This window comes from Medicago sativa, chromosome 5 (genome assembly GCF_051527215.1).
Source record: "Medicago sativa cultivar Bolivia chromosome 5, Bolivia_mono, whole genome shotgun sequence".
In the NCBI taxonomy this organism is placed as follows: Eukaryota; Viridiplantae; Streptophyta; class Magnoliopsida; order Fabales; family Fabaceae; genus Medicago; species Medicago sativa.
The window spans coordinates 52,515,206-52,659,384 of record NC_140753.1 but is presented as its reverse complement, the minus strand read 5'-3'; the positions used below and the strand labels follow the sequence as shown (position 1 = coordinate 52,659,384).

General features: G+C 32.7%; 7 protein-coding genes, 6 long non-coding RNA genes and 3 pseudogenes across 19 annotated transcripts in view; 8 read left to right on the top strand and 8 right to left on the bottom strand.

Annotated features, from left to right (window-relative positions):
* LOC146922931 (G-type lectin S-receptor-like serine/threonine-protein kinase At4g27290) overlaps window positions 1-5,455 on the bottom strand; it is a 5,688-nt pseudogene extending 233 nt beyond the window's left edge. Inside the window, exons 1-7 of the transcript XR_015012647.1 lie at window positions 4,171-5,455; window positions 3,792-3,972; window positions 1,109-1,245; window positions 812-1,022; window positions 467-704; window positions 240-390; window positions 1-168 (exon numbers count right to left, since the gene is read on the bottom strand). The exon at window positions 1-168 is cut by the window's left edge and continues 233 nt beyond it. The product of XR_015012647.1 is annotated as a G-type lectin S-receptor-like serine/threonine-protein kinase At4g27290 (transcript). The remainder of the gene's footprint in view (window positions 169-239; window positions 391-466; window positions 705-811; window positions 1,023-1,108; window positions 1,246-3,791; window positions 3,973-4,170) is intronic.
* A 28,701-nt stretch (window positions 5,456-34,156) lies between these two features.
* Window positions 34,157-46,824, top strand: LOC146922930 (phosphoglycerate mutase-like protein 1). Of its 4 annotated transcripts, none has more exons than XM_085715708.1 (10): window positions 34,157-34,346; window positions 41,601-41,662; window positions 42,341-42,448; window positions 42,857-42,936; window positions 44,907-45,069; window positions 45,365-45,439; window positions 45,579-45,664; window positions 45,849-45,968; window positions 46,436-46,480; window positions 46,568-46,824. In XM_085715708.1, the coding sequence occupies exons 2-10, from the start codon at window positions 41,603-41,605 to the stop codon at window positions 46,650-46,652; spliced, it is 822 nt and encodes a 273-aa protein (XP_085571834.1). In that variant the 5' UTR covers window positions 34,157-34,346; window positions 41,601-41,602; the 3' UTR covers window positions 46,653-46,824. The 4 variants fall into 4 exon arrangements, with proteins under 4 accessions (XP_085571834.1, XP_085571832.1, XP_085571833.1 ...); XM_085715706.1 differs by lacking the exon at window positions 34,157-34,346 and adding an exon at window positions 38,360-38,430; XM_085715707.1 differs by lacking the exon at window positions 34,157-34,346 and adding an exon at window positions 38,482-40,976.
* Window positions 46,825-50,941: 4,117 nt separating this feature from the next.
* Window positions 50,942-51,601, bottom strand: LOC146922929 (uncharacterized). The gene is made up of 2 exons (XR_015010880.1): window positions 51,548-51,601; window positions 50,942-51,235 (listed from the first exon to the last, which is right to left on the bottom strand). It is a non-coding gene; the product is annotated as an uncharacterized LOC146922929 (long non-coding RNA).
* Window positions 51,602-56,102: 4,501 nt separating this feature from the next.
* Window positions 56,103-56,585, top strand: LOC146922928 (RAF-like serine/threonine-protein kinase PRAF). Its single transcript, XM_085711634.1, has one exon. The coding sequence runs from the start codon at window positions 56,103-56,105 to the stop codon at window positions 56,583-56,585; it is 483 nt and encodes a 160-aa protein (XP_085567760.1).
* Window positions 56,586-67,830: 11,245 nt separating this feature from the next.
* Window positions 67,831-68,331, top strand: LOC146922927 (RAF-like serine/threonine-protein kinase PRAF). The gene has a single exon (XM_085711633.1). The coding sequence runs from the start codon at window positions 67,831-67,833 to the stop codon at window positions 68,329-68,331; it is 501 nt and encodes a 166-aa protein (XP_085567759.1).
* Window positions 68,332-74,373: 6,042 nt separating this feature from the next.
* LOC146922926 (uncharacterized) lies at window positions 74,374-76,590 on the bottom strand. The gene is made up of 2 exons (XR_015012645.1): window positions 76,476-76,590; window positions 74,374-74,622 (listed from the first exon to the last, which is right to left on the bottom strand). It is a non-coding gene; the product is annotated as an uncharacterized LOC146922926 (long non-coding RNA).
* Window positions 76,591-84,137: 7,547 nt separating this feature from the next.
* On the top strand, window positions 84,138-86,625 carry LOC146922925 (UDP-glucosyl transferase 73CC6 pseudogene; annotated as a pseudogene). Its single transcript, XR_015012644.1, has one exon. The product of XR_015012644.1 is annotated as a UDP-glucosyl transferase 73CC6 pseudogene (transcript).
* Window positions 86,626-90,917: 4,292 nt separating this feature from the next.
* LOC146922924 (uncharacterized) lies at window positions 90,918-92,638 on the top strand. The gene has a single exon (XM_085715704.1). It carries the CDS (start codon window positions 91,058-91,060, stop codon window positions 92,303-92,305), a length of 1,248 nt encoding a protein of 415 aa, XP_085571830.1. The 5' UTR covers window positions 90,918-91,057; the 3' UTR covers window positions 92,306-92,638.
* Window positions 92,639-96,292: 3,654 nt separating this feature from the next.
* LOC146922923 (uncharacterized) lies at window positions 96,293-96,800 on the top strand. The gene is made up of 2 exons (XR_015012643.1): window positions 96,293-96,375; window positions 96,602-96,800. It is a non-coding gene; the product is annotated as an uncharacterized LOC146922923 (long non-coding RNA).
* LOC146922922 (protein WVD2-like 3) lies at window positions 96,749-103,849 on the bottom strand (annotated as a pseudogene). Its single transcript, XR_015012640.1, has 10 exons — window positions 103,709-103,849; window positions 103,418-103,487; window positions 100,105-100,314; window positions 98,948-99,435; window positions 98,717-98,805; window positions 98,505-98,598; window positions 98,348-98,419; window positions 98,116-98,223; window positions 97,678-97,793; window positions 96,749-97,146 (listed from the first exon to the last, which is right to left on the bottom strand). The product of XR_015012640.1 is annotated as a protein WVD2-like 3 (transcript).
* Window positions 103,850-104,157: 308 nt separating this feature from the next.
* On the bottom strand, window positions 104,158-105,092 carry LOC146922921 (uncharacterized). Its single transcript, XR_015012642.1, has 3 exons — window positions 104,665-105,092; window positions 104,456-104,500; window positions 104,158-104,294 (listed from the first exon to the last, which is right to left on the bottom strand). It is a non-coding gene; the product is annotated as an uncharacterized LOC146922921 (long non-coding RNA).
* A 163-nt stretch (window positions 105,093-105,255) lies between these two features.
* Window positions 105,256-107,417, top strand: LOC146922920 (uncharacterized). Its single transcript, XR_015012639.1, has 2 exons — window positions 105,256-105,842; window positions 106,499-107,417. It is a non-coding gene; the product is annotated as an uncharacterized LOC146922920 (long non-coding RNA).
* LOC146922919 (uncharacterized) lies at window positions 106,225-109,337 on the bottom strand. Its single transcript, XR_015012638.1, has 2 exons — window positions 108,984-109,337; window positions 106,225-107,681 (listed from the first exon to the last, which is right to left on the bottom strand). It is a non-coding gene; the product is annotated as an uncharacterized LOC146922919 (long non-coding RNA).
* Window positions 109,338-120,358: 11,021 nt separating this feature from the next.
* On the top strand, window positions 120,359-128,794 carry LOC146922918 (CBL-interacting serine/threonine-protein kinase 8-like). Its single transcript, XM_085715700.1, has 14 exons — window positions 120,359-120,628; window positions 122,811-122,873; window positions 123,301-123,372; window positions 123,486-123,593; window positions 123,676-123,750; window positions 123,861-123,914; window positions 124,026-124,151; window positions 124,391-124,480; window positions 126,567-126,689; window positions 127,175-127,294; window positions 127,442-127,558; window positions 127,914-127,970; window positions 128,067-128,141; window positions 128,240-128,794. Exons 1-14 carry the CDS (start codon window positions 120,470-120,472, stop codon window positions 128,339-128,341), a joined length of 1,341 nt encoding a protein of 446 aa, XP_085571826.1. The 5' UTR covers window positions 120,359-120,469; the 3' UTR covers window positions 128,342-128,794.
* Window positions 128,795-129,948: 1,154 nt separating this feature from the next.
* Window positions 129,949-133,462, bottom strand: LOC146922917 (putative pentatricopeptide repeat-containing protein At5g52630). The gene is made up of 2 exons (XM_085715699.1): window positions 133,138-133,462; window positions 129,949-132,504 (listed from the first exon to the last, which is right to left on the bottom strand). The coding sequence occupies exons 1-2, from the start codon at window positions 133,249-133,251 to the stop codon at window positions 130,306-130,308; spliced, it is 2,313 nt and encodes a 770-aa protein (XP_085571825.1). The 5' UTR covers window positions 133,252-133,462; the 3' UTR covers window positions 129,949-130,305.
* An 8,774-nt stretch (window positions 133,463-142,236) lies between these two features.
* On the bottom strand, window positions 142,237-143,762 carry LOC146922916 (uncharacterized). The gene has a single exon (XM_085710865.1). The coding sequence runs from the start codon at window positions 143,422-143,424 to the stop codon at window positions 142,237-142,239; it is 1,188 nt and encodes a 395-aa protein (XP_085566991.1). The 5' UTR covers window positions 143,425-143,762.
* Between the last annotated feature and the right edge of the window lie 417 nt (window positions 143,763-144,179).

Below are 144,179 nucleotides of genomic sequence, written 5' to 3'. Positions count from 1 at the left end.
ATCCAACATCGTAATCACATATTTCATGTTTGGCCTATCATTGGCATCATGTTGCACACATAATAGATCAATTTGGATACATCGTAAAGCTTCGTGCAGAAGACATGTTTCTCTTAAGCATTCATCAATCAAATTATGTGGAGTTCCTTCATTCCACAATCTCCAGGCCTAACAAGAATCAATAAATTGTTATTTATTGCTTTAGCAAAGAAAAATCATTGATTAATATTTGTACTCACATGCCAAATAAGATTGTGATCACGTTCATGATAGGTAAGTGCTCTATTTTTCTTTCCGCTTATTATTTCAAGTAGTAATACACCAAAGCTAAATACATCTGATTTTATAGAGAATAATCCATGAATCACATATTCCGGTGCCATATAGCCACTGAAAAGGAAACACATAAGAATCAATATAGTGATATATTTATGACTGTAAAATTTATGTTGTATAAGATACTTACTATGTACCAACTATTCTGCTTGTCTTCCCTTCAATTTGATCACCTCCACACATTCTAGCCATGCCAAAATCTGAAATTTTCGGGTCCATTTCATTGTCTAGTAAAATATTACTTGCCTTTAGATCTCTATGTATGATCCTTAATCTAGAATCTTGATGAAGGTAATGAATTCCTCGAGCAATTGCATTCAAGATGTTAAATCGCAATGACCAACTTAACAATATACTTTGAGTTGGATCTGTCAATATAGTCCCAATGAATTGGTTAGGTTTTTTTTTTTTCAATCCTATAAAATAAGTCATTTTATTATAATAAATATCAAACATTTTAAAAAAAAATACAAACCAAAAAGAAATGAATCAAGGCTTTTGTTTGGCATATATTCATAGAGTAAGAGTCTCTCCTTTCATTCAATGCAACAACCAATAACCTTAACCAGATTTCGATGTTGCAATTTAGCACACAATATGACTTCATTTTTAAATTCTTTCAATCCTTGACAAGAATTTCCTGAAAGTCTTTTGACTGCAATTTCTTGTCCATCTAATAATGTACCCTGAGTTTCACAGTTAAGAAAAAGTGAATTATAATAAAAATTCATTAGTTCTCTTTTTATCTTTACTAGACATGTTAGAAATGTACCTTATATACCGGTCCAAAACCACCTTCACCGAGTTTATTGTTGATTGAGAAGTTATCGGTGGCATTGATCATTGTAGCTAGATCAAAGAAAGGAAGCTCAAAATCTTCATGCCCCGCTCCATTTTTTTCTTTTTTCCCTTTGAATTATTAAATGGGATCAATGACATTTGAAATTAGAAACTTAAATTTAGAAACAATCATAATATTTGCATGAACTCATTTGAGTGTATTCATAAAAGTATATAAATTCCTAATTTGTAAGGTGAAAAATTATTATCCAATTCACTATGGATTAATATTTAAACAGAAATACATCACATTGATTTATTTCATAATGTAATTTTTTTTATTATATATCAAGAGGAAAGTTTTTTTTTTCTTAATTTTGATTTGAAATTTTTAATCAATATAATAAATTCCAATAATTAGTGTAATTGTATGTTGTTAGTGTTTAAGTTGGTTTTAGTTTTATTGTTGTTTGTAGTTTGTTATTTGTCTCACATTGCTCAAGTTCTGAGGTTGTTTAGTGTATAAATATGCTCGAGTATCCTCATTATTTGAGCTACCTTTTGAGATGAGATCCAAACCTATTTAACATGGTATCAAAGCCTTATTAAATAATATGCTATTGATAATGTTCTATGAAACCCTAGCTAGCTTTGTTAACCACCGTAATTCTCTCTCTCTCTCTCTCTCTCTCTCTTTATATATATATATATATATATATATATATATATATATATATATATATATATCATTTTGTAAAATGGAAGAAATCAGGTAGTTTCATAACTTCAAATTTAGCAAAAAAGGAAAACAAATTTTTATTTGGTTTTTATTTTTGTTCAACATTTTAGAACCAATCAACTGTTTTATAGTAATGATATGAAGATTATCTTCATTTTTTTATGGATTATTATTGCAATTCTCTTTTCTAATGCCATTTAACTTATCCAAATCCAAATTTTATGTGAAACATATTTAGATTTATATGATTTTTTTGACCATGTTATATATATATATATATATATATATATATATATATATATATATATATATATATATATATATATATATCCAGATTTTTTGACCATGTATCCTTTCTTAAGTAAGGTGTGATATAGTGTGTTTAGGTGACTTGGTTGGGAGCTTGTGTTACTAGGGGAGTTGAGCTTGTGTATCCTTTCTTAAGTAAAGGCTAACCTCTGTTGTTTGTTGGTCTCGCAAGCTATTGTGTGAATTTGATTAAATTCATCTTTTCGAAGTGGTTTTTTTTTTTTTTTTTGGCTAGTCTCGCTCCTTTACAAGTGGGATAATGGCCTCTCTTCTTTGTTGACACCTATAAAGACTCGTGGGTTAGATAACACATGATATATGGGGCAATGTGGAACCGTTGAGCCAGCTTCGCTCTCTCCTCTCTCTAATCGGGGGATCGAATTGATTATAAAAACATGAGTTTACTTTATCGACTTATTAGTCAACAAGGAAAAATATTATCTAGACGCGTGAATAGATCAACCTTAAAACAACAACGATTAATTACGATTGCTATAAAACAAGCTCGTATTTTATCTTTGTTACCTTTTGTTAATTCGTCACCTTTTGTTAATAATGAAAAAAATAATATGAAAAAAGCGAGCCCTCTACTAGTTTGGTTCTTTATGATCAGAGATCCTTTGGGAGGAAGTTGTTGGAGATTTTGGTGTTCAGTGGGTTTTGGATGTATTTTCTTTGTGCCTTTTGTTGTTTTATTTGTCTTGGATTTGAGTACTCCTTGCATTACTATCTTGAGACTATTGATATACTCCCTCTGTTTTTTTCGTGTCGTTTAAGTGTAGATTTAGAGTTCCTATTTAACTGCCGTTATAGTATTTTAAAGGTACGATTGTCAATTATACCATTTGTTAATTACTCTTATCTTTTTCAATAAAACTAATTAATGTTACGTATTTGGAAAACTAAAGTTTGTTTGTTTTTAAACAAAATTTGTTTGTATTTTTCTAAAACAAAGTTTGTTTGTTTTTTTTAAAACATAGTTTGTTTCTTGTTATCTTCAAATTTAAACAAAATTTTGTTATCTGTAATAATGGTTCCATAAAGAGTTAAAATTCTATAAACAAAATAAGTAGTAGTTGTTAAAAATTTCAAGTGCAAAGTAAAAGAACAGATTTGAGAGAAGAAAAAATAAAATACTCCACGAATATTCAAAAGGAAGAAAGAGTGAAAAACTCATTGAAAATCGACTTAAAATAATTAAAGAGGTGTGGACAATATTTAGAAAATTGACAATTATTTGTTATGAGAGAAAGATAACATGTTAAATTTATTGGAAAGAGAAAGTGTGTGAAAAAAATAAGAATTTATTGGTCGATTAAAATGAGAGTATAATAAAAAGAAAATGTGTAAAATTAAACTTCACTAAAAATGAGAGTATAATAAAAAGAAAATGTGTAAAATTAAACTTCACTAAATTAGTGCTAATATTCTAAAACACACTTAAAAATGAACGGAGGGAGTAGGTTGTAATTACCCTTTTGACTAAAAATTCAATCAATTCATTTTTGGTTGATTTATATTTTTTTTTATTATTAAATGTTTATCTTTTATCTTTAACTTACCTAAGACGTACACAAGTTTACAACCTAAATTCATAAAAAAATAAATGTAGCCATACAATCAATACATATTAAACTAATTTTTTGAATCTTGATTCTAAGAATCTTACCTTTAAGCTTTGATTTGAATATATAAACGTAGGAGAATACCAATAGCATCACAAGCAACATTGAAACTGTGATCGAAACCGTCATGACAACTTTCTTCCCACGCCCATGTGCAAGACCTCCTGTATTTACAAGAAATGAGTCACTACACTGGTAATTTAATTCTTAAACAAAAACTAAAAACAATTGAAAAATGCTAATGAGTGCCCTAAAATAGTAAGTTTTTATAGAAACTTGTTAATTCCATCAAAAATAGAAATATTAGACATTTTCAATGAATAATAGGACACTCGTTAGTGGGACAATTCGAAATTATTTTCCGAAAATTGAAGAATCAATGTTCATTCGAACATAGAGATCTTGACCACTACTTTCTGAAATTCTTAAATCAATAAGATCACCAAACCAGATGGAACAACCACTAACTGCTCCATTTGCATCCAAGTATGTATAAGCTGTGCAAGAACAATTTTGTAAGCATTTGATCTTGCAATCGTTAAGTGTCATGGGTCGATTAATCCAAGAATTTGTAGTATTTGGAAATTTCATCCCAACATATTTTTGAAAGCCATCTTGGTTTTTGATCCCACAACTCCAATTTCCACTACGCACACATCCTTGTGTCCAGTCCATTGAATTTCATTGTTGCAGTGATTTTGGCATAAATCCAAGTAGACATTGACACATTGGCGATCAATCAATGATGCATTGTGCATTTGCCCCACAAATGTTGTAATAATCACAAGCATCCAATGGCGTGGTTTGGTAAACACTCCATGTTTTTGATTCAGGAATTTAAAGGAGACGTTGTCGAACTGCTAGGGTTTGGTTGACAATCACTATAGAGATCACAGAACTATTCTTCAGCGTGTATCTATAATACACTTCATCTTCATTGTTGACAAATACAAAATCGTAAAGTGGATTAGGTTTCAATCCGACTACTCCACTTGACGGAGCATTCCATGGTCCAGTCCTATGGATTTTAGTCGTGCCCTTCAATATTACGCTTTCTGGATTACTTGTAAGCACCATAACTTGAATTACATCTCCTGAAATGGATCCTCTTCATTTTTCCAAGAAGTCATATTCCATACTAAACCCAATTTTCTATTCCATCCACACTTCATTCCAGCTAATAGTGTATCACAAGGATGGTCAAAGCCTTGCCACAAAAAACTTTCTTCATTGTTATCCTTCTCATCTCTAAGTACTAAATTTCCATTGTTCAAGAGCTGCACAACAGGACTTGAAGCTTTTCTTGATGCATTTGTTGACCAGACAATAGAGTCATTGTGGTTGACAAGCACAAGGTTTCCATCTTGATTTATGATCAACTTGCTCGAATCGTCTTTTGTTGGATTGTTTCGATTTGCAACCCAAACCACTCTTCGAACGAGGATATTTTTGTACCATATTCCTACATAGCGGTTTGAGGACTTACCAGGTCTGAAGAAACCCATCTCATATTAAAGGTTCCATCCTTAGAGACCAAAGTGCTGCCATCATGAAATGAAGCAGACTTGGTAATGGCATCGGTTGCATAGGAAATATGAGACAATACAACAAGAACATTAATAGTTATAATAATAAAAACATCAAGCATAGTTGGAAGATGGGACATTTTATGGTGATTGGATACTAATGTGGGAATTTCATGCGTTATCAAAAAGAAATGAAGTGTTGGAGTTTCATGAATAAAGAGAAAGGGTTGACATGAAATTTCACATAGGCTGCTCTTATTTAAAGCCAATTGAAGTCTCACATGGATCTCACAGCTATGTGGGAGACGCTACCCTTAGTTCATATGACCATTTACAACTCACTAAGTTGGTTTAATGGAGTCAAGATCCTTTACATTTTTTACCTTCTTTTTTTCGATTACCGAAGTTTTTAAGGTATAAATACAATAATATAGTAATTGGTGGGCGTCTAGGTATTTAATATATACATGAAAATTTCTTGTAAAAAAAAAATATACATGAAAATTTAAATTCATTTGATGATAGTCGTAAAATTGTTTGATTGTCACGGAAAAACTTAAATCACGCATTGATTGCAGGGTTTAATTACTATATGTCGACTATTTAAAGTTATTTTGCATATGTATTCAATGTTGTGTTGTCACATAAGTTCATGAATATGATAACTTATGTGTTTTCATATTCATTAATTGACGTGTCAACATATCATGGATGTGTAAAATAATTATACATTGACAATCGACAATGCATATTCATTCAATTTTTGATTGAAAGAAGGTAATGGGTGATAATAGTTTATAAAAAGTGATCCATTTATCTTCCAAACCAATTTTGTAAATACTAGTTACACTCAATTTAACAATTTGATTTTGTAAACATGGATTAGATTCAATAAAATTATCACATGTATAGAATCAAAGTTTAATTTTTAGTTTTTCGGATATTCTTTCTCTAAATGTAATCATATTTGTGGTTTGTCGAGCACTAAATACTAGTTTCTCTTTCAATCGCGATTATGTTTATTAAAAAAAACATAGTAAAAGCCATAATTGAAATCTCACAGCGTGTATATAATGGAGGGTCTGCTATTGACTTAACATTAAAGTGTACTTCAAGATATTCTAACACTATAATGGAGGGTTCTATTATTTTTAAGGCCGTTGACATCTCAAAAAGTAATTGGTTCTAATTAAGTAGTTTAGATAACAAATTAAGGTTCCTTAAAAGAAAAAAAGATAACAAATTAAACTAAACTTAGTTGGCAAATATTTCTTTATAGTTTCTTGGATTTTTTTTTTTTTTTTTACGGTCTTCTGTTGAAGTCTCTATACAATATAAATTTGTCTTAGAGCGTTAATGCTGTTGGAACAAAATGTGTTTAACAATAAACCTTAAAGAGTTTTGATGATAACAAGGTATTAAAAATTGTAAATTGGACTAGCTAATATTTGTTCAAGTGTACAGGACCATAATTATAAAGTTACATCATCATTGGTTCTGAATGAGCAAATAAAGAGCTATGGAAACAACAAAAATTTGAAGCTTGGACGCTCCTGAAGGCAACTTGCTCCTGAAGAAAAAGCGCTCCTGAAGTCAAGCTGCTCCTGAAGAAATAGCGCTCCTGAAGTAAGCTGCTCCTGAAGAATAGTGCTCCTGAAGACAAGAGGTCCAGAAGTCACATCATCAGAAGCTGCATCATCAGAAGCTGCAGAAGTCATCCCATCAGAAGCTGCATCATCAGAAGCTGCCTCATCAGAAGCCATTTCACCAGAAGCTGAATATCAACTGGATTTGCAAAGAATCAAGAATTGAAGAATCATCAATGCAAAAGCTGTCTATTGGATTCGAAAACACAAACAAAGAATTAGTGGAGTTTGCAACGGTCATTTCAAAGGTGTTTGAAGGCGTGTGTTTGCAATTTGGACGAAAGCGTTGACATTGTACTTTGTACGAATTGTACAACCACGTTCTCCACTACTCTGTTTTGTGTCTGCGCTTCAAGACAAGAAAACAGCTCCAGAATACGGTCTCGCCTGCATAGATGTTCCTTTGGATAAGGAATGGATTTCAAATTTGTTCTTCATAGGACAACAACCAAATCAGGCAAAAGATCATTGGTGAAAGATCAAGCTTCAACAACGACTCTTTGGTGTGCTGGCAATTTCACAACGTCTCTTTCACACCTATATATAAAGGAGTGAAGACCTAGAGAATTGGTAATGCAAGAACGCTGAACGAAAGACTCACAAAGATTTTCACAAGTACCAAACCTCTGCTGAAATTGTTCTGCATTCACTTAGAATTTCTGTGTCTCAAAGTCATATCTTAGAAATTCTTAAGTCCATTGAGTCTGTATCTGATTTGTATTGTGAGCACCTCTGATTGTATATCAAGTGTTCAACCTTAAACAATTTTCTGTGTAATTTTGTTTAGTTAGGAAGTCTCTTGCAGTTGTGCTTGAGCAGGAAGTCTCTTGATTGTGTTCTTGAGCAAAGGAAGTCTCTTGCTTGTGTGCTTGAGCATTGGAAGTCTCTTGCTTGTGTGCTTGAGCATTTGTAATCAGATATTACTCATAGTGAAATCTCCTTGGAAGTGCAAGGGGGACTGGACTACTTCCGGATTGTGGAAGGAACCAGTATAATTGCTTTGTGTCGTTCTTCTTCTCTCTCTCTGTTTTATTCCGCTGCATTTAGATTCTGATCATCACTTCAGAAGCTGTCTCACTTAGCTTCTGATCAGTGTATTCAGTTGTTTAGAGAAACGAAGAATTTTTCAAAACACAATTCAACCCCCCCTTCTTGTGTTTTTCTCACCTTCAATTGGTATCTAGAGCCTTGGTCTGTTGTGTAACACTTAACCGTGCAACAGTCAAAGATCTGAGAAAAACATGACTACTCCTCCTCCTAATGGTTCTGGTTCTAGTGATACTAGCTATAAACATGTCTCACATGATTATAGTGATAGTAAGAAAACCAGTGTTGGAAAAGTTCCAAAGTTCAATGGAGATGCTGAAGAGTTCTCTTGGTGGAAGACCAACTTTTACAGTTACATCATGAGCCTGGATGAAGAATTATGGGATATTCTGGAAGATGGTGTTGGTGATTTAGTCCTTGATGAAGAAGGAGCTGCTGTGGATAGAAAGAAACATACTCCAGAACTGAGGAAACTTTACAAGAAGCATCATATTATCAGAGGAGCTCTTGTCACTGCCATACCCAAAGCAGAATACATGAAGATGAGTGACAAATCCACTGCTAAAGCTATGTTTGCTTCTCTCTGTTCAAATTATGAAGGGAGCAAGAAGGTCAAAGAAGCAAAGGCTCTCCTGCTTGTACATCAGTATGAGTTATTCAAGATGAAGGATGATGAAACTATTGAGGAGATGTACTCAAGGTTTCAAACCTTAGTTTCTGGTCTACAGATTCTAAAGAAGAGCTATGTTGCTTCTGATCATGTAAGCAAGATTCTCAGAAGCTTACCTGCCAGATGGAGACCAAAAGTGACTGCCATTGAGGAAGCTAAAGATTTAAACACTTTAAGTGTCGAAGATCTTGTTAGTTCTCTCAAAGTTCATGAGTTAAGTCTTAATGAACATGAGTCTACTAAGAAGAGTAAATCAATAGCTCTTCCATCCAAAGGCAAGTCATCAAAAGCTCTCAAAGTGGTTGAATCTGAAGAGGAAGAACAGTCAAGTTCAGACTCTGAACCAGATGCTGCTGAAATGGCCATGCTCTCAAACAGACTTCAATATCTGGCCAAGAAGAACAGAAAGTTTCTCTCCAGAAGGGGTAACTCCAGAAGCTCAAAGAAAGAAGATCAGAAGGGATGCTTCAACTGTAAGAAGCCTGGACACTTCATTGCTGAATGCCCTGATCTTCAAAGAGAAAAGTCAAAGGACAAGTCAAAGAGGTCTACATTCAAACCAAGCAAATTCAAGAAGCAGATTAAGCAGAGTTTAATGGCAACCTGGGATGATTTGGGTAGTGAATCTGGATCTGATAAAGAGGAAGCTGATGAAGATGCAAAGGTAGCTGTTGGGTTGGTAGCAACAGCAACTTCAGAAGCTGGATCAGATTCAGACTCAGAAGATGAAAATGAGGTATATTCCAAAATTCCCAGAGATGAACTTGTTGAGTCACTTAAAGAACTTCTTACACATTTTGAAGTAAGAACCAATGAGTTGAAGGATTTAAAAGAAAAATATGCTGATTTGGTACAACAGCAAAAATCAACTCTATTGGATCTGAAAGCTTCTGAACAAGGACTTAGGGGCTTTGACTTCATGTGTAAAACATATGAAGACCAGCTCAGGTTCTTATGTCAGAAGCTACAAGAAAAGTGTAATGAAAAACCTTTAAGTAATCATGAAATTGCTCTTGAAGATTTCATTATATCTGGCATTGACAGAAGCAGAGTGGCTTCTATGATTTATAGCATTTACAAGAACAATGGCAGAGGAATTGGTTACCCAGAAGTGAAACTGGAGAAAACCAATCTAAAGTCTTGTTGTGAATGCATCAAGGAGGGTCTGAAAACATTCTTTGTACCAGAAGGGGCTGAGTTGGAAACTGTTGTTCAATCAGAACCTGAAGCTTCTAGTTCTAAAGCTAAGATTACTTCAAAGCCAAAGAACTCTAAGTCAAAGGCTATGATCAAATCTGATTCCAAAACTTCAAAGATTAGGATCCTGAAAAGATCAGAACCTATTCCTCAGAGTCTGGTGAAACCAAAATCTGGGGTTCTGAAGTCTAAGTTTCAGAAGAAGACAGTTACTGCTTCTGAAGTACCAAAACCTAAGGTGATGGTTAATCAGAAGCAACCCAACTCACAGCACAAGGTACAAGAAGTGAAGAGTAAAGCCTTAAGTACTAACCTTCCAGGACCCATAGAACAATGGGTACCTAAATCTAAAAATGTCAATGATGCAGGTATGTCTAAGAGCAGTACCAAAGCAAAGATCATGGTACCTAGACAGTGGTTGCTCAAGACACATGACAGGAGACAAGTCCATGTTCCTCAGCCTAACAATGAAAGAGGGAGGAAATGTGAAATTTGGAGGCAACCAGTCAGGCAAGATCATAGGTACAGGAACTATTGGTAATTCCTCTACCTCAATTAATAATGTATGGTTGGTAGATGGTCTTGAACATAACCTTTTGAGCATTAGTCAATTTTGTGATAATGGTTATGATGTGCTTTTTGAAAAACCCAACTGTACAGTAATCAACAAGGAAGACAAATCCATTGTGTTCAAGGGAAAGAGAGTTGACAATGTCTATAAAATCAATTTTTCTGAACTGGCTGATCAGAAGGTGATTTGCCTACTATCAGTGAATGATAAGAAATGGATGTGGCACAGAAGGTTGGGACATGCTAACTGGAGGTTAATCTCTAAGCTTAGTAAGTTACAACTTGTGAAAGGGCTACCAGACATTGACTATCATTCAGATGCACTCTGTGGTGCATGTCAGAGAGGGAAAATTGTGAAATCATCTTTTAAAACCAAAGACATTGTTTCAACCTCAAGACCTTTAGAATTACTCCATATTGATTTATTTGGACCAGTAAGTACTGCATCCTTATATGGAAGTAGATATGGATTAGTCATTGTTGATGATTACAGCAGATGGACTTGGGTGAAATTCATTAAGAGTAAAGATGTTGCGTGTGATGTATTCAGTAGCTTCTGCACTCAAATTCAATCTGAAAAAGAATCAAAAATTTTGAAAGTCAGAAGTGATCATGGTGGAGAATTTGAAAATGAGCCATTTGAAGCTTTTTGTGAAAAACATGGAATTTTCCATGAATTCTCTTCTCCTAGAACACCACAACAAAATGGAGTTGTAGAGAGAAAGAATAGAACTTTACAAGAAATGGCCAGAACCATGATTCATGAAAACAATTTACCAAAACATTTTTGGGCAGAAGCAGTGAATACAGCATGCTATGTTCAAAACAGGATCTATATTAGACCTATTTTGGAGAAAACAGCATATGAACTCTTTAAAGGAAGAAAACCCAATATCTCTTACTTTCATCAATTTGGATGTACATGTTACATTCTGAACAACAAGCTCTACCTAAAGAAATTTGATGCCAAGGCCCAAAGAGGAATCTTTTTAGGTTACTCTGAAAGGTCAAAGGCATACAGAGTGTATAATTCAGAGACACTCTGTGTTGAAGAATCTATGCACGTTAAATTTGATGACAAGGAGCTTGAAGATAAAACTTCAAAGCAAGGTGAAAGTCTTGCAGAGATACAGGTTCCTGAAGCTACTCCAGAACCTGATCAGATAGCTGAATCTGAAGATAGTCCAGAAGCTGAACCCACATCAGAAGCGCAAGATGAAACTGCTTCTGATGAAGCACAAGATGGCTCACATCAAGAAGATCCTCCCAGAAACACATTCAAACACAAGTCTTCACATCCTGAGGAGCTAATCATTGGAAACAAAGATAGTCCAAGAAGAACAAGATCACATTTCAGACAAGAAGAGTCAATGATTGGACTAATCTCAATGATTGAACCTACAACAGTTGATGAAGCACTTTCAGATGATGGATGGATCCTAGCTATGCAAGAAGAGTTGAATCAATTTCAAAGAAATGATGTGTGGGATCTGGTACCCAAACCTCAGCACAAGAACATTATTGGAACAAAATGGGTATTCAGAAACAAGCTGAATGAGCAAGGTGAAGTAACTAGAAACAAAGCCAGACTTGTCGCACAAGGGTATAGTCAACAAGAAGGCATTGATTACACTGAAACGTTTGCTCCAGTTGCAAGATTGGAAGCAATCAGGTTACTTCTTTCCTATGCAGTTAATCATGGCATAATATTATATCAGATGGATGTCAAGAGTGCATTTCTCAATGGTGTCATAGAAGAAGAAGTGTATGTTAAGCAACCTCCTGGATTTGAGGATATTAAATATCCTGACCATGTTTTTAAACTGAAGAAATCACTATATGGCTTGAAACAAGCTCCCAGAGCTTGGTATGATAGACTAAGTAATTTCTTAATCAAAAATGATTTTAAGAGAGGACAGGTTGACACTACACTCTTCAGAAGGACCCTTGGGAAAGATATTCTTGTTGTGCAAATATATGTTGATGATATAATATTTGGTTCTACTAATGCATCTCTTTGCAAGGAATTTTCTAAGTTAATGCAGGATGAATTTGAAATGAGCATGATGGGAGAGCTGAAGTTCTTCCTGGGCATTCAAATCAATCAATGCAAAGATGGAGTCTATGTTCATCAATCAAAGTACACAAAGGAGCTTCTGAAGAAGTTCAAACTTGAAGATTGTAAAGTGATGAACACTCCAATGCACCCTACGTGCACCTTAAGCAAAGAAGATGAAGGAGCTAAAGTAGATCAGAAGCTGTATAGAGGTATGATTGGTTCTTTGTTATACCTCACTGCATCTAGGCCAGATATTTTATTCAGTGTATGCTTGTGTGCAAGATTCCAATCAGATCCTAGAGAATCTCATATGACAGCTGTCAAGAGAATCTTCAGGTATTTGAAGGGAACAACTAATCTTGGACTCCTTTATAGGAAATCCTTAGATTATAAGCTGATTGGATTCTGTGATGCTGATTATGCTGGTGATAGGATTGAAAGAAAATCAACCAGTGGCAATTGTCAATTTCTGGGTGATAATCTTATATCCTGGGCTAGCAAAAGACAAACAACTATTGCTATGTCTACAGCAGAAGCAGAATACATTTCAGCTGCAAGTTGTTGTACACAACTACTTTGGATGAAACATCAGTTGGAAGATTATCAGATAGCTGCTAACAGTATTCCCATTTATTGTGATAATACTGCTGCTATTTGTTTGTCTAAAAATCCAATTTTGCATTCAAGAGCTAAGCACATTGAAATCAAACACCATTTTATCAGAGATTATGTTCAAAAAGGAATTTTAGATATACAATTCATTGATACTGAAAATCAATGGGCTGATATATTTACTAAGCCTTTAACTGTTGAAAGATTTGATTTTATAAAGAAAAATTTGAACATGCACTTCGTGTCTGATTAAATGTTTGCTTGCTCCTGAATAGGATTTTAGGTTCTGAAGTTAGTTCAGAAGCGGTAGTCCATCAGAAGCTCTTTATTGAGGTTCTGAGGAAAACTCGCTTCTGATGATGACATCAGCATCTGAAGTCCAGAAGCTGGATTTGTTGCTTCTGAATAGTTGAATTAGTGGAAACGTTGGGAGTTACTTTTTAAAGTAACTTCTGGCCCACTAACTTGGTAGTTACTCTGTGAACTTCTTACGTGGCCTGTATGTGTTGGTGTATAACTAAAAAGGGCAATGATGATTTAATAGCTTTGAAAGTACTTTTCACGCGCCCCCAATTTTGTCATTAATGTTGTGTTTGTTTGTCTCTTTTGAATTGCAATCGTTTTACTTTTAACACTTTGTCAATTCACACACTACTCACTCACAACAAACACATTTGCTCTCAAACCTCTTGCGAAGTAAGCGCATTCTCTCAACCTTAAAACCCTAAAATCTTCATCTTCTTCAAATCTTCGTCAATCATCAAATGGCATCATCAAGCTCGCAACGAGAAGATTCAGTATCTACTTCACGAATGGTACCTGAATATGACTACAGAGGAAGAAGCATGAAATTGGAAGAATGGGATTTGCAGGTTCAGATAGAGAACCCAGTGGACTTTGATTCTCTGAATTTTCATAGGTGTTCAATCAGAAGCTACTATGAAGAGCAAGGACTCATGGATTATTTTAAAATGTTGAATGGACCAACATATGAAGCTCTGGTTAGACACTTCTGGGTAAGAGCAAAATTCTACAACAAAGCGGCATCCTTAGCTGAGGAAAGTCAGATGGTGCTAATGTATCCTGAATTAGAAGGGAAAACAAGAGAAGAAATGGGTCTTGCGCCATTTGTTGAAGATGAAATCAGGTCCAGCATCTGTGGTATTCCAGTAAGACTTGCACAATGGCACATAGAGTATGTTCTCAAGGCTGCAGCCTCTGGATACTACTCTGGAATTGATCTTTCAGATGCTGCTGAAAAACGCATTTGGAAGAAGCAAGCCAACTTGGTAATATACAATTCTGAGAAGGAGAAGAAATATGCTGAATTGAGCATGGAAACTAAGATGCTTCTGAAGATTCAGAATGAGAACCTGTTTCCAAGTGGTGACTGTGTGAAACCAAACCTAGCTCAGAAGGTCCTTCTCCAGCACTTCATCAAGAAGGAAAAGGTGAATGTGCCCAAATACATGTTCAAGTACTTGGTAGAGTGTTTGAAACAGAGTCAGCTACTGGATAAACCCTGGGTTCCTTATGGAAGACTACTCTCAGAGATATTCTATCAAGGAGGTATCTTGGACAGTCTCAGTCAATCACAAGGCTTCACAGATCAGCTACTTGACACAAAAGCTGGAAAATTCATTAATGCTCATACTCTTTTGAATATGAAGCTAATCAGTGAAGTCACCAAACTTCAAACTGATTTAAGTGAATCACTTGTTAAGTCTGATCTTATGAAGGACTTTCCACCCATCTGCAAGAAGGATCCCATTGAAGTGCAGATGTACTATATCAAGGAACATTTTGAGGCAACCAATGAGAGAATCAGATTAGAAGATATTCCAGAGGAAATGTATGGTGGTGCTCTGCCACGAGCCAGAGGCAGAAAGTCAAAAAGGAAGATGACTGCAGAGCAATATCTAGAGGTTGAACAACCTGCTAAAAAGGCAAAAGTTGCTGCTGACAAGCTCAAAATTGGTAGTTCATCAGTACCTTCTATTGAAGAAGCCATTGAAGACATGGACTCCAGGATGATCATGGGTGTTGACATTTCTCTTGATCAACCTGCTATACCAAAGAGGAAGAGAAAGCCAGCCTTGAGGAGAACCAAGGATTTTCCTCACATCACCTTAAGAGCTCAAGCTGCTTCTGATTTGAAGTTAAAAGAGTTACAAGAGAAGAAAGCAGCCGCTGAAAAAGTTCTGGAAATTGCTGCTGAGCTACGAGAGTCTGTAGTTTCAGAAGCCAAGCAACTGTTGCAGATGTCCAGTGAATCTGCTAAAGAGGATTCTGATCCTGAACCAGAAAAGGTAATTAATATATCATCAGATTCCGCATCCGCATCATTATCAGATTCTGATGATTCTGATGATGATGTACCCCTAGCTCAACTTTTTCAAAAACCAGTAAAAAGCCAATCAACATCAACCAAAACCAACGATAAGCCCTCTTCGTCAACTTCTTATGAACCAGTTGGCCACATAATTAATGAGAAGTTAGCTGAACTGGCTGAGCAGAGAGAAAGAGTCATTGATTCTATCTTTCGCCTTAACCCTCAACCCCTTTGCATTCAACCTCTCAACATGATTCCTCCTGAAAATGTTGAGTCCACCTCAGAAAAAGCCTCTGAAACAACTTCAGAAGCAACTGCTTCTGAAAATGTTGTTTCAGAAAACCCCCATCAACAAACACCTGAACCACATAAACCCACAACACCCCCTCAATCACCAATAGCTACCACTGACCCCCAACTCAACACTCAAACAATAACTTCACCACAACAACCACCAACTGAAACTGAACTTCAACCTTTACCTGAACACTCTCCTGAACCAACTCCCATGGATGTTGACATCTCTCTAGTCAATGTTCAAGCCTCAACCTCCACCACACACATTGTTTCTGACCAGCCCTCATCTTCTAACACACAAACACACCTTACCATTCCAGTTCCTAACCCTATTCAAGATTTAGAAATCAGTGATTCTGATCTTGAAATCCTTGAACATCCACCCACAAACATCCTGGAATCTGGATATATTAATTCTGAGCTTCTGACAATCTTGAGTCAGATGCACAATCTGGTGGATCAAAGAAGGACAGTTGATCTCACAGGTGCATATGAAGACTCCTGGGCATCTCTTCAGAACCGGGCAGCTGGGGTTATTGAAGAAATCAAGGCCAAATGCATCAGTGTCAAGCAAGCTTCAGTCAGAAGGTTAATGAAGCAAGTGAATCAGAGTCTGAGAGTAAGAAGCTCTACACTGCTCCTGGCAAACCAGCCTTTCTACTTTGAAACGGATTAATTGACCAGAGAAGCAAGGCTGTGTAAGCTTCTGAAGAAACAGATGGCACAGCAACAGCAAGAAGCTAGAGAAAGGGAACAAGCTCTTCTTCAGAGGCAACAACAACTTGAAGAATTGTTGAAGAAGAAGATTGAAGAAATGGAAGAAATGAAGAAACAACATCAAACCAACCCTTAGTTGCACACCCTTGTGTTTTACTTTTTGTTTGTTGTGTGTTTTATTTTCTTAGTTCTTGCTTCTGAAATCAACTTGTCTTATTTCTTTTGCTTCTGAATGCTTACTGATTCTGACTGTTTAGCTGCTTCTGACAATTGAATATACATGATTTTTGCTCTGATTTATTTAGTTCATTGCTTAGTATACTCTCTCCCGTTTGAGTTTTTTCTCATATCTTTTTGTCTTTTGTGCTTAGATTTATTTCAATTTTTTTTTGATAATGACAAAAGGGGGACTATATGTGACAAGTATTTAGAGGCTCTGAGCCCCATTAATGACATTTGAATTTTTGAAAAACTTCTATCATTTTTTTACCTTATTGGTATAGGCTATGAACGAAAGAAGGAGTATCAAAATTCAAGTAAAGTTAATTGAACCATTCTTCTTATCTATAAGTTAATTCTTTCAATGATTCAATTTTTGCTTTTAAGCTCTGATAATATTATTGCGCGAAAAATGAATTTAATTAACCTGGATAGAACTTAGGGGGAGCTTACAAACCTCACCTTAAAAGACTATCAGACTCAGGGGGAGTTTGAGCTTACAAACCTCAGATTCTGAGCTTACAAACCTCAGAACCCCAAAGTCAACTCGTTAATTAGATTAACAACAATTGATCAATTTTAAATACTTTTGTTTGTCATCATCAAAAAGGGGGAGATTGTTGGAACAAAATGTGTTTAACAATAAACCTTAAAGAGTTTTGATGATAACAAGGTATTAAAAATTGTAAATTGGACTAGCTAATATTTGTTCAAGTGTACAGGACCATAATTATAAAGTTACATCATCATTGGTTCTGAATGAGCAAATAAAGAGCTATGGAAACAACAAAAATTTGAAGCTTGGACGCTCCTGAAGGCAACTTGCTCCTGAAGAAAAAGCGCTCCTGAAGTCAAGCTTCTCCTGAAGAAATAGCGCTCCTGAAGTAAGCTGCTCCTGAAGAATAGTGCTCCTGAAGACAAGAGGTCCAGAAGTCACATCATCAGAAGCTGCATCATCAGAAGCTGCAGAAGTCATCCCATCAGAAGCTGCATCATCAGAAGCTGCCTCATCAGAAGCCATTTCACCAGAAGCTGAATATCAACTGGATTTGCAAAGAATCAAGAATTGAAGAATCATCAATGCAAAAGCTGTCTATTGGATTCGAAAACACAAACAAAGAATTAGTGGAGTTTGCAACGGTCATTTCAAAGGTGTTTGAAGGCGTGTGTTTGCAATTTGGACGAAAGCGTTGACATTGTACTTTGTACGAATTGTACAACCACGTTCTCCACTACTCTGTTTTGTGTCTGCGCTTCAAGACAAGAAAACAGCTCCAGAATACGGTCTCGCCTGCATAGATGTTCCTTTGGATAAGGAATGGATTTCAAATTTGTTCTTCATAGGACAACAACCAAATCAGGCAAAAGATCATTGGTGAAAGATCAAGCTTCAACAACGACTCTTTGGTGTGCTGGCAATTTCACAACGTCTCTTTCACACCTATATATAAAGGAGTGAAGACCTAGAGAATTGGTAATGCAAGAACGCTGAACGAAAGACTCACAAAGATTTTCACAAGTACCAAACCTCTGCTGAAATTGTTCTGCATTCACTTAGAATTTCTGTGTCTCAAAGTCATATCTTAGAAATTCTTAAGTCCATTGAGTCTGTATCTGATTTGTATTGTGAGCACCTCTGATTGTATATCAAGTGTTCAACCTTAAACAATTTTCTGTGTAATTTTGTTTAGTTAGGAAGTCTCTTGCAGTTGTGCTTGAGCAGGAAGTCTCTTGATTGTGTTCTTGAGCAAAGGAAGTCTCTTGCTTGTGTGCTTGAGCATTGGAAGTCTCTTGCTTGTGTGCTTGAGCATTTGTAATCAGATATTACTCATAGTGAAATCTCCTTGGAAGTGCAAGGGGGACTGGACTACTTCCGGATTGTGGAAGGAACCAGTATAATTGCTTTGTGTCGTTCTTCTTCTCTCTCTCTGTTTTATTCCGCTGCATTTAGATTCTGATCATCACTTCAGAAGCTGTCTCACTTAGCTTCTGATCAGTGTATTCAGTTGTTTAGAGAAACGAAGAATTTTTCAAAACACAATTCAACCCCCCCTTCTTGTGTTTTTCTCACCTTCAAATGCAAGTGTTCCCTATCTTCTAAAAGATTGAAAGAATTCCATGGTTTAAGGGAGGAAAGACTCCACAAATTTCTTAATATTTCATACATTCCGTACCTCTTCTTAATATTTCTTAATATTTCATACATGAGTGGGATCAGTAGCCACATGTACTAAGTTTTTTAATTTTGCAGGATTTCCAGCAGCTAATAGCTCAGTTTGATAATATTTAAACTATCGTCCCGTGAGCATAGCTCAGTTGGTAGGACAATGCATTATTATATGCAGGGGCCGGGGTTCGAACTCCGGACACTCCACTTATTCATCTTATAAGGTGAATTCTAGCCACTACGCTACCTGACAAAACAAAACAAAACTATTATTTTTCCACTAGTTTCTCGTGCATTCTATTTTTTTCTTCTTCCAAAATATCCTTTGTTCGGCAAATATAATCCGAACCCCAATTGAGAGGATTTCAGATTATACACGTCGAATCGGATGAAACCCAAGAAATGACTATTTAATTGATATCAAAGATCTTTGTTGACCATGGTACGTACAATCTCCGTATAAACTACAAAGCAATTGCATAGATTGTATGAATGGACAGCAGTGACCATGATATCATAATAAACCACTCAAAACAAAACAAAAAAAATAGAATAAATGAAAATGTTTTAGAATGGATTAGAAATGAAGAATGAATGAAAATGTTGAAGGATGCGGGTTATTTATAGCCATAAAATGTCCCAAGATTGTAAATTGTGTCAAAGGAAATGTGTTTACCGGTTTAAAACTCATTTAGCACACCACAAACCGTTCAAGCCTTTGGTGTAACACCACTATCCAGAGTCTGGGACGGTTCAGATTATATATGCCGAACGCATCTTAAAAATTTCGGTTTATATAATTTGAATTGTCCTTGACCGTGAACAACCTTGATCTTTGGAGGATTTTCATGGTGAATAACATAGGAAAAAAGTAAACGACATAATTTAATAACGTAAAAAAAAACATAATACGAGAAGTGGGGATGAAAGGGAAGGGGTTCTAAGAGGTGTTTTTGAACTTGATTGAGCTGACCTGTCAACCGACATATTTCTATCGGCAGAGCAACTGGATCAAGTTCACAACAACCTCTTCGTATTTAGACCTGCAAAATAATGGTGAAAGGCAAGATATTTCAAGAGGTTTTTTTTTTTAGTTAGATCTTGCCGCCTTGCCAGTTGACATATTTCTATTGTCAAGGCAGCAAGAACTAGCTCATAATTATCTCTTGATGTTCATATCAGCCAGATAATTTTTCATAGTTCTTTGTTGTGTTTTATAGGTGATGAACCAAACATGCACGTTTGTTTATACAAGTGTATGTGCGTCGTGGACTACAGAAGATGTCGGTGCAATGTGGACCATATCAAACAGAGTCCTGATCTCTTCGTAGTTTCTTGGCCATATCAATTTTTCTGGATTTCTTCAACAAATCTGACCAATGAACCGCCCAACTCGATCGGTCCTTTAGTACTGTACTGACTGATGACAGTCAGTCATGCACTATTTTTAGAGTTTTTTTCATGATATTTTTGAGTTCACAAGCAAGTTTAAGCAGCAAAAAGAGCAGAAAAATAGAAGATTTTGAAGAAACAGCTGTGCTGATGTTTTTATTGAGTCTGTAGCAATTTTAGACAGACTGGGGGTGTGAAAAGCAGAAAATCTGGAAGTGCTGGAAAACCAGAAATCGTAGCGCGATTTTCACAACCGTAGCGCGATTTTGGCTTAGCAGAATGCATGTTTTTGAAGCAGTGAAATCGTGGTACGATTTTCACAACCGTAGCGCGATTTTGGGCGATCCAGAAGTTGCCTATTTAAGCTCAGCTCACTCTCAAACATAAGGATTACGATTTTGGAGAGCTAAAGTGCGATTTTAACACCCAGAAGGCTGCAGCGGAGAGGATTTCATCATCTCTAACCCAGTTTATGTATATTTTAATTCTTCCATTGATTATGCTATTTGTAAACTCAATTATGAGTAGCTAAATCTCTTAGAGATTAGGTCAGAGATGAACCTGTGTAACCCTAATTGATCATATGTTGCTGTGAAACTCTATTATTTATTAATGAATTTCTAGTCTTTATTCAATTCAATTGTTCTTAATGCTTTTTATATCCTGATCAAATATAAACATGATTTTGTGAGATCGAATGACTACTGACCATAGCTTTCGACTTAGACCTAATTGAATTGTTCTGATAAACATGGTTAGTCTAGGAATAGATAATTGTTTGTTAGTGATATTAGGTTAACGTTCATAAAACCTTCAAGGATTATTAGACCACCTAAGGAATTAGGGGCTGTAGTTTAAGAAGAGGGTCCTAACTCAAGGGATTGATTAGGGCTAATTTGTTAACTATCGTGAAACTAGAAAATCATTAGTAATAATAGGTGCAGTAACCAATTAGGGGAAACATAGAGGATTCGAAGACCTGATCTCATCTCTCTCCATATTTTCTTAATCAAATCTTATTCTTTTATTTGATTTCATAAAATCAAACCAAATCTACTGCCTAGTGGCAAACAAAAATAAACTTTTATACATCCTATTTTTATAACGCGATTGAATTATTGAAGTTAAAAACAGTCCTCGTGGGATCGATATTTTTACTACTTCGATAGTATTTGGTGCACTTGCCAGAGATCTATCAAGTTTTTGGCGCCGTTGCCGGGGACTGTTGATTTATTTCAACAAGGCAATTGCGTTATAAATTTAGGGTTTTTGCAATTTAATTTCTGTCATTTATATTTATGTATATATATTTATAAAAAAAAATATTATGCTCTTTGTTTTCTTCTCATTGTACTGTGCTACTGAAAAGTTTATCCAAGTTTTGCAGCTATGATAGACAGGGTACTCCTCTATGACACAGAAGAGATTGCTAAGTTGCAGTATGAAAAATATATGCTATCTTTTAAGATCAAAATTTTGGACAACAAAATCTCGAGTTGTGGTCATTATGAGGCGAATCAACCAGATAGTGATGGTGAAGGGAAGAAAGAGGTGATCAACATCGATTACAATACTCAACTTCAGAATATTTTAGATGATTTCTTGGTGTCAAATCAAGTTTCATTTGAGAAGTTTGATGTTCAGTGTGGTGATCTTGTTGAGAAAGCACATGAGTCTCAAAGGAAGCTGGTTCAGATGGAGATTGAGTGTCACAAGGTTGTGGTGGAAGAAAATCCAAAAGTGTGGAGTGCTGACATTTTCCCGAAGTCTGAACAAACAGGGGTTAAGGAAATCACTCGTGTGCAGATGGTTGCATGTCCTTCTCTAAGGTGGGAGAGCTTAAATTCCAAAGGTATAACTGTGAGCGCATGGGAGCATCTACTTCTTTGTTACAAATTCATGGAATTCCTACCAAACAAGAGAAAGAAGAAGGATGATGTGTTCTTTCTGACATATTTGCCACCCTAACAGTGGTTGAAGCGTCAAGCTCAATGACGTAAAAGAAAGCGCTTGGTGGGAGGCAACCCATCCTTTTTATTATGTCTTTATTTTCAGCATTTTATTTCTATTGTTGAGTCAAACAATTTGTCTTTAATTTTCATTTTTGTTTAACTTGGTTATACCCCCCGTTGATGTAATTGTTCTTGCACTTGTTTATTATTGATAAATTTGCTTGTTTACTTGATTTTTTACAGTTTAGTAACAAATATTTGTTCAAGTGGTATTCCAAAAGTTCAAAAGGAGGAGTGACTTGGTATTTCAAAGGCGAAGTGTGCGGCAGTAAAGATAGGTAGTCACAACTCCCAGAAATCTCAGCCATAAGGTTCATTGCCAAATTTTGTTTTTCAATTTACATATATTAGAATATTCCATGCATCTACATTTCTAGAACTTGCGATTTTTCTCTATTGTTGATTGATCTTTGTCATTAGCACATTGAGGCAAAAGTGCTTGGTCCTGTGAGCCTTTTTGAAGCCATCCCTGATTTCAATTGTTATATATTATCCATTTCTTAGCCAATTTGAGCCGGTAGGATTAGAACTTTTTGTTCGGTGACAAACTACATTACAAGCCTAGAGACCTTTAGGACTTGTCCCTTAATGTATTTTCTGAGTTAAGGCATTGTAGGATGTTGCTAAAGATTAAGTTTGGGGTTGCTATTGGAATTTGCAACCAATTAAGTTTGGGGTGGGGGTACTAGAGAATAAGAGAACAAAAATGAAAGAAAAAGAAATTGTCATGCAAAATATACACAAAAATGGTGTATGAAAAAAAAAAATGAAAATGAATGATGAAAAGAATGGGACAAAACATTGAAAATCCGAGTAACTTCAAACTCGATTGTCCCAACTATTAAACATATTCTCTAGTACCTTTGCATTGATTGTTGTTCCATAAGGTGAATGAATGAAGGATTGAATTTTGTGCTTTAACATCCGTAGGAATGTCTAACTCAAATTTTGTGTAGCCTACTTATCCAAATATTATCCCACCTTCACCTAAGCCCCGTTATAACCCTTAAAGACCTCAAAGTGTGCATTGACATTGATTTTGATTGACGTTTAAAAACTTTTCAAGCGTATGGTAATATGTAGATTGCATGTCGACTGTGTGTGAACCCTTTTCATATTGTTGTGTGGAGTTGTGAATTGGTGGATGCGCACAAGTCAAACTAGCTCATCTTTAGCTAGTAAGGTGTTGAACTTTTGGGTACTATCGCTTGATCAGGTAATTGTTATTTTACTGTCGATTGTCAATATTGCAAGTAGATTCCTTGAGGACAAGGAATGGTTTAAGTTTGGGGTTGTGATGACAGTCAGTCATGCACTATTTTTAGAGTTTTTTTCATGATATTTTTGAGTTCACAAGCAAGTTTAAGCAGCAAAAAGAGCAGAAAAATAGAAGATTTTGAAGAAACAGCTGTGCTGATGTTTTTATTGAGTCTGTAGCAATTTTAGACAGACTGGGGGTGTGAAAAGCAGAAAATCTGGAAGTGCTGGAAAACCAGAAATCGTAGCGCGATTTTCACAACCGTAGCGCGATTTTGGCTTAGCAGAATGCATGTTTTTGAAGCAGTGAAATCGTGGTACGATTTTCACAACCGTAGCGCGATTTTGGGCAATCCAGAAGTTGCCTATTTAAGCTCAGCTCACTCTCAAACATAAGGATTACGATTTTGGAGAGCTAAAGTGCGATTTTAACACCCAGAAGGCTGCAGCGGAGAGGATTTCATCATCTCTAACCCAGTTTATGTATGTTTTAATTCTTCCATTGATTATGCTATTTGTAAACTCAATTATGAGTAGCTAAATCTCTTAGAGATTAGGTCAGAGATGAACCTGTGTAACCCTAATTGATCATATGTTGCTGTGAAACTCTATTATTTATTAATGAATTTCTAGTCTTTATTCAATTCAATTGTTCTTAATGCTTTTTATATCCTGATCAAATATAAACATGATTTTGTGAGATCGAATGACTACTGACCATAGCTTTCGACTTAGACCTAATTGAATTGTTCTGATAAACATGGTTAGTCTAGGAATAGATAATCGTTTGTTAGTGATATTAGGTTAACGTTCATAAAACCTTCAAGGATTATTAGACCACCTAAGGAATTAGGGGCTGTAGTTTAAGAAGAGGGTCCTAACTCAAGGGATTGATTAGGGCTAATTTGTTAACTATCGTGAAACTAGAAAATCATTAGTAATAATAGGTGCAGTAACCAATTAGGGGAAACATAGAGGATTCGAAGACCTGATCTCATCTCTCTCCATATTTTCTTAATCAAATCTTATTCTTTTATTTGATTTCATAAAATCAAACCAAATCTACTGCCTAGTGGCAAACAAAAATAAACTTTTATACATCCTATTTTTATAACGCGATTGAATTATTGAAGTTAAAAACAGTCCTCGTGGGATCGATATTTTTACTACTTCGATAGTATTTGGTGCACTTGCCAGAGATCTATCACTGACCAAATATCGAGAACATGGTTCTCAAGTCATCATCATTCTTGAGCTTCAGCTGATTGAACTGCACTCTTTCGACTGAGCTGATCGACGGACGTCCATACTCAACACCATTTAACCCGAAGAGCGTAACATCATCCTGAATCCTAAACAGATGGGGTGGTTTTCCCCCTTTGTATTAAATTTTGGCTAGTTCGTTGTTCAGAATAATGATAGAAGTGTCCATGATTATCTGGTTTGGTTTACAACATATGAAAATATATAAAAGTTTATGTGCGTTGTGTGAAGGTGAGAAAAACACAAGAAGGGGGTTGAATTGTGTTTTGAAAAATTCTTCGTTTCTCCTAAACTGAACACACTGGTCAGAAGCTAAGTGAGACAGCTTCTGAAGTGATAATCAGAATCTGAACGCAGCGGATAAAAACAGAGAGAGAAGAAGAAAGACACAAAGCAATTATACAGGTTCCTTCCACAAACCGGAAGTAGTCCTGTCCCCCTTACACTTCCAAGGAGAGTTCACTAAAATGTAATATCTGATTACAATTGCTCAAGCACACAGCAAGAGACTTCCTTTGCTCAAGCACACTTTGCAAGAGTCTTCCTATGCTCAAGAACACAATCAAGAGACTTCTATGCTCAAGCACAATTGCAAGAGACTTCTAAACAAACAAGATTACAGAGAAAAATGTTTGAGGTTGAACACTTGATATACAATCAGAGGTGCTCACAATACAAATCAGATAAGACTCTAAGACTTAAGAATTTCTAGGATATGACTTGAGAAACAGAAATTCTAAGTGAATGCAGAACAATTTCAGCAGAGGTTTGGCACTTGTAAAAATGTTGAGAGTCTTTCGTTCAGCATTACCAAATCTCTAAGACTTCACTCCTTTATATAGAGGTGTGAAAGAGACGTTGTGAAATTGTCAGCACATCAAAAGAGTCGTTGTTGAAGCTTGATCTTTCACCGATGATCTTTTGCCTGATTTGGTTGTTGTCCTACGAAGAACCAATTTCAAATACATTCCAGTTGAGAGGGAACAATTCTGCAGGCTTGGTTGTACATTTAGAACTGTTATTTTGTCTTGTAGCAGAGACACAAAACAGAGTAGTGGAGAAGGTGGTTGTACAGTTCGTACAAAGTACAATGTCAACGCTTTTGTTCCTTTTGCAAGCAAATGCAAACACTTTTGAAATGACCGTTGCAAAGTTCCACTAGTCTTCTGCTATCTTTAGATGAATTTCGATCTATGAAACAACTCTTGAATCCTTGAATTTTGCGAATTCAGTTGATCTTCAGCTTCTGGTGAAAACAGCTTCTGATGAGGCAGCTTCTGACGAGGCAGCTTCTGATGAGGCATCTTCTGACGAGGCAGCTTCTGATGACGTTGTACTTCAGGATCTCTAGTCTTCAGGAGCTCTCTAGTCTTCAGGAGCTTCAAGTCTTCAGGAGCTCTCTAGTCTTCAGGAGCGCTTTGCCTTCAGGAGCTTCTAAGCCTCAATTCCGTAGATTCCTTTGCTCTTTATTTGCTCATTCAGAACCTTTGTATGATATAAATTTTTGTCTATGGTCCTATACACTTGAACAAATATTAGCAATTCCAATTGTCAATTTTTAATACCTTGTTATCATCAAAACTTGTTCCAACATTGTGGACGACTTGAACTATCGGTGCAATATGGACCATAGAAAAAATCATGTACTGAACTGCTTTAGACTATATAATCCAAACTCTCCCTCACCCTATAAAGGCCCCGTTTGGATTGAGCTTATGAAAAATATCTTATGTAAATAAATAAGTTATTATTTTAATTTATAAGTTTTCACTAACGAAAAGTGTATCTTCATAAACTATTTTTTTCATAAACTACCTTAAAAACTTATAAATAATACATAAAAACATATTTATCTACATAAGCTGTTTTATATAAGCTCTAAAATAAGCTAATCCAAACAAGCCCAAAGTACCAAATTTAACACAGTCTTGAACAAGTTCGGATTATATAAAGCGAACATTTCTGGGATGAATTCGGATTATATAATCTAGAATATGACAGAGTTTGGACGATTACTTGATCAATAAGAGTTACTCATTAAACATGTATTTTCCTTTGGTATTGACTGGTCGGACCACGTTTTACCACATTTTATGACCGTAATTAATGGTCTGTTATACTCTATGCACCATCCATCATAAATTCTACCCTATAAATACTCATCAACCCTTCACAATTTCTCATTTCATCATCTCACATTCTATCATTCTCTTTTCTTCTATAATGTACTTCCAAATCTGAATCTATATCATAGTCACATTCATCATCATCGATGTCATTTGTGGAAACATGTTATAAATGTGAAGCTCTATAGTCTATAACCATAGGCTCGTGATAGCCTATTTGAAATCACAAGATCATACATATAAAGATTCATCTCATATATAAAATATACTTGATAGAGATAAAAATTCGTTAGAGCTCATAATTGTTAGGTTTAAACGCACTTTTCACCCTCTAACTTTCAAAATTTAGTTGGCCCCCTATTAAAAAAAACAGCCAAAGATGATGAATCCCTTTTGAAAAACAACAATTTTGACCTGATCAATCCTATGTGTCACACCACATAACATAAAAATTTGCCAACTGTATATTTTTTGAATTTAAAATAAATGTAAATGCTACATGTGTATTTCTAAAATAAAAAAAATAATAATAAAGCATTAAAGAGATAAGCACCTGGGTCTTCTTCCCTTGTTACTTCAAACCCAGAAAACTAAATAAATGCATTCTTAAATTCTGATTTACATCAAGCCGAAAACTTCAAAACTCTTGCATCTCTTCTTCTTCAGAACATAATGACTATTTGGTGAAGAATCTTGAACGTATTGACTTGGAAGGATGTTTGTTGATGATGATACAACCAACTTTCCTTTCATCACAACATCTTCCAAAATTGTAAAAGAAAACATTAAGAGACAAAAAAAAAATCAGACAAAGATGATGAATCAAAACGAGGTTAAACAAACAACAATTTCGGTAACCGACACTTCTCATTTGTCACCACTTGCAAAATTGTTCACTCTCAATCACCCTTCCTCACAAATACCCTCTTTTGATTCTTTCAACCATTGTGAAAATCATGGCGACCCTTTTAGTTCTTTGCTAGATTCCTTTTGAAAAAGTAGTTTCAACTCAAAGGTCCCTCTAAGTCTTCGAATGACACTATCAAAATATAAAATTTGTTAAATGAAGAAGGTGGTTCTTAGAACCATGAAAATTCACGTTTTAAAGGGTACCCTTTTATGGAATTGCTTAAAAATAGTGACTTTGATAATGGGGTTAATTGGTCATACTTAAGTTGTTGATTCATCTAGTGATGGAGGCATGTTTCAAAACAGTAGTTTTTTTCCTGCAATTTTACAAGGTTGTTGTTGTTGTTACTGAGAAAGAAGAAAAACAGTAAGGCTGAAAATGTTTCAGTAAGGGTGAAAAGTGTGTTTAAACCTAATTATGAATCGATTAAAAATAGTGAAAATGTTTCCACTATAGTCTTCATACAGAGCTTGAGAGAAGATTAACACACTACCTAAAATCTTAATAAATTATAACCAACCCTATATTTTTATAGGGTTAAATATGTTTTTAGTCCCTATAAATATGTCAACTTTTCACTTTAGTTCCTCTTTTTTCTTCAACTTTTAGTCCCTAAAAATTTTTCCATCTTCACTTTTGGTCCTTCCTTTAAAGTAAACTCATATGTAGAATTCATATTTTTGAATAAAATTTTATAGAAAAAATTCATAATATTATAAGAATCTCTCCCAAAAAAAATTAGAATATTTTAACAAAACATTAATTTAATATGAATTTTTATATTTTTTAAGGTTAACAATTCATATTTAATTTGTGTTTTGTTAAAAAGTTCTAAATTTCTTTGTGAATTTTTTTTAGAATATTTTACACATTTATGCACAATTTCATTAAAAAATACAAACACTAAATAAAAAATAGGGACCAAAATTAGTGATTGAAAATTTTACAGGGACTAAAAGTTGAAGGAAAATTTTAGAGAGACTAAAACGAAAAATTGGTATATTTATAAGGACCAAAAACATATTTAACCCTATTTTTATTAGATGGATGAAAAGAGAGATGGAGGTGACACTGTTCCAACAGGTAGGTTATTTTAAAGAAAATATTAAAATGCGACATTGTTACGAAAATCAATATTCACATGAGACTGAGAGCATGGTCGATGTCAAATAAATAAATATATGTAAAAGTTGGCTAATGAATTGAAGTGTATTTGGACCAAAATTTTGGACAACTACACAAGATTTTTTTGACAAAATTTTGCTTATATTTAAGGTCAAATAGAGATGGGCAATTGGATTCATACTCATTAGGTACCCATAACAATGAGCAGGTATGAATACGGGTAAGAGTATCTTAATTCCCACCCTCACCTGCATAACATATATCTTTTAATTATATATATATATATATATATATATATATATATATATATATATATATATATATATATATATATATAATTTAAAAAATTGATGACAAAATTTGACAAGTAAACAAAATCACACAAGTAATAAAAGTAGTATGTAGATATCATCCCGGAATGACCTAATTTTTTCTGGTGGCGTCCGTCGAGAGGAGCCTGTGGTGGACCGTGCGAAACTCTTAGCTTTAAAGTGGTTTATGACTAAGTGTCCTGCTAGTTCCTGCTCTTTCTTTGAGTGGGAGGTGCAACCCGTCCTTTGTTAGCAGCGGTAGGGCGTTGTGGTGGTTGTGCTCCTAGGGTTGTGGGGGTTTGGGTGGGGATTCGTTGCCTCTATCCTTCTGGCACGACTTCTTGGGTTTCTCCTTGTGCTCGTTTTCTTTGCAGGCTTTGGCGTGTCCTTTTGCTGGGGTGCAACTTGGGTGCCTTTTTTTTTTTTTCCCTTTTTTCGTGGTGTTTTTGTTGTTTCAGGTGGTGCCTCTGGGATGTTTCTCCTTCCTCATTTGTGGGGCTTGGAGTTTACCTTAGGGGTGTTTTTGTGAGGCGTCTTCGGACGGCCTTTTGATGTATTTGTACAGTTTCTCGTTTATATATATATATATATATATATATATATATATATATATATATATATATATATATATATATATATATATATATTTGCCATTAAAAAAAAGATATCATCCTCACAATGATTGTTATTTGACTCGATAATCAAACTAGACTTAATTGAAAATAGTATATTGAGTTTTTTTTTATTGATAAAAGTTGTTGTTTGCAAAGTAAATAAATTAAAAGTTGAAAAAGAATGCCTCTTCAAAAAAAAAAGTTGAAAAAGAATGATGAAAGCGATATGATTCCTCGAATCCTTTCTATCTCCTCATTTAGGCTTCAATAGCTTCATCGTATTTTATTTTTTTCTTCCATAACTTATATAAGATGTCTTTGTTTGGATCAATCCCATGATCTATACCAAAAAAGACTAAAAACATTTATAGAGTTGTCAGTAGGGGTGAGAATAGGCTAGGCCAGGCCAGACTTTGATAAGTCTGAGCCTGGCCTACGAAAAAAATTACAAGCCTGAGTCTGGCCTATGACCTATCATATGCCGTTTTTCTTGGCCTGACCTGACCTATATTTAAAAGTCTGGACTGGCCTGAAGGCCTACTTTCAGGCCTACTTCACATTAAGGCCATCAAATAGTTCATTTGGCCTACTAAACAGGCTAAACAGGCCTTAAAGCCTACTTAAAAGCCTATTTCACTACAAGTAAATTTTAACTAGATTAAAGCCTACTTAAAAGCCTATAACAACAAAGCCTATTAAGGGACTAATATATAGAGAAAAAGATGTTTATATTTTTAATCTATGCAATTATTTTAATATAAAAAACTTTTTTTAATAAATAAATATTAATAGGCCGGCCTATTGGCTTAATAGGCTTTTCTGGAAGCCTAAGCCTGGCCTATTTAACTAAACAGACTTTCTAAAAAGCCTAAGCCTAGGTCTATCTACTAAACAGGACAGGCCAGACCAAAACAGGCCAGGTCGTCGGCCCCTGTAGGCCGGCCTGGCCTATTCCCAAGTCAGTTTATGATAGAGAATGACATACGACTCAAAAAAATATTACTAGCATTTCCAAAACTATGAGAAACTAAGTCTTAAACCTATAGAAAGTCCTAAATTAAACCAAAAAAAGACTCGATAAAATACTTTTTTTTTTGTTAAGTTGCTTAGTAGCTAATCCCAAATTAAGTGGAATGTCTGAGTTTCGAACCTCAACTCCTACCTCTAACATAATACAACATTTGCATTTTGCTCATCCTAAAATTCATCTTCTTATCATTCTAAAATGAATTCTGCTCTTTACCCAAAAGGTTTTGCTCATTCCCAAGTGAAATGACTAAAATACCCCTACGCATGTCAACTCAAGCTAGTGTAAATTTCAACGTGAGTTAACTCAAGTTTAAACAAAGGTATAAAAACAAAGGTAAAGTTCATCGTTCTCGTTCATTCTTAGCCATACACTTGCATTTTTTGGTTGCCAACAAGTATTCCATTCAAATCGCAAGCTTCGATTACTTTTTGCTTGTAATTCATGTTTCTGTGTTATGTTACAATTCAACCCCATTCAAATCGCAAGCTTTAGTTCCAATAAACTTATGTTATTCAACCTTGGCTTCAAAATTGAATCCCTTGGAATTACAAAAATGAGACGGAATAAAAAGGAGAGAAAATGAAAAGGATAATGGAAGAAAACCTTGGCTTCATAAAGTCAAGAAGTGGGTGGTAAGCGAAGTAGGAATGAGAGATAGGGAAGAAGAGAACCAAACTCTTGTTGTTTTTCAATGTGACTTAACTCATGCTACGTGACTTAAGTCATGCAGAATTAACACTTAACTCACGCAGGGGCAATATTTACATTTACTTTGGGAATGAGCAGAAACGTTTGGGTAAAGAGCAGTTTTCTTCTAACATTTACTTATAAAATGCTATGTCCATATCAATTAAATTAATCTCACAATAATGATAAAAACATTTTTAATACAAAAATATCCCAAAACGGAAAAGACAAATACTGACCTATGGAAGTTCTCTCGTTTCACTCAATCACTAACCGCCCAACGGCAAAAGTTATGGTGCTTAAGGAAATCCTTATGCACCGTGCATAAGCACTTCACAACCAACAGATCCAGTGTACACGTGTAATAATCCTAGGCTTCTCAAACTACACCAAATCAAACTTCATTTGCTTCAAGCATTTCTCTCACTAAAACATAAAGCTCTCCCCCTCTTTCTCTATAATTCAGATGAGTCTTCATCTCTTCCGGCCACACATGATGATTCCGGCGCGGTGGTCGACGGCCATAGGCGGCAGCGGCGCCGTGTCGGAGAACAAAACTCACCCTTTTAAAAAACTAAAGCCATTTTTCAACATCCATTTTTGTTTTAAAGCCAAATCCAAACTCGGATCGCGCAAAAACACAACGAGAAGGAGTAGATCTAAAGATTAAAACCGGTTTGCTCCTCTTCTTCCCTCGCGTTTCCTTATTCTTCTTCGATCAAGTGACGCTGTGTTGATTGCTATATGTTATTGTTTCGTCATTGTTTATGTTCACGGTTTCAGATCTGAAGTTGTTACTGGATTCGAAATCTTTATGATGTTAGAGGGATTTATGGCTGGAAACTGTTAAGTACAGCTAATGGTTTTGGAGTACAACTGCTGGAAACCATTAAGTACATCTAATGGTTATCCACAACAAAATGGTTTTGGCATTCCGGTACGGTGATGATGACGGTGATGACGATGAACGACGGTGTTGATGATGAGATTGAAGATTCTGGAAACCATTTCCACAGCAAAATGGTTTTGGTATTCCGGTACGGTGATGATGATGAACGACGGTGTTGATGATGAGATTGAAGATTCTGGAAACCATTTCCACAGTAAAATGGGTTTGGAGTACAACTCATAGAAACCATTTTCACAGCAAAATGATTTTGGCATTCCGGTATGGTGATGATGACGGTGATGATGATGAAAGACAATGTTGATGATGAGATTGAAGATTCCAGTGGTGATGATGATGAACGACGGTGATGATTCAGTTTGTTTCCGCGTTTGGTTCATAAAAGTAATAAGGATTTTCTTATGATGATGGGATTTATGCACGGTGCATAAGAATTTCCTTATGCACCATAACTGCTCCCCGCCCAACAGTTATTTTAATTACATAGAGCAACTAACAATCATCTGTGACAACCAAGTGAAATTCCACTTTTATCCCTCATTCACTTCCATTTGAAACAAAAACTAGCTTCCTCCGTTCTCTACCTCTCATTCATTCTTTCGTTTTCCCCTGCAACATTGTTGGTCCCACCACGTGGGGCATGTTCCAACCAAAAGGAAAATTGCAACAAGCAATTGTCGAGTCTTCTATACAGTGCATTAAATGCATGACTTAGTTTTTTCTTTGAAATAGTTCAGCTATGTATAGGTTGTTGCAGAGAACACACATAGCTTGCGGTGGAGCAGTTTGAAAGCATTGACATAAAATATAGTTTTCACACACATTAAGGACATGACTTTGGTGTGAAAGGAGTGCATAGCATTTAACTCTTCATCAGCTGATTTCCTCTATAAATAGAGGGGTACTTGAAGGAATGAAAGCATCGAAGCAGAAGTGAAAAATACAAAGCTTCTGCTGTGTGTGTAGAAGTGTGTGAGAGGAAAAGTAGAGTGTTGAGTAAATCCAAAGAGTGGGAAAAATGCACCGGATGGGTATCATCTCTATAACTTCTAGGTGCTATAAAATAATAGCATTCGAATAGGAGTTGGTCTCAAGGGAAACACTATATTGTATCTCTTGTGTGTGTAAGAGAGTGGAGAAAATATTGTCATATTCTTTAGGGTTAAATATGTTTTTGGTCCCTATAAATATATCAACTTTTCGTTTTAGTCCCTCTAAAATTTTCCTTCAACTTTTAGTCCCTATAAAATTTTCAATCATTACTTTTGGTCCCTATTTTTAATTTAATTTTTTTTATTTTTTTAATTAAATTGTACAGAAATGTGTAAAATATTCTAAAAAAAATTCCCAAAGAAAATTAGAATTTTTTAACAAAACACAAATTAAATATGAATTTTTAACCGTAAAAAATATAAAAATTCATAGTAAATTCATGTTTTGTTAAAAAATTCTAAATTTTTTTTGGAGTGATTCTAATAATATTTTGAATTTTTTTGGAAAATTTTATTAAAAAATATGAAGTCTACATATGAGTTTACTTTAAAAGAGGGACCAAAAGTAAAGATTGAAATTTTATAGAGACTAAAAGTTGAAGGAAAATTTTAGAGGGACTAAAACAAAAAGTTGACATATTTATAGGGACTAAAAACATATTTAACCCTATTCTTTAATATAGTGGAATATTTTTCGGAGTTTGTCCCGTGGTTTTTCCCTCGGTATCAGAGGGTTTTCCACGATAAATATTGGTGTTCATTTTTATCGCTACTGCTGCGCTGCAAGATCCAATCTCTTTTGGATTTTGGAATTTTAATTTACACTTGCGTTAAGCTCGTCGAGCCCAACAAACATTTCATTTTCTCTTCTGGTACGTCAAAACTTCAACGCATTTCTTTTTCATATACGCTCCATTTTTTTATATATATATATTAATTCCCATGTTTCTCATAATCCATTTTCAATCATTTTTTTAATTAATAATCCACTCTTTTATTCTAATCAAAATTGAATATTCTACATGTTCCACTTTTCACTACTTGTATGTATTACATGTTCATTCATTGTAGAATCGTATTTTTTTTTTTTTTTGAGTATATATACGTTTATGCACTGATCATCGCTTTTTTGAATATTTTGCAATGATCGTCGCTTTTTTATTGTTACAAACGTAGTAATACCAATATTTTTAGTGTTTTTATCCAGGCTTTGTTTGGATAAACAACTTATTAAGCGCTTATGGCATAAGTGTTTATGGTAGAAGTGTTTGAATATATAAACTAGTTCATTTCTATCACCACGTTTGTGCTTATCTACTTACATAAGCAATCGTGAGAATTTTTAGGAGAGCTTGTATAAACAACTTATCTCTAGGAGTGATTATGAAAGCAAATATAAAAAATAACTTGACTTTATTTTATCGTTTGTTATGGAAACAACTTATTTGAAAGTACTTCTATGATAAGCGTTTGTTTAAGTTGTTTATCCAAGCTTAACATATTTTTATGACAAGAGATAAAATAAAGTAAAAACCGCTTTCATATAAGCCATACACTTCTCTTCACAAAAAAAAGCTATAAACTGTTTTCATAAGTTATCTTGGAGAGTTTGTGGAAATAAGCTGAAAACAGCTTATGAACATTTCATAAGTTGTTTATTAAACTCTCACAAATTAGCTTACAAGTGAGTATTCTATTAGGTAAGCTCAAATAAGTTAATCCAAGTTAAAGCTTTTGGAATAGTTATATCATGATATGATACGACAAGTTCACAACTTTATTTTCAGGTGGTATAGAGATCAATTATGTAACTGTCTAGATTCTTCTAAATAAATCAGATTAATTTTCTTAGTTCAAGGTTGATGGTGGTTTTTTAAAGTTTAAATTAAGTACTAATGAATAGCATAAGGATACTGTAGTTTAAATTTTAATATAAAACATTTATGCATATACTCCCTCCGTATCAAAATATAAGCAAAATTCACTTTTTAGGTTCATTCATTTAATGATGTATGTGGTCCACATATATCATTAAATGAATGAACCTAAAAAGTGAATTTTGCTTATATTTTGAAACGGAGGGAGTATGTCTAAAATTAAGTTTTTGCATAGTTCGTGATTGTTGATATTTATTCCATCAAGGTTTCAAATCTTATTCTCAGAATATGCTGTGTAAGATTCCTGATTCCTTTTTAATTCTCTTCTATGTGTTGCGTGACTGTTATTAACGTACGTATGTTTCAGGACAAATAGGTAACACATGTAGAGTCTTGCTTTTTGGCATCTTTTTAACGTTGTAACTTTGCTTTAGGTACCAACATTGATTGCTCAAACTTTATTTTTAACCATTAACCATATGGTTGATACGAAAAATGGATGCTAGTAATATGAAATTCAGTTGAAAGATAAATAACATTTGTGTTCTAGTCGGTGTTCGAACTCGGATAACTAATGCTCATTAACCACTTGAGTTCAACCACATTACTCATGACCTGGTCAATCCTATGTATCATGCCACATAACTTAAAAAATTGTCAATTGTATATTTTTTAAATTTAAAATAAATGTAAATGCTACACGTGTATTTCTAAAATAAAAAAAAAAAAAGCATTAAAGAGATAAGCATGTGGGTCTTATTCTCTTCTTCCCTTGTTACTTCAAACCCAAAGAACTAAATAAATGCATTCTTAAATTCCAATTTACATCAAGTCGAAAACTCTCCTACATCTCTTCTTCTTCATAATATATTGATTATTTAGTGAAGAATCTTGAACGTATTGACTTGGACGATGGTTCGTTGATGATGATACAACCAACTTTTCTTTCATCAAAACATCTTCCAAAATTGTAAAAGAAAAAAATCAAACAAAGATGATGAATCAAAACGAGGTTAAACAAACAACAACTTCATTAACCAACACTTCTCATTTGTCACCATTTGCAAAATTCTTCACTCTCAATCGCCCTACCAAATACCCTCTTCCGATTCCTTCAATCATTGTGAAAATCATGACGACCCTTTTATTTCTTTGCTAGATTCCTTTCGAAAAAGTAGTTTCAACTCAATGGTCACTCTAAGTCTTCGAATGACACTATCAAAATATAAAATTTGTCAGATAAAGAAGGTGGTTCTTATAACGATGAAAATTCATGTTTTAAAGGGTACCCTTTTATGGAATTGATAGTGACTTTGATGATGAGGTTAATTGATCATACTTTAAAGTTGTTGATTCATCTAGTGATAGAGACATGTTTCGGAACGCTAGTTTTTTTTACCTGCAATTTTACAGGGTTTTTGTTGTTGACTTGTTGTTACTAAGAAAGAAGAAAAAAGGGTTGTTGTTATTTGAGAGATAGAGTAAAGAAAAGGGGAAAATGTCGAAGATGGAGATTAGTTCTGATTTTTCACTTTCAATTTAATGAGATTATGAAGATAAGGAGGCTGAAGATGAAAATGTTTCGCTTCCTTTTGTCCCTTTTTTTTTTTTTTCCAAATTTTGGAGTCAAGAATCACGTGCCCTTCCTTCTTTCATTTCCTTTTTGATTTATTTAATTTCATTTATATACATGTGGTTTTTTATTTAAGTTTTATTCCAAAAAAAAACACATGTGCGTGACACGTAGAATTGATCGGGTCAAAATTGATGTTTTGTAAAATTGACTAAACATATAGGGGGACTTTGGCTATTTTTTTATAGGGGATCTAAATCACTATATTTTAAAAGTTAAGGCTGAAAAGTGTGTTAAAGCGTAATTATTAATCGATAAAAAAAAACAGTGAAAATGTTCACACTATTGTCTTTATACAGAGCTTGAGAGAAGATTAGCACACTATCTAAAATCTAAATAAACTATAACCAGCGCTATATCTTTATTAGATGGATGAAAAGAGAGAGATAGAGGTGACATTGTTCTAACAGGTAGGTTATTTTAAAGAAAATATTAAAATGTGACATTGTTACGAAAATCAATATTCACATGAGAGCATGGTCGATGTCAAACATACGTAAAAGTTGGCTAATGAATTGTAGTGTATTTGGACCAAAATTTTGGATTAACTACGTTAGGTTTTTCTTGACAAAATTTTGCATATATTTGAGATCGGATAGAGAAGGACAATTAGATTCATACTCAGAACAATGAGTAGGTATGGATACGGGTAAAAGTATCTTACTACCCACCGTCACCTGCATAATATATATCTTTTAATTTATATATAAAATCACAGAGTAATAAAAGTAGTATGTAGATATCATCCTCACCATGATAAAAGTTGTTTGCAAAGTAAATAAATTAAAAGTTGAAAAATAATGATGAAAGCGATAAGATTCCTCGAATCCTCTCTATCTTCTAATTTAGGCTTCAATAACTTCATTGTATTTTATCTTTTTGCTTCCATAACTTATATAAGATGTCTTTGTTTAGATCAATCCCCATGATCTATACTCAAAAAAACTAAAAACATTTATAGAGTTTTATGATAGAGAATGACATACAACAACTCAAAACAAAATATTATTAGCATTTTCAAAACCATGAGAAACTAAGTCAGAATCAAAAAAAGACTTGATAAAATACTTTTTTTCCGTTAAGTAACTTAGCAGTTAGTCCTAAATTAAGTTAGATGTTTGAGTTTCGAACTTCAACCCCTACGTCTAACATATTACGTATAAAATGCATGAGATGTCGATATCAATTAAATTAATCTCACATAATGACAAAAATATCCCAAAGCGGAAAAGACAAATACCGACCTATAAAAGTTCTCTCGTTTCACTCAATTACAAAAACAAACTAATAATCTTCCAACATGTGATAAACGTATGAAATTCCACTTTTATCCCTCACTTCCATTTGAAACAAAACTAACTTCCTCTGTTCTGTGACTCATTCTTTTCTTTCGTTTTCCCCTGCAACAATCAAACCACTTCTTTCGTTTTCTCTTCTTCTTTTCTGGTACGTCATATACAACGCATTTTTTTTTTCATCGTTTCCATTTTTTATCATAATATATATTAAATCAATAAGCATGTTTAAGATTCTATTTATCTATCTTATGATCCATTTACAATCATTTTTTTTAATTAATAATCCACTGTTTTATTCTAATCAAAATTGAATGTTCTACATGTTCCAGTTTTCGCTACTTCTATGTATTACATGTTCATTCTTTGTAGAATCGTTTTTTTGGAGTATATTTATACGTTCATGCAATGATAATCGCTTAATTTGTGTAGTATTTTGCCAAATCCATCTCTTAATGTTCTTGTAGTTTGTTTTTTATTGTTAGAAACGTAATAATACAAATTTTTTCATATAAGCTATAAGTTATTTTCATAAGTTATCCTAAAGAGCTTATGATAATAAGCTGAAACCAGCTAGTGGTCGTGTTATAACTGTTTTGGTAAACTCTCCCAAAGAGTCTCATAAGCGCTTATACTAATAGATAAGTTCAAATAAGTCAATTCAAATTCTAGCTTTTGGAATAGTTATACCATGATATGACATCACAGATTCTAGTTTCAGGTGGTATAGAGATCAATTCTATAAGGCTATGTTTGGTTTGGAGAAGAAAGTTAAAGGAAAGAAAGTGTAAGGATAGATAGTAGAAGGAAAGAAAGGTAGAAGAAAGTGAGATGATTTGTTTAGTTGTTTGGTATAAAAGACATTGAATAGATTGTGAGAGGAAAGAAAGATATGTATATTTGCAAAATTACATTTATAACCTTAAAAGGTTTTAGCTAAATGTGTTAATTTCAAATTAATTATGCTATCTATCTACACATTTAAATATATTTTATTAATAATTTTTAATTTACATAACATTTATTAAATTTTTTGTTAATGTCCTTTTTGTTCAAAACATCATGGCAAGAGAAAAAAATTTGTAGCATGATTCTAAAGCATAGCTTAGCAGACCATTGCCTTGGTTCAACATAGTAATATTAATAATACAACAAGGGTATTTTTGACATTTTTCCAAAAAGTGAATGCTTCTTCAATGTTTCCGTCCAAAACAAGGAGGAAAGATTTTGAGCGTGGGTCCCACCTCAAACTTTCTTTCCTCTACTTTTTGAAGTGCTTCCAAACTATGGAAAGTCAATCTTTCCACAAACTTTCTTTCCTTCTTTAATCTTTCCTTTATCTTTCTATGGATCCAAACGCAGCCTAACTGTCTAGATTCTTCTAAATAAATCAGATTAATTTTCATAGTTCAAGGTTGATGGTGGTTTTTTCAAGTTTAAATTAAGTACTATTGAATTGCATAAGGATAAGAAATACTAACATGTGCACGGTTAGCATTACCCTAAAAACATTTCATAATGTGAAGTCATCACTAAACTATCACACTCATTAATAAAGTACTACTTAATTAAGTAGTACCCTTAAATCAATCCGAATATTTAAGGTTCTGTTTTATTCAAATCATATATTGCAATATTGAACATTCTTTTCCGTTCTTTTTCATTTTTTACTTTTTTGCATGACATGTACGTTCATAGAATCGCTTTATTTTTTATTTTTAGTATATATGTTTTTATTTGGATATACAACGTAATTAAGTGATTTTAGCATTAACACTTATCATAAAATAAGTGCTGATATATAAACTCTGTGATTGCTTGGATGATCTTATTTGAGCTTATCTATTGACGTAAGCAATTGTGAGAGTTTTTGGGAGACTTTATGGAAATAGATGTTTATAAGCTATTTTCAGCTTATTTGCAGGATAGATTATGAAAACAGCTTTACAGTTTAAACAAACAATAATTTGACTTTGTTTAATCTTTTGTTATAGAAATAGCTTATTTATAAGTGCTTATATGATAAGTGCTAATGTTATAATCGTTCATTTAAGTTGTTTATCCAAACATACTTATTTCTATAGTAAAAGATAAAGTAAAGCCAGTCTGCTTTCATATATGCTATAGCTGTTTCCATAAGTTATTTTGAGAGCTTATGAAAATAAGCTGAAAACAGTTAATGGACATGTCATAAGCTGTTTCTCTAAACTCACTCAGATTGTCTTACAAGTGCTTATTGCAGTAGATGTCTAAGCTCAAATAAGTCAATCCAAATTAGAGCTTTTGGAATAGTTATATCATGATATGATATCAAAGCTTTATTTTCATGATGTACACAGATCAATTCTAACTTTCTCGATTCTTCTAAATAAATCAGATTAATTTTCAGTTGATGGTGGTTTTTACATATGTAAATTAAGGACTATTGCATATATAGCATAAGGATATTGTAGTTTAAATTTTAATGTTAAAAAGCATTTATTCATATATATATATATATATGTAAAATTAAGTTTTTGCTTGTAATTTTATTTTTATTTCAGTTTTTGCATAGTTGGTTATTGTTGACATTTATTTCATCAAGGTTTCAAATCTTATTCTCAGAATATGCTGTGTAATATTCCTGATTCCTTTTTTATTCTGTTCTCTGTGCTGTGTTACTTTTAGCAACGTACGTATATGCTTCAGGACAAATAGGTAGGTTTATGTTTATGAAGAAACACATGTAGACTCCTTTGTATGGTCTTGCTTTTCAGAATCTATTCTTACGGTCCTTGCAATTGATTCGGAGTTTATGCTTGTAAATTGCAATTCTTGGTTACTTTGTAACTTTGCTTTAGGTATAAAGATTGATTGATCAAACTTTTTTTTAACCATATGGTTCACAGGGAAAACGAACCCTAGTAATCTGAAATTCGGCCAAGAGATAAATAGTTTTGTCAAATATTGTTTTAGTCAATGATCAAACTCGGATCCTACCAATTAATTTGACCTTAACTGAAGTTCATTAACCACTTAAATTCAACCACTTGGCCTGTTGTTCAAACTTCTTCATGCTTGCTTTGGATTATAATTTGAGAATGTATCACTTAACACCATTTAGATTCCTTGAAATATTCTTATGTTTATGTGGTAAAAAAATTCAGATAGGATTATTCTTGAATTTAGGAATCACTACTTGATTTTTGCGATTTTTTTTGTACTTAACTCTTCTTGTGTTGCACAATGGCGTGCAGTTTTTTTCCTTTTCATTAGACTGGTTTAGTTACAACATCAATTGCGTTTATTTTATTTTATTCGTTTTTTTGTGTGTAACTGCAGTTATGGATACTGCACCTGGTCAAAGTCTCTATCCATTGCACCATAGCAAAACTATTCACCTGGTTTGTGGCAAATTTATATTTGAAGCAGATTTGTATTTTTCTTTATCATACTTTTAATGTGTGGTATGAAATCCAAAGTCTTACTCACCTCTGATTTTATATATGAACTAGAGTTAACTACTTATCTCTTTCTGAATGACATAATAAGATAAACTTCTATATGATCAAAGAAATTAGGACAGCATGAAATTCAGTTATAAGGACAAAATTTCGCGAAATAATTCCAGGGACTTAGAATTCTTTTCATTACATAAGTTAATACAACAACAACAACAACAACCAAGCCTTATCCTACTAAGTGGAGTCGGCTACATGAGTCAAACGACGCCATAATGTTCTATCAAAAACCATGTTTTTCTCCAAGTCATTTAACTCTAGATCCTTCCTATTAGAAGTGTTTTAAAAATCAAACGAGATTATTCAACCAGCTGAACCTTGAACCGGCCTTTATTACGGTTCAAATATTATTGGCCGTACAATTGCAGCTTTGTTCCGATTTAAGAGCTTTAAGGAAGTTGAACCATGACCTAGAGCTCCCGCAAGTTCAATGTCTGATTTGGTTGTTAAGAGATTGATTGATAGCTTGTGTGTTGAAGTAGTTATATTCTGGTTCTTGAGACCATTTATGATTTTCTATATTTTTTATAGCACTAATGTATTTTATGACCTTGTATACAGGTTAGGCATGCCCAAGGAGTTCATAATGTAGAAGGAGAAAAGAACCATGATGCTTACTTATCTTATGATTTTTTTGATGCAAACCTAACTCCTCTTGGCTGGCAGCAGGTAGTTGCTGTTCCAATTCTTTTGAATGTCATGTTGTCAAGTATTTCTGTATGGTTTTTGTATCGTGTGGAGTTCCTCTCTGAAATGATCACAATGATCAAGAAGATATTGTTGTAGAGATTGGTATTAGTATTCTGTCCTGGTATTCCATAATCCGGTTTCCCATGAAATAATTGTCAATAACAATCTTGTTCTGCATACATCTATCTCTTGCTAGTATTTCCTGCTCAATGTAGCACTGACATTTCATATTGGAGGTCTGTCCGGCTATATTCAAATATTTCCACTTTTTAAAATTATTATCAGCGATGACATGTCAGTCTCAAGTCTGCGTCGGTGATTCATGTGTCAATTTTATATTCTTTAGATGTCATGGTGAAACGCTTATACTTTGAGGCTCTATAACAGGTTGAAAATCTGCAAAAGCATGTGAAGGCTATCGGGCTTTCCAAAAAAATTGAACTAGTTGTGGTTTCCCCATTGTTAAGGTATTTATTGCAATTTATGTATTTTGCCAAATCATGTATATGTCTCACTTTGTTATTTTACTTGTTTTGTTTATTATTGTGATGAGATACAAGGATTGAATATAAAGGTAGAGTTGGTTAGAAAAATACTAACCAATTACTACAACTTGAAAAAAAAATAGAAAAGAGAACGATTAGAGATAAAACCAAATTTAAATCATATCAGAATTTGATAATTCAGATTTTAGTCTATCTAAACTAATACATAAGTTCAAACTATTAATCCTAAGAAACTTTCTAAACTTTCTTAGAATAAGTTCAGTTATTGTAAGTACGAACTATAATTAGTTGTAGTGAACATTTCCCTTTGAAGGGAAGATTATACTCCTGCAATTTTGACGGTTCTGAGTTATACAATATGAAAATTCTCCATGATTCCTCACACTCTATTGCCTAATATCATGTGCCACCTTCCACGTGTTGAGAGAGTTGGTAACATAACTCTTTTCGAAGAAAAGAACCTGAGTTCTATTCTTGAAGTCACCCTGTTAGGAGGCAACTTAACTGTGCCAAAAAACTTAACGTCCGGCAGCTGACTTTAGAATTAACCTCATAATAGGCCCAAAAGAGCTAAGTTGTAGTATGTAGAGATACTCTATGGAGTCTACTGAGAGTCAAAGAAGCTAATTGCAGTAGATTAGAATCAAAAAAGGTCGTGTGGCACAAGGCACATTAATCCCTGTTTGGATAAACAGCTTAGCTAAGCTCTTATAGCATAAGTGATTATGACCAAGGTTTTAAATAACGGTAACGGTTGCGGTCACAGTCGCGTTATGGTTTTCTCGGTTTCGGACTGTCACGGACGTTGCGTACATATTGCGGTCGTCGCGGTGTGAATTAATCACATTGTTGCACAAAACCACAAATCTTGTTAAAAGTCAATAAGTTATTGACATTCATTAGTTTGGGATTCCCTCACCTAACCCAACTACGCTCAATTCCTCTCACCTCACCTTCTTCTTTCTAGGTTCTTCTTCTTTCTCACTTCTTTCTCACAAAACAGAAGCAAGCAGCCACATATTGACACAAAATGAATATTTTATCTGTAAGGTCCAAACTCTCATACACAGATTCCACACAAAGACACAATCAACTCAACTTAAAGTCCCATTTTTTCCCCTCTAAAATCTCATCTCATCTCTTATACAAATTTACAGAACAACACCCAAATTAAGAGTGAGAGTGAAATTAGTTAGAGGAGGCCATGAAGATTGTAGAGGAGGCAATGAAAATTGAATAATGAAGCCAAAGAAAAGAAACAGTTGAAGTTTTTGCATCCGTAACTATGTTTCGCGGTTGCAACAGTGGGTTTCGCGGCTGTAGCGGCGAGTTTTGCGGTCGTAACGGTGTTTCGAGGCTGTAACGGCGTTAAGTAACGGCGTTTCAATGTCATTTTTCATCTCAGCGTTAAAACGGCAAATAACGGTAACAGTGATGGCCTATACCGTTTTGTAACGGCCGATATCACGGTAACGTTCCCGTATTTAAAACCTTGATTATGACTTAAGTGGTTATATATAGGCTATTTTTATAACAAAAGATGAAATATAATAAAATCATTTTCATATTAGGTATAAGCTATTTTTATAATCTATCCTAGAGAACTTGTAGAAATAAGCTGAAAATAACTTACGGACATGTCATAAACTATTTTTATAATCTCCCAAACTAGTCATACAGTTGATTCTAAAAACCAACTGGAAATAACATCGAGTAGCCTACCGTGTGTATAATACGTGGGTTATCTAGTATTAGTATGATATTGAGATGGAATTTGACCTTTTAGTGGTAAGAATCATTTGCACTCCATATTGAGGAGTATTAGTTATGACATTGATGCTATGTTTATTACTTTAACATTTGGTCAGCAAATAAAAGTGCTTCTGTATTTGGGGCTATCATAAGTTAAAATTCAAACTATTGCATTGCAGGACAATGCAAACGGCTGTTGGAGTCTTTGGTGGGGAAGCAAACACTGATGGAGTTAATGAATCTCCTCTGATGATTGAAAATGTGGGAAACAGTGATCATCCTGCAGTTTCTAGTCTTAACACCCCACCATTCGTTGCAGTAGAGCTTTGCCGAGAGCAAATGGTATCAACTAGTTTACATTTGGTTTCTTAAATTTTCCTATCTACTAGTACATCTTCAAGATAACAGAATTTTTTACTGCCCCTCCTATAACTTATAAATTTGAGAAAACAAATTGATTAAATGGAGATGTGTCGATATCAAACACTGGCATGTGTGTCAGACAACGAAAAACCTTCGATCAGAGGAGTCGGTAGTACAGAGTTTATAACAGAATCCTTTACCTCCCTATTTTACAAAATGTCATTTGCTATAGTAATCAGAATACTTATGTACAAGGCTTTCTTTTGTAATCCAGGGACTCCATCCATGTGATAAGAGAAGAACTGTCAGCGAGTACCGACACATGTTTCCTGGAATTGATTTTTCATTGGTTAGTGATATTTTGATTCTTTCATACCTCATGATATGGTCTAGCTGCAATTACTGTAATTAAGTTTGTTCTGATACACCATTGCTACAAAAATATCTAAAATTTGGTTGAATTTGACTTGTGCTAAAAATCTTTATAGATTGAAACCGACGACGACACTTGGTGGAAACCTGAAAGAGAGAAGAAAGAAGAAGTTACTGGTAGAGGACTCAAGTTTTTGGAATGGTGAGTGTGATTAAATTATTTATTAAAGCATCACTATAATTCTCTTAAGTTAGGATTTCATTTTCATATGTTTTTATTGTGATTTTGAAATGCATCTAAAGAGCTTGTTTCTTGCATTTGTGATACTTGAATAACCAAAAATCTGATATAATTTTTCTCAAATTTATTTATTGGTTTGGTTCAGGTTGTGTACACGTAAAGAGAAGGAGATAGCTGTTGTTACACACAGCAGTTTTCTGTTTAATACCCTTGGTGCTTTTGGAAATGATTGTCACCCAAATATTAAGACTGAAATGTGTGCACAGTAAGTATCTCTCCTGAAAGTTTGACAAATCTTGTTTATGAACAGCATATTCTAGCATTGATATATGTGGGAATGATAAATAACAAGGTGCTTCTCTCAAAATGTTTAATTCTATATCAACCCTTATGAAAAATATTGGAGATGTTATTATAAGAAAAAAGAAGTTCCCGTGAGCTTAGCTCAGTTGGTAAGGACAATGCATAATATATGTAAGGTCCAGGGTTCGAATCCCGTCCACCACAAGAAAAAATTAAAAGAAAAAAATAAAAATAACTTCCTTGACTTCATTGTTTTTGATCTACTTTTGAATTCTAAAAATAGGAAAATTCTTACTCAACGGATATGTACTATGTATCATAGAAGAAAAAAGATTCACTTTAGACTAAATATTTGCTTGCATGCATGCCCTACATATGTTACACTTTCATTGGACAAATTGATAAAATTTTGGTTTTCATGTTTGACAGTTTTGCTAATTGTGAACTACGTTCCATGGTTATTGTGGATAAATGGTAAGCATTTTGTTTGAATAACATATGATAAAAACTTTAATTCAAGCTTATGCAGAAAATTCATGTGATTTATGTATACATTTGCAGTATGATTGGATCGAATAATTCAACTACCAATTATCCTGGCAAAATTCCTTATGGTCCGGATCTTCCCAGTGATGCTACTGACTAGAGAAACATTAATTCAAGGAACGGGCTGACCAAATAATTGATCCTTTCATTGATAGTCGGTCGTATGAAACAGTCATGGAATTTTCTTATGTACAATACAATGATTGATTTCTTATTCACATTTCAGTCAATGATTTTTTATTTTTCAGGAAAAATTATGTCGGTAAGAACAATTTTAAAATTCCTTATACGCCCGGGGGGGGGGCAGCGACGGATCCAGAAATTTTGTATAGTGAGGGCCATGTCTATATATAATATAATAATATAATATATTATATTATATATGAAATATTTTTTTAGTTTCTTTTTTCTTCCAAAAATAACAAAAAATAAATGTTTCAAATAATATATTAACTATAACTTATATAGGTGTTAACCCAAGTTCATTTCCGATGAAGAATATTTTTGACTAGATTTTACTTAACTTTACTTTGAACTCTAGATTATCGGGGGGGCACGGAAGACAAACAATCTTATGGTATGCTTTTTTCTAAAAGTAAAATAAAACAAAAACAAAGAAATAGAGAGGAAAATTACTTTAAAATATCCGACATATATTATTATTATTATATTTTTTTTTATTGGGCATACATTATTATATATTTAGAATGTTATCAATTTTTCATGCGATCATCATATCATATACTGGCATACTAGTAGTCTAGTACTACGGCCTGTAATATTACACTACGCACATAATCTTATACTGTAAAACTGTGCTAGCTGGTGAAAAAGTTACATGTATATACATGTATATAGGGTGCCAAGAAACTGAAATATAGTGAGGGCCCAGGCCTACACTGGAGGCAACGTGGGTCCGTCCCGGGGGGGGGGGGGGGGGGGGGGGGCAACATATGTAGGTGACAAATTTTGAGATGAAAAGATGGAAGTTTTCTTACAGGTGAAAGAAAATAAATTGGCAACATATGTTGGTTGATTCCTATAATTGAATAATAATTTACATTTGATTATCCAATTCATACTCTTTTTTTTTTTTCAATCGAATCCTAATTTACATTTTAAATCAAATGTAATTCTTAAATCAACCAAAACTAAAGAAATCTAAAATGATTATATGTTTATTTTAAATTAAAAGTATAGTAATAAAAATATGAAATGATATAATTTCATCCGAAATTTCATGTTTTTGTGCACTTGTTAGGGAAGATGATTGAAGGGTGTTATTAGGCGGCTCGATTGCGATACTATTGGGCGAAGGTTAGGGATATATACACATGGTTGATCTTTTTCATAAAAAAATTGTGGTCTACTTACGGAAGATGACTATAAACATGCAAGTTACTAAAATCGGGATTTTGTTTCAAATTGGAAGGGAATGACAAAAGACAGATACAACTCAGTTACACTCCATAATGATTAATATACCCTTTAACTACATACGTAAACTGAGTTTACACCAACCTCTTATATACGTATTGAATTTACACTAACCTCTCACTATGTACCAAAACAAACAAATATAACAAAGCTCTAAAACAAAGCAGGTTTTTTCATTTCCAATTATACCCTATAACAAATTTGGTTATAAAATACTATATTTTTGGTGTCATTCAATAAAATAAGAATTTATATTATATGATATTATATTTGTTACATTCTTGGTGTCATTGAAAAAAATATATATAGTTTTTTTTAATAAGAAAAAGATATGTGTAGTTAGTCAATGTGCCTTGTCTAAAAGATATGTATAGTTTGTTACTAACAAATAGTTTTAAAGTAGCATTCAACAATTTTTGACCAAAGCTCATTCCATTTAATTTTATGCATTATAAAAAAAAGTAATTTTTTTAGTAAGTAATTAATTGAAATTGTGTTTGGTCTACCTTCTCCTTAAAAATATAGAGAAGTAGAAAAAAAGTCGGGTCAAACGGCAACTTATTTAAGTTCTTTTATTTATAATTTTCTCATTTTTTGACCTAATCAAATAATTAAATTAGATTTTGCCAAAAAAATCATTAAATTAGATAAATTAGAAGGAAAAAAAAGATGTTGTTCCTGTTTGAATGGGATTGTTGATATTTTAATGGAATTTGACTAAATTTTTCAATTAAAGACTAGCGAAAAGACAGGCACTCACATGTCCTACTTTCCGCTCTTTTTATTGAGTTAATGTTTAAAAATCATAAACAATGTTTTTTATGAAATTTTGATTTTGATTAAAAGTATAAGGTACCGTTTGGCCCGGCTTATTTTCAGCTTCTCTACATTTTTAAGGAGAAGCTAGGCCAAACACAATATCAATAAAGTACCTTCTAAAAAAAGTACTTTTTTTAGAATGCATAAAATTGAATGGAATGAGCTTTGACCAAAAGTTGTTGAATGCTACTTCAAAAAACTACTTCTCGACAATTTATTTCACAAGCACCTCTCTTCAAATCACACTGGCAACCTTTTCTTTTATTTTTTCAATATGTTTTTTTTTTCCATTTTATTTTATTTTATTTTTTTGAACCGGTCCATTTAATTTTTTTTAAGGAGGGTCCATTTAATTTTATTATCTATTTTTAAGGAATTTTATTATCTTTTTATCACTTATATATTAATTTCAATATCTTTTAATTATCACAACCTCGCAAATATTTTAATTCACGCTGTCATTGAATGACACCGAATATTTTTATTCTCTTTCTTCAACCTCGGAAATATATACACACACATTAGGGTTTAGAGTAATACTTTATGTTCGTCTGTATGTTTTTTTTGTTACACTAATGCATATAATTTTTGTGTTACGATGTAGCCTTCATCAGTGGTGGTGCGACGAGATCCATTTCTCCGCACCACCGTTTCCACCCCGCCGCATCTCTTTCTGGATCCGTCACTTTGCCGCCGTTCTTAGATGGTTTTGGATCCAGTTTGCGATGTTGTTATGTGTTTTTGGTTTCCGTAGGTGGGGTTTCTTCTATCTCGTCGTTCTCTCCTTTCTTCTCGTACAATGTTGTGCCGCCGAGACCAGTTCCTAACCCTTCTCCGACGTTCTCGTCGGCGACTTTAAATGGGACGTGGTGGGTTGTGTTTCGGTTTCTTGACGGTTTGATCTGAGTTTTTGCTTAGATCCAAAGCTGTGTTGGTTCTCTTTCGCTTCATCTCATTGAGTTTTTGGTGTTGTTAATTGTTGGGTTTTGTTGTTCTGGAGCTCCGTCAATGTTGTGATGTTGTTGCTTATGGTCGTGTGTTTTATTCTATTGTTTGTTATTTTTTTTTGTGCTTTAGATTGGGTGGCTTTAGATTGTGGTGGTTTTCTTGTCTGTTTGGTGGTCCGTTTTGCTTTGTGGGTTCCATTTTTGCCTCGCTGTTGGTTGCGCCAGTGAGTCATAGTGGTGATGTGGTGGTGGTTCTGTGGTTGCATGGTGGTGGTGGTGATTCGGTTGTGTGGGCTGTTTTTCGTTGTTGTTTTCGTGTTAAGGTGTTGATGTGGTGGTGTGTACATGAGGAGTTTTTGTTTGATTTGTATCGTCCTGCTCATCTTGAGATTACGGTGGTGCGTGTGGTGGTTGGTGTTAGCAACATAAGGTGACAGTTGTTGGTGTTATTTTGAGCTAACGGTGATGTGGGTAGTTATTGGTGTTGGTAAAATAACGTGGTTTGTTGTTGTTGGGTCGGAAGTTTGAATGTAAAGTAGTGGTTTTTGATGGTGATGCTCGTGGTGGCTGGTGTTGGTTTTTGGTGGTGATGCTCGTGGTGGTTGGTGCTGGTTTTGGTGTGGAGTAATGATGGTTTTTGTGGTGTTTAATGGTAGTTTTGGTGATGGTGATGTTGGTTTTTGTGGTTGTGCTTGCGGTGGCTGTTTTTTGTGGGTTTTCTTCTATGAGTTTGTTGTTGATGGACTTTCTCAAATACTTGGATGTTAGACAGTGTAGCTTGTTTCAAGAATTGAGCTATGTGTTTTCTAAGTGCACTACTACAAAATACCCCCTTTAATAGCATTCATTTGGGGCTTTAATAGCGCTTGTGAAGTGCTAAGAAAGCCCCCGCTATTATAGGTCAGAACCCCTATAATAGCGCTTTGAAAACGCTATTATATAGCAGCGTTTCAATAGCGCTTTCAGAAAAGCGCTAATAAAGCCTATTTTTTTTCTATTTTTAACATATGTTTCTTAGCGTTTTCCAGAAAGCGCTATCATAACTACCCTCTTTAATAGCGCTTTTCTTACCATCTTTAATAGCACTTTAAGAAAAGCGCTAATAAAAGTCCCAATTTTTTTATTTTATAAATTAAATCTACAACCAAAAGCTTCATAATAATATACTGACTTGACAACAAATATATATACAGATCAGAAACACTAGTAATCCATTAATAGAAATAAACAACAATAATGTGTTGATCAAAAACTTAATTACAAAAGACATCTAATGTACACTTGCATAAAAATGCAAAGTATATATGTGCACAGTACGAATATATGAACAATTACAAGTCTAAAGTAACTTAGAAAACCTTGGCTTTTTTCTCCAATTTTCCATACTAATTGGAACCTCGCGATGAACGATGACTCCAATGTAACTGACAAAACCTTGGCTTTCTTCCCCAACTAGTTGACCTCGAGCATTCCAACGAACCTGAAGTAAGATTGCATGGTATACAAAATGAATTCAGCAATGCATTAACAAGTCCAAAAAATCTCCATAAGGGACATGAGAAATTAAACAAATTCCGTAAAGAATACATGTTCCGAAGGACCAAACAGGACCTAATATATACCAAAGTTACTTATCCTATAGAAATAGAACCAATAAGGTAGAGTCCAGAAGACAAAAATTCAAACTTTTATTGGCCATCAATAACCTTTTAAATAGTTGCTTTATTGTTAAAAGAACAATGGCACAATCATATTATGGTACGTACAAAAAATGTTAGCAATATCATCTTACCTTAAGATATCTTGCAAGTTCATTGGCATGTAAAATGTTAGCAAGCTTAGACGGCCCATATGCCTTCCATCTGTCAATACTGTTTAAAAAAAAAGCAAAAATAAAGAATTATAAACTATATTTATGCTTAATTTCTACTTTCAACTAAGGTTTGCACAAGTTATTTCTTTAATAAATGGTAAAATAAAGTCAAACTATTTTTATATAACTATAAGATGTTCTCTTAAGCTATCATGGAGAGCTTATGGAAATAAGTTGAAAATAGCTTGTGGACATGTCATAAGCTTTTTCTATAAGTTCTCACTCTCAACATAAAGCTCTTTTCACACATAATTGAAAGATTGAATAGACAAAGAAAGATTGATCTTACAAATTGGAAGCAAACTTCACATTTGGAAGAGTTAACTCTTTAAAACAAGACTCGTGATATGGATGCTTCCCTGAAAAAGAAAACTTGGACCAACAAAGAAAATTCAGATATAGATTGAAAAAGCGTCAAAATCAATACTTTGTACACACTATACACCACAGAAACATGTATAATTTTACATGCCATCAACACTTTACAGTTTACATGACTTTAAGCAGCCACCAGAAACAACAAAAAACTATTAAGTGTGATTTTGATCATAGTAGTCAACATATATTTGAGCATTACCAATCATAACCTGAAGCTCACTCGCTCAGTACGTACCTTAGGACGCATGGCTGGAAAGAAGCTAAGGATCAAAGCTGATGCACCAAAACAGAACCCCAAAATTCTGCAGCATCTTAGCAACAACAAAAACTGATCACGCTAGGATCGATAGCGAAAAATGAATAGCAAAATTATGCCACATAACACCAACTCAGATCATTTAAAATTGGGAAATGTTAACCAGTGCCCCCAGGGCACTGGTTAAGGCAGCAAATATAGTAGTTTTTGCATCGAAAACTATGTAATCAATTACTCAAAAGTTAAAAAAGTGTCTTTTTTAATTTAATTTTTCCTTTTTTAGATGCCTTAACCAGTGCCCCGGGGGCACCGGTTAACTCAACCCTTTAAAATTTAGTAAATACAAACTAGTATGAACTTACTTTGCAGCCCACCCTGATCCTTAATTCTTCTCCAGGACTGTCATGCAAAATAAAATAGAAAAGTGTATAATGTTATGCCTAGGCAACATCTGTAGTCCACTGCATAAAACTATGATGTGAACTTAATAATGCACTTACTCTAAAATGTCAACTTGTGCAGAGAATATAATACAATGATTTGTGAATTAATGAGATTATTCAAGAATAAACTATTAAGAGGCATGTAGCATATACAATATATGAGAAATTGATAAAATAGAATAATATATCAATAGAAGCATGAATTTCATATTCTCATCACAATCTCCTAGATGACATGTCCACAGATATAGGTAGGTCCCATTATTTACTAACTTTGAAACACATAAAGGGTGACTATACCTCATCAAATCTAACAAGAGTGACAAACTATACTTCATATAATTGCGTTGCAGCCTCCATTAGCTAACAATAAACATATGTTAAGCCAAGCAAATCACATAAGTTAAGAAAGAAACCATACCATTTTATAGTAAAAACTTACTGGAACAATGAACAGTTCGTTTGCGTGTGTCTATTGTACAAATTTATGAAGCATGGACACGGACATCGGACACGACGTAGACATATTTTTTAAAATTATATAATTCAATATAAACATATGTGTCAGTGTCGTGTCGGTGTCAAACACAATACATATCCGACACTGAGATACGCCTAATCCGAGGAATATTTGTGCTTCATAGTATCTAATTAGCTATGAAATTGTAATTAATAACAAATACTTACAAAGATGTCAACGAAGGACAAAAGTACATTAACATATCAAATAATAAGTTGTATAGAGGCCAGAGAATAATATTAAATTTCAAGGCTATTATTCACATTCAAAATTTCTCAAGTAGTAGATCAATGATGACTATATATACAAAAAAAAAAAAAATATTGAAGAACCAAGACTTTTAAGAATCCTACGTTGTTCAATTACCTATACATGACCACCACATTATTTATGTATGAGTTTCAGGTTCTCAAATTAAAATTAAACACATAAAAACATAATTGTACATCAATACTTGTTTTTCTTAACTAAAAAAAAACACTACACAGCATATTCAATAACAAATTTTCAAAACATCCACACACAAAATTTCATTTCACGTGTTTTCTAATTCAACCCCAAAAAAATTGAAACAAAAAAAATGCAGAGAGACCTTCCTGTAGCATTCTAAATAGACCATAGCATGTTGGTTTTCTTAGATTTGACCTTAAGAACAGATGAGTAGTATAAACATACCTTACATGATTTACCTTTCGTTGTATGAGGCAGATCTGGGTTATGATTCGTGTATGAATCAGAATTCGGGTTTGAAATTCGATGAACTCTAAAATTGATTTGGTTTTCAACGAATCCTGGGTTCAATCCATGGAAAGCTTCTTGATTTTAGGGTTTTAATGGGTTTGTAAGTGAGGGTGAATAACAATGAAAGAAAAGAGGGATTTCAGATGGTGAGTTCTAAGTTCATGGGTGAGAGACAACAAAAGAGAAGAAGGGTTTCAGATTGAACCGGAATAGGAAGAAGAAGGGTTTCAGAGGTAGTGGGTTTTCTTTGTGGAAGATGGGTTTATGAGTTTTGAAGGCAAAATTAATAAGCTGCGTGTTTTTTATTTTATTTTGATATACAACCACTTAATAGCGCTTTTGCAAAAGCGCTAACAAACGGTACCTTTTTAATAGCGTTTATCTCAAAGCGCTATCTAACCCAGTTTTTAACATGTTTTTCTTAGCGCTTTCTGAAAAGTGCTATAACAGGTCTATGAGTTGCATTTTTAATAGCATTTATTCATAAGCGCTATTAAAATTGTGCTATTAAAAGCCAAAATTGTGGTAGTGGTGGTGATTTTACATGTGCTTAAATGCGTTGAGCTGCAGAAGAGAAGCAAGGTGCGGTTGCACAGTTTTTTGGTAGGTTTGATGGTTATTTTGGAGGGCGGTTAGACTTGTGGTTTTGGGGTTTTAGTGTTTATTGGTTTTGGGGGCCCTAAGTGGAGGTTGTTTTTGGTTTGTTTTTAGAAATTTGCATTTGATGTATGAGTGTTTGTTTGAGTGTTCCGTGTATATACCACACACTTTTTCTTTGTATGTTGCTTTTAAGTATCCTAGCCTAGCATTCCTTGTGCTAGATGAGATTCTTTACGTTTTGAATAAATTTCATTTTAGCTTCTTCAAAAAAAAAAATAATTTTAATTAAAAGTACAAGTGTATTTGCCTAAAAAAATTATACTTATATATATTTTACACATTTGTATTGTAACAAACTATGCATATCTTTTTCTTATTAAAAAAACGAAACATATCTTTTTCAATGACAACAGCAATGTAACAAATATAATATAAATTTTTATCTTTTTGACTGACACTAAAAATATGGTATTCTTATAACAAAATTTGTTATAAAGTATAATTAGAAAAGAAAAAACCAACTATTCTCATTATATATACACGCATTTATACATATTATAGATATATTTATAATAAATTCAAAGTTTTGTCCTTGTGAGCTTATCTCAGTTGATAAAGATAACGCATAAATATATGCAAGGTACGGGGTTCGAACCCCGGACACCACAAAAAAAGTAATAAATTCAAAGTTTTGTACATATAAACCAAACAACTTTAGCTTCTTCCTTAAAGAGTTTTATTTTAACTTTGTTTTAAAGTAGCTTTTAGACTTAAAAAAGCCTGGCCAAACGGTACCTAAATATAAATGTTTACTTTCAAATTATAACAAACCAAACCAATCACATTTATCTATTTTAACGACATAAACAAATAAAACAAAATATTATAAATTCTTATCTTTTAAATTACACCAACAACAATCTTTATTATAAGAAAAGTTGTTTAAGAGTATAATTGGAGCCAAAAATCCCCTATTTTCTTACTTGATCTAGTTTGTTCCTTTTTTTTTTAAGGATTAAGGAAAAAACAAATGGACGTATATTCATATCGTGTTTGTTACACGATATATTTTGTAGTAACAAAAAATCATGTTTGTTATACTTTTTTTAATAAATTATTTGAGATTATTAGCTACTGCCTATGATATTTTTGTGAACAGTTTGTTACATTTGTTATATATGTTATTTGCATTGAAAATTGAGGGTAATTTTAGAAGGAGAAAAAACCAACTCAAAAGGAAAGAAAAAAAAAAATTCTTATATAATATAGATATAGTTATACGGTAACAAACCTACCCTAAAGTTGTTTTAAGAAAATCGTAACAAACCATTTCACAAATAAACAACCATCTTATCTTTTAATCCCTAAGTCACATCTATAAATATAAGCCCTAAGTCACATCTTTCATTCACGATTCACTTCTTCACCTTATTTTCTCAAACCTTCTTTCACCACTCTCACTCTCTCAAAACGCTTTTTCTCAAACCTTCTTTCACCACTCTCACTCTCTCAAAAAACACACTTACAAGTTCTTCAATGGAGCACACCAAAATCCCTCTCATGATTAGCTATCGTGGAACAATCGTCCCTATGCCTTGTGGACACCAAAATCATCTTTATACCTATGTAGGCGGTATCAATAGAGTCATCATTGTTGATCGTGATATCAAGCTATCCGGCCTCATTGCAAAGCTTTCCACGATGGATTCTAATTTTTGCTTCAAGTATCAACTTCCTGGTCATGATCTCGATACTTTGATCCCAGTCTTAAACGAGGAAGATTTCGATGATATGATGTTCAAGTATGATCATATGTGTCGTATTTCGCCAAATCCTGCCAAGTTGAGGCTCTTCCTCTTCCCTGTTCCTACTCCACCGGCTGAAGATTTACCTCTGCCTCCAAGACGTCCGCATCGGAAGGTTAGCTTCACAAAAGATGAGATGAAGGAATTTCAAGAACTCAATATTGTGAATGATGGATTCGAAAAGATTCTAAAATATGTTATGAAGTGTTTTTGAAGTGTATTTAAATACTAATATGTATGGATTCCGATTGATTAATATATTGGTATTTTTATGATGGATTTGTCTCTGATTATTCTTGCACTTATGTATCTATGTTGCTCATTATATCTGTTTGTTTTAAAAATTATTGAGTACTTTTCTTTTTAGGGGAAAAACTGTTTAGCAAACTGTTTATTCCTTTTCCCTCTTCTTTGGTGTTCTTAATTAGGCAGTCTTTTTTGACTCACCAAAAAAAAATATCATTAATGAATATAATAGTATAACATGTTACTCATAAATATGAATACATCAAGGTTTATAAGAGTAATCTTATCCTACGATACAGACACACACACACACACACACATATATATATATATATATATATATATATATATATATATATATATAGGGGTTTGCTAGAACACACCCACTAATTTTTATGTGGGAGTGTTTTAGCAAAGCTACACCTTAGGGTGTAATTAACCACTTTTTAGTTATTTACTTGCTAAAACACTCCTACATAAAAACTAGTGGGTGTGTTCTAGCAAATGCCTATAGGATTTGCTAGAACACACCCACTTGTTTTTGTTAGAAGGTGTGTTATAGCAACATACACCTTAGGGTGTATTAAACCACTTTTTAGTTATTTACTTGCTAAAACACTCCCACATGAAAACTAGTGGGTGTGTTCTAGCAAACCCCATATATATATATATATATATATAAGTTTTAGTGGTTAGTATTGGCAACTAAAAAAAAGTCTTCTAGTGATTAATTTGGCAAAATCATACGTAGATGTTAATATATGAGTATGAGTATGAGTACATGTTATATTAACATCATAATTTGGCCAATCCACTATGGTATCAAATATTTTATTATTTATATTTAGTTTCATGTGGATTTTGTTTGTTCTAGAAATAAAATACCTCCTAAAATTCATATTTCAAAGCCATTGCTTTTCTATAAGGATATTTGTTAGGCTTGATAGCAGTTTTGGCCTCCTATGTTTCAAGAAGTTGCGATTTTGGCCCCCTATGTTTTGCCCCCTTTGCACTTTTGGCCCCCTAGGCCAATTTTGACCAAGTCAACGCTGACGTGGCGCCACATGTGTAATTTTTTTATTTTTTAATTATTAAAAAAATAAAAAAAATACTTTTTAAAATTTTTTAATTAAAAAAATAAAAAATATTTTTTTTATTTTTTAATTAAAAAAATATAAATAAAAAATAAAAAAATTACACATGTGGCGCCACATCAGCATTGACTTGGTAGGGGGCCAAAATCGAATTATTTTAGTTAGGGGGCTAAAATCACAACTTCTATAAACATAGGGGGCCAAAACTACTATTAAGCCTATTTTTTAAGAAAATATAACTGTTGTCATCAATCAATTTCTCTCTTTATCCACCATATGGTATCAAATATTCATTTATATTTGATTTGATGTGGATGTTGTTTGTTCTAGAAATAAAATACCTCCAAAATTCATATTTCAAAGTCATTGCTTTTCTATAAGGATATTTGTTAAGAGAATTTAACTGTTTGTCAGGAAGCATTTTCTCTCTTCATTCCCATGATATCTAGTTTCAAGCTCCAACTTTTTTATCTTGCCAAACTGCATAAATCACAAGTGTTAGCATGACATGTTATTTAATTTTCTTTGTTCGGATAAATCTTTTTCATTGTGTTAGAAATAATAATCAAGACAACAAGACCAGTAGAACACATGTATAATTTAACAAAATTAGGAATCCAAATATTGATATATGAGGAAAAATATAGAGATGTGTATAAATGTAAAAAAAAAAGGTACATGTATTGATATATGAGTAATAATATAGACACATGTATAAAAAAATAAAAAAGAGGTACATGTATTGATATATGAGTAAAAATATAGACACGTGTATAAATTACAGAAAAATATGTCACCGTATTGATATATACTGAAAAAATGTAAGAATATCCATCACTCACAAATATTGGTTCGTATTTTTTATTTATATTTATCACTCGCAAATATTGGTCCCATATTTTTTATTTATATTTATCACCCCAAATCTTGGTCCTATATTTATATTCATTAGATTATCATATGTTGCCATCTCTTGATGAAATTTAGAAACCAATATTTTGGGAGCATTATAAAAGAAGATGTCTTCAATGTTATTTTGGAATTCTTCTCTCAGGGTTGGCTTCTACCTAATTTTAACTCAAACATAATAGTTCTAATTCCAAAGACTGAACACGTTGATACTAATTGCATTGGATATTTTGAAGTTTAAGAAAGTTACAAAAATACTTCTTGATAGACTAATTTCATGCCAAGTATTATCTCAAATGAGCAAAGAGAATTCATACAAGGAAGAAACATCAAAGATTATATCTGCATTACATATCATATGCAATCTATTTGTTGCAAAATAGATCTTTTGGTGGTAATGTTGCATTCAGGGTTGATATATCAAAGGCATATGAATTATTTTGGATTTAATGACAAGTTTTATGGTTGGATACATGTCATTTTTGAATTAGCTAAGCTCTTAGTATCAGTAAATGGTAAACAACATGGTTTTTTCAAATACAAAAGGGTTGTAAGAAAGTGTGACCCTCTATCTCTTCTTTTCTGTATTGGAAAATATGTTTTAAGGTGAGGCATTGGAAAACTTGTGGAGCAAGGCAAGTAAGAACTTATCAGAGGATCAAGACATTACCTAGTCCTATCTCATAATGGTGTTTTGTAAAGGTAAAAATGATGCTAAATCTACCATCTTTTATGGTTCAATCTCCAACGCTAGACCAATGAATATTATTAGTTTAATTGGTTTTGGTATTGGCTCCCTACCTTTTACATATTTGGGAGTCCTTATATTCAGAGGAAAGCCAAAAGTATTTCACCTGCTTCCTATTGCAGACAAGATAAAAACCAAACTCTCAATTTGGAAAGCTTCTTCGCTTTATAATGTTGGGAGCGAGAGTCCAGTTGGTTCATAGTATATCCATTTACCCACGGCTAGTTCTGTGTTGAAAGACTTGGAAAAACAGATTAGGACTTCATCCTGAGTGGTGATACTGCAAAAGAATTTAATAACTGTCTCATGGAACAAAATCTACAAACCAATATCTAAAGGAGGATTGGGATTTAGATCCTTGATAACTTTGAATGAAGCTTCAAGCAACTAACGTCAAACTTTGTTGGGCAAAAACTAATCTGTAAATTATCTTTAAATTATCTGTAAATTAACTTTGAATTTAATAACGTCAAGTAACCCTCCAAAATGAAGTTAGAGAACAGAAACTAATCTGTAAATTATCTTTAAAAATGCTTTTCTGTTTAAATCCTCCATTGGAAAAAATATTCATTGGGCAAAAACTATATGGAGCACAGACATCCCACCCTCAAAGTGTCTCTTATGTTGGAGAGTTGCACAATATAATTCCAACATATGATAATCTCATGAATAGAGGTTGTGCAATTCCCTCAATGTTCTCTAATTTCAATAAGGATGAGGAATCTTATTTTCACCTATTTTTCCAATGTGAGTTTGCAATCAAACTTTGGTCTTGGTTTGCAACTATCCTTAATACTACTCTTTAGTTTACCTTTGTGAATGATATTTGGCACATATATGTGACCAAAACTGGTCCCCACACCACAATGCAAGGTAGTTACCAAAGCATGCATAGTTAATCTTATCAATACTATCTGGTACAAAAAAACCAAGCAACGTTCAAAGACAAATGCATTGATTGGAGCCCAAACCATTCTTTTCTAATATAAGGGAGTTCACTATTCTAAAGCAATTCAAGATTCATATCCACTCTCCAAAAGCTACAATTAGTACATCAGTCATTTGGAGCCCACTAGTCTTCAATTGGACAAAGGTAAACACTGATGGAGCTGCCACAAATAATCCAGAAAAAGCTTCTGCATGAGGTATCTTTAAGGAATGATATAAGCATTGGTTGTTTTGATCAAAATTTGGGAACAGTCAGTGCTTTTTATGCAGAGTTTGTGGCTGCAACGCTTGCTATAGAAGTTGCACAAAGAAATGGTCATCTTTATCTCTGGATGAAACATATTCCCAGCTTGTATTTTTGGATTCCTTGGAACTTAAGGAATAGATGACAAAACTATCTACTTGCTACAACTAACGTGTACTTTTATAATTCACACACACACACACACACACACACACATATATATATATATATATATATATATATATATATATATATATATATATAGGGTTTTGCTAGAATAGACCCACACATTTTTATGAAGGTCTATTTTAGCAAGATGCACCTTTTCCTTTGGACCAAAAACCCAATTTTTTGTTTTTTAGAGAAGACAAGATTAAAGGACATAATTGTAATTGATGTTTTAAATGATTATTTTTATTTTTATATTTTCTACTTTTGAGCTTCTATTTGGGTCCCACTGTCATCTCTCTCTCTCAATTCACGTTTTCTTCTTTGCTGTGTTTTTGTTCATCTTCTCAAATTTTTCAAAAGCACAAAACAAACTAATTTCATTGGAAGCAAGAAAAAGAAATCCAATCCAATCCAATAGTTACAAATCATAGTTTTTGTTCATCTTCTCAAATTTTTCAAAAGCACAAAACAAACTAATTTCATTGGAAGCAAGAAAAAGAAATCCAATCCAATCCAATAGTTACAAATCATAGATGAGAATTGAGCTTTACATTATGGGAATGCATCTTATCATCTCTTGCAACAAAATTGATTTTGCCAAAGTTGTTCATAGATATGTTTTAAACGAATACAAAGTGGGTGTATTTTTAATTGGGTGACCTTCATGTATTTTTCCTACAAACCACTACCAGTAAAAGAAGAGGAGGCACCATACAATTATATCAGTAACCCAGAAAAGGCACTCGTCTCTTAACAGTTCTAAAACACACATAAAGGAACCCAATTTATGAACTCAAACGAACACCATAGCAATACGAATTGAAATCAATAGGAACATGATCGAAGAAGGAAGAGAAGGATGGAACTATAGAAACCCAGAGAGACAATCGATAAGAGAGAGGAGAGGGAAAAAAAATATAGGAAATAAAATACATTAATGACTAAAACATTTGAATTACATGTTTACCCTTCAGATTTATATGTTTTAAAAGAACACAAAGTGGGTGTTTTTGTCCAAAATAAAAAGGTGCATCATGCTAAAATAGACCTTCATGAAAATGAGAGGGTCTATTGTAGCAAACCCCATATATATATATATATATATATGGGGCTGTTAACTTGCACCCACCTAAAAACACTAAAGTGCAAGTTAACAAGCTGCACCTACTAGTTATTTACCAAAACACCCATGTTTTTCTATTATAAACAAATATTATTTATGCTATTTACAAAAATGTCCTTTTAATTAAAATAAAGTTTAATAGAGACAAAATGGTGTTTTAGTAAAGTACAAGTAGGTGCAGCTTGTTAACGTGCACCTTAGTGTTTTTAGGTGGGTGCAAGTTAACAGCCCCACTGTTAACTTGCACCCACCTAAAAACACTAAGGTGCAGGTTAACAAGCTGCACCTACTAGTTATTTACCAAAACACCCATGTTTTTCTATTATAAACAAATATTATTTATGCTATTTACAAAAATGTCCTTTTAATTAAAATAAAGTTTAATAGAGACAAAATGGTGTTTTAGTAAAGTACAAGTAGGTGCAACTTGTTAACTTGCACCTTAGTGTTTTTAGGTGGGTGCAAGTTAACAGCCCCCATATATATATATATATATATATATATATATATATATATATATATATATATATATATATATATATATAAAGTCAGGATCCGTTGACACCAGGTGTCAACGGATTCGTTGACACCAAATCTCAACCGTCGATTGTTTTTAATCAAAGGGTGTGAATTTATTTGTTAAATTAATAGGGTGATCTTTTTCTCTCAAGACTCACAGGATTGCATACTCCTGTTTCCCATCAGCCGTAATACACAGCAGAGTTCCTTCTCGCTATCACCGATGGCACATCTCCTTATTCATATTTCATACCCAAAAGGTGTGATCTTTCTAAATTTAATTTAAAGGGATTCCGAAATGATCTAATCAAGCCATTTTCTCACAAATTCAATGCAATTGCTATGAAATCATGTTTATTCAATTAATTCAATTACAAAAACTCAATTTAGGCTTATAGTTTGCATTGGTTTCAATGCATATGTGAAATAGTGGAAGTTTTCAAGCCGGAAAGAATGAAAATCATCACGGTGGCGGCGATCATCAAATTGAGTTTTTTTTTTTTTTTTTGTTATCAAACAAATTAATTTTGTTTTAAAACTGATAACATACTAATCAAAGTAAAGATACTGTGAATCAATTTAAAAAGTTATTATTAGCCTTTGATTAAAAATAACCGACGGTTGAGATTTGGTGTCAACGAATCCGTTGACACCTGGTGTTAACGGATCCTGACTCATATATATATATATATATATATATATATATATATATATATATATATATATATATAGGGATTTGCTAGGATACACCCACTAGATTTTATTAAGGTGTGTTTTAGCAAAAATATAACTAAAAAGTTGTTAAATACACCTTAAGGTGAATGTTGCTAAAACACACCTTCTAAAAAATAAGTGGGTGTATGTTAGCAACTCCTATAGGCATTTGCTAGGATACACCCACTTATTTTTTAGAAGGTGTGTTTTAGCAAGTTATAACTAAAAAGTAGTTAAATACACCTTAAGGTGTAACTTGCTAAAACACTCCCACATAAAAACTAGTGGGTGTGTTCTAGCAAATCCCATATATATATATATATAGAGGGTGTATCAAGTGAGAGGACATCTTATTGTGAGAGATGAGAGCATCCTTTATCAACCATTAGATCAAAATCAATGGCTTAGACCAAAGCTCTTATTTTGGGGACTCACGTACTTAATTATTTTTATTTTTCATGCCTTTTCGTTTCCATTTTTCTTCATCTCCATTCTCCGCAGTCTGCAATGTTCCCTCTGCATTTAGTTCATCACCAGAATCGAATTCTTTTATTTCTAGTTTCATTTTGATGATTATTATAACCACAAATTAAAGTATTGGGCTTTAAAGGATGGTAGTGTGCATCTATGGGAATCGACAAGCGATTGTTCTTCAATTGGTTAAAGCTTTGTACAATTAATCATGAAGTTAAGGAATAAAAGTGAAAATCCATCGTTATTTCTACTTAATTAAAAAGATCATGGCTTTCTAGTTCCTAAGTTGGTTTTAGCTAGATCTGGAGTTTGAAAAATGGGTTTTTAATTGATATATACTGAGTTGAGATAACCAAAACTACCATAAGAATTTTGCGAGATATATTTGTCGGAAGATGGAGATTTTAATTGATAGAGTTTGTTAAGAGAAAGTACAGAGAATAATCATGGAGAAGGTTTTACCGGCCGCAGAGAATATGGAAGGATGGAGAAGGGGTTTACGCAGAAAGAAGGTAGAAAGAAAAATTGTGTGCTCTTTCCAAGCATGTGCACTTTCTAATCTGGACCGTACACATTAATCTAATGGTCAATTTTTATTCCTCTCATCTCTCACAATAAGATGTCCTCTCACTTGATACATCCTATATATACATATATACATATATATATATATATATATATAAGGTAATGCCTATGCAGATGGTTTGGCAAACATAGGGATCTCTTTACTTATTAATATGTTAAATAGTGGGATACCATAGTGTACTTCACACTGATACTAACTGGAGCTTCTGAAAAGTTTAGGTTTGTAAATTTCTGAAAAGTTTTTGGCCTAGTCCCTCTTTTTCCATATTGTACTTCTTTCATTTTATTTTCTATGAAGTTTGATTGATGCTCCCTGCATCGCTCTAGTTTATAAAAAAGAAATATAGAAAGAGTGAGATTCATTGATACATAATATATGTATTTATGTATTCCAAGAAAAATAATACATGTAATTCTATTAAATAGGGTACCTTTTTCTATTATTAAAAATATTGAATAGTAATATTTTTTAGTATTTGGATCACCATTCTCTATTAAATAATGTAGGAGCTATTATTTCAAATTACAATTATTTCTCTTCAATTTGATCACCATTCTATATCAATTTCATGATACACTCTAAGAGAGCCCTAATATTTGGATAACCATTATTCTCTACACATAATTATTTCTCTTTACCTAGTATTTGTAATTGTGTAGAAATATGGAGGGATTTTTCTGATGGAATAGAATGAATGAATCATTTCTTGCTTCACGATATGAGAATGAATCGTCGTGTTTAACACATCCTTCTGTTTTAATTTTCTGCATCTTGTTTCATGCTTCTCGTTTTCTTCAACACCCTTTCATTTGTTTTAATTTGTTTTTAAGAGAGAAAATAGAGGGAGGTTGAAGCAAAAGACACAAAAAATATAATTTTGATGACGTGTTAAAAAAATAAGAAAGGGTAAGATTCTATTTTTGGTAGTCATGAAGTTTAATAATTAGAGAATTTTCTGCATCTCGTTTCATGCTTCTCATTTTCTTTGACACCCTTTCATTTGTTTTAATTTATTTTTAAGAGAGAAAACAGAGGGAGGTTGAAGCAAAAGACACAAAAAGATGTAATTTTGATGACGTGTCAACAAATTAAGAAGGGATAATATTGTATTTTTGGTAGTCATATAGTTTCATAATTAGAGAAAAGATAATTTATATTTTTTTTTTTCCTCTCTAATATTTTTTGAAAGGTTGCTATAATCTCTTTTTATTTAATAACGCTTTTAGAATTTTTTTTTGTTGAACCTGATTTTTAATAAATTTATAACAAATGTTTAGATCCATCAATATTAAAGTAATTTTTTTTTACAAAATCACATCAATCTTTTGATAGTTATTTTCTCTCTCGGTTAAATAGGATCTTTTGTTACAAAAAGGTAAATACATGTTGAGGTGTCAAATATTAAGATTGAGGAAAATTGTGTTTTTACTGATCATTAATTTTCAAAAATAGAGAAAGATAATAGGTTTTAAATTGTTTTTAACTCTTTAGATATTTAGAAGTTGAATTATAGGAAAACTTGTTTTGATTGGTATTAAGATTAAGTTTGTTTCTTGTTCAACAAAAAAAAAGAATAAGTTTTTTGTTCTTTAGAAAAAGATTAAGTTAGTGTGTTTTAAGTTGAATTATAAGAATATTTGTTTTGATTGAGATTAAGATTAAGTTTGTTGGTTGTTCAAAAAAAAAAGATTAAGTTTGTTTGTTCTTTAGAAAAAGATTAAGTTAATGTGTTTTATCGAGTGAATTTATTTTTAAGAGAGAAAATATAGGAAGGTTGAAGTAAAAGATACAAAGGGATATAATTTTGATGACGTGTCAAAAAAAAATTAAAAAGGAGTAAGATTGTATTTTGGGTAGTCAATTAATTTAATAATTAGAAAAAGAAGAAGAGAAAGACTAGAGAATAGATATATATATATATATATATATATATATATATATATATATATATATATATATATATATATATATATATATATATATATATATATATGAGTTATGATAGAAGACACCTTTTGTGAAGGTGTCTTTTATCAAGTTACTCTATGAGCATTTGTTAAAAGACACCAACTACTTTTTATGAAGGTGTCTTTTATCAAAGTTATAACTAAAAAAGTGAAAATCACACCTTGAGGTGTGACTTGATAAAAGACACCACACTACTTTTTATGAAGGTGTCTTGTAACATAACCCATATATATATATATATATATATATATATATATATATATATATATATATATATATATATATATATATCAGAACTGCTATTTAGTACGGATGTTTAGGTACGAAATTTCACGGGCGCGTACGTTCATTTTCCACGCATTCTAGTTTTTGCAATTTATTTAAATAATAATATAAAATTATAGAATTGCTTAACACACACCCACCCACCGTTTCTCTTCCTTCCCAACCGTTTCGAAATGAAAAGCACACCTACTTGTCAGCACTTGTCTTTATTCTGTGTTGCTTCCTTCCACTTCTTTCCATGTTCTCTAATGGCTGTGATCACCTTCAAACGTTCAACAGAGTATGTAGTGTGCTGAACTGGTAATGCTTGCTTCGTGTTCCCTTGTAGTGCCACCTACTTGTCAGCAACCACACCATTGACGTTGAGGTGTTCTCTAATGGCCGTTCATATTGATGAATGAGTAATTTAGTGTCTCTACAAACCGAACTCATGCGACATGCCCTCTTTATTAGTTCATTGTCTTGTTTTCTTCTTTCGGTTTGCTGTTTAATTCATGTTCAGATGGATTAACATCTGGATAGTTTTATGGAGTAAGTTTTGTATTAAGAACCATTGGATGTGTCTGGGTCTCGGATAATGAAGCATAAAGAAATGATGTGCAAATGAAGGGGCTCATATCAAATTAAAATGATGCTACTGTGGAAGGCTAGCAATTACACATGAATTATGATATTTTCATTGAAGCTAGATTTTGTAAGCATTGATGGATGTGGCTGATTTTTGCAGCAGTGTTGAACACAAAGACCTTGCAATAATTTAAATCTCTTGATGCTATAAACTTTGACTTTGGGACTTTTATTTTTGGTGTTGTAGTTTGGCTTCTCTGGATCAATGGCAGTTGTGATGGTATAAGGATGGTCAACAATGCAGAAACAATGGCGTATATGGGTTGTAGTATTTCTATTAATAGTTTTATTATATATTTAATATTATTTAATTCCATAAAAACAATGCAGAAACTACTGTAGCGCGTTGAAAAGAAGCTTTCCCACGCGTCCGTGAAATTTCGCGTGCAAACGTCCGTACCAAAAAGCATTTTCCTATATATATATATATATATATATATATATATATATATAGTATAAATAAGGGTTTTGCTAAAAGATACCAACTAATTTTTATGAAGGTGTCTTTTAGCAAAGTTATAACTAAAAAGTGAAAATCACACCTTGAGGTGTGGGTTGCTAAAAGACACCTTCATGGGTGGCTTCTAGCAAAACCCTATAAATAAATGGTAACAAAACCTACCTAAATTTGTTTTAAGGAAATCGTAACAAACCATTTCATAAATAAACAACCATTTTATCTTTTCAACTACTATAAATATAAGCCCTAGGTCCCTTGTTCCCTCACAATTCACTTCTTGACACCTCTTTCTCAAACCTTCTTTCACCACTCTCACGCTCTCAAATTGCTTACAAGTTCTTCAATGGAGCATACACCTCGTAACGGTTTCAAAGTCCGTTTCATGATTAGTTATGGTGGAATAGTCGTCCCTATACCTTGTGGATACCAAAATCATCACTATATTTACATAGGTGGTGACAACCGAATCGTCGCCGTTGATCGTGATATTAAATTGTCCAACTTTTTCACAAAGCTTTCTGCCATGATGGGTTCTGATTTTTGTTTCAAGTATCAACTTCCCGGTCAAGATCTCGATACTTTGGTCCCGGTCTTAAACGAGGAAGATTTCGATGATATGATGTTCAAGTATGATCATATGTCTCGTATTTCGCCAAATCCTGCCAAGTTGAGGCTCTTCCTCTTCCCTGTTCCTACTCCACCGGCTGAAGATTTACCTCCGCCTCCACGACGTCTGCATCAGAAGGTTACCTTTACAAAAGATGAGATCAAAGAATTTCAAGAACTGAATGTTGTGAATGACGGATTCGAAAAGATTCTAAAATATGTTATGAAGTGTTTTTGAAGTGTATTTAATTACTAATATGTATGGATTCCGATTGATTAATATATTGGTTTTTTAATGATGGATTTGTCTCTGATTATTCTTGCACATATGTATCTATGTTTCTCAGTATATCTGTTTGTTTGAAAAACTGTTGAGTACTTTTCTTTTTAGGCGAAAAACTGTTTAGCAAACTGTTTGTTTCTTTTCCCTCCTCTTGTCTGGTGTTCTTAATTAGGCATCATTAATGAATATAATAGTATAACATGTTACTCATAAATATGAATACATCAAGGTTTATGAGAGTAATCTTATCCTACGATATACATATATCTAAAAGTTCTAGTGGTTAGTATTAGCAACTAAAAAAAGTCTTATAGTGATTAATTTGGCCAAATCATACGTAGATGTTAATATATGAGTACATGTTATATTAAACATCTTAATTTGGCCAATCCACCACGGTATTAAATATTCATTTATGTTTGATGTGGATGCTGTTTGTTCTAGAAATAAATCAAGACAACAAGAACAATAGAACACATGTATAACTTAACAAAATTAGGAATCTTTTTTTTAGGAATCTTTTTTTTAGGCAAAATTGAAAATATAATAAATAAAAAGAAAGAGATACAAAGACCGGGGTAATCCCACAAGCCATGCTATTCATTCTTCAACCTCCGGAATGTCTTCCATCTTCATGAAGAATTCCCTTGCTCACAACTAGAGCATAGCACCCAAGGTACTCCATAGTCGTACCATTTTCGGTGTGTTCAACTCCACCTCAAGCTGAGCGTACTCTACCTCAACTAGCAAATGCGTACATCCTACTATGTCTTCCACCTTGAAACTCCACCATCTTGAATGAGTAAAGTTGTTGCCTTACGAATTGCCGATGAGCCAAAGACTTTGTCATATACAAAGACTTCAACTTTGACCACATCGATGCCGCAGTTGGTTCTTTCGCTACATCTCTCAAAACTTTATCCCCGAGGCACAAGACAATGGTACTCCTGGCCTTGTCCACCATCTCGGTCTTCTCCGCTCGTAACATGGTGACCGGTAATGTAACACCCCGTTTTCCCAACATAAAAATTTCATTTAAAATCAGAGTATTTTGATCACAACGGAATGTCACATACTTCATTTAAATCATAAAATGGATAATAATAATTATCCTTCAAATTCAACATCATGAAAAATCTTAAACTATTGCAGCGGAAAATAGTTCAACATTTAAAAGTCTTGGCACGCAGGCCTTATTGAAAAATCTCATAAATTAGTTCATAAAAGAGACACGTAAGGAATAGAAGTAAAAGCAAGCCCCCATCCCGTTACGTATCAGAGCACCTAGACACCAAGTGAGGAGTCTACTCACGAACGGCTCTAATCTTTATTACCTGCACATTACCCACGGTCGAGGCAACATATACGCAGAATGGGTGAGATTTCATAATCAATACATTAAGCATATAATCCAATAAAATGCATTTAACAACTTAAACATTAATAACATGTCAACAATTAACAATCAGTATATTTTTCATTTCATAACAAATACAATCATCAAATATCATTACTAATTTTCATCACAAATCATAATCAACTTAACACTCAACTTGACGACACAACTCATCTTTGACCATGCAACTCTATCAACTCAACAACAACTTGACAACACAACTCATCTAGACCATGCAACTTTATCAACTTGACAACAACTTGACAACTTAAACATCATGAAACTTCTTGATATGCAAATGCATGTGGTACCAATCAACAACAAAATGAGCATAATAGGCTCTTCAACGTGTGAGCACAAAGGCTGCCGGGCCTAAAGCCCCCAACTTTAATGAGCACAAAGGCTGCCGGGCCTAAAGCCCCCAACTTTAATGAGCACAAAGGCTGCCGGGCCTAAAGCCCCCAACTTTAATGAGCATGCAATGAACTCAAACTTCCAACGACTTAGACGACGACGTGAACAACTCATACGACTCATAATCATGGACAACTTCTTAAAATTCCAACAACATAGACCGACTCATGCAACTTCAAGACACTAACAGTCAACAGCAGCAACCAGCAACATTTACATCGTAAAATAGTGTTTAAATAACATAACAACATTAAAGGGAATGAATCATAACCACTTATCATCATAAAGCATCTTAAATAATTCTTATACAACACCACTACTAATCTCAGTCACCTAAACAGACTTCTGGGACTTCTGAAAGCATCCTAAACAACCCTCTTTCTTACTTCTAAGATCAACTCATGACTACACGTGCGAAAGGATCGCATCAGAACAATTTTGGGCAACTAACGGCCTAACTCGCAGTTGCGAGTAACTGTGCTCGCAATGGCGAGCAAAGCGTGCATTCTGGGTTCCTAAGTCTTTACTCGCAGTGGCGAGTTATTCTGCTCGCAGTTGCGAGCTTTACAGGTCACTCGCAGTTGCGAGTTGCATTGCTCGCAGTTGCGAGTTCTGGTTTCTAGCTCGCAGATGCGAGTGTTCTTGCTCGCAGGTGCGAGCGATGAATGTCAGTACGGCCAGAAACCTAAAAATCACAACTTTTCACCTATATTCATGATTCCTTCATCCAAATAGCATCTAATTATCATCTTAAGTCATATCTAAGGTCTGTACACTAATTTTGCATCAATCTAACATCTGTTCTTGATTCATTCATCAAAATTGATCCTAAACCTAATTCTCAATTCTCACCAAAACTTAACCTAATCATGCTAAATTCATCCTATAGAATTATACCCTTAATAATATTGAAAATTAGTCTCACCCTTACCTGGTTATGATGAAATCGCAGCTCTCCCTCTAGTTCTCCTCTTTTCTGACTTTTCTCCCTTTTTCTCCAAAAACGTACGTATTCTGTTTTCTAACTTTTGTTGTCTATTTATCTCTCCTAATTACTTTTATCACTACTAATTGCTCATCTCACAACACAGCCCAATTTTTAATATTTTTATTTTATTTATCAAATCTTATTTTATTTAATAATAAAATAAGTCATAACAACATAACAACTTCACCACAACAAAATATCCCTCATAATTCAGTTATAAATCATATAACCCACTCCACTTCATGAATCATAAAATTCACACATATCAGTTATGAAAATCACGTAAATCATATATATAAATATATTTTTAAATAATCGAATAATTAAGACGGGCGTTACAGGTAATGCACTTTCACCCTTCAAAGCTTTCTCACACTTCTGTTGTATTAAAACCGCTTCCATTTTTACCTTCCATAACCCAAAATCGTTATCTCTGGTAAACTTCTCATTATCCCACTTCGAACCCATGGTACTTGATTATCCTTTGATACTTGCCCCACGGTGGGCGCCAATTGTTGTGAATTCGATGAAAATCACACCAATAAAATACTTGATGTGTGGAGCAAGTAATAATCAAGCAACCAAACAAAGTGTATGGAAGTTAAAAACACAAACAAAAGTAGAAAACAGCAAGAGAAAATAAAGAGAGAACACACAAAATTTGTTTACCCAGTTCAGTCCAATACTGACCTAGTCTGGGGGAGAGAGAAGCCATCTGTTCCACTATAATGATGAGTAACTTTACAAAAGAGATATCAATGGGTTACAAGAATAAGTCTCCTGCCTAATTCTTCCCAAAATCTCAATCTCTTTCTGTGACCAAGAGACTCAATCCTAATAGTGTTTCCCAAGGTGAATCAACCTCAACCCTAGTGTTTGTTGCCAAGAGCAAACTCTATACAAACTCTAGTTTTCTTGTTGACTTCTAAACCTTCTTTTCAGCCCCTTCTATCTCTCTCAAGGTTTACACTAATACAAGGTCTATATTTATAGTAAAAGTATTCTAAAAAATCTGGAATAAATCTAAGCCCAAAAATACGTTTCTGTGGCCACCGAATTTCTTCCTTTGGCCACCGAAATTTCACGTACCGAAAGGCTTAAATAGCTTGTCAAAACCGGCCACCGATTTTGCTAATTTGGCCACTGAATTGTCACCTCCAGAAACTCAATTTTGAGTCACTTTCACAACAATCTCCACCTTGACTCTAAATTAGTGATGATGTCAATTTAAAATCAACACCTTGTTGCTCTTTCCCTTGCTTCCCACTACACCATGTAGCTCCACAATTTTCCACCCATCCTCTTCAACCATCGGAATTCCTTCCGCCTTCTTGAAGATTCTTGCATCCAACTTCGCTAAGAATTTTAGGTAGTTCCACAAGTATACACCTTAACCTCTTCCGCCATCGGAATGCCTTTCGCCTTCTCAAAGATCCTTGCATCCAAACTACACTAGAAATTTTAGGTAGTTCCACAAGTATATACGCCATACCTCTTCAGCCATCGGAATGCCTTCCACCTTCTCGAAGATCCTTGCATCCAATCACCCTTGGTCTTTTAGGGTAATCCCACAAGCCATGCTATTCATTCTTCAACCTCCGGAATGCCTTCCGTCTTCAAGAAGAATTCCCTTGCTCACAACTAGAGCATAGCATCCAAGGTCCTCCATAGTAGTACCATTTTCGGTGTGTTCAACTCCACCTCAAGCTGAGAGTACTCTACCTCAACTAGCAAATGCGTACATCCTACTATGTCTTCCACCTTGAAACTCCACCATCTTGAATGAGTAAAGTTTTTGCTTTACGAATTGCCGATGAGCCAAAGACTTTGTGATATACAAAGACTCCAACTTTGACCACATTGATGCCGCAGTTGGTTCCTTCGCTACATCTCTCAAAACTTTATCCTCGAGGCACAAGACAATGGCACTCATGGCCTTGTCTACCATCTCGGTCTTCTCCACTCGTGACATGGTGACCGGTAACACACTTTCACCCTTCAAAGCTTTCTCACACTTCTGTTGTATTAAAACCGCTTCCATATTTACCTTCCATAACCCAAAATCGTTATCTCCGGTAAACTTCACATTATCCCACTTCGAACCCATGGTACTTGATTATCCTTTTATCCTTGCCCCACGGTGGGCACCAATTATTGTGACTTCGATGAAAATCACACCAATAAAATACTTGATGTGTGGAGCGAGTAATAATCAACCAACCAAACAAAGTGTATGGAAGTTATAAACACAAGTAAAAGTAGAAAACAGCGAGAGAAAAGAAAGAGAGAACACACAAAATTTGTTTACTTAGTTCGGTTCAATACTGACCTAGTCTGGGGAGAGTGAAGCCCTATGTTCCACTATAATGATGAGTAACTTTACAAAAGACTTGATGTGTGGAGCAAGTAATAATCAAGCAACCAAACAAAGTGTATGGAAGTTATAAACACAAGTAAAAGTAGAAAACAGCGAGAGAACACACAATTTTTTTTTACTCAGTTTGGTTCAATACTGACCTAGTCTGGGGGAGAGAGAAGCCCTCTGTTCCACTATAATGATGAGTAACTTTACAAAAGAGATATCAATGGGTTACAAGAATAAGTCTCCTGCCTAATTCTACCCAAAGTCTCAATCTCTTTCCGTGACCAAGAGACTCAATCCTAATAGTGTTTCCCAAGGTGAATCAACCCCAACCCTAGTGTTTGCTGCCAAGAGCAAACTCTATACAAACCCTAGTTTTCTTGTTGACTTCTAAACTCTTGTTTCAGCCCCCTCTATCTCTCTCAAGGTTTATACTGATACAAAGTCTATATTTATAGTAAAAGTATCCTCAAAAAACTGGAACAAATCTAAGCCCGAAAATACGTTTCTGTTTTATTTCCTGCTGACAAAATCGGCCACCGAATTCCCTCATTCGGCCACCGAATTTTCACGTACCAAAAGGCTTAAAAAGCCAGTCAAAATCGGCCGCCGATTTTGCTAATTTGGCCACCGAATTGTCACCTCCAAAAACTCAATTTTGAGTCACTTTCACAACGGTTAGTTATTTTTAGGATAGTATGTGTGTGTAACACCCCGTTCTCAAACAACGTAATATTAATAAATAAAATCAGAGTAATCACACAACGGAGTGTTACACTACTTTTCAAAATTTCATAAATAGAAAATATCTAATTATTTAAATACCAACATTTAGAATATCTTAATAAACTGCAGCGGAATAGTTCTTTAAAAATATAATTTCAACCAAATCCTACGTCAACGAAATTATTGGCACAAAGGCCTCAACGTAATAGACATTATCCTCAACAATAATAAATCCAACAACGAGGTCTTTTCAAAATATGATACATAAAAGAAATGAAGAAGACATTCGCGACGATCCCCATCCTAATATGTATCAGAGCCCTAGACACTTGAGCCAATCAACCTACAAATCATCATTACCTGCACATTACCCACGGTCAAGGCAACATATACACAGAAGGGGTGAGATACTTATCCAATAATAATAATATATAATTCATCAAATTAATGAAACAACGAAGCATATCACAACAGGCATCATTAATAATGTATATAAATAAATACATAAGCAACAACATAATTATTTTCAGCAACAAGATACAACAACAACAACGTTATCCACAACGACGCCGATAACTCGACTATTCGACAACGACAACAACTCGACAATGCTACAACGACAACAACAACCCAACAATGCTGCGACAACAACAACTAATGCATCATGCAGGTGGTACCAATCTACGCGCGTTGAATGTTAAGCATTCCAGGGCATAAGCCCCCAACAAATTGGATGGTTAAAGCATCCCAGGGCATAAGCCCCCAACAAATGAATGATAAACATTCCAGGGCATAAGCCCCCAACGGTTGAATGATAAACATTCCAGGGCATGAGCCCCCAACAGATGTGAGTATGCAAATGGACTCAACTTGTGTATATCAACATACAACTTCAACAACGACAACAACAACAACAACGTATGTGCCTAAAACAATTATGACACACTTCCCAACTTCGACAATGGAATGATACAACAACATCAACGACGGAAAGGAAACAAGATAGCATAATAGAATGCATTAACATCGTTTAAGGAATGAATTACATCAACATAATTGTCATAAAACATCATAATATTACTCATAATCAATTATCATCATATATTTAACCACTCCAGACATCATAAACATCAGTATTAATAATCATTTAGAATCATACTATTATCATCATCAATCATAAATAACATCATCATCAAGACATCATCATCAATAATCATTTATCATCATAACAACTACAACAACATCTACGACAACGACATCAACAACGGAAATCAACAACATAGCATATATATAAATCAATTACATTCATCTCAAAGTCTAAAACATCCCCCAAAAGCAATTAAGTTTTGATCAATAGAACATAAGTCAAATATCCATAAAACACCTCAACTAAATCCCTAACACTTAAGTTTGAAGTTGGGAAACCAACCATAAGTTTTTGGACTAACTTGGGATTAGTTATGCTAAGTTTTCTTAAGGTTTTCTGAAGACCCACCTGGACTATTTTTATCATAACTCAAAAACTATGAATCATTTTCATGTCAAACTAAAACCATTAGAAAGCTAACTCAAATATCTACAACTTTTATGTTTACACCGAAAGCTAATTCAACACGGAAAGGGGTGAAAAAGACACAAGAACGCAACAATCGAAGTTCTGACAGCACGCAACGAAAACACAACAAGCAGTCACCCATGAGGGGCTGCCTTGCTGCACCCAGGCGTGGAAAACTGCGCCCAGGCGTGGGAAGGCAGTAGCCACCTGCGCTGCAGCTCTGTGCAGTCCCATTTTTTTGGGTTTCACCGTTTCGCGCATAAAATTCAAACCGTTAAGCGGATTTCAGTGCCGTTTTCGCCTACACGCTCCTGACATTTCCCTCTATCATAATCTACAGAAACATTCAATTTTCCACCACTCAAAAAAAATCAATTTCCCAACCTCCCATAATCACTTGTCTGTAGAACATTCAGACACCGACGTTTCAATCGAAAGTCCCAATTTTCAATCCTTGATTACCCAAACTACGTTTCAACAGAAGTTTCAGGTTCAATTAGGCAATATAGCAATCAAATAACATAGAAACATGCATCAACAACACAATTCATCATATTATAGCAATTAACCTAAAACTTTCTAACCCTAATACCAAAACACCACAATCATCAAAAATCAGAATTATACATATTATTAGTGAAAGGAATACCACCCTTACCTTATCTCAGCAAATTCTACAGCAAAAATGGTTGGATTCTCTCTTCCTAGCTCTTCTCCTAGCTTCCTCTTCCTTCTCTCAAAACCAGTTTCTAAAGTTTTTACGTGAAAATGTTTCTGCCTCATTTTCTTTCTTTTTTTCTCCCAAAAACTATAACCTCCCCTCTTTTCATTTAACTCCCACTAAACTCACATAATTACTATTTAATTCCCTTTAATTAAAATAAATAATAATTCTATATTATTTCTATTTCTCATATTATTTCCTCAAATAATAAAACAATATTCATTCAAATAAAACGCAACTCCACAAATCATATAATAAAATAGAATTACACCATATATCACATAAAATCACACAAAACATATATTTCACATGAAATCACACACACACACACACACACACACACACACACACACACACACACACACACACACACACACATATATATATCAAATAAAGTCATATAAAAATATTCACACATCTACTAAAAATAATTAAATAAAAATGGGGCGTTACAGTTTGCATGGAGTGTTTTGAAGCATTGAGTCTATAAAAAAAATATAAAAAACCTTTCAATCAAATATATATTTTGATATATATTTGATTTTTTTATATTAATTTGAATGACTAATATGATAGATCATTATATAACATTTCAATCACAATGATTTCATTATTATTAACATTTTATAGTTTCTATAATTTAGAAAAGGAAAATAGGCATTTTCCTTCAAAAACCTTCATTCAAACATACCCTTACATATTTTTTGTAAGTAGCAAAATTGTCTTATACTGTGATCATTAATTTGTACGCAGATATACACAAGTTGTTACGATGGACTTATTTGATTGATGGATGCTGAGAAGGAAATATTTGATATGGTATACGATGGTGAAAACAATATATATGCCTCTCACAACCAAAGAATGAGGCAAATTGTTTATATTTTGATTTTAGATTCTGATTTTTTTTAAAAGTTGTAACAAATAGATGCAATATTCTTAAAAGTGATTTTTTTTTCAAAAAAAGTGATTTTTTTTTTTACTTAAAAAAACTATAACAAACTGGTTCTAAGTGTAGTTAACGAGGTTATGGGTTGTGTTTATTATTATTTTTTTTGTCAAGTAACTTAACTTTTAGAGAAATTCATCTAAAGATGAATAAATGTGATGTAGGGTTCGAACCTCGACTCCAACATATAAAAAAGTGAGGAGAAATTCTTACATGAACTCTTACCTAAGAGATCATTCTTACACCCAACCAATTAAAATCAAACATCTCATTAAAATAATAAAAATAATTAATATCATAATTTTTCTCATTATTTTTAATATTTCTCTCTCCTTTTTCCACATTCTTTAACCAACAAAAACCGCCCACCACCATTTATTGTTTTCATTTCCATAATTAAAATCACATTTTTTTAAAGTTAATAACATGTGTCATATTTTTATTGGTTGGGTGTAAGAATAATCTCTTAGGTAAGAGTTCATGCAAGAATATCTCAAAAGTGATTTGTCCCGTTTTTTACGTAAATCTTGTCTCATGTCTCATATCGTTACGCAATAGACATTAGACATTAGACATTAGTGATTAACAATTCGAGTTTGGTTGATAAAATAAACAAATGAAATGTGCAGTTTGTGTTATTTTAAAAGGTAGTAGTAGTAGGATCGAAATAACCGTTTTGTGTACACGTGATGAGGATGTTGGTTGTTGCAGTCAGCCGTCTTCAGCAATGAGATTATGATGTTTAGGGAAATACTTGTGTGACATTAATGTCACGGTGACATTAAATCTGGGCCACATATTGGGTGACATTAGATGTGTTGTGTGGTCCATATGCAATGACAATGACAATGTGTGGTCCAGATGCAATGGCACGGTGACATTAATGTCACCAAAGTGCCACCCTGATGTTTACGTACGAAATTAGGTACTTGTCAAAAAAAAAAGTACGTAATTAGGTAAAATATTAGTTGGATCAATTTTTTCTTAAATAAATAAGGAAAATGCTACTTCTCAAGAAAAATAGCTTCAAGAATTTTTCAAGAAATAGTTGGCAAATTTTAATTGGATGATTTATTTGTCCACTTCCTATTTTTCAGCCACACCTCCTTGAATTGTGGCAAATAGTGCATTGTGATTGGCTATTCTTTATTCTTGAAGAATTCTTGATGTTATTTTTCTAGAGATATAACATTGCTCAATAAATAATGTTATCAAAAAATTGCATGTGGATGCGGTTTGTTCAACATATAAAATACCTCTAAAAATCCCATATGTCGTTGTCAAATCCATGAAAGCCATTGTCTTTCCATAAAAGAATTTTGAGAGTTCAATTGATGCCATGAAGCAATTTCTCTAATCATTCCCATATTACTATCTAGTTTCAAACTCCAATTTTGTATCTTGCAAAAGAGTATAACAAGATATTAAAATTTGTTTGTTAGGATAAAATACCTCCAAAAATTCATATTTCAAAGCCATTGCTTTTCTATAAGGATATTTGTTAAGAGAATTTAATTGTTGTCATGAAGCAAATTTCTCTCTTCATTCCCATGATATCTAGTTTCAAGCTCCAACTTTTTTATCTTGCCAAACTGCATAAATCACAAGTGTTAGCATGAACATGATATTTAATTTTCTTGGTTCGGATAAATCTTTTTCATTGTGTTAGAAATAAATCAAGACAACAAGAACAATAAAACACGTGTATAGCTTAACAAAATTAGGAATCCATCTTCATATATGAGTAAAAATATAGACATGTGTATAAATGCAAAAAAAATAAAAAAGGTACATGTATTGATATATGAAAGAGGTACCCGTATTGATATATCAATAAAAATATAGATAAATTATAACTTAGGTACCCATATTGGCATATATGAGTAAAAATATAGACAAATGTATGAATTATAGAAAAATATGTCACCGTATTGATACATTGGTCCCGTATGCAGAAAAAAAAATGTAAGAATACCCATCACTTACAAATATCGGTCCCGTATATTTGATTTATATTTATCACCCACAAATCTTAGTCCTATATTTTTTTATCGGTCACAAATTTTTGTCTTGTGTTCTTTTTTATATTTCTCAATCGCAAATCTTGGAACCGTGATTTTTTATATATATTTATCAGTAAAAAATCTTAGTCCCAAGTTATTTTATATTTATCAGTCACAAATCTCGATATAATGTTATTTTATATCTACCAATCACAAATCTTGGTTCGGTGTTACTTTATATTTATCAGTATAACATTGTTCAGTTTTATATCTACCAATCACAAATCTTGGTTCGGTCTCATGTCATATTTTCAGTTTTTGCATGGATGAAATTAGAAATAGTGACAACCTCTTCCTATGATAGTAACAAAAGTATAGAGGCTCTTTTAACCCAGCTAGACTACATATGGATGACTTTCCCATATTACTTGATTTTCACACTCTTTCACATCCCTGCCAGAGGGGTGCAATTTACATGGAAAAATCGAAGAATAGGCTCAAAGCATACTGAGAAGAGGTTGGACATGGGAATTTGCAACTAAATGTGGCTTAACAGTTGAAACTCTTTGACAATTTTCTCCCTAATTAGACACAAATCAGATCACTTTTCCATATTACTTGATTTTCAATGCTAGACCATTTCAAATAGAAAAGATGACCGACAAAAAGATAAAAGCGTCAATTTGGTCTCTTAAAATTTAACAAACTACATTTTATATTTTTTTGTCATTAAGAAAACGAATAATAAAGATTAATGTCGTTTTTTAATTTTATGTTTACGGGGATCAAATTGTCCTAATTTTTTTTAGTAGGGACTTAAATGTCACTTATTTTTGTAAACAATGTATGTGGTAGTTAGTAAGATAACTGGACTACCACATATGTCCAATCACGAGTCAAAAGTAGGACAAAAAAATTGGTTGGAGAAAAATATCGACAGAGAGATTAAATTGTCTTGGTTTAATTTTGTAAGGAACTAAATAAAGTATTTTTATTTGTTGAGAATTGATTTGGCCGCTACATAATTCAACAAGGATCAAAATGGTTCTTCACACTTTTTGTAAAGATGGGCTTCAATATGTTGCCTTTGCTTTGTAATATATATATATATATATATATATATATATATATATATATATATATATATATATATATATATATATAGGGTTATGTTACAAGACACCTTCATAAAAAGTAGTGTGGTGTCTTTTATCAAGTCACACCTCAAGGTGTGATTTTCACTTTTTTAGTTATAACTTTGATAAAAGACACCTTCATAAAAAGTAGTTGGTGTCTTTTAACAAATGCTCATAGAGTAACTTGATAAAAGACACCTTCACAAAAGGTGTCTTCTATCATAACCCATATATATATATATATATATATATATATGGGTTTGCTAGAACACACCCACTAGTTTTTATGTGAGAGTGTTTTAGCAAGTTATAACTAAAAAGTTAATAAATACACCTTAAGGTGTATGTTGCTATAACACACCTTCTAACAAAAACAAGTGGGTGTGCTCTAACAAATCCTATAGGGGTTTGCTATGATACACCCACTTACTTTTTAGAAGGAGTATTTTAGCAAGTGAATAACTAAAAAGTGGTTAAATACACCCTAAGGTGTAGCTTTGCTAAAACACTCCCACATAAAAACTAGTGGGTGTGTTCTAGCAAATCCCATATATATATATATATATATATATCATAAAATGACTCTAAATTAAATAGATTAAAAGAGATAGTAGTTATAGACATAGTTTTAAAAAATTGTCCCGGACTGGCCGGTAAAGTCGGTGCAACCTGGAATCAATAGGTATGTTGATTCGTGCAATATATTAGATCGGTCATGTAATTAAACCGGTGCAAACCTACGAGACTCGCTAAAAACAGGTGACTCGACCGGTTTTCAAAACCAATCAGATTTAATAAATATTTTATGTTTATTGTCATAATTAGTCATTAATTAGGTTCATTATGCACGTAATGACAGACCCAAAAATTTTAAGTAGTGTAAGCAACATATATGTGTGTTTGGCCTGACTTTTTTAGGGTCTAAAAGTTACTTTAAAACTAAAGTTAAAAGGAAGAGCTTTAAAAATAAAGTAAAAGTTGTTTGGTAATAATTGTCTTGTTAGCTTACAAATTATTTTTAAAAGTTCCAAGTAGTTGTGAAATATTAAGAAAAAACATTGATCGTTGTCATACTATATTTTTTTGGTAATTTTTTTTTGGTGATATTATCAATGACTGAAAGTTTTAGAAAAGAAATATCAATTCTTGAAACATTTTTTGAAGTTAATTCTATATAAAAATGAATAATATTTATAATTCATTATATTGAAGAAGAATTGAATTTCCATGATATGAAAAAGAATTCATTTTCCATGAAAAATGAAAGATTATTTATTTATTGGATTTTTCACACCTGTCTTGATTGGTCGAACTCATCAAATAATTTACAAGAATAATTATTTAAAAATAATTTAATAATATATTATCTATACAGGTTATAACTATAATATTATATCTTCTAAAAAAAACTATAATATTATATTTTGTAAAAAATATATAACAGTGAATGGCTATTATTAAATAATTATTTTGTAACATTTAACCATTTTCTAAATATGACTATAATATTATATTCTCTTATACTATATTTCAAATTAAATATGATTGCATATTCTAAGTTATTATCATTTATAAAAAACAATCGTTGTTATAATATTAATATATATGCATAAGATGTGTATACATCGTTAGCAGAAAGTAATATCATAAAGAAAAAAGATAGTCGTTTTATTTATTGTGTATATGTTGTTAGCTATCAACGTTTCCAGTATTAAAATGAAAATATAAAAATAGTTGGAGTTGGGTATCGAAGGAGGATCAAAGAAAAAAGGAGGCGAAAGTTTTTGAAAAGTTGATATTTTTAACTTTTTTTCAGGCTCCTTCTTCATTGTTTTTGTTCACTAAAAAAAAGTTCCTTATTTTATGCGGAGCTTCTTTCAATTTGTGTTTGGCCCTCCTTTTGCTTTTAAGAAGAAGTAAAGGAGAAAAAAAGTGGGGCCAAACAGGCTCACCTAAGTTACTTCTTTTGTAAACAAAATAACTAGACAAAAATACACATATACATTACTCCCTCCGGTCTCAAATGTAAGAAATTTTTTTAATAAATGATGTATGTGGTCTTTATTATAGACCACATACATCATTTATTGAATGAACCAAAAAAGTGAAAAGTTTTTTACATTTGAGACCGGAGAGAGTATTATGGAACAAAAGATGTTGGTTTGTTTGTCGTATTTGTGCGGCGTTGTTTGTCTTTTTTGTTTTGTTCAGGTATTTGTTCAATTCAGATTGTCAGATCAGCTTAGATCTAATGCAGATCAAATCAATGACTTTGGTGTCGTCTACGTTGCAGATCCAGAGACACGGATACTCCGGAGACTTGAATATAGTCATATGTGTATGCTTTTGTATTTTGTTGTTTTATGCTATTAACATGGATGTTGTAAGTTTGTTCGCAGATTCATCATTTTTGTTTTTAGCGAATTTGCATTGTATCGATTTACTTTATCAATTTGAATGAATATTATTTATTTTTGTCAAAAAAAAAATACCTCTTTAGAATTTTAATGTGGCGTGTACTCTAGAAATCTTGAAAGACATTTTATCTAAGGCTTAATTGCAGTTTTGGTCCCCATATTTTTACCATTTTGTAGAATTGGTCCCTCTATTTTAAAATTTGGCAGTTTTGATCCCTCCATCATATTTTTAAACTATAAAAATGTGATGTGTTAAATTTTTAATGTCGTGAAATATGATTTGAAGATGGAAAAAGATTAACATCAATGAAATTGTAACAAAATTCCCTTGAAAACTTCATTTAAAATATCATATCACAATATTTTAGACAAAATATTTGATAAAGAGACCAAAATTGTTGAATTTTAAAATAGGCGGACCAATTTCGCAAAAAAATTAAAATAGGGGGACCAAAACTACAATTAAACCTTTATTTAATATATAGAGCAAGTGGCAATTTGGGAGCACGTGTGGGATGAATATTAGTGTGCGGGTCGCAAAACACCATTGTCTTTTTCTTTTTTTAGGGACCATTGTCTTTTTTTTTTTTTAACAAAAACAAAACGATACACATTCATTCAAAATTAATAGAGCACATCAAATACAAACATCGCTAAAAACGTAAAGGGTGAATCTACGAATAAACTCACAACACCTGAGTTAATATCATACAATGGCAAAATGCCTACAAATAATATGATAAAATCTAAATGAAATATGCTTCCGAATCTGCAACGTTAACGTCCAAATCATTGATTGAATTTGTAATTGATTGATGTCGATTTTTCAATAAAAACTACATGAACACCGCGATAAAATGCGAAATCAATCGCCGCACAAAACGAACCAAAGGTTAGGACTATAAAAGAAATAAAAAACCGAATGCATTGGACGAAGACACCGATAGCTATTTATTGCTACACCGATTCTTATCCTTAAATCCATACTACATGCAATTCATTTGCTTGGGTTTATATAGACCAAGCAAATCTTATTCAACAACGATGTGCACTTTATGTTACTAGCTGCCTGTCAATTTTGATGGTTTTTTTTTTTTTCATGACGTAGGTCATTTTATCCTACACTGTTGGGCTATTTTTTAGTATTGGTGTTACGAACCGACGCGTATCAATGCTCTACACTCTCAAACGTATCGAATTCTTCACATGTCGTGTATCGCGAACCCATACCCGTACCGCGTACCAACGCTAATTGCGAATTATGTGACTATGCGACGAATAACACAACGCCGCACTTAGACGACGAAATCACAAAAAACACAATAGGAAAAACTTTATAAATATGAAAACCACTTATTTAGATCGAAAGAAAAGGGAAAAAAAGATGTAGAGGGGTGATTTTAGGTCAAAAATACCTAAAACCACCCCTCTTTGATGAATGAAGGAGAAAGAATGGTTAGAGTAACTGGGACCAGCAAATTCTGAGAATTCAATTCTTGAGGGACCACTGTCTTGTCTCGTGGGTTTCGTGTATCATGTGAGCCTCGCTAAGATAGGGAAAAAAAAACATAATAATCCAATTCAATTATATAACACCAAACTATATATGGTAGAACATGAAGAGAGATACCACTCACACACTAGTACTAGTAGAGATAGAAACTTTGATACGTGAATAGAGAGAATAAGTTGATAAGAAATGAATGGTGTTGAAGTTGAACGACCATTGAAACTTCACTTCATTCCGTATCCAGCATCTGGACACATGATGCCTCTTTGTGATATAGCAACTTTGTTTGCATCACGTGGCCAACATGTCACAATCATCACTACTCCCTCCAATGCTCAATCCCTTACCAAAACTCTCTCATCTGCCGCCCTCCGTCTTCACACGGTTGACTTCCCCTATCAACAAGTCGACCTCCCTAAAGGCGTTGAATCTATGACCTCCACGACTGATCCCATCACCACTTGGAAGATTCATAATGGCGCAATGCTCCTCAACGAAGCGGTTGGGGATTTCGTTGAGAAGAATCCACCGGATTGTATCATTGCTGATTCCGCGTTCTCATGGGCTAATGACTTGGCCCACAAGCTTCAAATCCCGAATTTAACATTCAATGGATCGTCTCTCTTTGCTGTCTCGATCTTTCATTCCCTTCGAACAAACAATTTACTTCATACAGATGATGATGCTGATTCAGATTCAAGTTCCTATGTCGTTCCAAATCTTCATCATGATAATATCACCTTGTGTAGTAAACCGCCAAAGGTTCTCAGCATGTTCATAGGAATGATGCTTGACACAGTGCTCAAAAGTACAGGCTACATCATCAACAACTTTGTTGAACTTGATGGAGAAGAGTGTGTCAAACACTACGAGAAAACCACGGGTCACAAGGCTTGGCATCTTGGTCCAACTTCCTTTATTCGTAAAACTGTTCAGGAGAAAGCAGAGAAGGGAAACGAGAGTGATGTGAGCGAGCACGAGTGCCTGAACTGGCTCAAATCACAACGAGTTAACTCAGTTGTGTACATATGTTTTGGAAGCATAAACCATTTCTCTGATAAACAACTATATGAGATTGCGTGCGCAATAGAAGCATCAGGTCACCCATTCGTATGGGTTGTTCCTGAGAAGAAAGGGAAAGAAGATGAGATCGAAGAAGATAAAGAAAAGTGGCTGCCGAAGGGATTTGAGGAGAGAAACATTGGAAAGAAGGGTTTCATAATTAGGGGTTGGGCCCCACAAGTCCTGATATTGAGCCACCCTGCGGTAGGGGGATTTCTGACACATTGTGGGGGGAACTCAATTGTAGAGGCTGTTGGCGCGGGTGTTCCAATGATAACGTGGCCTTGTCATGCAGATCACTTCAGCAATGAGAAATTGATAACAACAGTCCGAAGAATTGGAGTGGAAGTAGGTGTAACGGAATGGTGTACAAATGGTAACGGGGAGAGAAAGAAGTTGGTGAGCAGAGATAACATAGAGAAGGCTGTGAGGAGATTGATGGACGGTGGTGATGAAGCTGAAAATATGAGACAACGTGCTCGAGAGTTAGGAGAGAAGGCTACACGAGCTATTAAAGAAGGTGGTTCCTCTCATAATAATTTGTTAGCTTTGATCGATGAACTTAAAAGATTGAGAGACTGCAAACCACATGATTAATCAAAGGAATATGGTATAAGTTTTTAGAACTTATCGTAATAACGTCCTTGTTTCGTCAAGCAGAAGCATTAATGTTATGGATTTGGTAGATGAATTTCTATTGAATACTAGCATAAAAATGCTTTGCTGTTTTCAGGATTTCGGTCGATGATTTTGTTTTACTTATCATTGCATATTTCAATTTTCACTGTGGTACTACGTTGAAGCAGTAATAAATGTATTTTCTTTGTGAAAGAAAATGTATTTTATATTTTATTTTATTTTATTTTATTTTATTCTGTAACATTAGTAACTATGTTGAAGCAAGCAGTATTATGCAAATCAAAGGTTACTTGATGTCCATAATGCTCTTTTTACTTGTAGACCTCAATGAATAAATCTATGTGGTACTACTCTTTATCTGGTGTCAAGGTTCTTGGTTCTGTTTCAGGTTTAACTCCAATTTGTAAGTATCATAAGTCCTTCTATATGGTCTCAAACAATCCCATATACCATAATATTCAAAGTTGTCATCAACCTGGATCTCTTTAGGATAAAATCAATCCTCAAATGATCACTTCATTTTTAGTTTTGGCCTTCAATTTACTACTTTCTTGGAATATGTCGATAATATTGTTTTGGCTCATGACGATCATTCTAAAACTTAACTTGTTAAGTCATGTCTGGATAAGAATTTCATAATCATAGATTTAGGCACACTCCATTTTGTCGGGGTCAAACTGCTTAATCAGCGCAAATATACTATTGCGTTCCTTGAAGAAAGTGGTCAGCTAGCTAGGCGTGAAACCTTCAACTCAGCGTGATCCTTCTTTGAAGTTGTATAATATCTATGAAACTTCTTCACCTTTCTAAGAACTTAGAACTTTCACTTGGTTCTCGCACACACGCTCACTTGTATTTGATTCTCTATATCCTTATGAGAGAAGAAGATAAAAGAGAAAATGATTTTGAAAGAGAGAGAGAGAGAGAGAGAGAGAGAGAGAGAGAGAGAGAGAGAGAGAGAGAGAGAGAGAGAGAGAGAGAGAGAAGAGTATTGCTCAATAAAAGGCTAACAAACTGAAAAACTAACTAACTGTCAAAAGCAGAAAGTTTTCAACTCTATCTACTCTTACTTGTGCTGCAAGTAATTTATTGTATTGACTAGTCTTACTTGAATTAACTCTCAACAACTTTATCATGATAAATTAGCTTACTGCAAGCTAATTGGCTTATTGTTGTATTGTACTTGAGCACAACAAGGACAGATGTAGTCTATGTTGTGCAGAAACTCCATTTTGTTACTAAACCATGTGCATTACCAACCTGTTACTAAAGTACTTCACTACCTCAGGTTCTCTAGTCAAAGGCTTGCTGTTTCCTATCTCATCTTCACTTCAGCTCTTAGGTTTTGCTTATTCTGATTGAGCCACCAGTCTAGCTTCTAGAAAATCCATAGCAAGTTATTGTTTTAGTCTTTGTTGTTCATTGATATTCTAGAAATTGAAAAACAACCACAGTTTCTCAATCCGTATTTTATGTTGGATACCAAACTTTATTTAGCCTTGCTTGTTAATATCAGTAGCTCAGCTGTTGTTATCTTTCAGGAAAACGACTAAAATAGCTCACAAACATCGGTATAGGTTAATAGCTCACGAGAATAACCAACATTGTGAATCAGTGGCTTTCTGTAAATGAGTGTGCTGAGAATAATGGGAATGCTGAAATTCTTGTTAGTGAGATGGTTGTAAAAAAAGTTGTTGGATTCATAAATTCCCCATGTAGAATTGTACTTTATTTTGTTGTACATTACAATTGTCCAGACAATCTTTGAAGGTTCTGACTTGTACTGTTTAACTCAATCCGAAAATCTCAATTAGCTCTAATATTGAGAGTTAAAAAGTCCCAGTTTAGAGAAATTATGAAGTCTAGTTGTTTAATGGTCTTGTTTTGTTTTAAGACTACAGCAGGAAGGTTGCAAGTATTGTCTGGGATAGAAATGAACTCGCAAAGGACGAGATAAATAAAGATCTCACCAAACAGCCGCCAAAAATAAACCGTGGAAAAAGAATGCATATGGAAGCAATGACCCCGTCGCCAAAACATAAAAATAAATGTCAACTCTAGTCGAACTTTGACAACGCCAACCTTTGAAAGTCTTTGACAAGATCAGCCCGACTAGGCATGATCATGTGATGCACCAAAATAAATGTCAACCTTGTAAAGGCTTGAGCGAGATCAGCCCGACTTAGCCTAATCATGTGATTCACCAAAATATATGTGAACCCATATAAATAATACTGTGACGAGATCAGCCCGACTTGGCTCTCGTCATGTTATTCACCAAACAAATATCAACCTTATAAAGGCTCGGACGTTACCAGTCTGATAGGGGGCCTAACTATAAAAGACTCAACACCCCCCAGGCGGAGTACAAAATAACGTATGATTACGAAATATGAAAAACTATGGAAAACAGGTTAAAAGAAAATTTCAACACTCTGCAAACAAAAAATAATCACTAGCAATGTAAAGGTTAAGAATAGACTCTAAACCACCGGCGAATACACAAGATAGCATGAAGGACAAATATGATAAAAGAAAGAAACTTTCTACATGGACCGTCGTAAAAAATATAGCTTACGAGGCGACCAAAGCTAAAGAGAGAAGATAGCAACCAACAAGGAGTCTCACACCAGATCAACTACTATGAATTAAGGGCCTCCCCTCTCATGTACGATCACCTCGCATTTTATCACCTTATTGATTAACTCTTTGCTACCTGCTAGCACCTGATCTTACTTAGGCGTTGGAGTATCTTTTGCAGGTATACTAGACTCCCTCCCCATTTTGGATAAAGAGCATATGACCATTCGCGCCATTTCCACTCACCGACGCGAAGGAAGGACATCTCAGGAGGTGCAGGCTGTCTGTTCAAACAGGAATAAAACGATTATTCAAATTTATCATATAACAGATGTACCACAAAATGTTAAATGCCTAAGAAAATTTGAAATTGACATTTTAATTTAAATCAATGCAAAACTAAAAGGCTTCAAGTTATAAAGCAACTAGTACATAATATCTCAAAACTTGCACATTTTTTCTATGCATGATCTCCATCTGCAACGTGCCCTGGTGAGCAGTTTTGTTTTGATTTTAAAAAATATTAACAACCATAGCCAACTTTCATATATAATTTTACCTTTAAAATTGTTGGTTATTACCATTGTTTTTACCTCTAAATTAAGTGATCTTTCAGTGCATGGCCTACTTCCCCTTACACGTGTCTATTAATTTAAGTAGTTTGGAACATCTTATGCTTTCTAGTGTTTGGTCGATTAAGTAGTTTATACAATTTGGTGAAGTCCATACCAAAGTTGCAACCTGAGAATGGAACTTGCAGCTTCACAGTGCATCAGGACTGGTAAGTGGTTATGTGTTAGGGCGGACCTAGAGTGGCACATGTGTGGAGTTGAAGTTATGGGATTCTCACAATGGATCAAATAGTATAGTACATAAATATGTTGAACCTTAACTGATAATTAAAATATTAATTTTTTATAATAGTTATATGGTCAATTTTAAAATAGTATGTAAGATACATGTCACAATATTTTAAAATATCAATTTTTTATAATAAATAATTAAAAATATTATATTAATGGTCGTTTCTGTGTGCTTAGTTTAAGGAATAATGCATAATATGTGCGGTAGTCCGGGTTCGAACCTCGAACACCACACTTATTTGGCTAACTCTACGGTGGGAGACCTTGATAGGTCTCCTACCGGTGAGAGACCTCCTTTTTTTTTTTTTTTGCAAAATGAATAGGAGCCATTGGATTAAATCCAATGGTTGAGTAAAAAGTTGTTATAATTATTATATCAATACAAATAATGCTTATTTTTAAGATGAAATTTTCTTTTATGAAATCTTTAACCAATTATCTCATAGCATATCGTTAGCAAAACCATACAACTATTATTATAATATAAACTATTATTATATTTGTTGAAAAAGGTTGTGACTGACGCTACGTTGGTGGTGAAAAAATAATTAATTATGGTTATTTATTTATACTCTGCTAGAAATGGATAAATATTTTTTAAAAAATCAACATTTTAGACAATTATAAATATAACTTGTATAATTTTCGCACGCTTATGCGTTTATAAATTTTTTATGATATAACTTGACCCCACTTATTAAAATTTCTGGATCCGTCACTGAATAGGGTGATAGAGAGTTGCAGCAGAGGGAGGTGAGAGACAAAAAATAAAGGAAAAGGAAGAAAGAAAAAGAAAAAAGGAAAGGAAAGAACAAAAGAGTAAATTTGGATTTAATCAACCATTGGATTTAATCCAATGGCTCTTACTCATTTTGCAAGGAAAAAAAAAAAAAAAAAAGAGGTCTCTCACCGGTAGGAGACCTATCAAGGTCTCCCAACGTAGACAACACCCACTTATTTATCTTAAAGATGAATTTCTCCTTGAAAAAAAAAATTTGTATCAAATCAAATCAAAACTAACCAATTAAAATAAAATTAAAACCTTCTGGAAAACATAATAATTTTAGTAAAAAATTAAATATAATTTTTTTTGGTCAACAAAATTAAATAGAAATTTTCCTAAAAAAAAATAAATAAATAAAAATTAAAAAGAAAAATTAATAATAAGTGGGTCCATCATCTTTTCATCAAACCATAAATTAACGTCACTCTCCTCTTTACACTTACGCCGTTTTTTCTCAAAACCTCTTCACTCTCGCTTACTCAAAACTCTTCCAAATTCATCAATTCCCAATTCCCTCTTCCAAACCCTAATTCTCTCCACAAAAAACCCTAATCCCCAAAATTCCATTCATCAATGGAGCAACAATGCTTCAATTCCCATCCCAATTCCTGCAATTCCTCACCCACCTCTCGTGAATTGCTCGAAAACGATCACCACCACCGTTCATTCGATGAACCACCACCTTCCAACGGTCCCAGAGTGAAGCTCATGATTCGCTTCGGTGGAAAAATCGAACTCAGGCATCACGACGATCAAAACTATTCCTACATCGGCGGTGACACCAAAATCCTCACCGTCGATCGTAGTATCAAATACTCTAACCTCATTGATAAGCTATCATCAATGACGTTTTCTGATCTTTGCCTAAAGTATCAACAACCTGGTGGAGAGCTCGATTCTTTGATCTCGGTATTCAACGATGACGATCTCGAAAGTATGATGTTTGAGTATGATTGCATGTGTCGCATTTCACCTAAACCTGTAAGGATGAAGGTTTTTCTCTTCCCTCTCCCTGTTAACAATGCACCTTCTGATTCTTTGGATTCCGCTTTCAATCTTGCGGTGGTGGAAGATTCGAAATCCGACGGACAGATGTTCGTCAAGATGCTCAATTCCGTTCATCGTCCGCCGCCGGTGGAAGATTTATCTCCTCCGCCGCCGTCGACGATGAAGACGAGTCCAGATTATCTTTTTGGATTAGATAACAATCAGTCGAAAATTCCGGTGACTGAACCGGATTTCGCGGCGAAGAATACGGAATGTGGGACCGAGACGGTTACAGAAAAAGAGATTCAGGAAATTCAGATGGTGGAAACAGTGAATGATGATGAAAAGAAAGTGAAAGTTAACGGAGAAAACGACGGAATTAACGGTAATGCTGAACAGCAAGTGAAAATTGACGGAGAAAACGGTGGAAATAACGGTGGTGTTGATGTTTCCTCTGAAGAAAACACGGAAAGAGTGATTCCGTTAGTTACTAGTGAACCTTCTGCTGAGGATCTGGTTCAAGAAGTTCAACCGGGTTCATTTTGTTCGTGTTCGGTTCAGGTACCTGAACCGGTTTCGGTTCAGTCATCCTTTACTTCAGAAATGTATAATGTTGCTGTTGCTGGTGCTGGTAGTGGTTATTCGATGGGGTATGTAAATGAACCGTTACCGGTTTATTTGATTCCAACACCTTCTGGATTGTATCAAGCTATGAGGCCGGTTACTGGACCAACCGGTCAACCGGTTTATTTCGCGTATTCGCCGATTGTGAACAATGGTGGTGGATATTCGCATGGTTCGTATGTGGCTAACAGATCAGCTTTGCCATTGTAGGAGGTGGCGGGTGGTGGTGGTGGTGGTGACAGATGGAATTGATGGTGGGAGATGGCTGTCTCCGGTGAAATATTCTGCATATAAAGGCATTCATTCATTATTAAAAAAAATTAAAAATCATTCATTTTATTTCTGTTTTGAAAGATAGTGCTGGAAATGGTTAATTTTTGGTTTTTTGTTATGATATGGAATATTGGTGTTAAAAGAACATTGTTTTGATTCTTGTTGATAGATGCATATTCGAAAGGATATTCTAAAATGGTTTTTTAAGTGTAGTTAACGAGATTATGGGGATTGTGGTTGATTGGTATATTGGTTTTCATTTTTTGTTTATGATGGATTGTCTCTGTTTGTTCCTGCAGTCATATCCGTTTGTTGTTAGTTTTTTAATTGAATAACATTTAATTAGTCCATGATTTTGCAGGACACTTTCAAATAAACACATGAGATTATGAAAATTTTGAAAAGGTTCTTGAGTTTAAGTTTTTAACTTTTACTTATATTAATCCTTGTCAAAATATTATGATTAAAAATAAAGATCAACTGAACTATGTTTACGGGGATAGAGTAGGTATGATTCACTCATTTTTTACATTTTTGGCTAGATGTTATTTCATAGGCCTAGTGGCTGCCAGCGTTTTTTTTATGTAAATATTGTCTCATACTGTAACGCAATGGACATTAATGATTAACAATTCGAGTTTAGTTGATAAAATATTGGGTTAATTATGTTTTTGGTCCCTACAAAATTGCGACCTTGTAAGTTTAGTCCTTATTTAATTTTAATAGCATTTTTAATCTCTACAAAAAAAAATTTACTTATAATTTTAGTCCCTGCTAAAATAAATTTTGTTTAATTATCCTTAAACTCTTAAATTTTTTAACGATTATTTTTATACAAGTTTAGAACACTATGAATGGTTCATTTACTAAAATCTATAATTTTTTAACATGAAATAAATTAAATATAAATTTTTTAAATTGACAAAAGTTTAAGATATAAGTAACAAAAATATGGACGTAGAAATCAAATATTTGCGATATTTTTTTCGGAGGACCTTTAAATAACGTTCTTAACATGACTGTAAAAAATTGTTGAAAAACTTAAGAGTTTAAGCATAAATTAAACAAATTTGGATTGAGTAAGGACTAATATTGTGTACAGAAATTTTTTGTAGGGATTAAAAATGCTATTAAAATTAAGTAAGGACTAAACTTACAAGGTCGCAATTTTGTAGGGACCAAAAACATAATTAACCCTAAAATATTTGATCACGGTTTAAATAAATAAACAAATGAAATGTGCAGTTTGTGTTAGGTAGTACTCCCTCCGTCCCGGAATAACTGACCCATTTTCTAAAAAAAAGTGTCCCAAAATAACTGACTCATTTCAATTTTCAATACAACTTTCATCATTCCCAATACAATATAACACTAAATAATATTACTTTTATCATTCCCAATACAATATATTCAATTTTCCCCTTTATTTATACATTTTTTTTAATATGTGTGAAAAACAAAATTGTGTCAATTAAATTGAGACGGAGGTAGTACTAGCTAGTAGGATCGAAATAACTGTTTTGTGTAGTACACGTGATGGGGATGTTGGTTGTTGCAGTCAGCCGTCTTCAGCAAAGATTATGACATTTAGGTACGTAATTAGGTAAATACGCTAAAATGGGAGTAGTAAGTTATTAGCTGGATCAATATTTTTTTCTTAAATAAAGTTATCTAAAAAATCCCATATTCTTTTAAGAAAAAAAAACCTCTAAAAATCCCATATGTCGTTGTCAAATCCATGAAAGCCAATGCCTTACAATTAATGGTTATTTTAGAGTTCAATTGATGACATGAAGTAATTTCTCTCTTCATTCCTATAGTATCTATCTACGAACTCCAATTTTTTTTTTTACCTTGCGAAAGAGTATAAATCACAAGTGTTAGGTTGAACAAGATATTAACATTTGTTTGTTAGGATAAACCTTTTGCATTGTGCTAGTAATAAGATTCTAAACAATAAGCAAGAACACGATGACCTTTGGAGTGACTATGAGCTGAAATACATGTTCAACTTCATCAATGGTCGTTTTTGTATGTAACCTCCATTCAGAGCTTATCATAGACCAGTAAGACCACATTGTTCCCTTTACCTATTCAAGAACATGAGTTTCACCGGATGCAGTCTTGCCAATCACTTCTTTTATTCATACATTATTAATCCCCAATGCCCAATGCCCATAGCACAAGCATGTGATGTGACCAAATAATTAAGCAAGCGCATGGTAACGTTAACCCATTCACACAGCATCCTCCAAAGAGCTACAAAAAGATTCTAAATTAATAAATTAGTGAAGCGTTTGTTTGATTTCAGTTTCGGAGGGGTCGAATTTGATTTTTAAGGTTGTAAAATCGATTGTATCATGTATGATTTAAACGAGAATTGATTTTACAATTGATTTTAACATTAAATTTATTGTTAAATCCGTTTTTACATCGAAATGATATTATTTACATTCGAAATCAATTTATGTCCTTAACACATGAAGACACATAACTAAGTTTACAATCCAAATTTTAGTATTAATGGAGTAATGTATTGTATTGTTTTCGGAAATATCACATTTACACTGTGACAAGCCACATCCAACTGAAAGCTACACAGTCAATGTGCATTTAGTTCCTCTCACCATGTCAATCTAACTAAATGTCGGTAAACCTTGCAATACCTGGCTCAACATTCTTAACTGCTAAAATAGCTCAACTTGACTTACCTCATCCCAAAATGGTTATGTGATCTCACTGCCAACTTCATCCACGATATTTTTCCAATTTTTTACTTGGTGTGGACCTGATTTCTCGCAATCAAAAAGGAAAAGTACTTGCTACGAAATTTTATGAACCCCAAATTCGTAGAACGAAGAATGAGCCTTGCTATATGGTACGAGATAATATGCACACGAACTGCACGACATATTGATATACATGTTAGATTCTATCTTAATGGATGCTAGCTTATAATTTTTTTCAAAATAAACTAGTTACAAACCCGTGCTTCGCACGGGTAGGATTACTTTTTTTCGGATAATTTTGTTTGCAAACACATATTTGTTAACGCTTAAAAGTAAACTGATTCCAAATATAGATATTACATGCATATAAATATAAAAAACCATAATAAAATTTTCTCCAGCATTGTGTCAACCCAATTCCTCCCCTACACGACCTTTGTTGCTTATTCATGTCAATTCCCCTCCATTTTCTTCTTAAACCTTCAATTTAATCATACCTTAAAGGTTAAAATAATTTGTTGCCATAACTTAACATTGAAAGTGCATATTAACCTCTTGGAATAATTTAAAAGGATCGACATAAACATAGAAGATTAAAGATAAATTTATAACTTTAAACTAATTTTAAAAAAAAAAATTAGTATGTTTGACTAAGATATTGCAAAAAAAAAAAGTTTGTCGAAGATATTGATCATGCAATACTAAATACTATATTCCCTAGATGCCTAGAACTTGAAAATATCTACTTTCTTACAGTTATTCAGATTCAATACTACACATAGGGGCAATACTCGGAAAATAAAATAAAATAATTGTGTCTAGTAATTTGTAACATGACTTATATTTAGAGACACTTTTTTTCTTCTTCCGAATGAGACTTATATGTATGGACAGAGGTTATATTGATGTTGCTGTTTTGTTTGGGTGTTTATGTCTAGTTCTTGCGTCGTTGCTAGAAACTGCAGTATAGTCCTTATCTAGTGCACATTGTATGGCTGAGATTAATGTTTAAACCGGTAAAATCAAACTGTAAATATTGTATGTGTCATGATAGAATTGGACTTGAGGAAAAGTTGTTTTGAGTTAAATTTGCGTTGATTTGGAGCTGTGGGAGCATGAATTGTTGCTTGCTTTGACTCTCTGGAGTGGATATATGGCAGGTTATATTCACAACCTTTGACAGTGGTTGTACTTGCGGCTTTGCTATTTGGTGAGTCCATTGGAATTGTTGGAGCTGCCGGGCTTGTACTTGGTGTCATAGGACTTGTGTTACTCGAGGTAGATTAATTTTGGTCTCATACTCTTTATGCACAGCCCAAAGTTAGCTTATTCTTATAATTGGAAGGATATCAAGGATATATTTTGCTATAGTTAGAACTGTCCACAACCAAAAAATACATTACCGAGTTGATTTTTTAATTTTGAGATGAACAATTTCTCTTGGCCTGTCCAATACCTGCTATTATGTAGTATTCAGTAATGCAGCACTACTTGTTTACTGCAGTTACCTTCCCTATCAATTGATGGGAGCAACTTCTCGCTATGGGGAAGTGGGGAGATGTCGATGCTTCTTGCATTGTGACCAAAAACGAATGGTTTTTTTTACTATGAACTGTTAGAATATCAAAAAGGATGAAAAAGGCTTGAATGCTTGACAGAATGCAAAAAAATTATTTATTCATCACTCCATTATTAGTACAGAATTTGTCCTGTTTCTAGACCGAATCCGAATTGTCTACTGTCAAAATACTCTTCATTTACAGTATTCATAGATCTCGAATGTTGGATTAAGATTAGATGACTCATATTCCGATTTCCGACACAACCAAGTCATAATTTAAATACAAATTTGAAATATGAACTGTCCGATCTCAACCCAGAAGTTGAAATTTGCCGATTGCAATGACGGCGGACTACTTTCACTGCAGCTAAACCAAATCCTTCTAAGCCCCTTGCCTTTTGAAGAACATCTAATGCCAAATTCCCAAAATGACTGAGACAATAAAAAGCAGCAGAAGTGTCACATTTCCTCCTGGAATGAAAGTTGGCCTGCAAAATCATTCATTACAATTAGATATCAGTAACCACAACCTTTTCCTTCACAAATTCTAAGGGACTGAAAAATTGATTAATTGAAAGCAAGTTTATATGTATAACTTGTTTGAACTCCAACGAAGCACTAACACAGACATCGAACACAACAAGTATACTGACACGTCGACAGTGGTAGAAATTTGAGAAAATGGAATAATCCACATGTGACAGTGTCATGTCAGTTGGACATGCCATCAATATGAAGGGCAGTAATGCATAGGTACATTGTGCCTTTCTTTTGAATGCTTAATTTTGTTATGTAAAACTCAGCAACACAAACATTTTGAAACATGTTGTCAGACACATCACAGTGCCCAACACTGGCACGACGCTGACACATGTGACTACATTCAACAAATTCATTTTCTTAAATTATTATCGGAGTCGATGTGTTAGTGTCGTGTTTGGTATTCGTACCTGTGTCAGTACTTTACATCGTGAAATGTATAACTCTAATTAGCATCACTTGGAAAACACAAACCATACCTGATTTTTCCCTTCTTGGATTGTTGATGAATATAAGTCATGACAGGAGGAATAATCCCAAACAGAAAGCAATTTGCATAAACACCAGCAAAATAAGAGCTCTTGAAAAAGTAGACCTGAAATACGAATCTATCAACACCGAAAAACAAAGTACTAACAATGTTACAAACAATTTGATTCCGCGGCTGGTAACATAAGGTGGCACGGGGGTTGCACTTCCGTATCTAGCCGCAGCATAAAATGTACCAGTAGACTACATGCAAATATGAACATTGTTCAAAATACAAAATAAAAACAAAACAAAAAATTGTGGAGATTCTATCAAGGGACCTATTGCTTACCTCAAAAAGAGAAACAAAAGAAGCAGCTATTTGAAAAAATAAGCTTAAGTTGTTTATCTCAACAGGGCATAAGTTTAAGTGCAAGACCATTACATACCTTCTTCAAGTCAACCTTATGTGGAGGCCCCTCATGGTAAAAGCTTGGCATAGGGCTTGCTTTAAATTCTAAACTCCTCAACTGTTTGATGGCTTCCTCTTTCTCTTCCTTAATCGCTGAACAAATTGGAGTGAGAAAACTAACATAAGTTTATATCTATAAGAAGAAAAGAAGTAACAGAATGACAATGTAATTCATGGTTTTTTGAGATAATAAACAAATCCCTTTTTACCTTGCTTCTTGCTTCATTTTGGTTCTTCTCAGCTTCCATTGCTTGTTGCTTTTCCTCTAATTTTGAATAGAACTATGACACAAATAAAAGGGGATGCTCCGATCAATTTGGGATGAAAACCCTATTGAAACAAAGCTAATTAATCAACAAATTTTACCTCCTTTCTTCTTTGTGCACATTCAGTTGACCGAAAGCTTGGAGCAGAAGCAACAGTCGCTCTGGACTTGAACGGCCTCACAGAAGTTGCAGTTCTTTACATGGCCACGGAGAAAATTATAAGATAAAGTAAAAAAAATATCATTGCTAGAATAAGGAAAACAATAGATGAGATTTTGACACCCTTTGACTATAAGGTTTATAAGAGCATACCCAGAAGCAACTGAACATGAATCGTCCTCGTCAGAATGTTTCTTGTTATCAGGTTTCAATGGTTTCCTTCGAACTAAAGGAGACTTCAACTGCAAGGCACAAACATCCAAAACAACAGTCAAAACAAAAGTTTCGAAACTAACTCTGAGTACATAACAATAAATTAACCATAAACATTTCAGCAATAGATTAGACAATGAAGGAGGAAGCAAATTCAAAATCCGCATATACCTGACTCTGTTTAAGCATATTGGAAGACATCACATTCTTTTTACTTACAGATTTTCTCCCGTTAGCGGCCTTGTTATCTTCTTCAAAAGTAGGACGAGTTACAATTGTAGCACGCCTTTCAGTTGCTAGGGAAAATGGTCGCAGAACTGTAGGCTTGACAATATCTTGTGGCTTTTGATTACCCCTTGCTTTGTGCGATTTCGAACTTTTTTCGTTGAGAACACCCTTAAAATCTGGTACTTATTCTCAATTTTTCTGATGTCAGATACTTTATCTTGAGCTAAAGTTCTTTCACCTTGTATTGCTTTGTGCTTTCTTCTGAACTATGATGTTCAGTAGTCTCATTGATATACTCATAAGACTCTGTCATATTGTGATTATCAGTTCCGGTTTCATGACCTGAATCGTGCGAAATTCCACCGGAATAGACTACGACACGATCTGGCTCCTTGATGATACAAATATCTGAATCTTTTATTCCCATTGCACTATATAACAAAGTGTGAGAACAAAAGAAATTGAATGGTTAACTGAATGTACAATCTTTCACAAATAAGTTATATAGTTAAATTGTTTCACAAAATCTTTCTACAGAAAACCAAAATCAATTATCTTACATAGGTATAGATTCAAGGCTGAAATAGAAATTAAAGAATGCTTCCAAAGGGTTTTACTCAAGTAATATTATGAAATGGACTATATAGGTTCTATTGTTGAAATAATCTTTCAGTTATATCTTGGAACATTACATATCTATTCTAACATAGATATATAAGAATACATGAAAAAATTCGGTCAGGTCGACTACATTGCAAATAAACAAAAAAAAATTGGTAAGTGAATATCAACTATAAAAACAATCATAAGTTATGAATTAGAAGTTCATCATAGTTTTTAAAAGCATATATTGAGCAAAGTGATTCATTGTGTTGCTTTTCATAAACTATAGGCTTTTCAAAATTCTATTATGAAGTATTAAATTAGAAAGGACCACTTAAAGAGTATTAAGGGCTAAGTGAACACTGTATTTATGTGGACTCATGCTTTGATGAAACATCCCGTAATTCAAAGTTCAAATTACTAATCTTAATATTCTTCAAAGTGAATTGATTTTAAAAGGTAGGACATGGGTTTATAAATTGGTATATCATACGTACCTGTTCACAAGAATTTCCCACTTCAATTTGCATGAACTGTAAGGATCTGCTTTCTGGTATAATATCAGTTGCAACATCTTCCTTGGACCTCTTGCTATCAGGCATATTCCTGACAGGACTACTAAATAATTTCTTGTAGTCCCCTGCATAATCCCATTGTACAGTATATCTTGCAGAAAACCTTCTAACTGATGAATTCCTTGACTCCATCTGTGCACATAATAAATCAGGTTAAAAAAAGGCATTTATAAGCTCAAGAAAACCTTATAAGATATCTTACTCCCGGAAACTGAGTAGATACCAATTTCTTTCATTTTCCAAGCTCGATGTGATTTTCAAACACTTTTTTTATTTAGAAAAAGAAGTGTCAGAACAAAAGAATTGAATGGTTAACTGAATGACATCATCACTTTTTTAAATTAATTGGAAGGTGGAAAATCTTTATATATCCTTTAATCTGTGATGCCAATTTATGCATAAATACAAACTTAAAAATTAAATTACAGGTGTTGCAAAGTTACTGTGATCTCTTCATAATAACAAAAATGGTTACCTGTAGCTTCCTTTACAGCAGAATACCCAACTTGCAGAGCCAATTACAAAGAACTGATTAACCGAATTCTACTTATTTATAAGGGTAATCAACAAACCATAAACATATGCAAAGGGACCAATCATAGTCACGTTCAGTTTAACCTTTCCAGCATAAGACAAATGACAGTTAGGAAAGTGAGGGAGCCTCAAGAAGACGCGTTCTATAAATGCACTAAGGTTTCCTTCAGGTAACCACAAAGGAACCAAATATAGCTAGCAGCTGATGTTGAAATGAACCATATATGCAAACTAACTCAAAAGGCTAAGCAAGTCATGTGATCTCTTTCAAAAAACAAAGATAATGACCTGAAATTAGAAACTCCCTAGTTACAAAAGCATGCAGCAGTTTCTATGAAAATTGACATCAAAGAAAAGGTTCATATTTAGATTAGCATACCAAGCAATAACTTTCTTAAGAGGTTAATGTGTGCATCTATGTTAGAGCTAATATTGTGAAATTTTTTTTAAGGCAAACAACTGATCAAACGGTTGCAAAACATTAGAAATTTAAGAACTTCAATTCTGCTATCAGTTGCCACTTAAAAAATCCCTCAAAAAAAAAAATTGAGCACCATGATACCTTCCAAACCTGGTTTTTTCAATCACTGTATCATAAATTTTCTGTAATATTTATATCATAAATTTTCTGTATCACTGGGAAAACTTTTTGTATCATGAACTTTCATATAATCAAAGGCCTTTCCATATCATGAATATAAAACCTTTCCATATCATGAATTTTGGACAAATAACATGAAAAACAAAGAAAATTTCTGTAACATGTGCTGGAATTCTTCAGAAATGCAAAGACCAATCAAATGTGGTTTATTATTACACCAAATTCTTCAGACAATGAACCCAACATATTACACCAAATTACCTCCATAAAATTCAGAAAAACCAAAAGACAATCACTTATCAATAGATACAAACAAACTAAGTAAGGCTACAACAACCAAAATCTGAATTGCAACATCAGAGAATTCACTCACTGTATGAAAGAAGCTTTTATCTATATCATTTTTATCTATATCACGATTTTTGCTAACACAAAATCACTCACTGTATGAAAGAAGTTTCAAAGCGAGACAGTACAAATGAAACATCAACCGAAATTTAAGCAACATTGAAAGTTCACCAGTCAGAATAGATAGGCACATTATATTGCAACAAACAGATAATTTACATTTATTTTGGTTAGTTATTTTTCCTGCACGCAATAATTAAAACGGACATGAATTTTTATACAAATTTTTGTTAACATCCAAGTATAATGCAGAATTTACTTTATATCATTACGTCACAACTATACTTATTTTCTTAAAAGAATTTAATGCACTTTGGACTCAAATGGTTAATAGCATTAGTGATTAAGAATAACTTTGCAGATTTAGCATGTTACTTTTACTAACCATATGTACGCATATTTATTTTAAAAGGTTGATAGGTTGCAAATTCATAATCAAGTAAGGCAGGTCTAAATACACCAATCTATTCCAATAGTGCAAAACCAGATACTGCAGAAAACACCAATACGCAGTCTAAATATACCGATTCTCAAACTTCTATATAGCAGAAAATATTTTGCAAGAAGTGCTGCACTATAACAGAAAATGCTATACCATAAAGTCTCAAATTGCTGAAAGTGCTGTAAATATTGTCAATAATCACACTATATATGTGCCTGGTCATCCAAATATTGTCACCTTTTTTTCTTGCATTCAAATTACGATTTTCCTATGAATAGAACAATAGAAATAACAGTGTACGACAGATTTGAGTCAGGAAAAATTGCCTCTAAAATACAATGTAGCATCAAAATGAACCATTAGAGGAATCACCGTCTTTTACAAACACATAATTCCTTCAAATCTTCAATTTAATTTAAGAAACATATATCTGAGCCATAATATTTTTTCAGGAGACATAACACCTTTCCCTAAAATTTGTTGGTGGATATTGCGAACGGACAAGGACAAAAACAACGAATTCGCTTGCTTGAGACCCAAGCTAACAATTTAAGAGGTCATTTTCCAGTGAATTTTCCCAATTTAAACAACCTTACTACAGTAGATTCATCAAACATTCAATTAATTGATCCCATTCCAAAATAGTATGGATCAAAAATAAGAACATGGGGAATTTCTGAAATGTGAAACTCTTATTTCAATATTTGCCGGAGCAGAATTTCTTGGTTGATTTCGTCTTGGTTTGATGACCTTCTTATTCCTGTGATATGGATACATATATCAATGTATGCATATAAGAAAAGTATGATAGCTAGAAAAGAAGGTCACTCATGTTGACTTCCTTCTGTAGCAATGTATGACTTAGTTATGTGCAATATTCTTTGCCTACTGATGAAAGCTTTTGATACAATGTATGACTTAGTCATGTGCAATATTCTTTTCTACAAATTAAAGCAAATTGCTATCAAAATTACATGTAAGATCCTCTTGCTACTCTGTTCATACAAATTTGAAGGCTTCAACCCTAATACTTTATATACTTTTAGTACACTTAAGAGAAGTTAACATGAATATATCACCTTTAGCTTAATTCCTACCCACCCAATTTCACAAAATTAACTCTTTTCATGTCGATAATAGTACTTATGTGCATATGGGTGATCTCCAGAATATTAATCCTCAAAAGAAAGGATCAATTAATTTAAATGAACTTCAGTTCAAAAAATAATATAAATGAAATAAAGACCTACCAGGGACAGTCGAGCCTGATCCAAGATCAGTTCCATAGTCAGAAAATATCACACATTCTAATGGCTTCATCTGCAAATAGAAACAGTGAAGACTCACGAAGTCTTCTACTCTATTCTCTGTATTTCAAAAGCATGCCTCTAGTCTCTACTAAGAAATCACTCAATTCGGCAACAAATTTCATATTCAGCCAGGACCAATCAAGTGCTTATCTTGAAAATTAGGATTAGCATAAACACACATAAGAAGCTAAACTAATTGAGCATGAAAAAAGCTTAATAAAATTAAAGTACCATAGGGGAGACAAATTTCTCCAGAACCAACAACATACGATCGACCAGAGCCCACACCGCCTTCTTCATAGTCTCTCACACTGTTCGTTCCACCAATGGCAAAAGCTTCATAGGGAGAGAAATTTCCTACCACATGACCACCAGAGAGACTGGCAGTTTACCAATTAAAGTCAGAAAAACATAAGATTATTGTTTGTATTAATATAAAGTGTAAGCAACAATAATACATATACATCATTTCTTAATTGATTTAAATAGCAATAATGGCAAAAATCCATAAGCAAGAATTCAACAAACAGGACAATAAGGGGAAAGATGCAAAGCAAAATCACTAAACATTTACCTCAAATATAATATGGAAATTCATAGAGAATAGTATCATAATTCTCTAACTCACCAAATATGTATAATACTGATATAACATGAAGAATCATATTAACTCCCAATTTACATCTTCAAAATAAATATTTGCATTAAATTAAATTTTTCTGACCATATTTCATCCATGAATAATCATCTGGTGGAATATCAGCCATCTTCAAGCTAATTGCAGGAACCCTAACAACCCTCTTCAATCTCATTTTGACTACTGCAATAACCCAATTCAGAATATCAGAAAAATTAGACAAATTCGCTTCATAAACCTGAAAAACAAATAAAATCAAAACTTTTTTTCAATGTAAAGCAAAACAATGGAAAAATCAAAACTTTTTTATTCAAAGTATCTGAAAAAAAAAAAAAGAAAACTAACATCAGGAAGCTCCTCAACGGTTTCTCTAACCCTCTTCATACCTACACAATCAAAATCACAGAATTAAATAAAAAAATTAACAATTCAATTGATAAATTATATCAACAACAACATTAACAACATAATTAACAATTTGATTAACAATAACATTGAATTGAGTGTATATGAAGATGACCCAGAAAGTGAAAAGGTAAAAAATTCATACTTTATGAATTTCCAACGAAAATTATGCTGAGAAAACAACTTGAGTAGAAAAAGGGGAGAATTTCATCTTCTCTTCTCTCTGAGGTTCAACCACCGAACCCATAAACCCCATTAACCAATCTTCCAACTTCCATGAATCAATCCATACATGTGATTATTCATTTCTTTTCATCTCTTTTAGCTGATAGAAGGTGGAATTCCAGCACAGAATGAATTGAAAGATTAAAGGATGGGGTTAGGGTTCAGTTTGGACAGAACATGAAGAGGAGAAGAGGATTGAGTCTTGATGATGATTAATCCATCATGAGGGTTTCAAAAATGAGTTTGCATGATGATGCATGATGATTTTCATGGGGTTTGGGTGAGGATTGTAGAATTTTGGGGTTGAGAGTGAGAGGGCCGAGAGAGAGAGATGGGAGGAAGAAAAGTGAAAGAAGAACCAAAATTGTGATATATATATACCCATATGCAAGTCCAATAAGTGAATTACGAAAATACCCCTAGGAAGGGCAAAATGGTAAAATCAACGGACATTTATTTTCTTATTTAGTTTAGTAGAAGACAAACCAATGTAAAATAAACACTTCTACTATATATATATATAAAAACAAATAACTACCAAAAATATTTTACTGCCCCTGATCTCCTTATTTTTTACTGCTGCTTTTTACAATTACTTAAGGGTAAGACAGGAATTTCACACGCCTCAGATGTCTTAGAATTGCTCCATTTCATTTAGCCAAAATTTTCTCATTATACCCTTGTCCCATATACTATATGGCTAATACTTCAAAGGTTATTTCAGGTATTTCGTACAAACAAAACAACTTTATGTCAAGTACACTGCAAAATTCAACTATATAAGCACTTTACATCTTCATCCACTTTCCATTTCTCTTTCCATTTCAAATTTTGAAATTCGAAATTATATCTTCCCACATTTCTTCATTTGATAATGCACTTTTTTCTCTTTCAATTTCACTCTCATAATTTTCTTACCATCTTTCTTCATTTTTATTTCCTCTAACCATTTCTCTAACAACTTTGATTTATTTTTCCAAATTCTTTATATTGAGGCAACCTATTCCATAGAACAATTACAATAAAGAAAAATGAACAACAAAAGGAAGGAAGAAGAATTTTATTTGACATCTCAAAATCAAGATATAAATGCAAAAGGTATCGTCACTTTTCATTCTTCTATTTCCTCTAATCTTCATGTTACTTAACTTTGTGTTCATATGTTCTTGAGAATTTGAAGTTCATAGTTCCACCAAAGTATACCAACAGTAAACAAAAATTTCTCCAACAACATAAAAATGTTTTTTATTATTCATAAATTATTGAAAAAGGAAGCTAGATTCAATCAGAAAAGTGAGAGGTAAACATAACAACCAAAATGACCTTGAATAATTACTTATTTTGTTGAAAAATTAAACTAAAATAACTAAATATTTTATTTTGTAAATGACAGATTCACAACTTTAACTATTAATTTTGTTTATTTCTAAACAAATTGCAGATATTATTGAGGAAATAAATATATAATATATTTTCTCGGTTTTACAATGAACAAATTGCAGATATTATTGAGGAAATAAATATATAATATATTTTCTCAGTTTTACAATGAAACCAAAAGTTACAGTATAAAATTAAAAAATTGAATTGAATTCCATTTTCACAAGACAACCATTTTGATCAAATATATATAAAAAAAAAACACAAATCCAACAGAGGAAAATAACAAAAAATTATTGTCATGTATGCAAAAATTAAAACAAAAATACAACTAAACTAGATCTGATGTAATACTGTCTTTTGATTGCTGTCAGATGTATGGAAGAAAAAAAAGTAGAAGTGGTAAAGAAGAAATGGATCCCCACATCTTAACAAACAAGATTCGCTGATTTTTTCAAAGATGGACCTTCAAAGATGGACCATGGTGGCCGGAGCATAGAAGAGAAGGTGGAGAGTACAAAATTTAAATTTACCGATCTACAAATAAATAAGATAGTTATGTAGAGGAGAATCTACTTCTATCTACTCTACTATATATATATAAAAATCAATTACTACCAAAATTATTTAACTGCCCCTGTTTACAACATAACTACATAACTGTTTTAACTTTTTACAAAGGGTAATATTGGATATTCATCTTCCAAGATGAAATCTGAGGTTTTTTACCAATTTCGGACTATAGTACCCCTCAACCAATACCATTACAACTTCTACATTGAAGGGCAGATTCATCTTTTCATACAACTTCTACAACTTTACAACTTTTGCAAATTTGAATTTGAATTTCAAATTCAAATTCATTCACTCAATTTCCCTCTTTTCTTTTTCATTATAATCATAATATTTCTATCTACTTTTCATCTTTCCTCTTTCTCATCTACTAACAATTTTTCTCATCTATTCCTAACAACTTTTCTTTTACTGCATATAAATTTTGATTGTAGGTTTAACATGTTACAAAATAAATATGATGATTTCCTTTCTTTAAACAATGGTAATATTGTTAACATTCTTTCTTTCTTCATTTACGAATTAATACATTTGATGTGTTGCATGTGTTGAATATTCTACCTGAAAGAAGAAAAATGATGCAGATGAAGAAAGAAGAAAACAGGTTTGTTCAACTTTATCATTCTAAGTTCAACTATGTTCAAACAAAGAAACCAATTACGTTATGGTACATGTAAGAGAGCAATGGAATAATTTAAATCACAACTAATGTTAAAATAGGTTTGTTCAACTTTATCTAATTCTAAGTTAAACTCATGTTTCCCACTTTTATCTAATTCAAACTTTTGAAGATTTGAATTTGAATTTGAATTTCAAACTTTCAAACTTCGTTGATTCTTTTTATATTCATCATTTACCTTCTCTTTCTAAATCAGTTTATCTTCATTTCTCTCTTCTATCCTTCTCATCTTCAACTATATTGCTCCTTTCTCTAATTTTCTTTTCATTTCTGTCATCTCTCATCTTCTACTACTATTTGTTTTGCTGAAAAAATAGAAAAGATGAATCCAATTATCAACAAAGATCATTCACAAATTATAGCATAAAGGTACGACTAACATTGTTGCTAATTTTTTTTATTTCTTATAATATGAATTATTTGCATATTATGTTTTTCCTTTTGAAGAAGGATGCACAAGAAACAAAAAAAAATGAAATTTATCTTCAAGAATAAATACATGGTAAGCTAATGAGATTTTTGCAGCTATGTTACTTTTTTTTCTCCATCAAAGTGTTTTCTAACATTTTATTTAATTTATTTTGCAGGAAACTTATTCTTCTTTAACCATTCTTCTTTAACCAAATCTGATGTCTTTTTATTAAAGAAAATTCTTTTTATTTTCAAACAAAAAAGTTTTCTTTATTTTAATCAAAAGAAAAGTTTTTTTTTTTACTAAACAAAAAAAACTGAAGATAAAATATGAAAATATATATATCAGATCCAAAAAACATAAACGGATTCATTGATCTATAAAGAAGAAGGAAGAGAAGAAATTGTATTGTATATTTACTTAAAAAAAAAAAGTTAGATCTAATCTTATCATTTGATTGTTGTTTTCTTTAAAAAGATCATTTGATTGTTGTTATTGCTGCAGGTATTAAAGATAAAAACTGACTGGTCTGGATTTTTTTTTTTTTTTTGAGAGGAGTCTGGATCTATTCTTTTCTTTTCTGTTTTTTAGGCATTTATTTATTTATTTATTTTTACTTCTATCATTGTATAAAGTATTTTTTTAATTATAAGTTTTTATAAGTTATTATATGAAAAGGAAGTGTTGCTTTTAGAGTTTAATATTTTTTTTTTTTTTGAGAGAATTTAGAGTTTTATCTATGAGCTGGGTTATTTGTGTACATATATTTCTCATTATTTATTAACATATTTTTTAAAACTCATCTTTTATTATAATATATTGTTTTGTTTTATTTTTTCATTACATTCTTTTAAGCAAAAAAATATTTATATACTCATAACACATAAAAAATTAAAAATTTTAATGATATATTGTATTAAAAAAAGTCTTTTATATATTGTATTGTTTTGCCAACAAATTTTTTTTTTGATCGACAATAATAATAATAATTATAATTCTTATTATAATAAGAAGAAAATTCTTCATCTTTTATTAAATAAAAATTGTCTTTTAATTTTTGCAGACACAAACAATAAAAAGGAACTTTTTATTATCAAAGATCTAATTGCCATAAGATTTGCAAATAATATTGTCAATGATTCAGATCTACACATGCTAAACCAAATCCACTGATCTACAAAAATAAAAATCTTACATCTCTTGAAAATGGATAGATGTTTCATCTTTTGATTGTTGCTGTTGCATGTATGACGGCGAGATAGAGGGAATTTCTGTTGTGGAGATGAATCACGGTGGCAGTAAGATGAGAGAGAACCTGAACTCAAAATTGTTACTTCCTTGATCTAAAAATAAATGTGGGTTTTGTAGAGGAGGATAAAGATGACGGAAAATGGATAAAGATCTCGCTGGTCAGAGTTTGTTGCAAATGAAGAGAGAAGAGGGTTTTGTGGTGGTTTGTCAGGGAAAGAAGAAGAACGGCGGAACAGGCAAATAGAGAAAGAGTTGGTGACTTTTAGCAAACAGATAATGTATTGGTTTTTTTAAGTTTAGAGTACCCTGCTGGAACAATTTTTTACATGCCTTGGGCCTAACCATGACAATATTCTATTTTTTTATTTTCTCTATAAAGTTTTTTTTGGAGAGAATTTTCTCTATAAAGTTTAAACCCTACACCCTCCGGTCACTATTATAAGCAAAAAAACAAGATTTTGGATTCATTCATTTAATGATGTATGTGGTCTATAATAAAGACCAAATACATCATTAGATGAATGAATCTAAAATGTTGTTTTTTTACTTATAGTAGTGACCGGAGAGTGTACTATACCTTATATGTCCTTTTTCAGCAACCGATACCTTATATTCCCTATACAGTTTGTGTGGCCCAACTATTATAGTATGTCTTTTTATCTTCTTTTTCAGTATCCCATATACGTTATATATTCCCAACAGGTACACTCATGTCTACAAACTACACTTCTAATAAAAGTAAACTTTTTTTTTTGACAAAGTAATAAAAGTAAACTTACTCTCTGAAAACAAAACGTAAACTTATTATTTGTAAAAAAAACCAATCAATTATCTTTAAACTTTCATTTATATTTTGAATATTAATATTAAATATATATTTTTCATACTTTCTTACTCCTTAGATAAAAAAAATCGGTGAAAATTAAAGAGTACACGATTTTTTTTTTACCGATTTATAATCTATAAACATAAAGTGTCTTCGTAAATATTAATACTAATTTTTTAAGATATATCTATACAAATATATGAAATGATATATATCACGTATAATATTAATAAAATAAATGACACTATATATTTTTACCGTAATTTTCACTAATCAATGATTTAAAATCCTTATTAAAAAAATAAATTTAACACATTTTTGGATGTGGTAAAAATTAACAAGGAAGCAATGAAAGTGGTACTAATGGGCCGAAATTTTAAGAGGTGGGAGAGAGAAGAGATCTTATTATAAATGAAATGATTGTTTTGGAAGAAGCAGGAAGAGAAGGAAAGAGTAATGTATAAAAGTGAATCACTAGACAATTTAAAGAAAAGAGGAATGTGTGTGCCTACTAATTTTTACAATAAAATAAATAAGTCATTAACTCTTAAATACAAATGGAGTTTACAATTGTAACACGAGACTCATTTTAGTAATTATAACAGGTGATCAGTTTTAATTATATTTTTTTAATATCTCTATTTAATATCATGCTAAAAAAGGACAATATAATAATATTAACATATAAAACAGACATAATAATTACACTGACACATTTTCTTAAGAAACGTGAAAAAAGCAAAAGAAGGTTACATTAAGGGAAGAACAATTACATTATACTCAGTTATTAACCGTACATTATAGCCTTTAAGTTTCTTTGCATTTTTAATTTCTAATTATCCATGCTTGATCTACTAACTACAGCACATGGCTCAAGGTCACGAGCATGCATTTTTCAAAGCAAACATGCAAGTGTCAATAAACAATTTTTTTCATATTATGTAAATACTTTCTCCATCCCTATAAATGTATCAATAAAAAACCCGTTCGAGTGTACAATTGTAACACGAGACTCATTTTAGTAACTATAACAAGTTATCAGTTATAATTTCTCTTTTTTTGATATATCTAATTAAACACTACGATTGCCTAACTTTTCTAAATATATTAATAAAATTTATGTGGGTGTATTGACTATATATTAATAAAAATATATCTCACTATATTTTTTTACGATAACAATATTATATAATCCATTAATTATGATTTTTCACGGGATACTAATTAATATTTTTCACACTATAACATATTAGTAAATAAAAACTATGATTATTTTTATTTATTAGGTTTTTAATATCATCAATACTAAAATTCAATTATTTTATAATTTTTTATTACTAACGATCAATATATACATTATTAATTGACATAATTTACATATTTTCACTATTGAAAAAAAACACTATACCAAACACAGCCGAGACACGACACGCGGTGGAGCCGCGGCCACATATTGATAAGGCAAAATTACACAATTAGTCCCTTAACTTAATTTTAGGTAACACTTTCGTCCTTTATCTTTTTTTTGTAACGATTTAGTCCTTTCTGTTATAAAATGACAATATTTTATCATTTTTATGAGATTTTTTTCAATGAAATTTGATTTTCTAGACTTGTATGATGAAGATTTGCGTTTGTCAATGAGTTTGATGAATTTTTTTTTGGAGTTTTTGATTATTTTTTTCATAAAAAAGGATAACTATGTTGTTATTTTATAACATAAAGGACTAAATCGTTACAAAAAAAAGATAAAGGACGAAAGTGTTACCTAAAATTAAGTTAAGGGACTAATTGTGTAATTTTGCCTATTGATAAATATATGCGACTGTATGAACTATATATTAATAAAAATATATCTCATTATATGTTTTTATACGGGAATATGTTAGTACATGTTTATTTGTCAAATATATTTCATTTTTTTAATATCGTCAATACTAAAACAAGCACAAAAATTATAATATACTATGATTAATCATACTTCAATTTTTTTCATTTTTTAAATGTATCAATAAAAAACCCGTTGGAGTGTACAATTGTAACACGGGACCCATTTTAGTAACTATAACGATTTATAAGTTTTAATTTGTATTTTTAATCTTTCAAAAATAAATTAGTATTTTTTTAATATCTCGATTTAAACATCGCGACTGCCTAATTTTTAATATTTTTTTTTAAAGAACTGCCTAAGTTTTATTAATATATTAATAAAGTATATGTTGGTGTATGGACTATATATTAATAAAAATATATATGAGTATATGTTTGTTTTACGGGAATATATTAGTATATTCTTATTTATGAAATCTAATGATAACTATATATATTGATAAAATATAGATGAGTGTATTGACTATATACTAAGAAAAATATATCTAACTGTATTTTTTTTTACGGGAATATGTTACCATATGCTTATTTATTAAATATATTTTATGATAACAATATTATATAATACATTAGTTATGATTTATCACGGGATGCTTATTAGTATTTTTCACACTAAAACATATTAGATAATAAAAACTATGATTATTTTTATTTATTAGCTTTTTTAATATCGTCAATACTAAAATTTAATATATATTTGCTCATATTAAAATTTAATTATTTTACAATTTTTCATTACTATCGATCAATATATACATTATTATGCTTTAAATATTTTACATATTTTCACTATGGATAAAAAAAATATTATACCAAGCACACCCGAGACGCGACACGCGGCGGAGCCGCGGCCATACAGCGCGGCGAAGCCGCGCTACCCGTGCTATAGCACGGGTATCTCGACTAGTAGAGAAGTGAAAACATGCTTGAATTGTACCCTCCAATATATATCCACGGTTTGACACATCATTGAAGAGGCAACTGAAAAGTTAAAGTGATACATGAAAAAGCACCGCCACAAAGAGAGAGGTGTGTACGATTTCTCAAATTCTAGTAGATAAACATGTATGTGATACTGTACCGATTATTTGGAGTCAAATAAAAATGCTGAAAAACTCAAATGACAATAAAAAAAAACTAATTCGTGCATGTGCGACGAAAATATTGTCGTGCACTTAAGCTTTTTCCACGAAGAATCTTCTTGTATATAAAAGTTAACCCGGGTGATTATTTTAGCCCTAATTTTATCTTCTTATATATAAAAGTTAACCCGGGTGATTATTTTAGCCCTAATTTTAACTAAAACCTTAATGCTTGGATTTACTGTTTTAACCCTAATACTTATTTTCAAATAGGCTAAAATATGGTATTGGTCCCTGCAAAATAGGTCAGTTTTGGTTTTAGTCCCTGCAAAAAAAAATTATGGTTTTTGGTCCCTGCAAAAATAGGCCAGTTTTGGTTTTAGTCCCTGCAAATTTTTTTTTTATAGTTTTTGGTCCCTGCAAAAATAGGCCAGTTTTGGTTTTAGTCCCTGCAAATTTTTTAATATAGTTTTTGGTCCCTGCAAAAATTTTTGTTTTTGAAAATAGTCTCTGACCCCAATTATGTGATGATTTGTCATTTTTGTGCATATGTGGCATATGTGCTTACTTAATAAAAAAGAATATTATTTTTTATAATTTATATAACAATAATTATTTTTTAATTAAAAAATAATAATAAAACAGATACAATAATTATTTTTTAATTTATAAAAGTGTCAAATCATCACATAAATGGGGTCAGGGACTATTTCAAAAAATAAAAATTTTTGCAGGGACCAAAAACTATAAAAAAAAATTGCAGGGACTAAAACCAAAACTGGCCTATTTTTGCAGGGACCAAAAACCATAAAAAAAAAATTTCAGGGACTAAAACCAAAACTGGCCTATTTTGCAGGGACCAATACTATATTTAAGCCTTTCAAATATAACCTTATCTGCTTCTTATTGTTTCTCCTTGATCTTAAACAACTTTTCTTCTTCTTATCTTCTTATATATAAAAATTAACCTGAGTGATTACTTTAGCCATAAACCCTAATGCTTGGATTTACTGTTTTAACCATAATGCTTATTTTCAAATATAACCTTATCTGCTTCTTACTTTTTCTCCTTGATCTTAAACAACTTCTCTTCTTATATATCTTCTTATATATATAATTTAACCTGGGTGATTATTTTAGCCCTAATTTTAACCTAAACCCTAATGCTTGAATTTACTGTTTTAACCCTAATGCTTATTTTCAAATATAACCTTATCTGCTTCATACTCTTTCTCCTTGATCTTAAACAACTTCTTCCTACTCTTTCTCTTAATCCTACTCACCAACACTCTATAATTGCTTGATGAATGTTTAGCAGTCCTATTAGTATTAACCGATACTGGTTTCTATTTTTAATTTCTATTTTTAATTTTCGTTACAAACATTACAAGCAGATTATAAGACAAGAGTTTCACACATATATGCTAAAATGCCACTACAATTTGTTTAATTCTTTTATTTCCAATACTGTCAACAATAGTAATCTTTTATTTCCAATACTGTCAACAATTCTTTTATTCCCTTTCTTTCTTTTTTTTAAACAAACTACTAACGTAACCAAACATGAGACTCCTTCACATCAGAATTACTTCCTCTCCTCTTACTTGCACTTATTCTTCACTGTTTTAAAGTATAAATCATTTTTTCAATCCCTTTCAATATTTTGTAGGTCCTTTGGTGAAAAACCCTGTTTCTGATCTTGACAAAGCAATCAACAAGCTGAGACTCAAATACAGATCATATATCGTTGAATATGACATTGATGTTGTATGTGTTTGCTGCGAAATATACCTATTCATAATTATTTGCATTCTATTTTATCAATGTTTGTACTGTTTCAATTTTATCAACGTTTGTGATGTTTTTGTTTGTAGATTTGTTCGTGTCAAAATTGAGCCTAAGGACGACAACGATGTTTAGCTTGCTCGAATGTTGTAGCCGTTTGCTTTGTTATCGAATTCCTTCAATCTGCATAAATCAGACATTTAATAATCCGTGTTTGGTTCAGTCTTTGAAAAATGTTGGTGTCTACCTACTGTCTCTTGTTTTTTCACATGGACAATTGTATGTCGCAATATCGAGGGTTACTTCAAGGGATGGTTTAAAGATGTTGATCAATGATGAGGACGGTCAAGATACTGATGTGACATCAAATGTGGTCTACATAGAAGTTTTCCGTAATGTGTAGCACTTTGTTTTGTAGTATTGTTGTTATTGCATATTGGTACTATTTTTATGTTGACAAACGTTGGATTTTCTTTTCTTCAATAAACTATGTCATTAAATTTATATGTTATGTTACCGTAACAGGGTCGATGTCGTGGAAATTGTTTAATATGGTACATTAATAAGGTTTCTGGCAATTTATTTTATGAATTAAATTATACTATTTTTTCAATTCAAGTAAAATGTTTACTTTCATATTTGTGTAATATTTGTTCTTTCGTATGACCCGTGCGTTAGCACGTGTCGATGGTCTAGTATATATATATGGATAACACAATTTTTTTTTTTTTTTTTGAGAATATGGATAACACAAATTTTTAAACTTCAAGATACAATGTATTTTAATCGGGCGAGTTTTAGCATGGGGCAATTGTCAAATTGCCCCATCTTAGATCAATTTTGTTTTATTTGGTATTAGTTGTACACCTTGTATTTTTATAGCCATATAATTTTAATTTAATGGGGACTAAAATATTTTGGAGGGACAAAAACATGTCATTTTTTTAGAAGAACTAAAAACAAAATTCACTATATTTATAGGGACAAAAAATTTTAGTCCCCATTAAATTAAAATCAAAACTCCATGCTGAAATATTTTAGAGGGACAAAAACATGTCACTTTTTTATAAGAACTAAAAACAAAATTCGCTATATTTATAAGGACCAAAAATTTATTTAACCCTAATTAATATTACAAAGTTTTGATGAAGGGATTAATATTACAAAGTTAGATACAAACTAAATTTATTTCTTTATAAATAATGTAGTAAATATATATATTTACGTCATATATTTTTTTAGCCCAAATTTAAACATGTCTATGTTGTCAAATTAAAAAAATATATGTTGAGAATGAGCTGGACCAATTAGATTTTTAAACGGGGGATTAAAAAATAACACATTCACAAGTAAATTAATTTGAGACAAATTATAATTGAGTAGGGCTATAAATTGAAATATAAAATGCAGGGTGTACATGTAGTAGCAAATAAAACAAAATTGATCTAAGATGAGACAATTTGACAATTGCCCCATGCTAAAACTCGCCATTTTAATAGTACATTAATTAGATTTACAAAGATGTAAAATACTTATTGTGAAAAAAATGTAGTAACTACAACATTTATCTCAAGTGCTTAATGAATTTCATGATAAATTGTTTGGGATAATTCGATTTCGATTTTTTAGTGGAACAATTATTGATTATACTTTACTATTAAGCTTAGAGCAATTTTAGTCGTAATTTTTGGGTTCCGTCCGCCGGCTATTCACTTGTAAAAGAGAGTAATTTGCATAAGAAATGGTTGGAGTCCGTCAAGTAATGATCGTGCCGTCAAAAAAGAACGACACTTTGTGGACCCAGTTTGAGTAAAAAGGTTTTCTTAAGTTATAATATGAATAATTTAGAGTTTCACTATTAGAGTGTAAATAATGTGCAAAAGTTATTATATTAACCCTATAAATAATGTGCAAAAGATATTAAAAAAAACCTTTAAAAACCTAATACGCGTATTGTGTCTTGTTTGTACACACCACAACAAAGAGGTATCCATGATTTTTTTTTAAATATATATCATAACATATTTTTGAATATTCTAAGATATGTATATTTTTAAATATATCTCATAACATATTTTTGAATATTCTAAAATATGTATATGGAAACCGGTAATCATTTTGCAAACGGACATGCAGAAACCATGTGCAACTTGTAAGTGGTGCTAGAAATGGAGTTGAAGAGAAACCCAGTGCTGATACTATCATACTAATAAGTCTTCCTCCTCTCTAAAAATTAAAATAAACGTCTAGAGTTTAAAATAATATTTTTTTTCCCACAATCTTCATGAAAATAGAATATCCTAAAGGAAGGTTGAAGAAAGGTAGGAAAGTTTAATTTATATACATTGTTACCGTACAAATATTTTACATATGTATCAAATGATGTGTTGCCATATCAACTAATGAGGTATGGCCAATCATGTTTTTTTAGCTCATTAAATTATGTGACCAACCATACATCATTGAAAGCATATGTAAAACTTTTTTGCATTGATCGTGTATATCAATTAAACTCCAAAAATAACTTTTAATATGAAATTGGTTTCAATTATTAAAATACATGAACTTTCCTTCATTAATTAACATCTCAACATAGCGTTTGATGCATGCGTAAGATATTTTTACACTGTCAGTGTATAATAATTAAACTTTAATAGATTATTTAATAAAGACTTCATATGTTGAAAAAATATCAATTCGCATCAGGGCCCAATTCATAAATACACAAGGACCAAGAGTGGAAAATTTCTATCCACACCGTTTAATGATTAAAAACACACACATGTGAACTAAATAATAAGGCCAACATCCAACATGTTACGCTTTCTCCTTGTATGATACAAAGAAATAGTGAAATTCTTCCCCTAGACTATCAAGCGTCCTATTCAATTTCAAAATTACCTTCATTTGGGTTTTAGAATCTGGAGTGTGTTTCCGAACGCATTTTGAGATCATAAAACAAGAAAAATACAATAAGTGGCCAATGAATCATCAATAACTATATCAAAATATCAAATATATAAACATATTTAGTTCTCTAGTTATACATATTTTAACTAATCATTGGTGAAGTCCGCGGTATCATCCTTGACACTCTCAAGGATATCATCTTCAACTTTCAGTCTTTCACAAAATTTGCAACTTTATTCATTTTCAACATTCTCAAGGTCGTAACCTATCACATCATCTTCAACTATCACTTCATCTTGAGCTCATTTCACCTAAATTTTCAATGAAAATATCTAAATTCTCAATCTGATGCATCCAATTGACAATGTCATTTTTATAGTTAATAAAGTTGATGATTGTTGCACACAAGCAATGATAACACTAAATACAAATTAAAAACAAGGACAACTCTACATGCACAAAATAATTTCTTTTCACATATCCAAGACACATGAGTCGATTACTTTCTCTTGATACACCATGTAAAGGAAAAATGTTTCAAAGTGCCTATATATACCACATATATTTATATGCAAGAAGAAAGTCCATATCTAGAAAAATCATCCATTCATTCTCAAGTGTTGACTTGTTTGAATCATCTCTCTAGCCCAAACAGTTGAACATAACTCTGATGCATACTTTTTAGATCTCATGTAAGATCAAGACAGATAATGGAATGAGATACAACAGACCGGCCAATAAACAATACAACATCTATGGTGACTAGCACTAATGACATCTTCACTAAATTATTGCATTAACCAAGACAATTGATTTATGCGTGAGAAATAAGGTTACATTTGATATATAACAATATCCATTTTATTCCTCTATCTTTTCTCATTTTTCCTCTTCCACAATTTGAGATGTATAGATTGATTTCAACCTCTTACTATCAAATTATCGCCATTATAATTAGTTTTATATAATTGTGGCAATAATTCTAATATTTTAAATAAAGATAAAACAGTATAAAAAATTATAACTCATTTTATCCCGTCTACTTTCTAAAAAATGAAATTATAACTATGTTATATTTCACTATGAAATTGCCTAAACAATAAAATGTAAACTATCTTTATTCCTTTCAATTCCTCTCCAATTTACTTCATTTCATTCAATTTTGTTTGCTTAAAAACATATCCAAATATAGCTTAAAAGATCAAGTACCTACTATTAGTCTGTTTTTGAGAAAAAAAGATTTTAGTCAAAAAGAAAAAAGGATTATTATGGTGTAAAACTAATGGTTTCTTTTTGACAAAAACAAGACCCAAAAATCTACTACTAGTTTCACACTATAATAATTTTTTTTCCTTTCTTTTTGACTAAAATCCTTTTCCTTTTTTCTTAATAACTCAATTTTTAGGTTTTTAACTTTGAAGTGAGCACTATTAGACATTCCAAATAAGCTTAAATCATTTGGATCTGCCATGATAGTATTCCTCATAGTTTTCAGACTCGGCTCGGTCATCGACTCGGCGAGGGTACTGGGTCACTGGGTCAATGGTCGAACCACTGGGTCGTTGGTCGAACCGCATGACTGAATCGGAACCACTCGGATGACTCGGTTAGATAACTCGGTCCTTAGATTAAATTTATATAGTTATTTAACCGGATTAACTCGGATTGAATCGGTGACTCGGTCACTTTAAAAACTAAAATAATGACCCATGTAAAATAAGATAAAAACTATCCAACAATAATAATTTCATAGGCTAATTGCTCAAATTCAAAACATAGTCATAACTCAAAATACATCTTGGTAGTAAAAATCCAAATAGATCCCAAAAAGTATGATTCCAATTCCAACATAAATTCAAATAAGAGATTGCCCCAGTTGTAAAAATCCAAAAAGATCCAAAGAAAGTATAATTCCAACACAAGTATTATCATCAATAACATTTAATTCCATGGAGTCAAGATTGATTGAGCAAAACGACGTCGTTTCAGACTTTCAGTTAAGCAAAAAAAAAAAAGCAAAAAAAAAAAAAAAGCAAAAAACCGGTCTGACCCATGACTCGGCCGAGTCACCGGTTTTTACCGGTTTTGACCGGGTTTGACCGAGTTAACTGCATGGCCGATCCAAATGTTGGCTCAAACCGGCTTACCCACCGGTTCACGGTCCGACCGGTCCGACCGGCCGGTCCGAGCCGAGTCTGAAAACTATGGTATTCCTAATTGAACACCAAATATCCAATTTTTTATATAGTGTCTTTCAAATAGGTGACTTGTAAAAGCAAATCTAAGTTCCTTCTAAAAAAAAAAAGGATAATACTTGGGTGACATTGTAGTTGGTGACATTGATGACATTGACCAACCACAATGTCACATATGTACCAGGAAACAAAAAAATATTGTGAAAGAGAAAGAATAAGGACACTTGTAACATTGTGGTTGGTCAATGTCACAATGTCACCAACCACAATGTCACCCAAGTGCTACCTTGAAAAAAGTCATGATTTGATATTAATCCAAACTCTCCTAACTCTTTCTTAAAATATTTTGAATTAATAAACTTGTCATGATATTAATAAACTTTACTTTTAGATTACAATTAAAAGCCGTCTTTTCCGGTGCTACAAATCCAAAGTTCAAAATATTAAAAACCACCACCAACAATAAAATTTGAAATTCCAATTTTTCAACTTTCAATTTTCAAAACAAAAAGGTTTCATTTCACATTTAACTTTTTCATTTTAAATTTAAATTTAAATTATTTTCTCACCTGCCAAACCACTTTCCTTTCTCACTCCTCTACTTCAAAGACAATAATCCAATTATTAACTTAATCACTTGTTCAATTCAATAAACGCTGGAAAAGCGATAAGCTTGTTTTACAAAGCTTATAGAGTGAAAGTGATTTTGAATCATAGTTGTTGATTAGAAGAAGAAAGGAACATGGTGTTAAGAAAAGTAGGTAAGTATGAAATTGGAAGAACAATTGGTGAAGGAACATTTGCGAAGGTTAAATTCGCTCAGAATACTGAAACTGGTGAAAGTGTTGCTATGAAGATTCTTGATCGTAACACCATCATCAAGCATAAAATGGCCGATCAGGTACTTTTTCTTTCCATGATCCATATCATTTATTTATTTATTTTTAATTTAAAGTTGCTATATATGTTGGTGATGTAGATGATAGATATAACCTAAGCAAAACATAGTTTGATTTTAGTAGTTCCGTAAGTACAACTCAGTTGAGTTTAGTTTGGTAAAAAATGGCAAACAACTGATAAGCTGATAGAGGATAAGTTAGTTGATTGAACTGATATAAATAAGATAATTTAATTAATATTTAATTTTTTGCAATTAAGACTACAAGGATAAAGTTGACATAAAAAAATGATAAGCTATAAGCTATTTGAATTAGCTTACAAAAAAACGCTATAAGCTCGTAAAAATAAGCTATAAGTTTGTCAGAAAGTGATGGTTACCAATTGGGTCTTTTTTAGTCAAATGAGCTTACAAGACGTAAGCTATAAGCTTAAATATGTGACTTGCCAAACAGACCCTTGGTAGCAGCTGCAGTCTACAGTGATATTTTAATTTTATATACCGGAGTGTGGGTTAAAATTTGCAGTTCTCTACTTCTAAGCATTTATTGTGTGTGAGTTTTGATACTAGACTCTTTTGAATAAAGAAAACAAAAACGATTTTTGTAAGTAAAAGTGTGTGTGTTTGGATTGATAGTGAGTTTGACAGGATCACGATTTAAGAAAAGGTACACTTTGGAGCTTTAATAAAATAACTGTGCCACAGTAATTTCGCTGAACATATTATCAAATGAGATATGCATTAAGTTCATTGTGTGTTTGGCTTCAAACCTAGAGTGATAGTAAAATGTAGCTTTTTTGTTGGATTGGAAGATTTACTTCCAAGTTTTTGGCTAAATTTGTTTTTAGAGTAAAAACATTCACTCGTAAATTATTTCAAATTAAACTGAATTATGGTTAAATGAATTTTATTCAGAATCATGTTTATCAAATGCCTCAAATATCTCAAAATTTGGGTTGATTGTCTTAATTTGGGTTGGATTACCCAATCTTTATAAGTACTATTTTTGACATATCTCTTGGTGTTAGTACAGTAAACTGATTCAAAAAAGTAAAGAAACAATAAACGTAAACAATGATGAACACACGATGTTTGGTAACAAAGTTTGACCAATTTTGCCTACGTCTCAGACTGCAGAGCAGCTGCAGTTCCTTTGTGTTATCAATGGAAGATTAGGATTTACAGTTTACAACTTTTATTTAACACCCTACCCACTTATCAGTAACTATGAGCCATACTCAACACTAGGCAATGTGAAACTAAACCCACCCTCTCACACCCAACACCCAAATGCTGCAATTAGGAGGCTAGGGGCGTACCACAATTAAGGCGGAATTCCCAACACATAGAGAGTGTTTCCACTGCTTAATTTTCCAGTACTACTCATAATAAGTTAATTTGACTGTTGCATGTGGTTAGAGAGAGTTTCAGTGTGGTTATTAATACTATTAAGATGAGTTGTTGGTCTCTTTAATTCTGAGTGATGGTAAATGCTTTGACAGTTTGACTGGATTAGCATCCCAGTGAGGGAGTGGGTGAGTGGAACTTTTAGGCTAAATTTGCTTTTAGAGTAAAAACATTCACCCATAATATTTTTCAATTTAAACTCAACTTTGGTCAAATGAAGTTGATTCAAAATCATGTTTTCCAAACGCTTACTCAAATATCTTAAAATTTGGGTTGGTCTGACTTGTAAGATGAGGATTGCCAGAACTATTTAGGCCATATCTCTAGGCAATGTGAAACTAAACCAACCCTCTCATGCCCAACACAATGAAAGTATTGAAGCCTTCATTAGGCGGCTAGGGGTAGGGGTGGACCGCAACAAAGGCGAAGTTTCTAACACATATTGAGTGTTGCTACTACTTCATTTTCTAGTTACTACCGATAATAAGTTAATTTGACTGTTGAATGTGGTTATATATGGAGTTTCGGTGTGCCTAGTAATACTATTAAGATCAGTTGTGGATGTTGTCTCCTTAATTCTGTGTGATGGTAAATGTTTTGATTGGATTAGCATCCTAGTGAGTGAATGAGTGGAGTTTAAGACGTTACTTTTGGTTTGCGTTTCTTCCTTTTTAAGATACCAGAGGTTTGATGCTTACTATATTGGTGATTGTTATAGTTTCTATTTTCAGTGATTGATATACATTCATTTATTTTTATTTTTTTTAATTTAATGCAGATCAAGAGGGAGATTTCTATTATGAAGCTAGTCAGACATCCATATGTTGTTCGCCTGCATGAGGTATATGAAATTTTATTGTCTGTAGATCTTGTTTGTTTGTACCTTCGTAAACAGGGCTGTTTGGCTTCTGTTCTGAAATCAATCACTTTTTTTTCCAAGTCATGATGAATATATGATTGTAGCGTGAAATAAGGTTAATTACTAAGTTTCAGAAGTCTTTTCAGGTATAGTAAAGTAAAACCAAAATTATAAAATTTTCATGTTCCTTGACTGCGTGGAGAGCAGAGCAATATTGGAGAAATCATTTTAGAATTTGACTTGGTTTGGAATCTTCCTTTTCTCCCATATGTGTATGTTATTATTCCTTCAGAGTGTATGTTTTATAGACGAACTCCTCCAATGACTCAATATTGATAATTGTTTCTATCGTGTTTGTTGTCACTGTTTGCAAGTGCTTCATTCTGTTTTAAAATATGGTTTTCTTCAGGTTCTGGCGAGCCGTACTAAGATATATATCATATTGGAGTTCATCACAGGTGGTGAATTGTTTGATAAAATTGTGAGTAGCTCAAGTCTCAAGATGGATAAATGTTTTTTCATTAAACTTCTGTCATGAGTTTTATCAGTTCTTTTCCTGGTGTTGAATATATAATAAAGATAATAATGGTTCAGGTACACCATGGGCGTCTTAGTGAAGCTGAAGCTAGGAGATACTTCCAACAGCTTATTGATGGTGTAGATTATTGCCACAGCAAGGGAGTTTATCATAGAGATTTAAAGGTTTGCATTGATCCAAATCTGAAATTCTTTATTCATCCATATCATGGTTTCTTTTAACAGTTTTCTTTTCCCCCTTTTGTAGCCTGAAAACCTTTTACTTGATTCACTGGGAAATATGAAGATTTCAGACTTCGGTTTGAGTGCATTGCCAGAACAAGTGAGATTGTTAGCACATAATTTTTAAACTTGACCTGAATCCGAGTAGATCAAATAATATATAGGTTTTAATTACAAGACAAATGCTTAAATTTGTGAAAATTTTCGTAGGGGGTTAGTATGCTGCGGACAACTTGTGGGACTCCTAATTATGTAGCTCCCGAGGTAATACTTGTGTGTCTTACTTCTCTCTTAATATGATTTTATGTCAACTTCAGCTACTCACTATGCTAGTATTCGGGCTTCTGCATTTGACATTTATCTTTGTGATCTTAGGTACTCAGTCACAAAGGTTATAATGGTGCTCCAGCAGATGTTTGGTCTTGTGGAGTTATCCTTTATGTTCTGATGGCTGGATATCTTCCCTTTGATGAGCTTGATCTAACCACGTTATACAGTAAGGCATGGATTTAGACATCAAATATGCATTTTTCTGTATAGTAGATGGGATTGCTGGTGTTGAATATTTGTTTTGCAATTGCATAAAATAATGACAGAATGATGTCACTTGCATTATTTAAGAGGTGCTGACTGCATTATTCTGACGTTTTCTACATAGTCCAATGGTTTGTTATTAAGATGATTTGTTCAAGAGAAAATTCAGATTTATATTAATGATGCTAAATTTTTCTTACTTTCAGATTGACAGAGCCGACTTTTCATGCCCTGCTTGGTTTCCTGTGGGAGCGAAATCTTTGATACAGAGGATTTTGGACCCAAACCCTGAACATGTAAGAATTTTTTTCGCAGAACATGATTTTTGTATCAATGTCTAAAGAGGTTTGAGACATGGCATTACACTCAATCAATTTTTAATTAATGATGTCTGAGCTTAGAAGAAAATTAGTTGGGTTCCTGACATTATTCATGTTGCATCACAAAGCATCTAGAAAGTCAAAAGTGTAATGATATGTAGTTGTCAATCTTGGTTATCAATTATATGACTCTTTTTTATTAAAAAAACAAAACTGTAGTGAAAAAATTGATTGATCAGACCTAACAATATTGTTGGCTTTTCTGTTGTAGCATGGGTCATTTGGATATCAAATCATACACATGCGTATAAATTTATTTACCTGGTTGATGTTTGTTGTCTCATATTATGTTAAAAATATCTTATATTATCTTGATCTTATCTTTAGAGTATCTATTGGATCGGGAATCTACTACTAGTTATCATGATTAGTTTTCATATTTGATCAGGATTAGGAGTTTAGTATCAGTATAAATAGGGGTTGGTGAATAATGTTTTGTATTACAGTATCAAGCCATGATCATTGTTGAAATTATAGGGTTTTAGATGAAGACATAAAAAAGAGAAAGAAACAGATTTTATAATGATTATGGTTTTAATATATTAGTATATACAAAAGACCAAGCATTGTGTGTGTATGTGTGTCTCTCTCTACACACACACAAAATACGAAGGATTATGATTATGGTTTGTTTGGTTCGGATGAGGAGATGGGAAGTAACTATTTTGTTTGGTTCAAAAGGGAAGGGGTAGGGCTCAATGGAGGGAAAATACTAACTGTGTTTTCACACCCTTATAATATATAATGTGACATTTGATGAAAGATTATTTTACTCAATGCATCTAAAAATTAATAAACCCATCCCCCCCTTTCCAAATCTTCAAATATTGAAGGGAAGCCAAATTTGAGTCGGAACTGATTTAGCTCCCCTCAGCTCTAGTAAATGACCAAATAAGAAAGCATCAGAGCCTGTTTGTATTGGCTTATTTTTTAGCTTATAAAAAATAGCTTATGCAAATAAATAAGCTTTTATGTTAATTTATAAGTTTTAGTTAACGAAAATTGTATCTTCATAACCTGTTTTTTCATAAACTACATTGACAAGCTTATAAATAATTCAAAAAAAAAAAAAAAAAAAAAAAAACTCATTTATTTGCATAAGCTGTCTTGCATAAGCTCAAAATAAGCCTGATCCAAGTTTCAATTTGGTCCTTTATCTAACTCTTTATTTTAGTTTAGTCCGTTAACTTTTAAAAGTTTCAAATGAGTATCTTATCTTGTATTGTTTGTTTCAAAATGATCCCTTATTTCGTAAAATTTATACTAATGTGGTGACTTTTTTCCGAAATGGTCCCTTATATTATCAAAGTAATACCAATGTCGGTAACACAATATATGCAAAAGGGACTACATTGAAACCAAAAATAATGATAAGGAACCCAATTGAAACTTTTGAAAGTTAGACGACTAAACTGAAACTAAAAAATAAGATAAGAGACCGCCTTGAATCTTTCGTAGATCTTATATTATGCCACACATAGTTGTTTGGTATTGCAAACTTCACGCGCTTGATATCTACATGCTTGGGCACGAGGTGCCTCTCGGGTGAGATCTTACATTGACTAGGGATATAGCCGAAGTAATCATTACAATACTTGGGCATCCTCATCTATAGAACTTACTTTTGGGTTGAGTTAGACTTGGTTCAAATTCTAAGAAGAGAGCTAATTTATTGTTACGGTTCTGAATACATTAATCCCATTGGGTGAAACCTAAAAGTTGTTTATTTCATCAGTTATGTTTCACCAAATACTTGTTCATCATTTTCTATAGAATTAGTTCCTCTAATACTGTTGAACAATACTGTTGAAGGTGAACTATTCATCCTTGCCGTTCAAGGATTTATTCCATTTTCTGTTGTGGAGATTGTTTTAGCTTACATGATTACTATAATGTTTTTAATATATACAGTTCATCGGATATAACGTATACTTCATTGCAATATTTGACAAGTGTCTTTCTCATTCTCATCCATGTTTGTTTGCGTGCATGTTGAATTCAGCGTATAACCATTGAGCAGATTCGAAATGATGAGTGGTTTCAAAAAAGCTATGTTCCTGTCCATCTCCTTGAGTATGAAGATGTAAATCTGGATGAGATAAATGCTGCATTTGACAGTGCTGAGGTCTGTTTATTAATTCTGCATTAGGTGTAACATATATATATATATATATATATATATATATATATATATATATATATATATCTGCATTTATGCGAATTCACCTCAAATTTTCCAAATGTACCCTATAAGTTCCGATCATTTGAGGATGGATTTGACACATTGTGAATGCCCTGTTCTTCTACCTACTTTAAAAAAATTGGAGTAGTTCAAGGGTACAAAATAACAATATCAGTGAAAGATATTTAAGTTGTACTATGTGTTAAAAGTAATACAGTTAGTGGCATTCAAATATCTAGTGTACTCGATGCTTAAAAGATGAATGATGATGAAGAAAATCTTAATTGAAAGTGACTGATGAATTCAAAAGCTATCGCCACAGTTAACTTTTTTATGCCCCTCCAGTTCAGGATAAGGTTTTCTGTTTCTTGTGCATTTATATGAAAATAATCAGTTATGTTGACATGTTGGCTATTTTGTCGCTGAAGGATGAGGGGGATAATCCACAGTGTGAGATTGCGGACACGGGTCCTCTGATTCTTAATGCATTCGACATGATAATGTTATCTCAAGGCTTAAATCTTGCAACAATCTTTGATCGTGGACAGGTATTTATTACATAGTTACATCGTTTTTTGTTTGCTATTTTATGACTCAATAATCTATTGTGGAAATAGTAAAAAAGTTCCCATATAATATGGCTTGTTTACAACAAAATGTATAATTGCACACCCATATTTTGTCGTTATCTTAAGGACACTATGAAGTACCAAACACGCTTCATCACTCAAAGGCCAGCGAAAGTAGTTTTATCAAGTATGGAAGTTGTGGCACAATCAATGGGATTTAAGACGCATATTCGTAACTATAAGGTTGGTAGCCTGTAATATATGCGTGCTACATTGCTTTATCACTTTCCTGCTCTCACAACATTCTATCTTTGTTTATTTTATACCATCTATTCACTTTTTTATTTTTTTGAGGGACCATCTATTCACTTATAAGTTATATACTCTAAAAAATCAACCTAAATACATAGCATTTCTTTATTTTATGCCATCTATTCACTTTTTTATTGTTTTGAGGGACCATCTATTCACTTATAAGTTATATACTCTAAAAAATCAACCTAAATACATAGCATCTGCTGTTAGTTCTTCTTAGGATTAATATTGTCTTAATTACATAGTTTTAGTAATCTGAAGTGATCTTTTGTCTATATTTCAGATGAGAATAGAGGGTATTTCAGCAAAAAAGACATCTCATTTCTCAGTTATACTGGAAGTAAGTTGATATTTCTCTTATAGACTTTAAACAGTCACTGAACATTTTGAATAATAATTTCATTTCCTGATCTCTTTATTCGCTTTGTTTGAAAAGGTATTTGAAGTTGCTCCCACATTTTTCATGGTGGACATTCAGAAAGCAGCTGGAGATGCTAGTGAATATCTCAAGGTCAGTTTTTAAGGTTGCTTTTATGGTTGGTGTTACCTAACCTTTCCTCCAATTATTAATTGGATTTCTAACAAAAAATGAACTCTTCTATGTTGCAGTTTTACAAGAACTTTTCTAGCAATCTTGAGGATATCATCTGGAAATCCCCTCATGAAACAAGCAAATTGAAGACCTCCAAGACTAGAAGCAAAAGACATTAGTTCCGTTGGCCGTAGTATCTTCTGTTCTGATTGAAAAGAAAAGGCGAAAAAAATCTAGTTGTGAGAAATAGAAAGAGAAAAAAATATAGTTGTGGTAGATATATATGATGTGGAATTGTTACAAAATACACCTAACCCTTGCATATAAAGGTTAAAGCCAGGTTGGCAAACTCACCTCTTTCGTATCTATAACCAATCCGGGACTTTTTTTATATAGAGGGAAGAGCAGATTCAAATTTGAAAGAGAAAAAGGAATCAGGTGTAAACTGTAATGACAAAAATAGCAAGTTTGGTGTTTGTAAATTTCTTTACGTCAATGTATCCAGTTCTTACGATCAGAGGTGTGTAAGTGTTGATTGAGTATGTAATGATAGGTTTCATGTTATCAGTTAACACTGTTGTACATTGAATTACATGAGTTATGTTAATGTTAGTTGATGTGTTTTGTTTTCAGTGCTGCATCACTAAAATTAGTATAAAATGAAAAAAATTAAATAAATACAATTTACTTTAAAATAAATTGCCACTGAACTTCCAATCATAGTTTACACTTGAATTTGTATTACTTTTGATGTGCAATCCATTTGTACATAATTTATCGTATGTAAACGATTTGTATCACCTAAGTTAATACATGGTATTTTTTTTGTGAATCTACAATCAAAATTCAAAAGTTAACTTCCTATAACAATTCAGGGCTAGAGGGGTCCTTTTAATTTGGACTAGTTATACTTTGGGTCCAACTTAGACCACTTAAATGACCTACAAGTGTAGGTTTGGAACAGGTCATAAGTTCTGAAGCAAGTGAATTACACACTAGTACCAACCTTGAAACTACTATTATTAAATTTAGATATGTGCTCTCTTTCTCTCTCATCTCTCTCCCTCTTTCTCTTCTCTCTCACCGTGTACTCTTTTCTCTCTTTCTCACAGTTCTCTCTCTCACCATGTTCACTGCAACAGTTCTGGTGGAGCCACATATCTGTCGATAGTGATCTGTCGACGATGATGGTGATGGCGAGGGCGGGGAGATGATCGGGAAAGTTGATGAGTGGCGGCGAGGTTGACAGACACCGTGAGATAGAGGAGGAAGAACCGAAGAAGAGGGTGGAGTTCTACATGTTTTTACAAACCACAACTTTTGACGTTAGAATTAATTAGATTTTAATGAGTGGATTTGTCTATATTTCAAATCTGAAAAAGTTAAATTTGAGCATAAATGTGAGTAATTTACCATTATTACTGAAAAAAGAGGTGGAATGTGGATGAGTAATTTACCATCAATTACAACAAAAAAAAAACCACAGAATGAGTAATATTTATAAAAATGTACCGTAAAATGCAGTAAATATTTATAGGAATGTACCATAAAAGCCACAATTTTATAAAAAAAAGAGCAAGGAGAAGAAATTTTATATTGAAATGTAAAAGCCACAATTTTATAAAAATAAAATAAAAAATTATAGAAATGTAAAAGCTACAATCTTACAAAAAATAATTGATTTTATTTTATCATTTAATCGAGTATAAGCTAGGCCTGCATTTTCGTGGCTCATTTTCATTACATATATTAATACAAAGTCAACTGAACCCAAAGCAACAACCTGTTTAAGTAAAATAATTATATATAATGTCAAAAGAAAAATGACAGAAAAGGATTCGGTGCAGCCAAAGATATGTGGGCTTGAGAGAGAAAACAACTTGAATCTTAGGTTCCCTATCTTTAATCTATACCATTGGACTTTATTTATAATAAATCAATGGTTTATATTCAACTGCTCCAAGTTGGACCCAAACTTTAGGTGGTCCAAATTAAAATAAACCTAACAATTCAAAGCTTGTCAATATATAAGTAACCTCTGTGCTGTAGATGTAAATGGAGAAATGTGTAAAAAAAAATGTATCTGCTTTTGCCATCTCTTTGATTGGCAACTCATGAATTTTTAGCTGCATCTTCGAGGATATCAGAGAAAACCACCAATATTCCCACACGAGCATTGTCCATTGACAAATTTATGTAGCCTCTTACTATCTTTAACAATGATTTCCCTATTAGTCAGTGTTGAGATGTACTTGACAAAATTATGACTATCCCTGCACATTAAGGTATTCTTAACAACTCTTATTGGTGAAGAATGTGGCAAATTCTCCAACCCAAATGTAATGGCTAGCTTCTCACTGTGATAAATGGTTGGTGAGGATGTCTTTTCTTTCTCTTCTTTGTCACTTATTTCCACACTTTCTAACATCTCATATCCAAGATTCTTTGCTTTGATATGTAAATCCTCCAATGATTTACCTATTGAACTTTCTATGTCTGCTTTGTCATTTGTTTGAAATGAATACACTCTGTCTTTGATGCTAATCCAGCTCCAATCTTTTAACTCTCCAATTTTCTCTTCTTTCATTATATTCTCCACCATAGAAACATCGTCATATCGTCCGGCTGAGACGTACGCATTCAACAGCAATTTGTACGTCTCTGTATCTTTTGGTTTGAGACTTAACAACTTTTCTGCAGCATCACAACCCAATTCTAGATTCCCATGGCTTAGACAACCAACAATCAAATTTGACCAAATAAACTCGCTAGCCTCATAATCCATTTTCTTTATCAAATCGAAAGCTTCCTCTACCCGTCCGAGCCTCACTAACATATCAACCAAACAAGCATAATGGTCCATCACAGGTTTAATTTTATATTCCTTTTGCATAATCTCAAAGTAACTGAATGCTTCATTGACCATACCAGCACTTCCACAAGCTGATAAAACGCCGACAAAAGTGACCGGGTTTGGTCTGATACCTACAAGTTTCATATCCTCGAAAAGATTCAATGCTTGCTTTGACCAACCATGTTGTGCAAAACCAGTAATCATTGTAGTCCATAATATCATCGTTCTAATAGACATCTCTAGAAAAACTTTGCTTGCTCTCTCAATGCTCCCACATTTGTTATACATATTAATCATAGAAGAACCTACAACAACCTCTGATAAGAACCCGGTTTTGATTGTCCGAGCATGAATCTGTTCACCTTGTTCTAAAGCCATCATTTTACTGCAAACACTCAACACACTTGAAAAGGTAAACGGATCAGGTTTCATGCCAGACCGATTCAACTTCGAGAAAAGGTTGAGTGCTTCAATTCCTTTTTGGTATGCAGAAAGATTATCCTTTGAAAGCTCCATCATTTGTGCATGTCCAGCAATCATAGCATTCCATGTTACCAAATTAACATCATCCATTCCTTTAAACAACCTTTGAGCCTCAACAATACAACCACATTTAAGGTACAGATACAATAAAGAATTCCGAACACGTAGGTTTGACTCGTACCCTAATTTAGTACACAAAGCATGAACCTGAATCCCAAGCTCTAAGCACTTAACCTCACAGCACTGACTCAAGACACTCGTTAAAGTGTACTCATTAGGTTGAACCTGCACTTCATCTGAAAGCATCTCAACAAAAACACTCACACCTTTCATAGCTTCACCTTTTTCGCCGCAAGCAGAAATAGCTGCAGTCCAAGAGATAACATCCTTTTCTTTGATTCTCCTAAATGCTGTTAGACCAAATTCCAACCTACCACCACATTTAGTGTATAAACTACAAAGCGCATTGCCGATACTTGTGTCAAAATCAACATGGTATTTGATTATGTAAGCATGTAACTGTTCTCCTAACTTCAAAGAATGCAAAGATGTACAAGCATTAAGGGCTATAGCAAGAGTGTAATTTGAAGGGTAACACTCTGAATGTAACAACATCTCTTCAAACAAATGTATAGCATGTTTTGGCATTGAGTTTTGCACATAACCCTTCATTAAATTTGTCCAAGCAGCAATATTTCTTCTATTCATGTGATCAAATACTTGTTGAGCACACTCCATGCTACCGCATTTGGCGTAAACAGTGACTAGAAATGATGACAAAAAAGGGTCTTCATGACTACCTGTTTTCACTATGTGACAGTGAATAATTTGTGTGGATGAAAAGGAGCAATTTTCTAAGCAATTTTGTAACAAGGGAAGGTAGAAAGATGAATCCACTTCTTCTTTACTCTCTTTTGCCAATGAAAGTGCTTCTTGAAAATTAAAGTTCCTATTAGGATCCAAATGTGTTGATATGTGGCTTTTCTGTAATGAAATGCTTTGACCCTGAAAGCATAAGATGCAGGTTTATATTGAACTGAGTAGAAAAGATTAATGTTATATACTAATTAAACTATAATTTATTCCTTTTGAAATAAGCAGTGTAATTTTTAAGGTTGATTGAAAAATTAATTATTAAAATTTTAATATCCTTCTAATTTAATTAATAATTATAATTCTGCAACTCCATTAAAGTTAGGAATTAGGGTGTAGTAGGATTATGTTTTGAATAACTTATTTGGACTAATATACTAGTAAAGTTCTGTAAATGTTTGAGAGAGCTTATACAAATAATTTATGATTTGTATATAATCCATTTTTAACTTATTTCAATAAGGCCTTGATTGGATAAACAACTTAATTAAATGTTTATAGCCAAAACATTAGTATCATATAAATGGTATTTCCTCCGGTCATGTATATAAGCAAAAAAAAACTTTCTAGATTCATTGAATAACTAATGTATCCGGTCTATATATAGGTCAGATAAAAAATAGTTTTTTGCTTATAAATGTGACTAGAGAGAATAATGTATAAGCTATTTCTAGAATAAAAGTTAAAATCAAATCAAGTATACTATAAACCATAAGTTGTTTCCATAACAGAACATGTTTTAGTGGGAGTACGAGTAGTAGGTACCTTATCTATTGAAAAAGATGTTGGTGGGTATTTTCTGAATTGTGGGATGAGTTTAAGAGATGCAGTGACACCAACTACCACAGAAGGTAAAGAAACCATGGCATGACGATTCATACTATGAGTCCCTGTTTGGGTTGAAGTTAGTTGTGAACGCGATTGAGTAGCTTCCACGTCTACTCAAATGTGTTTTCACAATTTAGTCCTTTCAAGAACACAACCATGCTCATAATTTCTTATCAAGTTTGCAGTGAAGATAAGAGTATTGAGCTTTCAAGACCCATTCATTTTATTTTATTTTTCCACTCAAGCATATCATTTTATAATTTTCTTTTTATATCAGAGGTTTTTTACAGATTTTCATATCAGACTTGACTTGTATTTTGTTTTTTGGTACAATACGGTCTGTATAAAGAATAAATTAAATAAATACTTGAATCTCCTAACAAAAAATGAATACTCAACATTTGTGCCCATTTGAAAATTTAACATTTAAATGCAAGTTTAATTTTAACCATCTAAACAACATAAATTGATAAAATCATTACCCAAACTTCCAAACTCAATTCTCTCAAATAAAATATATTTAAGCACACACATTTAGATAAGAAAAATTTAATGATGAAACTAAAAATTGATGTGATTAATTTATTTCTCTTTTATTTTTTTTTTCATTTATGTGCGTGTTTAAATATTTTTAATTTGGGATTATGACTATGTAAGAATTATAGATTATCTTTTTTAATCTTTTTAATTTTTTCCGTCCACCAAAAAACCACAAACCCTTTCTTAAAAATAAAATTACAAACCCTCGAAAACCAATTTCACAATTCACTTATATTCATATCATCAAATAAATATACTCCCTCTAGTCGCTATTATAAACAAAAAAAACAAATTTTTAGATTCATTGAATAAATAATGTCTTTATCTATATTATATATTATGGATCAAATACTTATTATTTTTAAATGAACTTAAAAAAAAAATTGTTTATAATAGTGACCGCTTGGAGGATCTTTTTTCTTGATGCAAAACACACATATCCACAATTAAAAGAACCCCTAATTTCATGATGATAATAATGTCAAGAAAGATAAATTCAGCAAAGACTTTTGACAGAGTGCGCGTGAATGCTCTCATGACGCTTTGGGTAGGAGCACACATCTCATCCGATTTGAGAGACAATGTCAAAGGACACCCCACATCAATTGATTGATTTGAGCATAATGAACTCTTAATTTAGGGTTTTCATAAAGAAGACAAAATCACATAAATGCCTTTTTTTCTTTCTTTTTTTACATTATGAAGAACAAATGGTACATTGATACATCTTATATAGTTGTATTTTCATCCATGCAATCACTATCTAGATAGTATCTATCAATCATGAGAGGGAAAATTTGTTTCAAGTTCTCTAAATAAGTATACTTGGTTGTATAACTATGTTGAGTTGTAAGTTGCTTGCCAACTGTTTTATGTAGTAACTTGTTCTGCAAGCTATCTATGTTATGTTAATTTTTTTCTTCACTTCTACCATTTGATTCTTTATTCTTCAATATCATCCCACAAGTTGAAGCATGGTAAATGTTAAACATGCCTAACTTGAATATAAAAACTTGAAACTTCGGTGCAACTGATGACTTTGTTAAGAAATCGGCTAAATGTTCATTAGTTGATATAGGTAACATATTTAGGATCCCTTTCTGAATTTTTTTTATAACCAAATGACAATCAATTTCCAAATTCTTAGTTCTTTCATGGAATAATGGATTAGATGTTATTTGAATGGCACTTTGGCTATCATGATACAACACGAGGTCTTGTGCATGTGACATTAAAGTCTTTTACCAAATATAGAATCCATTGTAATTCACATGTTACTGGAGATAAAGCTCTATGTTCTGCTTCTGAAGATGAACGAGATACAATCAGTTGCTTCGTAGCACGTGATTATATCAATGATGACCCTAATAAAAACACAATACATGAAGTTGACTTTCTCGTGTGAACATAACCTGCCCAATCTGCATCAGCAAAATCCATAACTTGTAATTATGAGTTCCTTGGAAATAAAAGACCTAATCTAGGATTTTGTTTCAAATAACTCATAATTTTTCAAGCTGCATTGTAATGTTATACCAGACTTAGTACTAGTAGTGGGAGCATGTAATAATTGACTACATTGTTGAGTGACTAATGTTATACCAGACTTAGTACTAGTAGTGTTAAAGTTATATAAGTTTTCCTATGAGTCTTATGTATGAAGTGATATCTGCATATGGTTAACTACTATCTTGGTTCAACTTTATTGAAGGAACAAGAGGTGTATTCACTAGTTTAGCTCCTAAAAAGCCAATATCTTTTAATAAGTCTAAGCAATAATTTGTGAGATTGTAATGCCAATAGTAGAATGAGCTACCTCTTATCACAAGAAGAATTTGAGTAAGCCAAGATCTTTCTTGTAAACATCTTCATATAACTCACCATGCAGAAAAGCAGTATTCATATCCAATTGTTGCAAATGCTAGTTATGAATAGAAGCCAAAGCAAGAGGTGTTCTAACTGTTGTCAACTTTGCAACTAGTGAAAACAATCTGGCATCATATCTTTCAATAATGACATCAAGTCTGTGTTTGATCTTATAAACTCACTTTCTCCCAATAGTTTCACATTAGGTGGCAAATCAACAAGTGTCCAAGTCCCATTTTTGCTAAGTGCCTCTAATTCAGATTTCATAGCATTACACCAATCTTATGGCTTTCAAGCTTCTTGATAAGTCTTAGGCTTTGAATTATAGAAATAGAAAAAGTTTTATTTGAAAAGGATAAATTTGAAAATAAATGAAAATAGGAGATTGGATAAGGAGTACCTGAAGTGATTGACTCTGCTGAAGTAGTTGAATGTACATATATAGCATGCATAATCTTTCATGTAAGATGGTGCATGTCAATGTCTAGTGAATTTATTATATGAATTTCTAATGTGATGTGTGTGCACTTTTCATCTAATGAGGCAATATGAATGTTATCAGATGCATTTGGCAGAGGTGAATCAACATCTTAGTCTTGTGATTTTGTAAAACTGAAGCAAAAATTAAAGAACCAAAAAAATTTAAATCATTCAAATTTGGTAAGAAAGGGCCAAATATTTTTAAAGAACCAATTTTTTTTAAATCATTCAATTTAAAGAAGAGCCCTATGTATATTCAAAATGTGGTCATGTTTTCCTTCCACTCTAGCATTTTTTTTGTGTAGTTTCATTACAACTTTTCTAATTAATAATTCCTGTCGAAGCAAAAACTTGTGGCATGGAAAATTCAGTCCCATTGTCCAACCTAATACACTTAACCTTATAATCATATTGTGTTTCTATCAAATTTATAAGACTCGCAACATTTTGTCTAGTTTCACTTTTAGATTTCATTAGGATTAACCAAGTATATATGCTATAATCATCCACAACGGTTCAAGAATTGGAATAAACATGTATATTTGAATAGAAATGGGACCCCAAATATCAAAACATATTAATTCATACGGTTTTGATGGTCTACTATTGCTTCTTTCATAGGACAATTAGTGAAAAACATCACAAGTTGCCTTATTATCAACAATAGAAGGAAACTCTGAATGCATAGAAGACATTTTGAAAAAGATAAGTGTCTTAATCTAAAATGACATAAGACATTGTTTAGTAGGTTCACACTACTGACATTTAAGACATGCACATCCTTTTACTTGAGATTCAAGTTAGACAAGACTTCAACCCTTTCAGCAAAATCATGAATAAGATTGTGCATCCCAATGCATAACAAAACTTTGAAACCGAAATCAAATTTAAAGAAATTTTGGAACAAAAAGGACATTATGAATAGCTAAATCAGGAGAAAATTTCATATATACTGCATATTTTGCTATAGCTAAGTGTCCAGTTGGTAATCTATCACTAATATGATTGATTTTTTCATAGGAATCAAACCAACTTAGAGAGCTACAAAATAGTAGCTCTTGCATCTATGATCCAAGAGCCAAACATTATTACAACAAAAAGAAGAAAATGTGAAAATACTACCTTGCCTGTCAACTGATATATGACCAGTTGATTATGAAGAATGGACCTGATTAGAAGCTGCAAGACCTGAATTTTGGTTAATGCTTGAATTTTGGATTAAAGACACCTTCTTCTCATGTTGATCATGAGTTATACTAGGTGAAGTTTCTTTGATGTCACAAGTGAAGATGAATCTTCATTAATCACACCCCCATTAATCTTATTCGTATAGGGTAAATGATCTAGCAATAAAATCTGAGACTTCACCATAGATAAATTGTCATTAAGACCAGTCAAAAAACATATAAAATAGAGAAGAGTATGATTTTGACATGCATTTCGCATTGCATCGTAATAACATCTTATTCTGCAACTACATGAAGGAATATGCATGTAGATTTCCAATTCTTCTCGCAAAAATTTCAATTGATAGTAAAACATAGTAACATATCGAGAATCTTGCTTTGAAGCATAGATTTCTTGCATTGGTTCAGATATACATACCAAATCACCTTGAGCAATTATTTCTTTAATATAAGGCCATACATCTCTTGTGTTTTCTATGAACACTATGCATCGAACAATATATTCAGATACATAGTTCATAATCCACGAATGAAGAAGCGTGTTGCAACGTTTCCACACACACACAAGGAATAACTGAAATAATCAGTAACCACCAGAATCGTACCATCCACAAACTCAAACTTCATCTTATCACCAAGTGCTGAATGCGTCCATGCATGAATGGTAGTTGGTACCATACAAAACTGGTGTAATACACAGGGACCATCATCGTGATTTATATAAAAAAAGAGATGATCAGTCCATAATTGGATCAAGAAAACTTGATGAAGAAGATGCAACGTTGTTTTTGCAAGGAGCCATTGAAGCGAAAGAATATGAAGCACACTCATGTTGAGAGGCTCATGATACCATATGAACTATGAAGAAACTCAAAATAGAGAATGAAGAATAAAGAAAACGGAAGAAAATGATATTGTCAACGAGCAAATGGTATACACAGATAAATCTTATAGAGTTGCAGTTTCATCTATGCAATTACTATTTATATAGTTTCTATCAATCATGAGAGGGAAATTTTGTTACAAGTTCAATAAAGAAGACCTATGGTATTAGGGTTTATGACTGTCAAACCTAGCAAATGTTGTGAACCAAAGTTTCTACTGATTTACTTAATGATGACTGCTATGTCATTATATTAAATGTGCTTAATATTCTTTCCATGATGGTATGCATGCCTAATCATGCATGAAATAAATATGTTATGTTTTTGTGAAATTATTTATTGTTGTTTTAAAGATATGTCTGTCCAGTTAACCATTTGTCAATTGAAATAAAATTTGTATAAGCATCACGTTAAGAGTGAATTTAGGTGTCTAGAAGCATCAGAACTTTAAAAATGAATTTTGAGTGTCAAAATTTGATAAAAAGGGCAAAATATAATTGCTCTTTAACATTTTTGAGCCCCGATCGTCATCAAAATTTAAACTAGAGCTTATATATCGATTATGATGAGAATTCAATCTCATTATAATTTTAAAAAAATTAAAGTATTAAGTGAGTAAATAAAGTTATGAGCAAAATTGATGAAGAAATATTATTGGTAATTAATCATAAGAGTTACTGTTATCGTAAAATTCATCCACGAGCGAATTATACGAGGAAATGGTGTGCCTTGGGGCACAAGAAAGGGGGAGCATGCGGTTAGACGGGTGACTCATGGTTCGGATAAGCATTAGTTGCATTCTAAAAAAATTAGGCATAACCAAGGAAGAATTTAGTAAGCTTTCCTAGTAAATTGACCCTCTTAACTGGCCATCTATCAATTGGCTCATTCATAACAAAAGTTTCTCACTTCACTCCATTCTCCAAAAAAATAAAATCTTAAGTTTTTCAAGAATATTCATACCTTCTTCATCAAGTTTCTTCAATTTAAAAGCCAAATCTATTAAAGGTTTGTAAACAAAACCACCTTAATTTCTTCTTCTCTTCCTAACCATCTAAAACTTGCCATGAGAAACCGTTTTTTCTCATGATTATGCTTGGCCGAACCTAGGCTAAGGGAGGGAACCAATTTTTTATTTTTATTTTTTTAAAAAAAATCTTGTTCTAAATAATAGATCCATCATTTGATGGATGAATTTCAAGAGAAGTTTTTATTATTTAAACTTTTGAAAAATGGAAATTTTTATAACTTAGATTTGATAAGTACAAAAAAAAAAAAAACTTAGATTTGATTTTTTTCTCATGAGAATATTTTGTTGAGCTTGAATGTTGCTTTACCATGATCTTGTGAACATTAAAAATGAAATTTTCATTCAAGAAGATTTAATTTCCCTATCTTGTGTGATGGTCAAACATAGACATCAAAAGAGAACAAAGATCTTGTAAATTTTCTTGTTCCAATTAGTGATAGATCTATAAAAAAAAATATTATCGTTGAATTTTATTGTGAAATGGAGTTTTATTATGACTTAATTTTACTAGATCTTGCATATTGTATCACCTAACCATTGAGTACATCAAAACACAAATTTTCACTCCAAAAAAAAAATTATTTCCCTTTTACCTCTAAGTGGCCGTGAGGCCTAAGTTGGTTAATGAACGAGTTTTCAAGTTTTACTTCATTAAAATTATAGAATTTGTGATCAATTATCTATAAAAAACATAGATTTTTAACAACTTTGAAAAAAATGGAATTTTTTATAAATCGAATTTGATTTTATTCGTGAAAGATTCGGTTCATCTTGAAATTTTGAATCACTATAATGTTGTCTTTTTTTTTTTTTGTGGTGGTCGGGGTTTGAACCCGACCTCGCATATATTATATGCACTGTTCATACTAACTGAGCTAAGCTTATGAGGACTACTATGATGTTGTCTTTCAAGAGCATAAGAATAGTAAAACAAAATATTATTATATTTCTTTGTATATGGAGATTTACAATTTTCTTTGTTTCAAGTATAAAACCATATGACATGACTCTTGGTAGTTTTCTTCAAAAAAAAAAAATGACTCTTGGTAGTTGAAATAGGCGAGTAAACAAGAAATGTGGATTCTTGTACAAAAAGTGATTTATGTGAAAATTTTAAGTTTTCGTAAAGTATGAAATTAACTATATTTTCTTAGCTTAAATGAATTTGTAATTAATAGATCTATTGATTTGCCAAAGAATAATTTTGAAAGAAATAAGTTCAATAATATTTGAAAAAGGGCAGAACCAAACAAGGTTAAAATGGTAATTTTAATACTATTTATGAAAAATCTGAGGTAACCAATGGATTTTTTTTGCCGAAACCTTCTTAATGGACTTAAAGTCATGGTATTCAGATACAAATTCATCGAGTTACGAATTTTACAAAAAATGATGATTTGTTTGCAATTAATTATATTTGTATTTATGAACATGTTAAGTAAAAAAATATAGTAAAATGAAAAATTTATAACTTTAATTTTATTTTGAGAATGAAAGGATTAAGTGTAATATATATATATAATTGGTATGTTTTTTTTTGAGTAAATAAAATTGGTATGTTTGAATAGAACAAAATAGGTAAGATTTTATACTTTGGTTGTAATTGGTATGTTTAAATATTAATAATTTATTAATTATTATTTCTCTATTTAGAAATAAAATCTTCATAATTAATAATATGCACTAAAATAAAAGAATGTTAGGAAAAACCTTGATTAAAAAGAATAATATATTTTTTTTTGTGGTGCCCGGGGTTTGAACCTCGGAGGAAAAACCTTGATTAAAAAGAATAATATATTTTTTTTTGTGGTGGCCGGGGTTTGAATTTTTTTTTGTGGTGACCGGGGTTTGAACCTCGAACCTTGCATATTTTATGCATTGTCCATACCAACTGAGCTAAACTCACGAGGACAAAGAATAATATATTTTAATATAAATAATAAGATTGTTAGTAAAAAAAATTAATATAAAAAAAGATAGATCTTTTCTTCTTCTTAAAAAAAGAGAGATAGATCTATTTTGTATTCTCGCTAGTTTGAACAGAACCACTTGTCTCAAAGGAACTTAAGATGAAAATTTTAGTTGTTTAAAATGTTTAAGTATTGTGATGTTTGAAGAAAAAGAATCGAAAGACCTTTTTCAGGAAAAAACAGAGGAAACACTGATAAAATTTTCTTAAAATTAACTTGGGGAAAATTTCAGTCGTTTTCATTAAATTCGAAAATATTCATGAAAAGTATTTTCGTGTTGGATCCTAGGTTGATTGAGGTATGTAAAGTGTTAAGAAATTAATTGAAATAAGTTCTAAGGGAACTACATATGGTCTAACCTGTTAGGGCTTGAATTTAAAACAGATAGATCCTAATTACTCCTTTTCATTTTTGAATTTGAGGGAGGATCTAGGATTGTGATCGTTGTAATATTTGCCCATAAAATCAAGAAGTATTGATGGGAACAATCAAAATTGGATTTACTCGTGTAGCATAGAATTTAAAACTTGTTAGGGCTTGAATTTAAAACTGAAACAAATAGATCCTAATTACTTTTTTTCTTTTATGAATTTGAGGGAGGGTCTAGGATTATGATCGTTGTAATATTTGCCCATAAAATCAAGAAGTATTGATGGGAACGATCAAAATTGGATTCACTCGTGTAACATAAGTTGTCTTGCGTATTAAAACGTCATCGAGGTAAGGGGCTATCTAGCAACACCATATTTACTTAAATGTATATGTTGATTACTTAAACGCCGTTGGGTGGGTATTTGATATTATGCATTATCCATACCAACATAGTTAAGCTTACGGGACAATGAATTTATGTTTTACTGTAATATTACTAGAAGAGACAAAAGCATTTCAAAAACAGATTTGACAATGATTTTATTTCTACCAATATTCAATAAACCAATACACTTAAAAAACTATTTCAAATCAGTTCTTAACACCAGTATTACATAATATTACATGCAGATATATTTCACCGGTAACAGCCCTCTGTAACAGCCCTCTCCCGCCATCACCACCCACCCACCCCACGGCGCAGCCGCCTACAATGGTAAGGTTGATCTGTTAGGTGCATACTGACCACCATTGTAATCAACCTCATTGACAATCGGCACATACGCGAAATAAACCGGTTCACCAGTTGGTCCGGTTACCGGCCTCATTGCTTGGTACAATCCTGAAGATGTTGGAATCAAATAAACTGGTAACAGTTCAGTTGAATACCCCATCGAGTAATAACCATCAGCAGCCACATTGTGCATTTCTGGAGTAAAAGATGACTGAACCGAAATTGGTTCAGGAACCAAACCCGGTTCAGGAAACTGAACTCCACAGGAACAAAACGAACCGGGAGGAGCTTCTTGAACCGGATCCTCAGCAGCAGGTTCATCAGCAGTAGGTTCATCAGTAACTAACGAAATCACTTTTTCCGCGCTTTCTTCAGGGTAAACTTCAACACCGCTGTTTTCTCCGTCAACTTTCACTTGCTGTTCATCCTTCACAGATTCCACCTTCTGAATTTCCTGAATATTGGTTTTGATAACCGTCTCCGACCCACACTTCGTATCCTTTGCTGCGAAATCCGGCAAAGTCTCCGGACATTCCACCTGACTCAACTCGGGATTAGTGGTTGTTGATGATGGAGGAGGTGGAATTGAATCTTCCAGTGGAGGAGGAGGTGGAGTTGAATCTTCCGATGGTGGAGGAGGAGGTGGAGTTGAATCTTCCGCTGGCGGAGGAGATGAATCTTCAAAAGTCGGAACGTGAACGGAATTGAGCAACTCAACAAGACTATAAGGTCTTGAATTGTGGTCTTTGTTGTTGTTAGCACGAACAGGGAAGAGGAAGAGCCTCAACCTTACCGGTTGCTTTGGAGAAGCGCGACACATACGATCATACTCGACCATCATATTTTCGAGATCATCATTGTTGTGAACAGAGATCAAATCATTGAGATCTTCACCAGGGAGCTGGTACTTGAAGCAAGCATTAGCAAACATCGTTGAAGAAAGCTTTTCAACCAGGTCAGAGAATTTGATATTACGATCAACCATGATGATTTTGGTGGTTCCGCCAATGTACCAAAAATGATGATCGTCCTGAAGGCTAGGTCTGATTTCTCCGCCAAAGCTAACCATAAGCTTGACTTTGGAAGTGTAGGATGATGGATGCTTATAGTTTTCGAGCAATTCATGGTAGTTGGGTGAGGAATTGAAGCTTTGGTACTCCATTGATGAGAACTAGGGTTTTGGGAGAGTGAGAGGATTTGAAAAACTGAAGTGATAGGAAAAGGACGTGAGTGAGGGTTTATTTATGGTTGATGAAAAGATGGGTCCACTTATCTTTTTTTCATATTTTTTTTATTTTAAATTTATTTTTGGAAATGTATTTTAAAAATTTATTAAATTAAATTATTTTCTAGAATGTTTTTTATGGGAATAAAAATATAAATACTTCCTTAAAACAAAATATAAATATTTAATTAGTTTTTTATTTGGTTTGTTACAATTTTTCCTTTTTCTCTTTTTGTGATTAGTTTGTCACAGCTATTTTTATTTTGAGGGGTGGTTTTTTTTTTTTTTTTTTTAAGAATTGAGGGGTAGTTTGTTACTATTCTTCTTTATCGGATATATAGGATTTCCTTTCAAATTTATTATATTTTATCATTTTCTACTATTGTTTACAAAAAAAAATCAAAAAAATAATTATGGTTTCTATCATGTGCAAATTTGCATATGTTAAGAATTTTAAGTAGTAGGTTTGTTTTGAAACTTGTGTATTTTAGATTAAATATATAACTTTTTAATAATTGATTATTGTTTTTCAATAAAAAATTGTTATTTTTTTTTTGAAAGAAAAAAATTGTTATTTTTAGTTCCTTTAAGATGTGCAATATTGCACATGTTAGACAAACTCAATTAATTGTTATCCGTTGAAATGTAAAAATATAATTGACATAGGAACAATATATATATATATATATATA

Excerpts from the sequence above, each read along its gene's own strand:
- LOC146922930 (XM_085715705.1), top strand. The coding sequence starts at position 41,074 with ATGCTTGTAAATTGCAATTCTTGGTTACTTTGTAACTTTGCTTTAG. Across the intron at positions 45,070-45,364 it reads AGCTTTGCCGAGAGCAAATG|GGACTCCATCCATGTGATAA; the intron begins GTATCAACTAGT and ends TTTGTAATCCAG. Across the intron at positions 45,440-45,578 it reads CTGGAATTGATTTTTCATTG|ATTGAAACCGACGACGACAC; the intron begins GTTAGTGATATT and ends AAATCTTTATAG.
- LOC146922916 (XM_085710865.1), bottom strand. The coding sequence starts at position 143,424 with ATGGAGTACCAAAGCTTCAATTCCTCACCCAACTACCATGAATTGCTC.
- LOC146922924 (XM_085715704.1), top strand. The coding sequence starts at position 91,058 with ATGGAGCAACAATGCTTCAATTCCCATCCCAATTCCTGCAATTCCTCA.
- LOC146922918 (XM_085715700.1), top strand. The coding sequence starts at position 120,470 with ATGGTGTTAAGAAAAGTAGGTAAGTATGAAATTGGAAGAACAATTGGT. Across the intron at positions 122,874-123,300 it reads ATGTTGTTCGCCTGCATGAG|GTTCTGGCGAGCCGTACTAA; the intron begins GTATATGAAATT and ends GGTTTTCTTCAG. Across the intron at positions 123,373-123,485 it reads GTGAATTGTTTGATAAAATT|GTACACCATGGGCGTCTTAG; the intron begins GTGAGTAGCTCA and ends ATAATGGTTCAG.
- LOC146922927 (XM_085711633.1), top strand. The coding sequence starts at position 67,831 with ATGGAGCATACACCTCGTAACGGTTTCAAAGTCCGTTTCATGATTAGT.
- LOC146922917 (XM_085715699.1), bottom strand. The coding sequence starts at position 133,251 with ATGAATCGTCATGCCATGGTTTCTTTACCTTCTGTGGTAGTTGGTGTC. Across the intron at positions 132,505-133,137 it reads CATCTTTTTCAATAGATAAG|GGTCAAAGCATTTCATTACA; the intron begins GTACCTACTACT and ends TTATGCTTTCAG.
- LOC146922928 (XM_085711634.1), top strand. The coding sequence starts at position 56,103 with ATGGAGCACACCAAAATCCCTCTCATGATTAGCTATCGTGGAACAATC.